Source organism: Periplaneta americana, chromosome 4 (assembly GCF_040183065.1).
Source record: "Periplaneta americana isolate PAMFEO1 chromosome 4, P.americana_PAMFEO1_priV1, whole genome shotgun sequence".
In the NCBI taxonomy this organism is placed as follows: domain Eukaryota; kingdom Metazoa; phylum Arthropoda; class Insecta; order Blattodea; family Blattidae; genus Periplaneta; species Periplaneta americana.
The window spans coordinates 204720971-204842866 of record NC_091120.1 but is presented as its reverse complement, the minus strand read 5'-3'; the positions used below and the strand labels follow the sequence as shown (position 1 = coordinate 204842866).

The 121896-nt window shown below is 36.5% G+C and overlaps 4 protein-coding genes across 12 annotated transcripts; 1 reads left to right on the top strand and 3 right to left on the bottom strand.

The window, feature by feature from the left end:
* Nucleotides 1-349: 349 nt before the first annotated feature.
* Nucleotides 350-58176, bottom strand: LOC138698669 (uncharacterized). 9 transcript variants are annotated; one of them, XM_069824818.1, is made up of 10 exons: nt 58084-58176; nt 54953-55295; nt 51809-51905; nt 48245-48367; nt 44913-45001; nt 23036-23107; nt 17138-17200; nt 13268-13360; nt 12934-12990; nt 350-7473 (listed from the first exon to the last, which is right to left on the bottom strand). In XM_069824818.1, exons 4-10 carry the CDS (start codon nt 48359-48361, stop codon nt 6087-6089), a joined length of 1878 nt encoding a protein of 625 aa, XP_069680919.1. In that variant the 5' UTR covers nt 48362-48367; nt 51809-51905; nt 54953-55295; nt 58084-58176; the 3' UTR covers nt 350-6086. The 9 variants fall into 9 exon arrangements, with proteins under 9 accessions (XP_069680919.1, XP_069680918.1, XP_069680915.1 ...); XM_069824817.1 differs by having other exon boundaries at nt 55147-55295; XM_069824814.1 differs by lacking the exon at nt 51809-51905.
* Nucleotides 58177-68943: 10767 nt separating this feature from the next.
* LOC138698667 (zinc finger protein 468-like) lies at nt 68944-77894 on the bottom strand. Its single transcript, XM_069824813.1, has 3 exons — nt 77536-77894; nt 73368-73453; nt 68944-69719 (listed from the first exon to the last, which is right to left on the bottom strand). The coding sequence occupies exons 1-3, from the start codon at nt 77608-77610 to the stop codon at nt 69068-69070; spliced, it is 813 nt and encodes a 270-aa protein (XP_069680914.1). The 5' UTR covers nt 77611-77894; the 3' UTR covers nt 68944-69067.
* A 6953-nt stretch (nt 77895-84847) lies between these two features.
* On the bottom strand, nt 84848-88740 carry LOC138698665 (piggyBac transposable element-derived protein 4-like). The gene is made up of 2 exons (XM_069824811.1): nt 88531-88740; nt 84848-87192 (listed from the first exon to the last, which is right to left on the bottom strand). Coding segments are annotated over exons 1-2 (1773 nt in total). The 5' UTR covers nt 88533-88740; the 3' UTR covers nt 84848-85421.
* Nucleotides 88741-88773: 33 nt separating this feature from the next.
* Nucleotides 88774-117145, top strand: LOC138698666 (zinc finger protein 468-like). The gene is made up of 4 exons (XM_069824812.1): nt 88774-88880; nt 97376-97547; nt 105178-105257; nt 112764-117145. The coding sequence occupies exons 2-4, from the start codon at nt 97431-97433 to the stop codon at nt 113437-113439; spliced, it is 873 nt and encodes a 290-aa protein (XP_069680913.1). The 5' UTR covers nt 88774-88880; nt 97376-97430; the 3' UTR covers nt 113440-117145.
* Nucleotides 117146-121896: the final 4751 nt, after the last annotated feature.

Genomic DNA, 121896 nt, shown 5'->3' with positions numbered 1-121896 from the left:
CCATTTTTTCCCTTGAGATTGTGTTATCAAATTTTGTTTGTTGAAGTATAAGTATGTAGATTTAGAAAATAAACTATAAACAATATCATTCACAACATGATAAAGGAGCTGAAGTTCATCTTATTTGGTGCATATTAAATGATTTCATATATGTATGTCTTTTGAATAATAGTTCAAGAAAATAAACTATAAACAGTAATATCATTCACAACATGAGAAAGGAGCTGAAGTTCATCTTCTTATCTGGTGCATATTAAATGATTTCATGTATGGTTTAGAAAAAAGGAATTAAAATGGAGTTTATGAAACCTGAAAGTGCAAGTTCTGCCATAAAGAATTCATAAGTAAGTACTTTACGAAGTTTATTTATTAGGAAAACAGAAGTACAATCAGGGACTTATCTGAAGTTCATGATATTGTAAAAAATCTCACAAATAATACTTTTTACACAATTAAGTTCCATACACATGGATGACACCCACAGCCTGCATAACCACATCCTGAAGAAGAGTGATTGTTTCTAATTATGAAGAACTTATAAAAAGTAATTTCATGAACACCCTATTAAAACAATGTGTATTTCTCAAGTTCCATTGTTACGGGATTTTTCTTCCTTTATGAAGACCAAAAGTTATTCATTTAAATGGTCCTGTGATCTTCTGAAACTCTCTTTTTATCTTTTCGCTTTACTTCGGCGCCAAATTGTAAAGCAAGTAATGACTGGCTGCAGCACTTCAGAGGAATGCATGGCATTATCTTCAAAGTGGCGGCCAGGGATGAAATGTGTACTCGTTGATGTTGCTTATTCTTGCTCACACTAAGAAAGTGAAAGAAATCTTGAAAAAATACAAGCCTGATATCCTTAAAGCTCAAGAAACAGAGCTATTTTTCCTAATCTTGCCAGGAAAAACTACCGCTTGTAAGAGGAGAAAATAGAAGAAACACATTCTAGCTGTTCTTTAAGATTCAACTCTGCAGGCACCAAGAAGTTGAGACCACCTGATGAGCTCATTACTTGATCCTAATCCTAGACACATAAAAAAAATGTTTACAGCTTCCAAAGTAAGACAATTTAAACTGCATTTTACATGTTAAAGTTATCTGTTTCACCCTGTTTGTTTGTTATGTATGATTTTTCTAAACTTAGTTTAAAGTTTCAATCGAACCAATGTCATCTTCCAAATTTCAATTGGTTGTAAGGCAAATGTACATATTTATTACCGAACCAAGCAGAAATTTATTACTGCAATTATACCTGACAAAAATGTTTGGAGCATTTTAATTCATTTTTCTTTATCTGTAATGTAAAACCTCTTAACAACCCTGTACACGCAAAGACTCACCTGGACGTAAGTCTGTAAAAATCTAAATTCACAGGGATATGCTCTCGTGTATGAGCAAAAAGCATCAAGACTTTCGGCCTTGAATTAAGTCTCCAGAGTTCAGAAGCTGCTTAAATTTTGCCTACTGTAACACCCTCGAAATCAAGCAGTAGAAAAACTAAACATAGAAATAAATAATACTGTGAGCATGTGGTCGAGATTTCGTCATTGTTTCGTTTTAAGCAGTTCTCTGTAGTGAAATAGTGGCAAACAATGAAAGTACAGATTTGAGAAACTGGATTCTCACGCATTTCTGTGAAGGAGTACCATTTATCAAATGATTGTGCTTCTCCACGGGGAATGATTTCAACGACCTCTTACGACTTCATGAACTATAATTGAGGGGTTTGCCGGAAAAAGACCGTATACGTCAATATGGTGACTTGAGTTACAGGCAATCTAAGATTTTAAAACGCACCTGAATAAAATGTTATACAGATAGTGAACAAAATTATACATTAAATTAAAAATCTTAGCGAGTATAAATGTTTTGTAGCATTTAGGCAATTTATATTATTAAATTTCCTTATATTTGTACCATATAAAACTTCGGTCTATATGCCCTTTATCCATATAATGATTTGCTTAGGGGATTTAATGTAGATTTCAGATTTAAATTTCACACGGAATTGAAACAAAGATACATTTTATGACATTTATTATCTACTTCTAAAGTAATTTACATTATTTCAGATATACTGAGTAGACATTAAGTACGCAAAGCAAAATCTCTGAATATAACAGAAAAAGAAAATCTCCATTTTGTGTGAACATAAATAAATAAAATTTATTCTTTGTATAATCCTGATAACAATAAGCCCAAAAATCTGAATATTGTAACGAATCTCTTTACAGAACATAAAATATTTCTGTCTGAATCTATGAGTTTCATAAGTTTGTTTACTCTTAAAGCAAGGACAATAATGAACATAAAAAGCAGTGAAAGGAAACAACTGGACTGACTAAATTGAACTATATATATTTGCTCAGTCTCTACCAAGAGAAAACGCACACAGTACAGTATGCGTAACCCGCAGCACTAGCTCTACTTGTAGACTGACTGACTAAATCGCGCACGCTCGCACGCAGCCCTGTCCTGCAGGTATGTACAGTACAATCAAAACAAAATTTCGCTACTATAATTATTCACTACATTTTAAACCGTTTTCCCGAAGAAGGGCGTAGAGGTCTATCCGCCTTTCTTCCGGCAAACCCCTCAATTGTAGGAAGTCTGAGCGTGTATGGGCAATCATTCAATTCAGAGGTAAATCTGCACAGATAGGTCTCCAACAAGTCTTTGGCCCTTACAGTGATATTTATTAACTCTCAAGGATATCTTTCTACTGAGGTTTGCATACATTCAGCATAAGTGTTCCGTCTCACCCTGTATGTAGATAAACACTGGATATTTACAAGGAAATTGGTGTAGAAAATTTGCTAACAATTAGAATTTGATGTTGATTTTGGCAGTAGTAATTTCGTAAATTCCTGCAGCACCAGTAGCTTGCAAATTCTCTGGTAATCTGTATAACATGAGGGTGCAATTTCGTCTGCCAAGTCAGTTGTAATGAGCTTCTATTCTTCTAGTTTATTTCTTCTGAATCCTAAAAAATGGACGGAGAAAATGACCAGAGTTTTCCATACAAAAGTCTAAACGACAAAACATGGCACTGAACAAAACTGATGGAAATATGTTTTTACACACACCCTGGAGATAAAAGATTGCAGAAACTATGCAAAATCGAAGTCACTTCACCTGATTTTCCTTATAGCAAAAATCCTTCAACATGAATGCTACAGTTTCTTCCAGGGAACTGTTTCACATGCTGTGCTGTATCTAAAATCATAACAGAGCCAGACTCCCACCTTCGAGAACACCACAACACTGTTACCGAGTTCTGTGCTTTTATATAAAATGGTACATGGAAGAAACAGTATACATTAACTGAAAAGTTTTCTGTAATTATAAAATGAATACAATATAGAAATTAGTTTATGCTTTGAGACTAAAGTTTTTCCCCGTATACCTAATGGTATTCACACACACCCTTCAAAACAGTTTCTTGTATAAGAGATGCACACTGTGGTCCTCTGATCAGCACTCACTTTAAGCTACGATTTGTGACATGTCATTTTCATTCTCTTATAGTATAGCAGTTTTCAAAAGTAAGAGTAACTTTAATAGCTCGTATTTCCTTTATTTTGTATGCAATCTTAAAAAAACTGTTACTGGCTTATTACAAAAGAAATGGAATTTTTGGATCACAACTTATTGCCATAACTTCACCATAAGAGTCCACCATTTTGTTCTTGTACAGTAACAGCCTCTCTTCAATGCTGTGTACAGCAACTCTGAGTTCGTGTTCTGGACTATCTGTTACAGTGTGTGACGCAGTCGTTCAACTCATCAATAATTGATTAGTGTTATTCAGTAAATAGATCAAAATTATTGTCAAATGTTTACTCAAGAACAATCTTTCCTTCAGGAAGCCCCACAAAAAATAATCTGCTGGGTTAATACCTGGCCACAGTATAGAGAACATACAGTGAAGACACCTAAGCCATTTCGTCGGAACAAATTCTGAGTGCGCATGTCACGAAACCGGGTGTATTATCTGGAACCTCCACCAGATGGATCTCCATCTACAACAGGGCTGGCATAATTTAATATTAACTGAAAACATTCATTACTCATCTTTTAACAATTTTAAAGACATGAGGCAAAGGAATGGCAATATAACCACAATAATAATTACTTCCATATGCAATCATCATGAAAATATTCACTAATTGACGCTAACGTTCAAGTCACTGTTTGAGGCTTATGTTGGTAAAACTGATCCAAGTACAACATAATACATCACGGCGTCCGTTGCGGTGAAGTGCGAACATGAACGTCAACAATGGATATAAGTATTTTGACTTCCTAGCGACATAATATTAATGACAGATAATATACATACAAGATTATTCGTATTACTGACCAATAAAGTAAATAAATAAATATTTTACTAATATTTTGATAGTGGTTTGATACTAGCGACATAGTTGGATTCACTGAGAACTAGACCTTACTGAGCTTGAATTTAGTACCAACAACATCAAAGGTGCCGACAAGAGTTGTCCTTACTGATTCTTCTTATACTGCGACCTGGCGATCTTGCACGAAAGTGCCTACTGATAACAGAACTACTAAAATTTTTATCTAACAATTCTTTTATGGAGTTAAAGATGTGAGGAGGTGCACCATTCTGCAGAATATGCTATTTTTAGGGCCGTTTGTATAAACCATTTAATCTTAGATCAGAGGTTAAATTGATCCTTGTTCTAGCTGAACTTGGAATTCTGTGTTGTATAAAATCTAATCTGAGATTAATTTGTCTCAAACTAAAGTCAACTTTGACTGAAGAAATTTCTCCGATTAAGTTAGATGATCCAAGTTCAGTTATTTCTTTCCTGTTTGAAATATACAAGTGGCAGATTGTGCAAAAAGAATAACCATTATTATTAATATTAATACATATGGCAGATACATTTATATATATATTTTTTTTCAATTTCTTGTCTCAATACACAAACAATCTTATATTTTATAAGGCTCTATCGTGTTCAGCAGTATCAAATAACATAACCTATAATTATATTATGTTTATAACAACCATTAATTATTCATGGATATGATAGGCACATTCATAAATTTTCAATTAACTGTATTACTAAACGAAAATTGTTGTTTTATAAAGCTTTATTATGTTTAGCAGTATCAAACACCATAACATGATAGCAATTTGGAAAACGGTCAATCTTCTTATTGTTCGCCATTATTTACAATGCACAAAACAAACCAGTGTCTCCAACAGAGTGTACGGAAAGTCGCCAAATAGTTGTAAAGTCGCTAGATTTCTCATTATCAACAAAGAAAGATTAAATTTTGTCACTATGGGGTGCTAAAAAGTTCCCTAAATCCCTATTTAAGCAATATAAAAGTTAAAAGAAATTGTCGTTGAAAAAGAGTTAAAGTCCGAAACATGGTCCGCGCATAACATATTTCACCTGTTTATGCACTGTTGCCAAATCCTTTTCACGTGAACTTAGATTGCATTTGAACTAAGCTAATTTGATCGCAGAAAAGTTTTATACAATAGAAGAAGTGTCTGAACTCGGTTCACTTTTCGATCTTCGATCAAAGTTGATCTTTAGTCAGGGAGTTTTGTACAATTGGGCCTTAATGTTTCGATTTCTTAAAATCGGAATAGCATAATTTTTAAGTATATTCAAATAACGTTCACCATTTACTGTAACAGTTTTTGTCATCCTATTTTCAACCCACTGCTGGAAAACTGCGTCCACATTCATAATAACATAGAATAAGCTTGATAGAATTTGCAGAGGTGAAACCATTTTTTCTACAAATAGAACTCAGTAAAACACATTTTATTTAAATTCGTTGAAAATATGTAACTACAACAGAAACAAACTCGTTGTCATGGTGATGCAAAAAAATTTCATATCTTGGGTCATAGGCCAGTGCCAGAAGTTTTAAGATTGTACAGGAGATGAAGAAAATATTAACTATTAAAATTACCTCTTACTTCTGAAAAACCCTATACAATTCATTTTAAAAATTTAGCACAGTGATAAACTCATTCTCTTGAAATGAAGCAGATGCCAAACTGGATGTGAGTCTTCATTGTGTGAGTCCTCTTATTTCTTTACATATATCGTGTGAACTGTCACACTTCTATCTTTCAAGAACCTTCTTATAATTGGGCCATGTTCAGAAAACTCTATAACCATGTTATGATGCAAGAAGGCCTCTTCCAGATGCCTGACATGCTCCTTCTGTATAATTTTCAAGTACAAGAAGTGGTCCTCACAGTTGGTGATGTACAGCTTCCTGAGATTCACGTATCGTGACATCAAGTACTCCACCACATAGCCATCGATCAGATCCAGGTGAAGGCAGCGGACAGATGGGAACTCTGGAAGGGGATGAGCCTGAGAGAGCTTCCAGTAGCAGGTGAATTCTGGAAGACCTTTAATAGAGCAGTCCGCAATGGAAAAGCAGGTCAGCGAAGGGCAGGTCTCTCCTATGAAAACCAAGTCCTTCATGCTAATACCGGACACTGTGAGCGATTCCAGCCGAGTGCCCATCTTTTGAAGCAAGGATTTGGCAAGGGAGAATTTAATTTTCGTCATAGAGAGGTGCTTCAAATACGGCAGCTGTGACAGGACTGTTAGTTCTACGCCATGGAAGACTCTATGGAAGGCAAGACTTGAAAGGTTGCAGAAGTTCTTCACCAGTAACTTGAGATCACAGTCGGAGGGCCTGTAGCAACTGAAGCTCTTGAGCAGGAGTGACCGTGGAGGAGCTCCATCCACACTTTCTGACAAGCCTGTCAACAGTTGCGTGAGGGCTGTCTGAGAGAAAAGCATGGAGTCCACATGTAGCACGTGTAATGTCTCCAACTTGTTAAAACGCAAAATGAAAGGAATGCTTTTATCAGTGAAGTAGATGGAGTCGGTAATACTCAACAGCTTCAAGCTGTCACTGCAGCTCTCGGAGAGGAGTTTAATGTCTTCGTCACGGCAGTATGCGGAGGAGGCAAACTCCTCTAGACTGTTCTGGAAGCAGGCACTCATGTCTGCAGTTAATTTGGAGAAAAAGCCTCTCATACCAAGTGCCTTGAGGTGCGAGAGTCGGGGGATTGATTTGGAGAACAGCTCGCAGTTTATCACCTTGTGGAAGTCGAGGAGAGTGATGTGGGGATCCTCGGGGATGCACTCCAGCCTCATGACCGATGGATGCAACACTGCTCCCACCACTGCCGGCACCACCTCGTCAGAATTCTCGCGCTGTCCATTGCACGACTCGACGTATGCGGAGTACAGGCGTCGTATAACCTTGACTGCCAGCTCGTTGGCCAGCACAGGAGGCACCGTTGTCGTTATCAGTTTGTGTAAAGACTGGCACGGCTGCTCGTAGTCTTCGCCCTTCACTACTAACTTTTTGAAAAAATCCGACACATAATGCGCAAATGCATCTATTGCTAGGTTTGAGAGACGGTCGGGATATGCGTATGTTCTGACTCTGAAAAATAAGCAAAGCAGTATGACACAATGCATGGCTCAAGCCTTCTAAACTACAAACACCATTTAAATTTGATGAAATGCTCTGTATAAAGCTGCTTGCACATGATTAAATTTTCATCAAATATAACACACTTACCCATACTTTACAAGTTTTATTGTCAAATCACTTGTACAATCCAACTCCCAAGATCCTAGGATTAATTTTTGATGAAAAACTTTTATGGAAAACACATTTAACGAATGTTGCTTTGCAGTGTCTACCACTATTAAATCTTTTGAAGATCATAGCTAATAGGAAATGGGGATCAGATATCATGACAATGCGTCTGTTTTCTAATGCTTATATACGATCAAAATTGATCTATGGATGTGAAATATGGGGAGGAGCATCAGCAACTCATCTACAAAAAATTTCTGTTCTTCAAAACTCAGCCTTAAGATTATGCTTACGAGTACCAAAAACCACGTCAACTGTTGCCCTAGAAATTTAATGTAGTATTCAACCACTCAGACACTATATATTACAAAAGGATCTAAAAATACATTTAAAATTGCAAGCCTCATCCAGATCTCAGATGTTCTTCAAACTGTCAGATGATATCCTGTGTAAAAAAAGAAATACCAATCTATATCACAGACACACTCATTGCTAAAACTCCAGTTGTGAACGAAATTCCTCCATGGAAATGGGTGATTCCAGAAAATAGCATACAAATTCCAGGAAATCATTCCAAAAATGATCCTCCATACATTCTTAAGTTAGATTCCATGGAACTACTCTGCAGTACACATAAGGATCACCTTCAAATTTATACAGATGGATCTCTAAATCCTAATAATGGGACATCAGGAGCAGGGTATTATCTTCCAAAATATCAAGAAAGTTATTTCATACCATGTTCATCCTCCTCCAGTCTTGACACTGAATTACTAGATATTGATGCTGCTCTTCAGTGTGCTACTCAAATTTCTGAAAAATCTATTTGCATACTTACCGACTCCAATATAATTAAATATGTACCAAACCTATATGCATATAGAATTATTCCAATTCAGAAATAACTAAGTAAACTAAAAGAACTCCAAAAGGAAATAACATTTCAATGGATACCTAGTCATTGTGGTATACCTGGAAACGAGAAAGTCGATAATATTGCAAAACAGGCAACATATTTGTAACCAAGATCTCTTCAAGTGATATCTCTATCCAATGCTTTTGCTTCAGTAAAGTCTAACCTATGGATCAACAATTGGCTCTCTTCTGACAAAGGAAAAATTTTACAGTCTGTACAAAAGAAACCAAATGACCTGGAAATGTACAAAAACTTGCCCAGACATGTTCAAACATTTTTAACAAGAGCCAGAACAGGTCGCAGTGTCACTCAATTGTACCTACACCGATTTCACATTTCTGATAATCCTACTTGTCTGTGGTGTAAGAATCATGATGAAGATCTGGAACACATTCTTCTATACTGTCCATCCATAAACCACAAAAGAAGTAAATTAAAATCATCAGTACCAGTTGCAGAAGACACAGCCCTGCAGTATATATTGACTACACCCCAACTCTGGCTACTAGCAACAGGCATCTATAATGAACACCGATCAAAATACCCCTCATTTCTCGTGAAAAACAACAACTGAATAGACTGCAGTGGACTATAGTCGACTTTATGTTGTCAGCAAACAGCTGGCTACATTAAGAAGATTAATTGATTGTCAAATCACTTACAATATTTTAAAAGGCTTTAGACTGTCTTGAAAGTAAGAACATGCTCTACTCTATCAAACACTTGATAATTCTTTAAAGGAATTCGCCAATGGAATTCGAAAAAATTATGGCGCCAAGGACCACAAAAAAACATAGCATCCTGGTCGAAAGAAGTTGTTTGAGATTTAATTCAGTTATATGAATTAAACTCATGCCTGTACACTGTGGGTTCTGTGAAATACGATATCTCAATTCAAGTACCAATATATGCATTTTTAAAGAAGATTCTAACTTATAACCTAATGACAGACCTAAATATTTTGTTTTAAAACAATATTTAATCATAATTTTCTTCGTTTTAGGGTACCGTACAGTTGAGCAACACAAATATTGTTTCGTATAGTCTAGATATTCTCTAAATGATTTGCATATTTATGAGATACTATGTGGTACATAGACCTACATATGTTGCAATGAACTTGAAGCATGTTTAAAAAATCTTGTCAAATCTTTAGCAATACGAAACAGTCTTTGACAAATCAATACTGATCAATCTTTGACAAGTTTTCTTGGTAAAGTATTGAATTGAAAGAAAAATTTGATCGTGTACAAGCAGCTGAAGTAATGGTACAATGATGAAATGACAGTGGTGGAAGCCAAATCACTCTTGCAAGGTGTAGAGAAACATTTCTTATCTTGGGATGTTATGCTCAAGAGGAATGGTGGAGTTATTTTCTGAAGAAATTATTTCACATAAGAATCTTATATCCTTCCTTATAAATTTCATTCCAAAGTAGTAATCAAATGATACAATTAAAGACAATTTAATGCCAGATTAGATAAAGCATCTATTTGTTTCATAATCATTACAAGTCCTATAAATATTAATGAAGTATTGCTGGAACCATGCTTAATGTTAATACGATGAAAGAGTAATGGAACGGAGAAAAATTCTCTCCGGCGCCGGGATTTGAACCCGGGTTTTCAGCTCTACGTGCTGATGCTTTATCCACTAAGCCACGCCGGATACAACTCCGACGCCGGTTAGAATCGTCTCAGATTAAGCTCCAACTCTTGGGTTCCCTCTAGTGGCCGCCCTCTGCACTACGTCATAGATGTCTATGAACACAGGACCGAAGTCCACACATGTGCTGAGGTGCACTCGATATGAGTGACTAGTTGGCAGGGATCCGACGGAATAAGCGCCGTCTTAAATCACGAAGTGATTTACGCATATCATATATATTATTTTAATGTACCGAAGTACATATGATATTTCCATGTAGATTCCGTCGGATCCCGGCCAACTAGTCACTCATATCGAGTGCACCTCAGCACATGTGTGGACTTCGGTCTTGCGTTCATAGACATCTATGACGTAGTGCAGAGGGCGGCCACTAGAGGGAACCCAAGAGTTGGAACTTAATCTGAGACGATTCTAACCGGCGTCGGAGTTGTATCCGGTATGGCTTAGTGGATAAAGCATCAGCACGTAGAGCTGAAAACCCGGGTTCAAATCCCGGCGCCGGAGAGAATTTTTCTCTGTTCCATTACTCTTTCATCGTATGATGACGCAGAATATCTGCATGGAAATATCATATGTACTTCGGTACATTAAAATAATATATATTAATGTTAATAGTCTGATACATATTTACTAACTTATAGGACAGAATGATTACCTTTTAAACAGATTTTAGTTCATTAATTTTAAATGTTCTCTACACTAAGTTTACTCTTACAGTGAGTCCTGCTGTAAACAAATAGACAGTATCCATCTGCCAAAAACCAGACCAGTACAACCAGATTAACAATAAGAAATTAAATTGAACTTTTCCACTGTGTTGAGCTGTATTTTCTTATTAAACAATAATGCTTTTATTCTCATAAGAATAATAGCTCTTAGTAGTCTATCTGGCCTTGGATTTTTCAGGAAATTTCTGCAGCTTTACATGGGATAATAAGTTTAATTATAAACACGTTTTCAGTATGATCTCTCTTTCCTTCCTAAATCCATTCTGCTCTTCTCCTAATATGTTCTCATAATATCCGTCTAATTTGTTTTTGATTCTGTTGGAGAAAATTTTACAACCGGTATTTAACAAACTGATTCCTCTGTAATTATAGCAGTAACTCTGTTCCCTTTCTTATAGATTCGTATCACTATAGAATTCAACCAACTTCTAAGAGGTCACTTGATTATGTAAATTTGGCAATGCTGCTCTTTTCAGTTTCTATTATATGTGGGCATATGATGATTCAAGCCACTGTTTCATCCGAAAGTGTTCAAAGAATATCATAATCAACAAAATGTGTAATGTGATCTCTAACTATTATACGGTACATTATTATCATCAGACAGATTCTGAATGTGATATAATTGAGATGCAAATGTAAAAGTTGTTGTTGTTGTTTTCTAATGCCAGGCGTTTGACAATAAAGTCATTTGACCTCTTGCACTCCAATATTTTTCAAAGATATTGTCATGGTCAGCCACTGAAGCACAGATTTTGAGATGTTCTGAATCCATTTCTTGATTTGAGTTGCACAATGGGCAGTTAGGGGACTGATATATTCCAATTCTATGCAGATGCTTGGCCAAACAGTCATGGCCTGTTGCTAATCTAAATGCAGCTACAGATGATTTGCGTGGTAAATCGGGAATCAACTGTGGATTATGATGCAGAGAGTTCCATTTTTTCCCTTGGGATTGTGTTATCAAATTTTGTTTGTTGAAGTCTAAGTATGTAGATTTAATAAATCTTTTCACAGAGTAATACGTAGATTTAGTAACAGGTCTGTAAGTAGCAGTGCTGCCCTTCTTTGCTAAAGCATCCGCATTCTCGTTTTCCAGGATTCCACAATGGGATGGTATCCATTGGAATACAATTCTTTTATAGAGTGTTATGAGTTGAGAGAGCATTTTATTTATTTCTGCTATTTGAGATGAAGATGTGTGTCTAGAGACTATTGATAGAATAACTGCTTTGGAGTCTGACAATATAACTGCATTTTTAAATTTATTGATGTGGCAGAGAAGATTCCTGAGACTTTCACTTATTGCAACGATTTCTCCATCAAAACTTGTTGTTCCATATCCAAGAGATCTATAAAGTGAGAAGAGACAGCACGTAACACCTGCACCTGCACCTTGTTCTCTGGAGATCAAGGATCCATCGATGTATAAATGAAGCCAATTTTGTGGAGGGTACCTAATATTAATTGTCTCTAAAGACAATTGTTTCAGCATTTCAGTGTTTACTTCTGATTTCAGTATTTCTTGTGTTAAATTTAGATTATACGCTATATTTAATAGTGTTAAAGGGTTTGGTTTAATTTGTAAGTTTTCTTTTAAATTCGAGACGTTGATTTTCTGTTTTAATTCTTGAACCATGGATATGAAACTTTTTTGTTTTTAATCTACGGAGAGGACTGTATGAATGCCAATTGTTTCCTGGTAATCTGATCTGATGTTTTTCATACTGAATCAGTGTAAATGACCAATTACACATGTAAAGTAATGCACAAAGTTTTCTCTCAATTTTAACAAATATGATATTCCTTCTAAACAAAATATTATGTTGGCTGTAAATAGCAAGGACTGTTTTCTTCGAGATAACTGAATGCATTCATGTCTTTGTTTGATTTTACGCAATCAACAAAAAAAATAATAATAATTTAGCATTAAGAACAAGACAAGGAAATTCTCAGCTATCAGAGCACTTAGTGGAGAAATGAACTTACTTCCTGTGGGCAAACAAATCAACGGAGTTGGTGCTGTCACTGCATATGTCTTCAACGCTGCAAAGAAACGAAAAGTCTTCAGCCATGGTCTCGACTTCATTCAGATTTCTACATATCCTATACCTTTTAATCTAGAAAGCATAAATGTTTGAGGATTCAATCATTGAATAGCCAAAAGTTCAATTCACGCAACTTTTTCTAATTTTTCACACAACATAGCAACCATCTTCCCTTGAACTCTGAGCATTACACGCACACATACATATAGACCAGGTAAAATAATTTACGGAATTTCTCCAATACATCATCTGCATATATTTCTTTTCTTGCATACCTGCCAATCCACGAGTCATCACTTCCAAAGCTGGACCCATCAGACTCAATGCCATGAATGTTGAACTCGTTTGCGCTGGCATTAGCGGTGGACCTGTAACACGTGGGAAGGGAATCACCATAACAAAGGGGCTGTATTACTACGAACATGCACAGAATTCAGACATTCCACTCTGAGAAATAAGAACAAAAAAAAAAAAACTCCGATTTTATAAAACGTAATATTTCATTTTAACTTTATTTCCCAGAAGATATGTGTAATATCACAGAAAGGAAAATGGAAAGGAAGACAGAGCATTGTTGTAACATTTATAAACATTTACATGGACAATGCAGTCAAACCAAAATCACACTGAAACAAAATTTGATCTACTTTAAGGTATGGTCACACGTCGCTACTTCTGCTGCGCAACTTTTGTACTGCAGCTGCAGAAGTTGCGTGTCGTGTTCACACATAAGCCAAAAGTAGCGCGCTGCACACTACTTTTCGTGCTGCGCAACCCGAGTGCAGCAAAAGTTGCAACTGGAGGTTGCGAGTCTGTTCACACACAAGGCGCTACTTTTGCAGCCGCAGTCATGCTGCAGGTTTCCATCTCCGTGTTGACTTCTCAATATACATTTTGTGGTTATGTTCGCATTATTAATAAACTCATGCGAAAGCTTACTTATCTATTATTTGCTTTTCTGTCCTAACTAGTATTCAGAAATTGGCATTATTTTTACTATAAAGCTTTTAAAAACGCCTATATACTTAAATGATAACCAACTGCATATTCACGTAATCAATGTTGGCAACCCTCCTGTTTGAAACTACGCTACAGAAAATTAAAAAAGTGAATTATATCGTCAGCAAATATGCTCAGACTGTGTTGTGCATTTAATAACTGTTACAAATAATTTATTTTCATCACATCTAACATTAAAATACTACCATGCAATAAAAGTATCATTGGCACATTTGGGTGGCAACACTGGTCGCAACCGCAGCAAAAGTTTCAACAAAACCGATATAAAAAATGCTGCGGCTGCAACCCTGAGAACCCTGTTCACACGTCGCTACTTCTAAGCTGCGCGCAGCATGAAAAAGTAGTGAGCAGCAGGTTCGGCAGCCGCTACTTTTCAGGTTGCACCGTTGTTCGCACGTCGCAGTACGAGAGTTGCACAGTTTTTTGTACTGCAGCGCTGCAAAAGTAGCGATGTGTGACCGTACCTTTAAGCTGTCAATAAATACTTAAGACAATATGGGGACACATGCATCAACTCGGTTTTCCAAGGAAACTGATAAATGTATGCAGAATTGTGTCATCTGAACCAAAGGCAACAGTGAAATTAGGAAAGATCACAACTGAAAATTTTAAATTGAAGAAAGGAACCAGGCTGGCCCCGCTCTTGTTTAATATAGCCCTACACATTGCAATAATAAAATAAGAAGTGCAAATTAATGGAACCATTTCTAATAAGACACAACAAATTTTAGGCTATGCGGAATGATGTGGTCATCATCGGAAGAAGGATACAAGACGTTGAAGAAGCCTTGATAGCGTTGGATTACGAAACTCAGAAGCCGGGATTTAAAATAAGTACAAAAAAAAGAAAGGTAAAGGTATCCCCGTAACATGCCATGAAGGCACTTGGGGGGCATAGAGGTAGAGCCCCATGCTTTCCATGACCTCGGCACTAGAATGAGGTGGTGTGGTCGGCATCACACTCTGACCACCTTTTACCCCCGGGAAAGACCCGGTACTCAATTTTATAGGAGGCTGAGTGAACCTCGGGGCTGTTCTGGAAGTTTGGCAACGAGAAAAAATCACCACCTGGGATCGAACCCGGACCTTCCAGTCCGTAGCCAGCTGCTCATACAAAGAAATCTAAATTTATGTCAATCACTAAAAGACAAAATGATCAAGTGAAGGAAGTTAAAATGGGAACATACAAGTTTGAAAAGGTAAAAGAATTTACATACCTCGGATCAATATTGGCAGCAAATAATGACCTAAGGAACGAGGTACAAAGAAGAATAAATCTGGCTAACAGGGCATATTATTCACTTTTACCAACTGTTAAAAATAAAATAATATCTGGAGAAATCAAAATCAAGATTTACAAACCCTAATAAGACCCACTATAACATATGGTACAGAAACACTTAGTATTAGTATTTATTTTAGTATTTATTTATTTAACCTGGTAGAGATAAGGCCGTCAGGCCTTCTCTGCCCCTCTACCAGGAGATTCCAACTATAATATGAACAATAAAATTACAATTAGTATTAAATTTATAATTACAATTACAAATAACATTACAATTAGTATTAAATTTACAATTACAATAAAAATCAAAGTACGAAAAGATTACCTCACTAATTATTTTTTATTTTCTTTTTTTTTTTTAGTAGGTTATTTTACGACGCTTTATCAACATCTTAGGTTATTTAGCGTCTGAATGAGATGAAGGTGATAATGCCGGTGAAATGAGTCGGGGTCCAGCACCGAAAGTTACCCAGCATTTGCTCATAATGGGTTGAGGGAAAACCCCAGAAAAAACCTCAACCAGGTACCTTGCCCCGACCGGGAATCGAACCCAGGCCACCTGGTTTTGCGGCCAGACGCGCTAACCGTTACTCCACAGGTGTGGACACCTCACTAATTAAAGCTAGAGTATTTATCATAGAGAAACAAAGAATATTTTATATTTACTGAATTACAAATTAAACCTAGAATAACAAAATTGTATAGTGATGAAATTACTGGATATTGAAATATTTTGTGATAGATTAAGGAAACTATTTACAAAAAATCAATTACTGACCAAGTGCCTAGTAAGTTTTCGTTTGAATTCAATTTTATTTCGACAGTCCCTGATGCTAGCAGGTAGCGAATTCCAGAGTCTTGGCAGGGCTATTGTGAAAGAGGATGAGTATGAGGAGGTGCGATGGGATGGTATTGTTAGTGTTGTTTCATGACGAGAGCGTGTGTTCAGATTATGGTGGGAAGAAAGGTAAGTGAAGCGAGACGACAGGTACGAAGGAATACAAGAGTTCAAGATTTCGAAGAGAAGGAGAAGTGAATGTAAATTTCTTTTCTTACCTAGTTTAAGCCAACCTATTGCTTCCAGGGATGGGGTAATATGAAACATGGGTCCTAAATAAAAATACATGCAAATAACTAGCAGTATTTGAGAGGAAAATCTTAAGAAGGATCTTCGGAGCAATTGAAACAGTGGATGGATGGAGAGCCAGATATAATAATGAGATATACGAACTGTGTAAGGAATCGGATTTGGAGAAGCACATAAGATGTCAAAGATTGAGATGGTTGGGACACGTCACAAGGTGGAAACAACAAGGAAAGTGAAGATTGTCTTCAATAACAACCCAGATGGAACCAGATTAAGAGGAAGACAGAGAACAAGATGGTGGAACTGTGTACAAGTGGATGTGAATAGATTAGGAATAAGGAATTGGAGGGAGTTGGCGATGGATAGAGAAGGATGGAAGAGAGCCATAGATGAGGTTAAGGCCCACCTGGGCTGTAATACCAAATAAGAAGAAGAAGAAGCTGTTAATATAACTGAACTGAATCTTGCTGGTGGTTTAAGGCAGGCTGGTCAATAGAACAAAATAAAATAACCCCATAGTAGTTCTACAGACACAGATACATACCAATATAACGCTGGAAAGTTATCAGGAAACATGTTCTTTCAATCATTTTATTATAGTTCTATAATTAAAATTGTGAGTTAGAACAGTTTGCTCAACATTTAACCGCAGAATTTTATCATACAGCAAAATTATGAAAGGATGCCTCTCTTAAGTTAGCTTGTTAACAGACTCAAACCTCCAAAGTAAGAAGAAACAAATACAAGCATTACCATTGTCGAAATAGGGCCATTGGCCAAGAGCGCACCGGCACTACATTGCTGACGTCAAGGGAGCTGCAACCAGTTACAAATAATGGATGAGTGGGCATTAACAACTAAATGTCGCCAATAACTTAACTTAGGCTTACATTATGCTAAAACTTAAGGCTATGGTGTGTCCAAAACAAACAACAAAAATGAGAGGATGACAATGATGATGATGATAATAATACAATAATAATAATATAATAATAATAATAATAATAATAATAATAATAATAATAATAATAATAATAATGCTAAATCATGGTCAGCCTTCACGCTGCTGTGCGTCAAAACAAAGAAATCATATACCAAACAACAGTTAATCTTCAGTCAGTTGTGCTTCAAAACAAAGAAATCATATGCTAAACAATATTGTGCGTCAAAACATAGAAATCATTACCTAAACAACAGTTAATCTTCAGTCAGTTGTGCTTCAAAACAAAGAAATCATATACCAAACAACAGTTAATCTTCAGTCAGTTGTGCTTCAAAACAAAGAAATCATATGCTAAACAATATTGTGCGTCAAAACATAGAAATCATTACCTAAACAACAATAAACCTTCAGCATGTTGTGGGTCAAAATAAAGAAATCATAACCTAAACAACAATTAATCTTCAGTCAGTTGTGCTTCAAAGCAAAGAAACCATATGCTACGTTAAAACAAAGAAATCATAACCTAAACAACAATAAACCTTCGGCCTGTTGTGCGTCAAAACAAAGAAATTATAAGCTAAACAACAATAAACCTTCAGGCTGTTGTGCGTCAAAACAAAGAAATTATAAGCTAAACAACAATAAACCTTCGGCCTGTTGTGCGTCAAAACAAAGAAATTATAAGCTAAACAACAATAAACCTTCAGGCTGTTGTGCGTCAAAACAAAGAAATTATAAGCTAAACAACAATAAACCTTCGGCCTGTTGTGCGTCAAAACAAAGAAATTATAAGCTAAACAACAATAAACCTTCGGCCTGTTGTGCGTCAAAACAAAGAAATTATAGGCTAAACAACAATAAACCTTCAGGCTGTTGTGCGTCAAAACAAAGAAATTATAAGCTAAACAACAATAAACCTTCGGCCTGTTGTGCGTCAAAACAAAGAAATTATAAGCTAAACAACAATAAACCTTCAGGCTGTTGTGCGTCAAAACAAAGAAATTATAAGCTAAACAACAATAAACCTTCGGCCTGTTGTGCGTCAAAACAAAGAAATTATAAGCTAAACAACAATAAACCTTCGGCCTGTTGTGCGTCAAAACAAAGAAATTATAAGCTAAACAACAATAAACCTTCAGGCTGTTGTGCGTCAAAACAAAGAAATTATAAGCTAAACAACAATAAACCTTCGGCCTGTTGTGCGTCAAAACAAAGAAATTATAAGCTAAACAACAATAAACCTTCGGCCTGTTGTGCGTCAAAACAAAGAAATTATAAGCTAAACAACAATAAACCTTCGGCCTGTTGTGCGTCAAAACAAAGAAATTATAAGCTAAACAACAATAAACCTTCGGCCTGTTGTGCGTCAAAACAAAGAAATTATAAGCTAAACAACAATAAACCTTCGGCCTGTTGTGCGTCAAAACAAAGAAATTATAAGCTAAACAACAATAAACCTTCAGGCTGTTGTGCGTCAAAACAAAGAAATTATAAGCTAAACAACAATAAACCTTCGGCCTGTTGTGCGTCAAAACAAAGAAATTATAGGCTAAACAACAATAAACCTTCAGGCTGTTGTGCGTCAAAACAAAGAAATTATAAGCTAAACAACAATAAACCTTCAGGCTGTTGTGCGTCAAAACAAAGAAATTATAAGCTAAACAACAATAAACCTTCAGGCTGTTGTGCGTCAAAACAAAGAAATTATAAGCTAAACAACAATAAACCTTCGGCCTGTTGTGCGTAAAAAAACTGAAATCAAATCTAAACATCACTGCTGTGAACAATCAGCAAAAGATATCTAGAGCAGAATAAACAAGTGTATATAGTATTTGTGGGCCTGGAAAACGCATTTGACAAGAGTCGAGTTAAATAAAACTTATTGGGATCCTGAAAAAAATTGGTGTGGATTGGAAAGAGAGTGATCTTTATATGAAACAACGAGTCAAAGTCAGGATAGCATAAGAAATGTCGGAAGTGAAACAGTGAGAGGAGAAACACAAGAATGGCCTTCACCACGTACCCAAACATCTACTCGGAGGATTTAGTGAACAACTGTTTTCAGAACATGGGAGGGATAATAGTAGGAGGAAAGAATAAAGTGTAAAGATTTGCTGATGATATGGTGTTGTTAGCAGAAGAAAAGATGACACTAATGGTTATGTTAGTGGAGCTAAATGACATTTTGTGAGCAGTATGGGATGAAGATAAATGTAAACAAGACGAAGACCATGGTTATCAGAAGAAAAATGAAGGTGAACGTTCGAATACAAAATGAGGCAGTAGAACAAGTGGACAGCTTCAGATACTTGAAGTGTGCTATAAGCAGTAACATGAGCTGCTGTCACAAGTCAAAAGGAGGATAGCAATGGCAAAGGAAGATTTTTAATAGAAAAAAAGGAGCATCTTCTGCACACCTCTGGAAAAAGAACTAAGGAAGAGACTAATGAAGTGCTTCGTGTGGAGTGTGGCATTCTATGAGGGAAGAAACATAAACGTTATGACAAAGTAAGAGAAACGATTAGAAGTATTTAAAATGTGGATATAGAGAAGGGCAGAATGTGTGAAATGGACAGACAGAATAAAAATGAAGTTGTGCCAGAAAGAGTAATGCTGAAACTGATCAGAAATAGAAAAGGGAATTGATGAGGTCACTAGCTAAGAGGAAACTGCCTGTTGAAGGATACGCTACAACTACAGACTGTCCACCGCTGTGGAAAATTGTTTCTTTCACCTCTTATAATATGTTAACAATACTGGAAATATGTATTCATTTTATGAAGGGTGTATAAGTAGCCTATTAATGTGTGGGATACTTTCATTTGAAGGGTAGGGTGACGTATTGAATTTTTAGAGTATGCTAGGGCAGCGTTTCTCAAACTATGGTCCGCAGACCACCTGTGGTCCTCGAGGTCTGCCTTTGTGGTCCTTCAAAAAAGACAGAAGAAAAAATAAAATTCAAATGAATAGCGTATCACTCTATAGCTGAAAATCTCAGAATTTGGAAGTGACACATGGCAATCGCCTTCAGTACTGACAATTTATGAAATTTATTACCCTATTCATCTACTGACTTCCCACTCTACTCTCAACAACATAAGCCAAAGATAAAGATAAAAAATGGAGCATTTTAATAAAAAAAAAACAAATTATTCCAGAAATCCCACGTAAATCTGCAGTAGCAAAATTCAGACTGCTTACAGAACATGATTATTTGGCCAAACACTTGAATAAAATAGAAATTTACACAAATCCAAATTGCCCTCTATGCAACAAAGAAGAAGAAATGACTGAAGATCATCTCATAACCTGTGAAGTTCTACCCGATGGATCCACCACAGAGAAATATTGGAGAGCAAGAACGCTAATGGCTTCGTTGCCAAAGCCCGGCATTAGATAACGATAACAACAACAACAACAACATAAGAGGGATTTAAAGCACTATGAACGTGGTGTTTCTCGCCATCTTTTCCCTGCACATCTGGCGCCGCCCCTGTAACCCAGCCAGGAACCATCCAAATTCATAACAGAGGACCGAACCTTTTCATGTATTGATGACTTTCTTAATAGTTTTGCCGACACCCAGTCTGCACATTGAAATGGTCACGTACTGTACGTCGTACACCAATAATATAACTCTGAGGTCACAATTTGAAACTTATTTTCCAAGTAAATATGACGAATTTTCAAGGGTTCGTGATCACTGTCATTGCGATATTGAAACTAACAAACTTTCATTGAGTGAAAGAGAACAGTTAATTGAACTCTCGAATGACACCGGACTTAAAATGAAATTCCAAGCGGAAGGTATGGTTAATTTCTGGACCTCATCACAAGTGAAAAGAGAATACAATGAACTGTACAATGGTGCTTTAGAGATTATAATTCAGTTTGCTTCTATGTATCTGTGTGAGAAAAAGTTTTCATCGCTAACTCCAATAAAAACAAAGTAGGCTACCGAAATCGACTCGATGTGTATGATGAATTCTGACTTAGCTTACCAGCATACGTCCAAATATAGAACTGTGCAAGAATCAGCAGGCTCACCCATCTCAGTAATGTGAGTACCAACATTTATTTATTTATTTATTTTTAGTTAATAAGTTAAAGATTATCCAAGCTGTAATAGCCTTGAATTATTAAAGAAACAAAAATGAATTTTCTTCTATTAACATTAGCTCAATTAGTTAATACTAATATAAAATTAATTTAATTTAATTAATTTTAATTAATTAATTCTGTTTTAAAATATAAGTATATTGATAATAAAATATGCTACAAAATTTATAAATTTGCTTTCAAAGGGAACAAGAGTAAGGTGGTCAGCGGAACTGTTCTGACTTAAAAAGTGGTCCCCACTTCAAAAAAGTTTGAGAAATGCTGCACTAGGGTGTCACCATATAAAAAAGTTTGGAAAGCACTGGTACAGAACAACAGAAACAAGCAGTTCCGAAACGTTGGAAATGTCAAGTTCCAGGACATAGTGGATTACCGAAAAGCCTAATTCTGAACAGAAACAAGTGTTCCCTATTTTGGGCAGACCCTGTTCCCCAACCCAACTCCACTCAAATTAAAACTTTTGTGCCTGAAAGACTTAAGTTACACCAAGCTGAGGCCCGTAACACACTTGCAGAGATTTCGCCAGCGAGAAATGTGTTGCGAGAAAATTAAAAAATTGATAACATTGATTCAAACGGACGTCCACACACTGGAAGAGATTCTCGTTTGAGGCAAAAACCTCGCGCGAGTTTCTCGCTGGAATCGGTAGCTCAGCGAATTTTCTTGACACATTTGTCAAAGATGTTTGACATTTATACTCTTTATGACGATTGAATGTAGAAAAAGCTATCACAGGTGGTGATGAATTCTATTGTTTTTATTTGAAAATGAGGAAAGATGGCTGATAATTGCAGTCAGAAACTTATCGAACTTGTACGATGTCACCCGTAGGCCTATTTGTATGATACATGGGATGAAAACTATAAAAACACGAAACTTAAAGAAGAAATCTGGAGACAAATATCAGATTATCTGAAAATAAATAGGGCTATATTTTATTTTGATGAGATTTAATAGTATTAATTAAACATTTGAAATAATGTATCTATATGTCTTAACAGTTTACACAATTTTATGCAGAACATAGCAAAGAATCCTCTATCATATCATGAATAGCAAAACTCTGAGGTCTATTCAACCTGAAATAATGCCAAATCGAAACCAGTGTCCAAAACTCGCCCTTATTTTCGTAAGATATAATATGATTTTCAGATATTTCTGGCTTTAATTTTAGGCCTACTTTTTCCTTTCATTAACAAAATATGTTCATGTAACTCCATTTCCTCATCATCTGAATACTCAGATTCAACAAAGCGTTCGTACGTAATTTGTAAAGTACGACAATATACTTACAGGTTATATATTTAAGTACGACAATATACGTAAATACATAACCTATAATATTTCCCCCAACGAGTGATTACTATAATCAGAAAAATGCTTTCTGCATGAAGGCAGTGCATAGCTGATCATAGCAAGGTGTGATCTGTGATAGCGAGAACTCGCCAAGTGTGTGGAGGAAGGCTCTTCGCCTCTTTCTCGCAACATATTTCTCGCTAGCGAAAACTCTTCAAGTGTGTTACGGGCCTAAAGCAAAGCTGTGCTCACTTAGGCATCAACATTGCTACGTTGAAGTGCTGTGCACCCACCTGTCATCAGAAGAGCTCATCCACCTATCGTCAGAAGAGATGTCTCCTAGAACGCTGTCCCTTTCCTCCATGCTGAAACAGAGCACACGTTTAAAAGTGACATATCATTCTTTATTTTAAGGGCTTCAGCATTTGTACAAGATGCAGTACCCCAGCTGCATTTAAGAACTGTTGCCCAGGCAGCACTTTTGTTTGATACTTACGTCCACAAAATCCTATCATGATATGCACATTAGTTCAACTACTGTCTGTAATAGACCTGTCAGGTCAATTGCCATATTTTACACTGTACAGCAGAGGTCTGCATCGGATGTTTTCGCTCGAGCGCCAAGTAGTTCATAGCATAATCCGATAGGTAGCGCACATGCATGATGGGTAAAATTGTCACGAACGATAAATCCTCGAACGGTATAAGCCGAGCGTTAAGACATTCGTTCTTGTTACAGTGATGAACTGTGTAGTAACATCATAGATGTGCATCATTTCAAAACTTTGCAGTGTTTAACTAACCTCTCCCTAGTACAACTACAAAACTTACTTTAAAATTTAATATAAATGTTGGAGGTAAATGTTTTTTTTTTTCCACACAGGAGTGATTTTGTTTTTGCCACATCTGATAGATGTTATTGGATGTAAATGTAATTATTATAAACGGAGAACACAATCACGATAATGCAAGAATTGTATCTAGTTTTCTAGTAATAATAATAATAATAATAATAATAATAATAATAATAATAATAATAATAATAATAATCTCTAATAATTAGTGTATCAATCTTTGCGTCTGTAACAGTTGTGCAGCATGATTATTCGTTTTATTATATTTTCTGTGACGTTATCTCTGTACTAATATTGTTATTAATCTACTGCTATATCAATAATATTTTGTAAAACGTTTCTACATTGTCGCAGTATATAGGCTGAACGCTATGTATGGACCTATCATATTATATATGTGGTAAATCAAATATTGAATAATTATTAATTAGCAATAATAACTGTATAGCGAAGTTTTTCATACTATTTTATTTATAACTTCATGTTCCTGTTTTGGTACGTTCCATTGACTGTTCCATTAAACGTTTGTCATAAACGCAGAAAATAAAGCCTTATTTTTACCGTGTGAGCAAAACATATGTGTATCTTATCTGTCGCCTTCCATACAAGATAAAACATGTCGGTGAGATGACCTTGTACTGTACTTCTATTTATTACGAGCGTATCACGACCGATCGTATCTCGCTCGAGGGTGTGACACTCGACCGTGTTCAAGCGAGCGATTTAACTCCAATGCAGCACTCTGGTGTACAGTTTCCGACAATACTGCGTAATATTATACAGTCATGTTCGAAATTTGTTTCACGATCTTCATAATTATTGTTTTCTTTCTTATCTGAAAGGCAATGTTCTTAATCGTCTGAATTAGTTTCCTGCTCTCCTTAAGGAGACAGATGAATAAAATTTTGGTCATTTTCAGTAAAAGGTAGCTTTTTCATTATTTTCTTTTTTGTGAAAAATGAATCACAATCTCTTATTTCTATATTGAGCACGTTTCAGTCCTCTGTACTGCTTGAAAACATTAAAAGTATGTAATATTTAAATGACTGCACTCTTGAATTTGAATTCCATGCAAACTTCACAAGTTGTTTTCTCACTCTTTTTTTTTTTTTCTGCAAATTTCGTCATATTCAAATTGTAAAGGCTCCTACAATTTTGATGTTAGGAACATGAAATTTTTACTGCTCGTTCTATATTCCACGGTTAACAAAACAGTAGATCTCATTCATTTGATAAACCAAATACGGGATTACTGAAGAATACGATACAGCAATATTACACCACACTGATGAAACAAAGATGGCTACGATGACGTAATATAATAATTATATATGCAAGGCATGCCAAAAACCTAAACAAACCCATCCTAACCTGTCACTGATTCATGGCCTTACGAAAAAACTCAATTTACCAAAAAACGTGACGTTGTGTATCGTATTCTCCATTTACATTTATTGATGTAGATTTAAAATTCTGGATACCGGTACATAGTCTAGTTCTTTTCTAACTACCTTTATCAGATGTCTTATACAAAATATGAAGTTTCTACCTTAAAAAACAAATAGAAATTTCACAAGTCACCCACCTCCAGCAAACAGCTGGGCATATCATAATCAGTTTGCATTCGGATGTAGTTCACAACTCGTTTGTTTATCTAGTATTTTACAACTTAATGCATTATGTGTGTTAATAATATTTCATGAACAAAGTAGTGAGAGTCGAATCTAAGTTGAAATGTTTGTGGCTGCAAACTAAAACCACACATTTATCGCTATATAGCCTATATCTCACAGAAGCCAGTAAAGCAAAGAAAATTGTGCCTTCTTCAGTGTAGTTTTTCTGGAGAATTACCTTAGTAAAAATTACGCCTCTTTTACAGTGTACCAAATTTGTGACAATAGTTGTTACAGAAGTGCTGTATAAAAAAAAACTACCGATACGCTACGGTACTACATTTTCACAGCAGAATGTTAAAATTGCTGTTGTAGGCTTACTCCAATCATTTGGCAGTCTGTAGGTATGCTAGGTCCATATGAATGGCTACCCGAAGACATGCACGGCTCAATGAAGCATCAGACAAAACTGCACGGAATACAAATACAAAAATTTATCAAGTAGCCTACCTATGAACTTAGGTCACACTAATGTGCAGTTTATAATTCAGCAATGAATTTTACGATACTTTTTAGGTTACTTTGCAATTTGGGCACGTAATACTTATATTAACAAAACAGGCATTAGGCACGTCCTGTTAATATTGCACACTTTTTGCATTAGGTATAAGATGTTATGTTTGAAATTCATTACCTGTATGTAATTGCTTCAAATAGGCCTAATTACAAATCTCGTACAGATTTTGAGTTTTATCATAGCCTGTGGAAGAATCGAAATTTCTTACGTTCTTAATCACATATACTTCCTAGTAAATTTATGATAACGCGTCGTTTGATTTTAAGAGATTTTAGTAACTCATTATTAAATAATTTCTAGAATGACGTATCCTCAAAGTATTCAAGTTTACCCGCAATGTGCAAAATTGCAAGAACGCGCAACACAAGACAATGAATAAAATAATAAATAGCCTATGCCCTATAAACAAAATCAACCTGAACCATCGAGTTACCTGTACTGCCTGTACGGACATGCAACAGGTCCGGTGACAGCAGCGTTCCCAATCCTATGTACTGCAATTTCCCTAAAAACTGCAAAATTTATTAACGAAAAAAATCGATTATTGCAATTCTGCAGGCTAATTACAGTATTCAACCGTATATTTATGTTATATACAAGAAAAAAAAAAAAACAAAATTTTGCAAGAAGCAGAATACACTGGCCATCGGATTTATTTCATGTCACTGTTTATAATATAAACAAGGACACACTTCTATTATTTCCCTTTTTGTAATAGGCCTGAAATTATTGGTGAGCTACAAGTTTATTTCTTGTCTTTGTTTTCATGTTGTTTACAGATGAGAAAACTCTCCACAGAAACAGTAGCGTGGCAATATAAAAATATGCTCAACAATATTAAAATGGAGTGGAAATGCTACCGTAATGTCACTTTTTTTTTTACCCGAGAAATTCAGCTGCTAATGAAGCAATTGACACACCTGTTTTTCCAAGAATGTGGAGTAATTACGTCAAGTTATTCAAATTTTCTAAAAAAATTCATTTAAAAAACTTCGCGTAATTAGGTCTACTCCACATTCTTGGCAAATAATTGCGTCAATTGCTTCATTAGCAGCTGAATTTCTTTCTTGTATGTATAAAACAAAAACAGATCAATGACACCGACAGGAAATTGCTATTATTGCACAATACTACAGTACGATTATTTAATCCTGACAGTCGCCGGCAATGTGCGCCTGGGTCAGGCGAGTCCATTTAGTTATACCAAGGGGTGTTCGGGTTAGTCAGTCGCTTGCCTTCAGAGTGATCGGATATCATGCATGTGGTAGAGCAGTATGTTTCTAGTACTGACCACTCGCCCTTATCTCCACTGCGGAGCTCTCTCCACTACTCCTATTACTTCCTCTCTTTCGCGTCGTCGAGCTGTCAGGACTAAATAATCGGCGAAGTGTAGGACGTCCAGGAATAAAAGGGGGAAATGAAGTTTGTTTGAAATCAGAATAGATAATAACTTAACAGTTGAAGTTGATATTGGTTATGCTCAGTTTTGTTTCTCCAGTACTGATATGTAGGCCTATTTTGAATCAAAAAGCACTCTGTCCATCTGCAGAAAAATGCTGTTTGAAACAGATTCCCCCTATTTCTGTAGCACTGAAATCAGTTTCTGTCAGGAAGCCCTTCTTAACAGTCTAAAATAGCTTCGAAATATGACGTTTGATTCAGGTAGCACTGAGTCCATCGAGGTGTTTGGAACAGAGAGCGCTTTGTAACATATAGATGAAAACAATCTAGTATTTTACGCTGTGTATTTCTTTGTGGATGTAATCTGAAACTTACTGCATTCACATGACAAAACAACCTGATATAATTGGCTAGATTATGGTTTCAGCAATGACAGTTAAAAATAAGTTGAAAGAAAATTTCTTCTGTTAGAATTTGCAGCATTGTATGATAGAACAAGGAACATTTGGTTATGAATGGATCATAAAATAACTCTTATGTTTCACTGAAGTTATCAAATAAAATTATGCATCTCTATAGTTCTATTTGAGTTTCAAAAAATTATTTTCAATGTGGCAGGTTCAAAAGCACTAAGTCCAAAATATTTATGTCGATAGCAGTAATATACAGAAAACGATTCATTTGACAGCTACAAGTCGATGTCTTAACTATACACAACAATTGGGTTTTACAAGTTTTAATTAAGTCCTGAAAGTTTGGAAGATATTAGTTTTTTGCTCTTCCTGAAAAATAAATTAATATGGACATAGTGCTTTTTGATCCAACACTTCTCCATCTTCTCAGCAACCAACAGAGCACAACAGCTGTCATCGCAAATATGGAACAAACACACGTTACTCTTCATTAAACTTTATTAAAGAACTGAACATTTAAAGTTACATTCAATTCTTTTTTGAAGATTTTTATATAAACTATTAAATTAATCACCGGGTGGAATAATGCAGTTGATATGTAGGAACAACTTCCAAAACATGGAGAATTAGTTATATCAGACTCACGAGGCATTATCCCACTTCAAAAATGAAATTCACACATTTCAGTAACACAATTTGAGTGTTGTTAAAATTTTAACACTAGATTTGCAGTCTATACAATTGCTGGGTGAATTTCAAAGAATCCTCAAGCCCAACAGAGTTTATTTAAATTATCACACATGTAACACAACCCATTAAAGCTTACACGATTCCTATACAGTCTCGAGTTGGAATGTAGTGATGCAGTTTGACAAACAAATCGAAATCACCTCGAAATATTCCAATAGAAGACCAAACACACAAAAAATCTTGAGCATTATTTCTTGTGTTGTAGTTTTTTTATTTTTTTTTTTAGACCCAGTTGTATGATCATAGAATAAATATTGGAATAGCTATTCATGGAATAGCCTAACTGTAGAATAAATGGAGTATCGTGTTGTATGACGTTTGTTTATTCCAAGGTTATCTATTCCATAGTTAGCCGAAATTGGAACAGAGGTTGGCAATATTTTAGATGGTGTTATGTTTATAAAGTACATTCAGAATACCAGTAATTGTTGAAATATATTTTCTGAACAGATCATTATTTTGTGTACTGATTTTGTTATAAAGAAATGAGTAAATCAAAATAAATTAGAAGACAAAATTATTAGATAGAAGATCACACTTAAGCTAGTTGTGATGGTGAATGATTATAAGAACGTGCTAGAAAGCAAAAACTGATGCCATAACTTTTAAACAAAAGACAAGAGCACGAGAGTCTATAGCTAGGTTATAATAATGCAAAACGTAATACTGATGTAATATTGTGCTATGAATTTGCTTAAATTTAATTTTAATTATTTAAAAAATTACAATTTCTTTATAATGATGAAATTGTGAACTATTTTTACCTGTGTGTTATATGTTCCAATAATCATTCATCAATCCCAGGACGCTTTAAGCAGTGTCCATTTTTAGACTGAATCTTGCCAGAAATTCTTCATTGTTACACTTGTTTAATAGATAAAGTCTGTGCCTTATTTTCTTTGTTTCCGCACTCTCAAAAATACATTATATGTAATTCATCATCACTATCACAGATTCATGTCTAATGCTGCTGCCATTTTATATTTTATTCTCTAGATATAAATTTAACACCTGCTGAAAGCATGGAATAGCTTATTCGGAAGTTGTTCTCCGAATAATGCACTATTCCAAGTTCGTACAACACATTTCTCGCATAACCGTGGAATTAATTTTAACAGGACTTTATTCCGTGTTCGTACAACTGGACCTTAGTTGGTTATTTAACGACACTGTATCAACTACGAGGTTATTTAGCGTCGATGAGATTGGTGATAGTAAAATGGTATTTAACGAAATGAAGCCGAGGATTCGCCATAGATTACTTGGCATTCATCTTATGATTGGGACGTTTGAGATGGGCAGGGCATGTAGCACGTATGGACGAATGCAGAAATGCATATAGAGTGTTAGTTGGGAGGCTGGAGGGAATAATACCCTTGGGGAGGCCGAGACGTAGATGGGAGGATAATATTAAAATGGATTTGAGGGAGATGAGATGATGGTAGGGACTGGATTAATCTTGCTGAGGATAGGGACCGATGGCAGGCTTATGTGAGGGCGGCAATGAACCTCCGGGTTCCTTTAAAGAATAAGCATTATAAAAGTTCGGAAACAATAGAATTGAAGAGTCTCTAAGCTTGACTTTCAAAATCAGTAGGAATATGCATAACGAAAATGTTAAATCAGATACAGAACTAGCCACTTAAAAATAGTGCGTGTTTCTTAGCCGAACAAGAGTTACCATTTAGCGACCATCATGAGAACTGTGAATCAGAAAACACAGGAAATTATATTGAATTACGTCACCACGAGCAATTAAGAAATCATTTGGAAACATCTGCTGTTTGTTGGCACATCTCATAATATTCAGAATGATTTAATCGATTCTACATCAACAGTCTTACTCAATAACATGAAACAAGAGGTCAGACGCACTATTTGCATTCGTAACAAAGATGAGGCATCCACCACTGTGGAGTAATGATCAGCATGTCTGACTGTGAAGCTAGTGGGCCCAGGTTCAAATCCTGGCGGGGACAAGTTATCTGGTTGAGGTTTTTTCTAAAGGTTTCACTCAACCTATTAAGACCATATGCTGGGTAATTTTCGGTGCTGGACCCTGGATTCATTTCACTGGCATTACCACCTTCATATCATTCAGATGATAAATAACCACAGAAGTTGATGAAGTGTCGTAAAATAAACCACTAAACAAAAAAGTACGAGGTTACAAATGTAACATGAAAAATGTCAGCTTTCATCCGTTTTGCGTTAAATCATGAATGGCGGCGTTCAAAAAAGATTCATAATGTGTATTAATATAAGTGCACATCGCATTGCTGTTTCTATGACTTACCATGTTTTCAATTTATTCAAAAAATTTCAGATAGAGGACAAATTAGTTGCCTAGACTTAAGACAGATATTTTGTATTCGACACATATTGGAGAAAAAAATGGGAGTATAAGGGTACAGTGCATCAGTTATTCATAGATTTCAAAAAGGCATATGACTCGGTTAAGAGAGAAGTTTTATATGATATTCTTATTGAATTTGGTATTCCCAAGAAACTAGTTCGATTAATTAAAATGTCTCAGTGAAACGTATAGCAGAGTTCGTATAGGTCAGTTTCTGTCAGATGCGTTTCCAATTTACTGTGGGCTAAAGCAAGGAGATGCACTATCACCTTTACTTTTTAACTTTGCTCTAGAATATGCCATCAGAAAAGACCAGGATAACAGAGAGGGTTTGGAATTGAACGGGTTACATCAGCAGCTTGTCTATGTGGATGACGTGAATATGTTAGGAGAAAATCCACAAACGATTAGGGAAAACACGGGAATTTTACTGGAAGCAAGTAAAGAGATAGGTTTGGAAGTATATCCCGAAAAGACAAAGTATATGATTATGTATCGTGACCAGAATATTGTACGAAATGGAAATATAAAAATTCGAAAATTTATCTTTTGAAGAGGTGGAGAAGTTCAAATATCTTGGAGCAACAGTAACAAATATAAATGATACTCGAGAGGAAATTAAACACAGAATAAATATGGGAAATGCGTGTTATTATTCGGTTGAGAAGCTTTTATCATCCAGTCTGCTGTCAAAAAATCTGAAAATTAGAATTTATAAAACAGTTATATTACCGGTTGTTCTTTATGGTTGTGAAACTTGGACTCTCACTTTGAGAGAGGAACATAGGTTAAGGGTGTTTGAGAATAAGGTGCTTAGGAAAATATTTAGGGCTAAAAGGGATGAAGTTACAGGAGAATGGAGAAAGTTACACAACACAGAACTGCACGAATTGTATTCTTCACCTGACATAAGTAGGAATATTAAATCCAGACGTTTGAGATGGGCAGGGCATGTAGAATGTATGGGCGAATCCAGAAATGCATATAGAGTGTTAGTTGGGGGGCCAGAGGGAAAAAGACCTTTAGAGAGGCCGAGACGTAGATGAGAAGATAATATTAAAATGGATTTGAGGGAGGTGGGATATGATGATAGAGACTGGATTAATCTTGCTCAAGATAGGGACCGATGGCGGGCTTATGTGAGGGCAGCAATGAACCTCCGGGTTCCTTAAAAGCCAGTAAGTAAGTAAGTAAGACGACAAGTGTTACATGCGTGTTACTGTAAATACAATGGGGCAATTGTTGGGGGAGGGGGGAGGGTTGACACTTTGGAAAATGCCATGCTCCACCCACTGCTTATGACAGATCTTCAGAATATGTCATATATAGGCACCAATACAAAAACCAGACTGAAAATAATTTTATTGCATTTTATGGTACTTTCCTTCCTTATTTAACTAGAATTTGAATATGATACAGGAAATGTCTCAATACACATCGACTTGTTTGAACTAGAATTGAATGGAAATGATTTACATGGCAAGTTTTTCAATTGGTTTTTATTTTATGATGCTTTATCAACTGTGACGGTTATTTAGAGTCTGAATGAGATGAAAGTAACAATGCCACCGAAAGTTACTCAGCATTGGCTCTTAATAGGTTGACGGAAAACACCGGAAAAAACTTCTACCAGATAACTGGACCCTACCAGAATTTGAACCTGGGCCTGCCGGTTTCATGATCAGACGTGCTAACCATTATCCCATAGCGGTGGACTTGTGTGAATTATATTTTAACTTGTACCGTTTATTTTGCTGGTAATACTTGTCAGAAGTTTGTGGACATGTTTTCTGAATGTAGAACTAGAGGAACTGAATTTAGAATTCTTTTGTGCTTTGTCAAGATTATTCCAGCTTCGAATACACATACCGAGGTGTTTTCACTCTTGAACAGTAAACAAACTCATTACGTTTAAATACAGTAACGAAAGCATGAGTTGTAAGTACTCAATATGTTTATTTTCAAAACCTGGCAACCCTCTCTAAAATTACTCTTATTACGTATGTGACGATAAAATGTCTTGCATAACATTTACCATTTTAATGCTGAGTCGCGTGTATCAACTCCAAAATCCTGATAAAAACCATGACAAATATGTTAATGTGGTTCCTGGAAGCATATGTGAAGAAGACAGAAAGAGACAGGAGAGCATTACCACACCTCTTCATGCAAGAAAGGTTACGACCAGATAATGATGCACGCCAAACAGACAATATACAGGGCATATCAAAAGTCCGGTAACACTTTCAATATGTCTTGAAAACTTGATGTCTCAATATAATCCACTTAATAACTTCAAAGTAGATTGCTGGCTTGATCTTGATGAAGTCTTCAACAAAAAAGATATAAATCCAGAAATAGCAAAAGCCATTGCCCTACAAACAATTAATAGAAAATACCCACAAAAGGACTGGTTGTACATTTACACTGATGGATCTCTCATGGATCAAAATGAAGGAGCTGGAGCAGGAGCTACTTGCCAATACTTTTCTCTTTATAAAAATGTTGGCAAGTACACAAGAAATTTTGATGGCGAAGTTGAAGCCATTTATACCCATACATCACTTTAAAATGTATTTGTTTGGCTAAACCAGTGCAAAAACATAGTCGTCCTGTCTGACTCCAAAGCTGCAATCCAGTCCATCAGCTCAACTACATCCCCTAAAATGGAAAAAGTAAAAGAAATTCAAATGCTAAATAAAAAAGTGGTCTTCCAATGGATCCCGGCCCACTGCGGACTGAACGGTAACGAGAAAGCAGATATGTTAGCAAAGAAAGGAACTTATATCAACTTAAAAACAAATTTCAAGTTCCCATATGAATCAATGAAGCGAGTCATAAGAAGAATAAATAACAGTGAACAGGCAAAACATCAAAATTCAAAATGGAAAGAATCATTCAAAGATCCAAAACTAATTCCTGATCTACCTCGAAAATCTGCCGTGGCCATGTTTGGATTGATTACTGGTCATGATTGCCTCCATCGTATTGGAGTACTGAATTCACCTAAATCCTTACTGAGCACCAGAGAAGAGGACATGGAGATGGAGCACCTGGCTAATTGTGAAACTCTTAGGACATTTGTGGACCTTCCATCAAAATATTGGGAAGCAAGAAGGATGATGACTTCATTGTTAAATCCAGAGCATTACGCGCGCGCGCACGCACGCACGCACGCACACACACACACACACACACACACACACACACTCTCTCTCTCTCTCTCTCTCTCTTTCAATATTTTATTACACAAAAACTACTAATGATACAGATTCAATGTGTGAACCACGAGTGACTTGGCAGATGTCCAAACGATAATCAAACTCTTCCCATACCCTTTTCAACATATCCTCTGTGACCGTGGCGGCAGCTTCTCGAATTCTGGTTTTTAGTTCCTCTAAATCACGTGGCAAAGGCAGTACAAACACACGGTCCTTTAAGTACCCCCAAAAGAAAAAAGTCACATGCAGTCATATCGGGTGACCTTGGTGGCCATGTCATGAAACATCTGTCCCTTACTCCAGCACGTCCTATCCAACGATCAGACATCTCCGTATTCAGGTAAGCACGAACTGCATTGTGGAAATGTGGCGGAGCCCCATCTTGCTGAAAGATGAAATCGTCATCGAGATCTTGTCTAAGTTGAGGCACCAACCATTGTTCCAACATGTCCAGATATGAATGTCCAGTCACAGTAGCCTCAATGAAGAAGAAAGGTCCGTACAGTTTTCGTTGTGACAACGCGCAGAAAACATTCACCTTTGGTGAATCACGCTCATGTTCAATGATTCTGTGAGGTTTCTGTGTACCCCAAACACGACAGTTGTGCTTGTTAATTTTCCCACTCGTATGGAATGTCGCTTCGTCGCTGAAAATTAAGCGGCTGAATAACTTTGAGAGTTTGACTTTAAACTGACGTGTGTTTGAAAGTGCTATCATTAGTAGGTTTTATGTAATAAAATATTGAAAGTGTTACCGGACTTTTGATATGCCCTGTATAACTACTAATGCTCATTATTTTAGACTGCCACTTGTCACTCTGATGAGTGCAGAACTTTCATTCCTTAGAAATAAAAAACGAGGGAAATTACACAAAAAATATACAGCAGCGAGGGATAATTCGTCAAATTAACCAGCAAATAACAAAATGCATTTTCCATCATTACCAGTAACCACTAATTAAATTGCATTTACCTGTATGAAGCTGTGCAACTTTTACAAGTGCTAATATTATGAATTGAGATGATTTTTTAGAAGCTGAATTTGACTTTGTTTCTAATTTACTACGTATTTCATTCAATAATATTTATAAAATATCATATTATATATCATATACATTTAAAAATTTTAAGATTTAGTCTACAGTGATTGTTTATTCTACCGTCACCAGTGTACAAGTAAAATCGCAGTTGTTACTACGTTTCCATGCAACACAATGCTTGTGAAGCATCCTTCCGTTGTGTATAAAAATCATGTACAAAATTCGACGTTACGAAAATTGAATAAAACGCGGTTAATAAAAGTGTAAAGCTAACATAAAATAAATAATACATTACAAAACACAATATTTCTCCAAAATGAGTAATAAATAAATGTTTCAGAAACAGCATAACAGATTATGTGTGATGGTATTGATACTGCAATTAGAAATCACAATTTAAAAATGTGAACAGTGTAGTGAGGTTATGTAGCTATGTTACAATTTCTATGAAAGAAGATTTGCATGCAGAATGCAGTCAACTAGAATGTTACAACCACCACTGCAATCTGGGAAGCAAATTTATGCTTAGGAAAAGTAATGCCAAGGCATTTAATTTTCCTCTAATGTAATATAAAGTGCATCTGAATTTGTGCAAACAAATTGCATTCTATGTGTACGTCTTAAATTTAATCGTGATAAAATATCTTGTACATCATTGTTCAATGCAGCTTCAAAACTGTAGTCAGTTGGAAAAAAATTAATAAATTAGAAGGCACATTCAGAAAGTACCATTTGACCAAAACAGATATATACCCAGGTAAACATACACACCTTTAAAAAGATTTCAGTGTTACTTAATTCTACATACCCTTATCTAGTTCACAACATAAACGACATTGTCATATCGAGCGAAGATTTTATGTATAATGTTCCTACCCATGACTGGCGATAATTATGACCACTGCCAATCATACTCAAAATTTAAGAGTTTTGAGATAACTGCATTTTAAAGTCCTACGTTGCTGTGAAAAATCCCATTACCATCAGTCTAATTGGAATTTATAGCAAATACCTTACTATAATACTGAGTTTTGAGGTGCTAGAAACAATAGACTGTGACGGTACTATTTTGCATTGCCTGTAATGAGGCGATATTAGCGATCCTAGTGGTGAGCAACTATCTAATGTTTGCATATTTACTACGTATTGAGCTTCGCGACTGTATATACTAGACTGTGCTAATACCGGACAGCTGTATACTAGCAGCATTGGCGTGAGTGCGAAATGTCGCGGACCTGACATCTAGCGGAGCAGGATGGAATTACGTGCACATCAGAGCAGGATTCTTACTATTGTTTAAAACATAAGTTACTAATGTGGAGTAATATATGAAACACTTAAATAATGTTGATTAATATTTAATGTAAAATTATTATCTTATATCAAAGCTGTATATTATGAGAAATATTGCATACTTCATATTACTTTCCGTAATTAATTGTTACTTTTTTTTTTTGGGTTAGTGAGCCAAAATCAATCTGATATTAGGAATGAATTTACAATAATGCTTTATATACGCATTGCTGACAACTGCAAAGATAAAATTGATAGTAATCTGATGCTTGTAATAATTAGTAAAGGCATGTGGACAACAATAAAACTTAATTTGATAAAACCTTAAATTTCCGATACATTTTAACTTCTATTCATTTATTAGGTCTAAATAAAAAAGCCAATTTGTATTTTTCTATCAACACAGAGACGAAGGAATTAGGCCTACTAAAGAATGTTGTTGACTCACGTTTTATGATCACTCAGAAATCGAAAGTACGATTTGGAGCAATTTGTAAAGCTGTAATTTTGTAGCAATTATAAACAGCACATAATATACACCCTGACATTTTAACACAGCACTAATTAATAAAACTATTAACTAGCCCAGCAACAATATACATTCCAGTTGATTACAGCTTGTTTCACGAGTATGACCACACCGGCCGCCTAGGTAGCAGCACCAGCGTCGTTTGCACGTAAAATTGCTACCTGTCCGGTATTACAAGTAAGGTATTTGCTTATAGTACATATGAAACATCATTAACAGAATTTAGAGTAATTTCAATGATCCTTGGCTTTTTCACAGCAACACGAAACTTTAAAAAGCAGTTTTCTGAAAACTTTAAATTTTGAGTTTTTTCCGTTCTCATCTAGCATGTCGATCGAAAACTAACAAAAGCCATGTCTGCATAAAAAGAAGATGACAGTCTCTTAGAACCAGATCCAAGAAACATCAGATATGGTCTAATAATTTTCATCCAATTGACCCAAGTAGATATTGTACTTCATACCCATGTTCACAGAAAGGCTGAAAATTTTGTTTGTGAAATTCGTGCAACAATGTACTGTGAAAGTGTGAATTTACAGCAAGCACTACAGAACGCAAGACGCGAAAATCGTGTTGAAGCATGACAACGTTGTAACAGAAGCGCCTTGAGCTAGTGCACCTAAAGTCCGAATAATCGGCATTACAATGAAACTAAGTGGGCAGGGGCTTGAGGAGTAGCTCAACACGGGCAGAAGGCTTCTATGAACAAAGTACACAAAATCCCTCCTGTAATTGCAGCGAAATAGATCAGGGAATGCACAATTTCTAAATTAAGTATTTTTTAAAACAGCCAAATGATTATCACTTTTTGAATGTACCTCATGCGAAATAACATTGATTAAATTATCAACTCATTTATAACAAATTTCTAGGACATAAACACAGGTTACCACAAAAGAAATACACTCTTTCTGGCGCAAGCATAATAGCTAAGATGGCTATGTGTAATATGGACATGCATTTTGGCCTGTTAGCTTTAGAACTGTTAATGAACTTCATCTTCAAACAGGATGGAGCTCAGGGTGCTAGAAAACAGAAATTATCTGGACGAAACATTCCGCAGCGCTGGATTGACAACCACGCTCTCGGACAGTGACTATCAAGGAGGCCCGATCTCACACCGTAAATTTTTTTTTGGGGGGATTTGTGAAGGACATAGTTTATGGGCCTCATTTAGACGAGTTGACACAACGCATCATGAAAGCTGTGGCAAGTGTCGATACAGGTATGTTACACCGGGTTTGGCACGAACTAGGTTATAGACTTGGAGAGTGCTGCAGAGGTGGCTTTTGAGGTGAACCAAGTGAAGCACAACTTCATGATAGAATCTTAAAGTATTGAAAAATTCATTTTACTTTTACTACACATCACAGTGCGACTGATTTTATGATATTTATGTTTAATGTACGTTCAAAAATCGCGCTGCGCTAAGAATAGCGCCGGTGAATTCACAACATTCCGCCAATCAATGACAAAGGGACTATTCAGGGTAGCCAACTCTAACAATGAAAATTACAGAAATTTAAAAGCGTAAAAATAATTTCGCCCATAGAAAAGTTATACCAAATCAATATATTTGTAATTTTTTTAACTGTTTTGCTAAGAAGCAAGCACGAGTCTTGAGAAAAGTGGAAATATAATGTAAGAGGAATTGAAAAAACATGGTTATGATATTAGCGTTGTAGGTACTACTGTAGCCTATATACAAAGTTAAATTTTTCCGCAGTTATGTGAGCGAGTGTGCATGAAGCTCGCGTTGTGTGCATTGCAATTATTTTCTCTTGGCTCAGTTGGTAGAGCAGCTGGCTACGGACTGGAAGGTCCGGGGTTCGATCCCAGGTGGTGACAGGATTTTTTCTCGCTGCCAAACTTCAGAACGGCCCCGAGGTTCACTCAGCCTCCTATAAAATTGAGTACCGGGTCTTTCCCGGGGGTAAAAGGCGGTCAGAGCGTGGTGCCGACCACACCACCTCATTCTAGTGCCGAGGTCATGGAAAGCATGGGGCTCTACCTCCATGCCCCCCCAAGTGCCTTCATGGCATGTTACGGGGATACCTTTACCTTTTTTACCTTTACTGGTCTTATTACATTAGTTATTAGGCCCATTCTAATAATAAAGAGTAATATTTGTTTATACAATCAGCGTGCTTCAGCGATTTCGCCTGCTTATTAACAAATTTGTCCGTGGAAAAAAGTTTTTCTTACATGAATCGCATTAAAAACTATTTGCGTCGATGCATGTCACAGCAAAGACGCTCGTCAATCGCAAATATTTCTATCAACGAAATAAACTTCATTATTTCGTTGATAGTAGTTATAACACTAATAACATTATACTACTATCTACGAATTTGTTATGCAAGCTTCATAATTTTATATATTGAACCAAAATGAAATATTCAATTCCAGAACCAAATTGTGCACAAAATTACGAAAAAATCAGCCTTTCCACAACGATGTTACTGATAAATTCGCTGCCATGAACAGAAGGATTCAATTTGTCTTCAAAAAATTGGTATGATTATTTATTACCGTTAATTTATAATTTTATCATCATCATCAATGTGACTTATTTTAAATAGCCTATACTGTTATTTAATATACATAAGCCTCTACATGACTTGTTATAAAATTAGAAATCGACCTAACACTGCTTCACGCACCTTTTACGTCACGAGCCGCCATTGGAGTGCTGTATGACACAACAAGCACATATTGAACATTTGAGAGTTAGCAAAATAAACCAGAAGAATTATGTTTAAAAACGACGTGGATTTATAAAACAATGAAAGTGCATATCACTTTTGTAGTAACCTTGTATAATGCTAGTTCCGCAGTGTAATACGAGGATAATTTCAACGAATTTTCGGATAACTTAACGGTGCATAAGGCCCATTCACAATGAAAATTAAACATAACCGTAACATAAACACAGAAGTTTGCGCCCAGGCTACCAAATGGGATCATTCACAATGATTCACATAAGCATTGACATAAACATTACCGTAAGACGTTAACATGAAAGTTTGCAAACTCCAAACTTTCATGCTTATGCTTACGTGACTTGCAAACAGAACACAATCGTGGAGCGCTGAAGTATACGACAAAATATGAGGAAATGGCGCCGTTATGTTGCTATGGTTACCAAGTATGTTTGCTGTTATGTTTATGTTCCCATCGTGAATGATGGTATGACTTCTTGATTTTACCGTAACGTTTATATTCTTAAGTTAACGCTTACGTTATGTTTAATTTTCATTGTGAATGAGGCTATACTCTATAAATAAGTCTTGTTTCTCTTCTATACACAAGACAAGCATCAACATGCCAAATCGTTGGAATTCGGCAGATTTGGAATATTGTTTGGTGTGTTAGCTGATTTAGATGTAACAGGACTAGCACTCGAGATTTTTGCAGTGTCGTGGGTAGTGGCAGCATTTGGCAAAGCATCATCTCTCGATGTGCTTGTGTCAGACGTAAGAGAAGTATTTGTAGGAATAAGAGAGTTCGTATTTGTTAGGCCTGCATTTGTATTCATTATGGAACTGGGATTTAGCATCTGGTCTCGAAAGTGGATACGCTGATGCTTCTTCAGTTTCTGTTTCATCGAAAACTTCTTCCCGCATATATCGCAGCCGAAAGGTTTTTCTCCCGTGTGACTTCGTTTATGTGTTGCCAAATTTCCACTTTGGGTGAACTGTTTATTACACACGTCACACTTGAACGGTTTTTCGCCCGTGTGTATTCGATAGTGCTTCTTCAGAAATCCTTTGTCTGAAAACTTCTTGTTGCACACATCACACGCGTAGGGCTTGTCTCCCGCGTGCCGGCGCCGGTGTTTGGTGAGATACCTGCTCTCCCTGAAGCCCTTGTTGCAAATGTCGCAGTTGAAGGGCATCTGCCCCGTCTGGTAGCAGGAATGCTGTGTGAGCACAGACTTCTCCGTGAAGTGGTTGTTGCACATCTTGCAGATGTAGTTCTTCTCGCCGGTATGAGTGCGCCGGTGCTTCGAGAGGTTGCCGCTTTTCGAGAAAGCCTTGTTGCACACTTCGCATGTGAAGGGCTTCTCGCCGGTGTGGATCCTGTAGTGCTCCTTGAGCGTGGCCTTCTTCGAGAAGTCTTTGTTGCACACGTCGCAGATGTAGGGCCTCTCGTCGCGATGCACGTGCGTGTGCTTGTACAGCTCGGCCCTGCGCACGAATTCCTGTCCGCAGATCTCGCAGATGTACATCTTCTCGCCCGAGCGGAACACGGCGTTCACGTCGGGGCACACATAGTCCACCGCGTAGTCCTGCTGGATGTCGTACGTGGACGCTGCGTCGTCTGGCAGCGAGATCACTTGGTCCGGGCTGCGAAAGCAGGACGAGGCAAATCATCATCAACGCCCTCATCATTCGTCATTGTCACAGCCATCATCAATATCATTATATAGTCATCTATTGTAATCTTGTTATTCACCTTTGTCTCAATCAAAATTTTGGGATTTTTTTTTATAAAAATCCTGCTGCGTCTGTTTTATAATGCTTATATACGATCAAAATTGACCTATGGATGTGAAATATGGGGCGGAGCGTCAGCAACTCATCTACAAAAAATTTCTGTGCTTCAAAACTCAGCCTTAAGATTATGCCTACGAGTACCAAAAACCACGTCAATTGTTGCCTTAGAAATTGAATGTAATATCACAGTCTAATATATACAATCGCGAAGCTTGGGATGATTTTTTGCATTTCTTGCGATAGTTGCTAGCTGTTTGGAGCACTGTGAGTACTATTGCCATCCTGATGCCGTAAGGCAGAGCATGTGACTTGCTTAACCCGATCACGAAGGGCGGCTTTTGAACCATATAAATTAGTCAATAATTTTCAGTTGCACCGCACGGATATTTAGATATGCTGAAATTATAGGTTATGTTTACTGTACCAGTTGCCCTTTTCTGTCTAATTTTAGTGGTCTCCAATGCCCTTGCATTACATATGTACCAGTATATTATGTCGTATGAAAATTATAGGTTATGTTTACTATATTTAACTTATATTCCTATATTTGCAAGTATACATTATAATTAAACATACTGTCATGTATGATACCCCTCACATTCAATTTGTCTGTATTTTAATACTACAATTGAGACTGAATTATTGTATTTATATACAACCTAAGAGACGAAGTAACACAATCGTATGTACACTAATTTCATAGGAGTGGTATAGTAAATTTTCTGTCTACAATTAAGGAAGGTAGATGTGCTAAATTAAAATCACAATGTAAATTCTTTTTTATTAAACCTAAAATAGCTTCAATTCTTAACTTAAAATGTTGACGCGAACAGATTATGTTAACATGTAAAATTCTCTTCACATAAAAATAACACAGTTTTATAATTATTTCTGCAACATATAATGCAGCAAGAAGTACACGAAACTTATGGACACATTACACTAAATAAAACTTAACAATGATACGCAATAAAGTTATAATATAATATTTCACTGAGCTCCATACACTGAGATAGAAAACCTGAACAAACATTACGGCCTGGTCTAGATCGAAAAGGCATTGACTGTGCCGTATTTCGCATTGTTGTGAATAGCTGTGTAAACTGTGAAATGTTCGTTATCGGTTGTAATAACTGTAAATGGCTAAAATACAATAATATGAATAATAATATGAGGCAAGGAGACGTTTGTTGCACTATAAATTCTAAGAAAAAGAGGTCAGAGTTATCCTTCTTCCGAATGATCCAGGAAGGTGAGTTTATAAAATATAATATATGCTTTATGAAAATAACATATGAAACTTATGTATTTCGTATTTCAATAGTGGAAGAAAGGTGTAAATTTTTTCAAAAGAACATGATGTCGAAAGTACAACACATTTTATCGTCTGCTAGGGAAAGAGTCTGTGATGAGGCGATAGTAGCGATCCTGGTGGCTAGCAACTATCTATGGATGCATATTTCAACTATCTATGTTTGCATATTTAGTAAGTATTGAGCTTCGTGACTGTATATACTAGACTGTGCTAATATTCAACCTCTCAGACACTATATATTACAAAAGGATCTAAAAATACATTTAACATTGCCTCATACAGATCTCAGATATTCTTCAAACTGTCAGATGATATCCTGTGTAAAAAAAGAAGAAATACCAATCTATATCACAGACACACTCATTGCTAAAACTCCAGTTGTGAACGAAATTCCTCCATGGAAATGGGTGATTCCAGAACATAGCATACAAATTCCAGGAAATCATTCCAAAAATGATCCTCCATACATTCTTAAGTTAGATGCCATGAAACTACTCTGCAGTACATATAAGGATCACCTTCAGATTTATACAGATGGATCTCTAAATCCTAATAATGGGACATCAGGAGCAGGGTATTATCTTCCAAAATATCAGGAAAGTTATTTCATACCATGTTCATCCTCCTCCAGTCTTGATACTGAATCGCTAGCTATTGATGCTGCTCTTCAGTGTGTTACTCAAATTTCTGAAAAATCTATTTGCATACTTACCGACTCCAAGGGGGCTATATTTAATATAATTAAATATGTACCAAACCTATATGCGCATAGAATTATTGCAATTCAGAAACAACTAAGTAAACTAAAAGAACTCCAAAAGGAAATAACATTTCAATGGATACCTAGTCATTGTGGTATACCTGGAAACGAGAAAGTCAATAATATTGCAAAACAGGCAACATATTTGCAACCAAGACCTCTTCAAGTGATATCTCTATCCAGTGCTTTTGCTTCAGTAAAGTCTCATTTTACAAACCCATGGATCAACAATTGGCTCTCTTCTGACAAGGGAAAAATTTTACAGTCTGTACAAAAGAAACCAAATGACCTGGAAATGTACAAAAACTTGCCCAGACATGTTCAAACATTTTTAACAAGAGCCAGAACAGGTCACATTGTCACTCAATTGTACCTACACCGATTTCACATTTCTGATAATCCTACTTGTCTGTGGTGTAATAATCATGATGAAGATCTAGAACACATTCCTCTATACTGTCCACAAAAGAAGTAAATTAAAATCCTCAGTACCAGTTGCAGAAGACACAGCTCTGCAGTATATATTGACTACTCCCCAACTCTGGCTACTAACAACAGGCATCTATAATGAACACCGATCAAAATACCCTTCATCTCGGAAAAACAACAACTGAATAGACTACAGTGGACTATAGCGGACTTTATGTTGTCAGCAAACAGCTGGATACATTAAGAAGATTGATTGATAAAAATCCTGCACTTAACAAACACCTCGAAAGTGGTAAGCTCATAAATATGTGATTGTGTACTACGTTGACTCGAACATACAATCCTCTTTTAAATACAAAAATGTGAAAATCTTACGTATAGTCATCTGGAAACAAATAGGGATGCAAAACATTGAATGGATATTAATACCACAAGTAACTTGAGAAGAGTTAAATCAGATGTTTTATTATGCAACGTATACATCCACGCAAGAACAAACCATAATGCTGCAAAAGAAGGTGCTGAGTCTGCCTTTTGCAATGTTACATATGATGACAAATGACTGACAGCAGAAAGTTGAGTATTGATAATCCACTTCCACAATTGAAGAATTCCTAAAATATTTGTTTCGTCGGTAATTTATTTTTCCAATAAATCATTTTTTTTTATTTCATACTTTTTTCGTTACTTGCTAACGTCGTTGTGGAACTATGTCATAATCTGGGATTCAAATTTAACCAAAGTTCCCCTTAAATATTGGCCTTAAAATCTAATATAGGATAAACGAAAACAAAACAAGATTTTAAATTTTGTACACTGAAATATAAGTGGGGTCTTGTGGGAAGTCTTACATTCCAGTAAATATGGTAATGGATTTCAAACATCACAACAAATTGAGAAATAATGCTCAACTAAAACTCTAAACCTTCTGTCTATTTTGTGCACGGTGAAGCAGACCAGCTGCAGTACAATGAGTATTAGGTGGTTTTGCCGTAGATAATGCAACACTAAATCAATTCTTCACATTCCACTTCCTACTACCATTTATTGTAATAGCAGCTGTAATAGTACATTTATTATTTCTCCATCAAACAGGATCAAATAATCAGATCTAACTCACCTCTCAAGACACACCTCAGGTTCTTCCACACTTACGTCATCATCTTTCAACTCCTTCTTGACCGCAGGTGGTTCCCACAGGGTGTCCTCCTGTGAGACGACATCTGACTTCAGTGTTCAACTTGACACAAATGAACAAAAATACCAACTGCCCTGCCCAAGTAACAACTGACCAGACATTGTGGGTCAGCATGCACACAAGTGACATAACCAATGCTCTTATATTAGGAAAGAGCATTAATTCTCTAGAAATCATCTTGAAATAATAAAAGCCAGGAAGCTTGTAATTTGTTATATCATTGGTACCATGTTCCCCATTTGACATGAGGTTTGTAGCTTTCTTTGGACTGTAAGTAAGGCCTGTTTCATAATTCCAGCACAAAGAGAGCCAGGTCCCCAAATGATTGGGCGCAGGCAAATTTATCTGGCTTTGTCCTTCACAGTACCATCTTCATTCATCATCTGTCTCTACTGCACTTGATAAAAGACTTCTATTATATAGACAGTACCTTCCTGTAAACTCTACTAAAATGAGAAACTGCATGCAAAACAAATCATTATATAAAAATTTTTAAAATTGAAGAGACCCTATCACACATTACTACAGTCTGGCACTCTGCTTTGCTTTGTATTGTATTTATTAATATTCCATGGTATTCATACATCGTTTCACAGCTAGAATATGGAAAAAGTAAAAAAACTTAATACTATTATAAAGTCTTAATTTATAGTCACAGCCTAGATGAAATATATACAGACGAGATTTACAATATAGTCTACTAGTACAACACAAAGTTTTAGTATCAATTTCATGAAGCGTTACTGAATGTCATGAATTCACCTAAAGAATACAAGGCGTGAGAAATTAGGTACTTCTTTAATTTGGCCCTAAATAATCTTATGTTTTGAGTTTCATTTTTTATATCGATAGGGAGGCTATTAAAAATTTTTACTGCCATATAACGCACTCCTTTTTGATAGCACGATAGACTTGCCGATGGAGTATGAAAGTCATTTTTTGACGTGTATTTATGCTATGAACTGTTGAATTAGTTACAAAGTTTTCACGATTATATACGAGGAAGATTATTAATGAAAAAATATACTGACAAGCCATGGGCATTATTTGTAGTTTTTTTTTTAAATAGTCCTACACGATTCCCTAGATTTGGCACCTACTATTACTCTAATTACTATTTTTTGTAATAGGAATATACCATTACTATCTGTGGAATTTCCCCAGAATATTATTCCAGAACTCATTACCGAGTGAAAGTATGCAAAGTATATTGTTTTTAAGGTATTGTTGTGGCTTCGTAGATTTCTAGAATTCTTCGACCAGTACAGCAGAAGTACTCTATTCTTTATAGAATTGAAACTCTTTCATGTTAAATAACATAAGTAGACAGTGATGTTGCAGCACATTCTCGTCTAACACACAAACATCAAAAGTCAATACTATAGTGAGGATCACATAAGAGTAGTTCCTAAAAGGCTAATTTGACCATCTCTTCAGTATTGCCAACTAATACCAGATAACACCAAAGAGGGTAATGTCCAATGCCAATTTACTACTACAATAATAATAATAATAATAATAATAATAATAATAATAATAATAATAATAATAATAATAATAATAATAAAAATAATAATAATAATAATAATAATAATAATAATAAAAATAATAATAATAATAATAATAATAATAATAATAATAAAAATAATAATAATAATAATAATAATAATAATAATAACAACAACAACAACAACAATGTAGTATTAACAATAACAATGTCTTGTTTATTTCCTACATCTCATCTGTATGTTTGAGGGGTTTTCTAAATGGTTCAATAATTTGTGAGGGAGTATATTTTCCTCCTGGACCTCTCACGCATTATGTGGGTAATTAGTAGATTAGTATGATCTAACATTAAAATGTACTTTGACAACATGAAATTCAATGTTTTGACTAAGCAGTTTACGATTCACGAAACCTAACCTAAAATGTATTTTGTTTGATCACGTGAAATGATTAGTATGAATTCCGAAAAGAGAATATCACTTTGAAATGTATACTCAAGTTAAAATACATACTTCTAAGTCTCCACCATGCTATTTTCTCTCTAAGACATTTTAATAAAGATCTGAACACTAAAAAAGATATTTCTGTCATTAGCCACGTGCATGTTTCATACAAAATAGGTCTGTAAGTTATATCTTATTTAATTACACTTACCGGAATATAATGTTGAATTAAAATCACAATGCAACATAACTCAATAATGTATTGATAATAATACCAGCATTACTAATAAATTATTAATTATGTTCAAATTTCAAAAGCTTGGGGACTTCCCCATTTCATTAGTTTGCTTTACTGCAAACCAAAATTATTGCTGCCAAGATAACAGTTACAAAATAACTGTCAGTTGTTGTATTTGTCAGTTTTCGAGATTCGAAACAAAGTTGGTAAAAGAAAATTCAACCTGACATCTAGAAACTCACTATAATCCACTAGCATATGTAGTAATGGGGGAAAAATGGTTAGTTTCACCCTTAGGGTATTAAGGCCGTGTCTCAAAGCTCTAGTCCATACTACACACTAGTGACTAGCAACTAGGTGACTTGTAAACTACACACTAGGAAGCTTTGGACATGTATGCTTGAATCATGGCCTTCTTTATAGACTATTTTTCTAAAAACCATGACATCACAGTGCAGCACTGAATTTAGAACGCAGTGTCCTAATGCAGTTTCATTACGAATTATGTGGGAAAGATGAGGGCTTAATATATTACAATAATGTTTAAAACCTTGTACAGAAGGTACTAACAATGCCAGTATTCAAAGTTAACGTTTATTCTACATTATGTTTACATTAGTTCACTTCCAAAGCATTTTGAGATTTCATAACCCCAATTGCTGATGAGGTATCCATGTTTGTTTAGTGAACAAGTTATCAATCAAGCAAGCATTTTCGTTTACTAGCTACTACGGACTTGATTGCTATGCACTATGTAGCTTTGGATCATAACTTCTGACGTCACATCCGGCTATTTAGTCAACAATCTAGTTCACTTCAGCTGAAAATGTAGTTTTGAGACACGGCCTAAGTAAGCTCACCTGGACTATAAGGTGAGACACATACAACATTATTAAACAATTGTACCCAGTTTGTCTGCCATTTATGGAAATAATATTATGGCATTGAAAACTCCATTTGGTGCCAACAACAAGTCTAAGTTATTAGCGGGTGGGATCAAAATGTACTAAACATTCAGTCATCAGACTTCTCTGGTTAAATCCCATTAGTAAATTCTGTCTACTCACCACTTCCTGCTTGACCTCGACGAAAGTGAAGGGCGTCTCCTGCTTCACGTCGTCGGTCTGCGGGGACGAGGGCAGAGTCTCACTGTCTGACTCTGGCTCCACCTTCACAACGTCCATACTTCCCTGCAAGCACAGCAGTCACCTCATGCAGCTGTTGCAGATAAATAAGTTATCATTATTACTACACATTTCAATAATATGGTTCATTAGCTCATTCCACTCTTGTGACGGGTTTCAAGCAACATCAGGCATTCACAAGCCTTGGGACTCTCTGATCATGTAACCTACATGGTGCAGGCCACCCCTTATGAAAACACAGGACATGACAAACAGTGCACATCTAGTGAATCTTCACTTCCACGAAAGAATCAATCCAATTCTGTTATACTGTTCAAGTCAAAGACAAAAATTCAGATTTATAAAACATTAGTTGTGCCAGTTTTATCACATGCAACCGAAACATGGGCATTGAGTAAAAATAATGAAAATCGATTGAATACATTTGAACGAAAAATTTTGAGAAAGATATCTGGGCCCTTGAATGACAATGGTTTGTGGAGAAAAAGCTTCAATTGTGAGAACTATGATCGGTATAAAGACACTGATCTGCTGCGGAAAATTAAAATCAATACACAGTTGGATGGGTCATGTGGCCCGGATGGAACCAAGTAACCCAGTGAAGCATATCTTCTCAGGAAATTCCGAGGGAAGGTGGAAATTGGGACGACCGAAAACCTGATGGATGCACCAGTGTATAGGTAATTAAGTAGCCTATGGACACTTCACGTCGGTACCTTCGATGTAGCCGGACTGATTTCAATGACCTTCAAGCCAGCTAGAGTGTGAGATTCTGCCTTCTCTCTAGAGTTGGCGCTGACATCACACCAGCTAGCAGTCGACACAGCAGAAATATAACACATATAATTAATACATCTAGGTACATTATGTACTCAAATAAAATAAATTGGATCCATAAAATAATAAATCCGTCATTAACTGTAATGTCTAGACTCTAGAGTTCCTTTATAATGAGAGTTGAGACGTTGACCCCAACAACAATTAAAATATGTAATGATTTGATAGCGCTGAAAATGGAAAAACAAAACTCTTACGAGAAGTAAAACCATATACCTATATTATATTATATACAAATATTAAACGAATTCGATACTTAATTTTATAATATAATGTATATCTGAAATATAAAAAATTATTAATAACCTTACAACTAGTTCGTCACTGAGAAATAAGGAAAAGCTGTTAACTTGAATTTATTTGAAGCAAAGCGTTACTGGATTATGCAATAAGGTAGGCGATGTTTGGATCCTGTGTCTCAACTCTATTCTCAATTATTATCTTAGCGTATGCTCGATTACACTAACCTCTAGTGCTTGAAAGTGGAACTAAACGCTGGCGCACAGAGAAACAAAACACAGAAAAATTCGCTCAGTGTCCATTCTTTATAATCCCTATTCGCTACTTGCACTGTGTTGAGAGGGATTCGAAAATCATGATTGTCAGGAATTGGAAAAACAAGGCAATAGATAGGAACCAATGACAAAACATTCTGAAGCAGGCCAAGACTCAACCAGGGTTGTAGCGCCAGGGATGATGATAACACTGTTCAAGTATCAATGTATAATAATAATAATAATAATAATAATAATAATAATAATAATAATAATAATAATAATAGTAATAGTAATAGTAATAATAGTAATAGTAATAATAGTAATAATAATAATAATAATAATAATAGTAATAATAATAATAATAGTAGTAATAATAATAATAATAATAATAATAGTAATAGTAATAATAATAATAATAGTAATAATAATAATAATAATAGTAATAATAATTTATTTTTTATTTACTTATTTAGAATATTAACGTGCAAAAACAACAGCACAAGGCCAATTACAATTTTGCACGATACAAAACAGAACAAAACAACAAATGATGATGAGAATGAATGATAGAAAATGGCAATGAGATGAAATACAAACAATATAATGGTCTACATCAATCATTGATCAAATAATAATTATAAAATTAGTACAATGAGAATTGAAATAATGGAATGGTCTACATGAATCAATAGACCAAATGCAAGAAATATATGGACAAATAATTATTAAAATTAGATCAGCGAGTTAAAACTCAAAGATATACTACACATTAAATGGATCCAAGTTGAATCCATGCAAATTAGCATATTTAATGCATCTGCAGACCGGAGAGAGAGATTTAGGATTCTTATTATAAAACAATTTATGAAATCTTAAACCATTAGCAGGAATACGAAGACTGATATTGCTTATGAAAGATTCACAATCAATATCACCCTTAATGACTTTGCAAAAAAATAAATAATCAAGATCCTGACGTCTGGTGAACAAACTACCGCAACTGAAATAATTGCATTTAATCTCATAGTTAAAATCGGAATTTGGTAAAAATCTATAAGAACACAAGGAAATAAATTTTCTTTGGATATTCTCCAATTTAGCCGAGTCAGTGGAAGTAATGGAGTTCCATACAACAGATGCATATTCAAGCTTGGATCTAACCAACGTATAGTATAAAATTAATAAACACATAGGAGTGGAAAAAGAATAAGTTATAGACCTAATTAGACCAAGCATTCTTAACGAATGGGTATAAATATATTGCACATGATCATGGAAATATAATTTTGAATCAAGTAGGACACCAACATCTCTAATACAATCTTTCCTAGTAATTACGACATTACTGAGAGAATAGTTAAATTTTAGGGAGATAGTTTTCCGTGAAAAGGAAATAACAAAAGTTTTGGATTGATTAATTTTCATTCCATTTTCAACAGACCATTGTGAAATTGAATTAATGTCATTTTGAAGAATTTGACAATCAACCAAACTATTAATTTTGCGAAAGATTTTGAGATCATCCGCAAACAAAAGGCAGCTAGAACTTATTCTTTTACTTATATCATTTATAAATAATAAAAATAAGAGAGGTCCCAAAGTAGACCCTTGAGGAACACCGCATAACCTATTAAATGGAACCGAGAGAGAATTACCTAGTCGAACACAAGACTGTCTATCTGTTAAATAATTTTCAAACCAATTAACATAGTTAGTGGAGAGACCAAAATTACTTAATTTATTTAATAAAATTTTGTGAGGAACAACATCAAATGCTTTGCTAAAATCAAAATAAATTGAGTCAATAATAATAGTAATAATAATAGTAGTAATAATAATAATAATAGTAATAATAATAATAATAATAATAATAATAGTAATAATAATAATAATAATAATAATAATAATAGTAATAATAATGATAATAATAGTAATAATAATAATAATAATAGTAATAATAATAATAGTAATAATAATAATAGTAATAATAATAATAATAATAATAATAATAATAGTAATAATAATAATAATAATAATAGTAATAATAGTAATAATAATAATAATAATAATAATAATAATAATAATAATAATAATAGTAGTAGTAATAATAATAATAATAATAATAATAATAATAATGAAAACATTACTTTACCTTATGCTGGTTGGTCTTGATACCTTCTTGCACGGAACCATTTACGCGTACTTGCCATGTGCAGAATGAGTGACGTCAGAGATCCGGCTGAACATACCTGCGGTTATATACAACATACAAGAGTGAATGAGAGTTTCGGGTTGGCAAGCACTGAAAACTCTAACTTAAGCTACTAATTGTGATTGAATATGTTCACTGTAACATCTCCCCCACTATTATGACAGTATTACCAACATCACTCATTCCGCACATCGCAAGCACACATGAATATGTCCCTTCAAGAAGGATAAAGGATAAAAGTGCAATGACCAGATAAACAGAATATCACACATAATCGCTGAATGAAAACTAATTTTGTAATTCTAAGAAACTATATGGACCATTCTTCAGCTGACGAGGTAATAACATCTACAATGCGATTATTATGGCTGTACACTAAATTCCCGCATGTCCACTCCTGACAAGTGACAGCATAAAAGCAAAGAGCACACTATGTACACTCACACTCCGCTAACATGATGAAGGCAGCTATCCCGAGCTTGATTTTATGATGCCTGGGCCCAGGATGGAACCTTGTGCCTGAATTTACATCGGCTCATTGTCCACTGTACATGTGCAATAGCTGTACCAGAGCGACAGGTTGCCTGGGTGGCATTCACCAATCGGGTGCACATGGGTGGGCCACAACTGGATCCCATCCTTAGATATGTGCCAAACCCTTCCTGTATCAGCACCAGAAACTCGTACTACACCCCAAGACTTCATTTCAACCTATTCTAACTACTGTAGATGATAGACAAAATGACAGGAAGGTGGAGTGTGTTTGTGGAATGAGATCCTCCTCCAGTCTTGACACTGAATTGCTAGCTATTGATGCTGCTCTTCAGTGTGTTACTCAAATTTCTGAAAAATCTATTTGCATACTTACCGACTCCAAGGGGGCTATATTTAATATAGTTAAATATGTACCAAACCTATATGCACATAGAATTATTCCAATTCAGAAACAACTAAGTAAACTAAAAGAACTCCAAAAGGAAATAACATTTCAATGGATACCTAGTCATTGTGGTATACCTGGAAACGAGAAAGTCGATAATATTGCAAAACAGGCGACATATTTGCAACCAAGACCTCTTCAAGTGATATCACTATCCAGTGCTTTTGCTTCAGTAAAGTCTCATTTTACAAACCTATGGATCAACAATTGGCTCTCTTCTGACAAAGGAAAAATTTTACAGTCTGTACAAAAGAAACCAAATGACCTGGAAATGTACAAAAACTTGCCCAGACATGTTCAAACATTTTTAACAAGAGCCAGAACAGGTCACATTGTCACTCAATTGTACCTACACCGATTTCACATTTCTGATAATCCTACTTGTCTGTGGTGTAATAATCATGATGAAGATCTGGAACACATTCTTCTGTACTGTCCATCCATAAACCACAAAAGAAGTAAATTAAAATCATCAGTACCAGTTGCAGAAGACACAGCCCTGCAGATATATTGACTACACCCCACCTCTGGCTACTAGCAACAGGCATCTATAATGAACACCGATCAAAATACCCCTCATTTCTCGTGAAAAACAACAACTGAATATACTACAGTGTCAGCAAACAGCTGGATACATTAAGAAGATTGATTTGAGGGAAGTGGGAGTACCTTGAGAAAAGTCCTCTGCTTTGTCCATCAAAAATTCCATTACGACCTGGCCAGAGATCGAACCCGGGCCTCCTGGCTGAAAGATCAGAGCCATAGACATGCCTCAATGCTAGGATGGTCACTTAGCCAATTACGATACTCTGTTCACAATTTAGAAACATCGTACTAAATTCAATAGCCAACTTTTTTCTTAGGGCTTTTTGCTCCACTATAGACCGAGGGCTTAAAAGTTCAAGTACCAGTATGCCACTAACGTGTTCATATACCTTTGACAGTAAAGAATTTGAAATAGTCCTAGTTTTCTCTTGATGACCACGCCGATCTCTTTCCAATCTGCCAGTTCCTTTGACCTTTTCACGGACAGTGCGTAATCTCCTTTCACGTAGGCCATGAATGTTTCAGAAGGCGACAGCACAGACATTGAAAGAAACCCTCTGTGCATCACCCTGTAGCTCACAGTGCTCAGGCTGCGAGAAGGTCTGCCCAGCGAATAGGGATTATAAAGAATGGACACTTCGTGTCGGTACCTTTGATGTAGCCGGACTGATTTCAATGACCTTCAAGCCAGCTAGAGCGTGAGATTCTGCCTTCTCCCTAGAGTTGGCGCTGACATCACACCAGCTAGCAGTCGACACAGCGGAAATATAACACATATAATTAATACATCTAGGTGCATTATGTACTCAAATAAAATAAATTGGATCCATAAAATAATAAATCCGTCATTAACTGCAATGTCTAGACTCTAGAGTTCCTTTATAATGAGAGTTGAGACATTGACCCCAACAACAATTAAAATATATAATGATTTGATAGCGCTGAAAATGGAAAAACAAAACTCTTACGAGAAGTAAAACCGTATACCTATATTATATTATATACAAATATTAAACGAATTCGATACTTAATTTTATAATGTATTATATTATTTTATAATATAATTTATGATATCTGAAATATAAAATATTATTATTACAACTAGTTTGCCACTGAGAAATAAGGAAAAGCTGTTAACGTGAATTTATTTGAAGCAAAGCGTTACTGGATTACACAATAAGGTAGGCGATGTTTGGATCCTGTGTCTCAACTCTATACTCAATTATTATCTTAGCGTATGCTCGATTACACTACCTCTAGCGCTTGAAAGTAGAACTAAATGCTGGTGCACAGAGAAACAAAACACAGGAAAATTCGCTCAGTGTCCATTCTTTATAATCCCTATTTGCTGGTCTGCCCTTCACACGTGACCTTTTCACCTCTACACTTTCCATGAAATTGTTTAAATATCCATTTTGCATATCGTAACTCCCAATTGCCCAAAATTCACGAAATATTTCATCAATTTTTTCTTTGCCCACTTTATCGAAGCAACCACACTGACAAGGGGGTCCTACTGCTCTTGCTGTAACAACTTCCTTTGCTTTCACGCTTACATATTCTTCACCATGATTTCGTTTCTCTTTAGCTATACTTACTTTCCACTTTGATTTATCGACAGAGCGCTTCCTAGAATGGTTGGGGCGATCACGTGATGATCCACTATTTGTGTCACTCATAGTTTTTACCAGAATTGAACGGTTTTAAATTCCCGCAATTTAAAACCACAAACTGCAAGTCATTTGTATGAGAATCTATGACGCGACGTTACAGCTAATTATTCTAAGCTTGCCTGTATCGTCGGAGATCGAGAGTGCACTAAAGAATCAAGTGCAGTAGGCTATGTACTGAAAGAACAGTAACTGGACCCACATCGTGTAGCTACTCAGCAGGCATCCCAAAGAAAACACATTCCGGATGAAGAGGGTTCATTGTATATAGCTGTGAACAGAGACAGTATCGTCAGAAATATGAAATATGGATTCAAGGGAACAAACACCCACAGAGTAATATGGAAGGCACTGACAGGCAAGAACAGTTTTATAAATATATCAGCAAGTGAATTATTTCCCATTGAATTTTGTCAAGCGCATTCCAGTTTATGCTCTAATTTAAATTTCCTGTGATAAAAGACTACAGTGTATATCGCACCCTTAAAATAATAGTATCGTAACTACCAAAAGTTAGTTTTGACTAAAAGCAAAATAATATTTCCAAGTCGTATGAAAAATCAGGTTTACCAGTATCAGTACGAGTTCTGCAGACTTTGCACTTGAACTTAGAGATACATTTCTAGTGTTTGATAGAGAATTAAATAAAGATTACAAAAATACTTATAACTCAAAATTCAATTTTTGGCAGTTTTACAACAGTATTATTCTAGATAGGGTTACCATCAGTCCGGCAAAAAGAGGACATGTTCTCTTTTTTAATCATTAAAAAAAAAAAAAAATTTGAAATGTCCGGCATTTCGGATTTCAACTAGAATTAGTATGAATATTGAATAATGTGTGATATTATAACCCCCAAACTTAGCTCAGCATGCTTCGCAATTAGGTCGTTACAACAATTTCTAAACAGCAGTATCTTAAAGACAATATATTTTGCCTATTTTCATTCCATTATGTCCTACGGAATAATATTTTGGAGAAATTCTGCTGATAGTAAAAATATATTTTAATTACAAAAAAGAGCCATTAGAATAATAGTTGGAGCAAAGGCTAGAGAATCATGTAGATTATTTTTAAAAAAATTAGAGATTCTGATTTTAACAAATCAATACATATACTCTATAATAAATTCCCTCTTATGTAATAAAGAAAATTTTCCAACTAACTCAGCCATACATAGTTTAAATACCCGCAGAAAGAATGATTTTCATACGCCATCATCAAATTTATCATGCTATCAAAGGGGAGTACGTTACATGGCGATAAAAATGTTCAATAGTCTTCCTGAAGACATTAAGAATCATAGCCAAAACCCTCCATTATTTAAGGTAAAACTAAAAAATTACTTAATATCTCACACTTTCTATTCTGTAGACGAAGTCTTAACATTTCACAGCACTGTGTAAATTTTTTTTTTTTAGTAGGTTATTTTACGACGCTTTATCAACATCTTAGGCTATTTAGCGTCTGAATGAGATGAAGGTGATAATGCCGGTGAGATGAGTCCGGGGTCCAACACCGAAAGTTACCCAGCATTTGCTCATATTGGGTTGAGGGAAAACCTCGGAAAAAACCTCAACCAGGTAACATGTCCCGACCGGGAATCGAACCTGGGCCACCTGGTTTCGCGGCTAGACGCGCTAACCGTTACTCCACAGGTGTGGACGCACTGTGTAAATATTTTAATACTATTAAATGGTAAACATATTACATTGTATAAAATATTATTGTTATTAAGGTATTAATTCTGTACATATTTCATATTTGCATTTTATATGTATTGCATTTATATTTAAACGTAAGAATTGGACATGTTCTTTATTCTATGCTATAAAGCAAATGTAAGAATATTATGGAACGAATAAATCTATCTATCTATGCATAGAATAGGATCTAAACAAATGGTGAAAACCTAGTGTAAAAGAATTTAACTGCTTTCAATGGTTGAAGCTGGAGCACATAAAAAACATAAAATATAATGACCTACTGACATGCATTGAATTCTTACTCTAAAAATATCACTATTCATGAATCTAAGCTATTTTATCAATTTTATTCTGCAATGTACAAAGATATGTCAATCAAGTTAATTTTGACAAAGATGTAACTTTAGATAAACAATGGTGCAAATTCTTCAATTCCAATAGTTCTGCGAGCACTGAATCTTTCTCAGAACTCTTAAAAATAAATCAATTCTATTTATTTATCCCAAGTCACAATGAAACTGTTGAGAGAGTATTTTCCCTATTCTCTGCTCAATGGATAAAAGAACGAAATCGCATGCTAACGGAGACAGTCAGAGGTACCATCATGGTGTAATATAATTTCAAGGACATGTACTGTGAGCAGTTCCACAGTTATTTACTACAAGATGCAAGTTTGTCTCTTCAGGCACTTCTGCACAAAGTGGGCTCCACCGATACGTGGATAGATATAATACTGATCCAGCAACTACCTAGTGAGAAGACTAAGGTGAGTCATTGCTTTTATCTTTAATTTTGTTCATACCGATTTTTAAAAAGTCCTTTTTTCAGTAATGTTCTCTTATTTTAGATTCCCTGCCCTCCTATAGATTTGGTAACCCTAATTCTAGGGGTGCGATATTATGATCCCGTTGCTACTCTCACAAAAGAAGTCCTCAAGTTAACACAGTATTTCTTTCAACAGGAATTTCATCCATTTAGAGAACTATGACATTTGTAGTAATGAAAGAACAGTGTTATGAATATCGATAGACTGGCACATATTATAGCTATTCTAAGCGCCTTGAATGCAATATATTTACGTGTCGTGAGCTGAAATTTATGACTAAAATAAAATTATACATATTTCGAATCTGTGTCTGTTTTCATACCTTCTTGAACAAGACTTTTGTGCAGAAAATAGTTCGCTAAACGTGAACTTCTTTTACAAAATAGTGGGCTATTCTTAGGTAGCGTATCCACATACCCTTGAAAAATGCCCATGAAGCATCAGACTAGACGACATCTGCAGCTCGAATGTCTAGCACTCACCACAGTACACTGCACATTTAATTATTTTAAAGTGTTAATACTCACCTAACCTAATTATAAATAATGTAAATGCCCTCAAAATGAATATGCAAACCGATAACAGAGATTATAGAAATTAAGTCAATGCCTCCTAGATCATGAGGTCACACACTAAATGAGCGAACGATCCATTTTTATCGTTTCCTGTAATTTACAATGTCTATTTCATATTATATTTGTTGATATGTCATAAAATAACTTCTAGTCAAAATTAATGTTAGGCTAATATTAAATGCATCACTGAAGCTCAATTGCTACCGTTCAACAATATAGTCATAGAATCAAATCAAATCGGAACGGCTCAATTAAAATTATTCGCGCCATTCTTTATGCCCAGACATGAAAATATTGACTGATCCAGAAATGCAATCAGGTCGCCTCAAAACCACTGGTTCCCAAACACACGTCAGTTTCCCCTCCAGATAGAAGGATGAATAAACGTCCTCACATATCCTACTTCATAGTCCTGACTATAAGGAGTCAAATATAAATAGGAAAATCAGACTTTTGTTATGCCCAGATATGTCCTAGTTTTTCATGAGTTTAGGGGAATTAAACTGTTAAACTTAATTACGTTTATACTCACCTCCAGGTTTTCTGTTTAATCCCATGCTCTAAGAGCATTGCAAGAATAGGAAGCAGAGCGGTGCTGGATGTTCCATTCAAAACTGGTTCTGATCTTCTGCGACTCATTTTCTTCCTCAGAGCTGCCAGTTTTCTTGCTAGCAAATAATTTGGCATCAAGTACACTGCAACCAACTGTCAACTTAACACATGTTTTGTCAAATTAATTATTGGATATCAAGACCAATAGACTGATCAGTGTTTTATTTAGCATTAAGTTACAAAAAGCATTGACATGTAAAGTAATAAAAATGTTTAATATGGCTGTAGAGGGGCCAATGTAAGATTTCCTATAGTTCTATCATTTGATATATAAGTATAAGCAAACGCACTCTATTGTGCGAACTTTATAATATACAAGTAACAGTACTGCACTTCGCTTACTATCTTCTCCTTATGTCTGGCATTAAATACATTGTGGTTAGCACTCAAGAAGTGACTTCAGTAAGAGCTGTAACGGGATATTTGATAGTCAGGAAGAAAGAGAAGGCGAAGGAACTGAAAAAAGGAATAGAAGTGGCAAAAAAGAGAGAAGGGAAGACAAACGGAGGGGGCAGGAAAATAAAAGGGATTTCAGGAGGAGAAAGGGATGAGAAGGGAGTGAAAACTATAGTGTCACTTCCAACCCAGTTACTTGATCACCTCAGGCAAGAATTCTCTGTGTAATGTCGTCAAACATCAATGGGAGAAAGAACATACAGTTACACTGTGGTAAAATAAAACTACCACATTTATGAAAACCAATGTATACTATAATATATAGTAAGTTCACAAAGTGGGCTACCCCCCATGCACTACGGTGGGTATGGTTGATTGATTGATATGGACATGTACCTGATAGTTTAACGATCCAAGACATCGGTATGAAGAACTTAATTTTCATAGCACAGCTGAATTCTGCGCCATGTCCTGGCAGATGTTTTGTGCAGATAATCAAGGGTCACTTTGATGAAGGCATCTTCCACAGCTGCTCGTAATTGTGCCGTTGTGTTATAGCGGTGATTTCGCACTTTGTCCTTGGTGAACACCCAGAGAACATTATCAGGTATTGTGAGGTTGGTAAAACGAACTTTATCATCTGCAGATCTTCTTCCAATCCACCGGTTGGGAAACATCGATGGTAAGCAGACTCTAGTCAGCCATGTTTGTTCATAAGTATACGGTTACCATGGTACTAACGTAAACATGGGGGTACCAACATTCAGAAAGTAAGTGAAATAAGAATACATGGGGGTTACGCCCATTTTGTGACCCTCTGCACAAATGATTACTTGCCTGGAAGAATGTTGTATGTAAAAAATTGTGTACGAATAAATGAAAAGAATGTGTTGCATTTTTGTTTGTAAAGTAAAATTTGTTCTCAAATATTGCTATATAATAAGCCTTAGACTTGCTATCTTTGTGAACTGTGAAACATTGTTTTATTTGTTAGTTAACGTATCTAACAAGTTGACAAATTGCTACTAGAATATTCTTCCAGATAGGTATTCAATTATTAAAGAATAACTTATTTCAGAGTACTGGTAAAACAATAAGAAAGATAAAAGATCTCACAATACCGCTGACATCACTCAGCATGTAAATTAAACACGTCCAGTTCATTAACGCCATGCCAGCAATGTTGGAGCTTTTCATCTTATGTTGCTGGAGTCCACACTCATGACCACATGTCCTCAATACAGCCACATTCGTGAAAAAAAAAATAGAAATGGTTAGGTACAACATTCCTTTGTAAAATATTATAATTAGGGTTGCCAGATGTACCAGAACAATACAGTTTTAGTTTTTTCTATTCCGCATACGGTGCAAGTTTTGTACTTACATCGCATTTGCAGTGTGGTTGGTGGCGACATAGTAGTATGTATGACAGTACCAGATATATATTTACTAAACTTCACATGCTCCATCCTTCTCCATATCCACATTTCAAATGCTTCTATTCGCTTCTCTTCACTTTGCCGTAATGTCCTGTTTCTACCCCATACAATGCTACACTCCTCACAAAGCACTTCACTAGTCTCTTCCTTAGTTCTTTTTCCAAAGGTCCTCAGAAGATGCTCCTGTTTCTATTAAAAGCTTCCTTTGCCATTGCTATCCTCCTTTTGACTTCCTGGCAGCAGCTCATGTTACTGCTTATAGTATACCCAAAGTATTTGAAGCTGTTCACTTGTTCTAGTGCCTCATTTAGAATTCGCAAGTTTACCTTCTTTACTTTTCTTCCTATGACCATGGTCTTGTTGGCATTTACCTTCATTCCATATTGCTCACAGCTGTCATTTAGCTCTCGTAGCATATCTCTTAGTATCATTTCCTCTTCTGTTAACAACACCATATCAGCAAATCTTACACACTTTATTCTTCTTCCTCCTACTATCACTCCTTCTATGTTCTGAAAACAGTTCTTCACTAAATCCTCCAAATAGGTCTTGAACAGGGTAGGTGATAAAGGCATCCTTGTCATACTCCTCTCTCTATTTCACTTCCTTCTGACATTTCTCCTCCTATCCTGACTTTGACTCGTTGTTTCATATGAAGGTTACTGAACAGCCTCCTCTCTTTCCAATCCACGCCAAGTTTCTTTAGTTTCCCCATCAGTTTATTCCAATCCACTCTGTCAAAAGCCTTTTCTAGGTCGACAAATACTATATTTCTTCTCTAGGTACCTTTCGCCAATGGTTCGTAGCAGTCCAATTGCATCTCTCGTACCGTTTCCCTTCCTGAAGCCAAACTGCTCTTCTTCCAACTGTTCTTCCATCTTAGAATACAAACGTCGATTCAGTATTCGCAGAAGAATCTTCGCCGAGTGCGATATCAGACTGATAGTCCTGAACTTGTTACATTTCTTGGCATTATTTTTCTTCGGTATTGGAAGCAACACTATCTCCGTGAAATCTTCAGGCTCATATATTTCGTTGCATAATGATAGAATTTCTTTGTCTTCACCAAACATTTCACTAATTCAATAGGGATTCCATCAACTTCTGTTGCTTTCCCATTCTTCATTTCCTTAAGCGCTAGTTCAACTTCTTCCCTTAAAATAGAAAAACCTTTTTCGTCTTCTGATACATGTGCTTCGTCTTCTATAGCTAAGTCATCTGGATGATTCCTTGTCTCATATAACTCTTCTATATATTTCGTCCATTTGTTCAGTATTCCTGGTCTGTCTGTTATTTCATTCCCGATTTCATCATCTTTCAACTACGTGGATATGCTTTTCTTATTTGTGAAGTCCAAACATTTTATATCGCGATACATTAAATTATATCTTCCCTTTCTCTCTAGATCCTGTATTTCTTTACATTTCTCTTTCATCCAGTCTTCCTTCGCCATATCAGTTTCTCTTCTTAGTTCGTTGTTAAGTTTCCTGTAGTTTCTTCTACCTTTTTCTGTGTCGATGTTTTTCATTTTCTCCTTTCCTCCATCTTCTCCAACATTTTCCCTGTGACCCAAGGTTTCTTAATTCTCCCACCTTCTCTGTATCCTATTGTTTTTTCTGCTGTTGTCTCTATACAGCTTTTTAGATGAGTCCAGTACTCATTGCTATCCAGGTTGAGAAACCATTATGAATAAAAAACCAATCACTAGTTCGGAAAACTAACTGTAGGATATTTGTAAACGTGCCAACTAAGAAAAAAATAAATGAATCACGATTCCACGAGAGTGCCCTTCTGTGAATGCGTCTAATAAACTGTTTTGTGGCGTAATTTTAAACAACATACCGTCCCTGGATGAATACTAGTAACACTATACTGTACTCTTTATACTCGTTGGTTTCTCTAGCATAATCCTAATTTTATAAGTTGGCAATGAGATTTTTTTTTTTTCGGAGGGACGTAACATGGTAATACAAGAAATAACGAAAAGGGTGTGTGGTATGTTGGACAGCTTGAGGAGCCCATAGAGGTCTATACAATGATACAAACTAATACATTTTTATAATAAGAGTGGCATATGCACCATTACGGATTAAACATTTTTACCCAAAATTCTTCCTACAAGTACATGTTTAAGATGATAATGCAATATGTATGAAATACCAAACAATTTACCTCGGCAATAATCGAATGTACATGCACAAAGACGTTGTAATTCTACTTTTTTGTGAGTAAACTAATTTATTGAGGACATGTGGCCCCCAGCATGGATTAGCAACATTGTGTAAAGTGCACTGCACGGTTGTGACAAAATTATGACATACGAGGAACATCTGCTACCTTCACGTCATTACATCTCTTCATAGTAATGCCACAGTCTAGTATATACAGTCACGAAGCTTGAGTTTATGAGGGTACTAGAAACAAAATACTGTGCAGGTACTATTTCGCATTGTCCGTAATGAGGCGATAGTAGTGATCCTAGAGGTTAGCAACTATCTATGGATGCATATTTACTACGTATTGAGCTTCGTGACTGCATATACTAGACTGTGGTAATGCTTCAAATCAATTTCTGAATGTGACATCAGAAGAACAAGCATACATAAGAGTTCCAGTATCTGGTGGTCAATTCTGAATAGGAGCTTTCGGCATTTGTTTCTATGTATCTATGAGGTCATCATCCCAGAGTGAGTTTAATACTTAAGGCATAAACTATGTAGGCCATGTCTGTTGTTGGCATTGAGTATTGTTCTTTTGTTTTGTCAACAAATTGATGCAGCCGTGCATTAACGGTTTAAATCCGAAGAAATTTAAATATCCAGCACACTCCTGTGCCAATGCTTTCATATAGAGGCATCTATTTTTTTACTATCAGATGAAATGGAGTCTGGAATGGTAAAGAACTTACATCGATATTATGGTAGGTTTTGATTAAAAAATCGTAAATTTAAACACATACACATGACTCAGGAGTACTAGCAGTACCACCACGTTCTTGGCAAATTTAAATGACAGACATACCAGTAGGCCTACTATCACAGATTTTAAGTTTCTTTTCTTAACTGGTTTATTTTACGACACTTTATCAACTGCGATAGTCATCTAGTGCCTGAATGAAATGAAGGTGATAATGTCAGCGAAATGAGGCCAGGGTCCAGGGTCGAAAGTTACCCAGCATTTGCTCTTCATGGGTTGAAAGAAAATTCCGGACAAAACATCAACTAAGTAAGTTAGTCCAACCAGGATTTGAACCCCGGTCCACTCATTTCACAATCAGACATGCTAACCAATACTCCACAATGGTGGACTTTGAAGTGTTAAAAAACAAGAAATAATCATACATGCTTATTAATACAACCAAACTTCACTTAATTTTTTAAAATATGCATTGAAGTTGAAATGAATGTTACACTAGAGCACTACAAATTTAATCTTGAACCCTATTTCCGCTTCTGATACATATACAACAGATTGGCCATCCCCATGCTAAAAACAAACGATAAGGTAGAAGAGAACAACCACCAGGATCGCCACTGTCAACTAGTAACTACAGCTAGATGGGAGTACAGTTACTCCATGCAATTAAAATGGGAGTTATAACGTGACTTCTTCTACTGTCACTAGATGGCAGCATAGTGAAATTGATAAAAGTTGTTGCCTTCAAAGCCCATAAGAGTGATCAATCTGTTATATGTGATCTGTGCTTCCGCAAGGGAGTTTTAATTGAAGAGCAATATCGTTGGGATGTTGATCATTGCCTAAATGAATTACTGGCCAATTGGCCACAATTCCAGCAACTTCCACGACAAAACCTTCTCAGAATTGTTAACAGGTAAATTCAATTTTTTCTTGTTCACGATTTTAAAAATTGATACAGTAAAGATATTAAAATACTAATTGCGGAACTCACACATTCGAAAGTATCACAAATTATGAAATCAATAAAATCGCCTGTCTTTGTTGAGACTCAGCAAACCTGTGACGTCGTGAACATAAAAAAAGTGCCAAAAACTGCCATTCAAAATTCAATACGGAGTACACTAAGAGTTGAGACATAAGGGAAATTAATTGTTACTGGAATAACAATCAGTCCTTATTTTAACCCATCACACCATTTCTTAAATGGAGGCCGGACCCAAAGGTTAGCATTACAGCTCCAATGGGCACATTACACTCGTTTATGCAGGGATGTTTAAGCACAATGTCCACTTTCTCCATAATATCGTGACTCAGTCATGTGGTGCCATCTGTCGATTTAGCCATATAGGCTCAAGTCCCTCCCCACGACCGCACTCCATCTTCCAACACTGATACCATCTGCAGACCAGTTACAATACTACATCATATCGCACCATTTTGGGTACCAGTAGACATTATTAAAATGGCAATGATGAATATTCAAATATACTGTACAGAGACAGTGGAAACAAAGGGGAATGGGAGAGAAATCTTGGATTTAACCACCACAAATACGACTATGCCATCACGAGAATTGAACCGGGCCAGCACTCCGCCAACGTAGCTACCAAATCATCATACCATGTTTAATCATCAATTAATTCAAAGGTGACTTTTTAAATTACTCCTTTATTAAAAAGAGAACAAATCGTGCTTTTGTACTGCAATTAAAAAACAGACTAAGTGAATTGCATTCATCATCGTTATTAAGAATCTTGAATTAGACTTATTGGCCTGCTCCGCTTCAGGTTGAAAGTCGGTCTCTCCTTGCACAAGGCTTGCATTGAAATAGCCTCCGAAGTAGCCTGTTGTTGGGCATCCATGATACATGATCACACCAGTTTTTCCGCTATGTTGATTTGGTATTGAATTTGGTATTTCCAAGAAACTAGTTCGATTAATTAAAATGTATCTCAGTGAAACATATAGCGGAGTCTGTATAGGCTAGTTTCTGTCGGATGCTTTCCCAATTCACTGTGGGCTAAAGCAAGGAGATGCACTATCACCTTTACTTTTTAACTTTGCTCTAGAGTATGCCATTAGGAAAGTCCAGGATAATAGGCAGGGTTTGGAATTGAACGGGTTACATCAGCTGCTTGTTTATGTGGATGAATGAATATGTTAGGAGAAAATCCACAAACTATTAGGGAAAACACGGAAATTTTGCTTGAAACAAGTAAAGAGATAGGTTTGGAAGTAAATCCCGAAAAGACAAAGTATATGATTATGTCTTGTAACCAGAATATTATACGAAATGTAAATATATTTATTGAAAATTTATCCTTTGAAGAGGTGGAAAAATTCAAATATCTTGGAGCAACAGTAACAAATATAAATGACACTCGGGAGGAAATTAAACGCAGAATAAATATGGGAAACGTCTGTTATTCGGGTGAGAAGTTTTTTGTCATCCAATCTGCTCTCAAAAAAAAAAATTGAAAGTTAGAATTTATAAAACAGTTATATTACCGCTTGTTCTGTATGGTTGTGAAACTTGGACTCTCAACTTGAGAGAGGAACAGAGATTAAGGGTGTTTGAGAATAAGGTTCTTAGGAAAATATTTGAAGCTAAAAGGGATGAAGTTACAGGAGAATGGAGAAAGTTACACAAAGCAGAACTGCACGCATTGTATTCTTCACCCGACATAATAATTATTAGGAACATTAAATCCAGATGTTTGAGATGGGCAGGGCACGTAGCACATACGGGCGAATCCAGAAATGCATGTAGTGTGTTAGTTTGGAGGCCGGAGGGAAAAAGACCTTTGGGGAGGCCGAGACGTAGATGGGAGGATAATATTAAAATGGATTTGACGGATATGATGGTAGGGACTGGATTAATCTTGCTCAGGATAGGGACTGATGGCGGGTTTATGTGAGGACGGCAATGAACCTTAAAAGCTATAAGTAAGTTGGTTGATATGGTATTGGTAATGACAGTTGTGATTAATTTCTTCCTGATGTCAGCATTTCTTTTTTGAGGAAAAAGTATGTCCTGCCAAAGTCATAGTAGTGTCATTTGTGCAGTATCCATTCTTCGAAGTCGTCCCAATCTTAAAGTCTATGGGCCGTATTCATAGACATTTCGCAGCACGCGCTACGAGCGTACTAAGCTAGCCCCGGCTATCCACTGGTTACTAGTACAGAATTCAAATCATATCCTATCGCTAACACTGGTTTATGAATACGAAAAACGCTGATAATCCACCGAAAGCCCACGCTAAAAATGTCTATGAATACAGCCCTGTTTTTTTAGATTTATAATAAAACTGAAATTGTCATTAGCACATTATAGAATTTCAAAATTGTCTCTAGGCGGATTTTTTTTAATAATGTCGAGTTTAATGTCTCTAAAAGTTGCTGACATTTGCCTAATTTGATGTTCGTAATTTATGCAACAAAGATAGCAAGCAAGGTACCGGTAGCTCAAAGCATTTACTTGTTCAATACATTGCATCTCTGTTTCCCCCATCATTTTCTGCTTGCCCCTCTGTAAAGGCTAGTGGCTGGGGTGTTAGGCTTTCTCCTGTAAACATTTGCTGTATGGAATTAGAATTCTACGTAATATTAATTTAAAGAAAAGGGTCGTGTTAAGTAACTGTCACGTGATTTTCCCCATTTCGACGACCCTGTGACATAACCACTTGGGCAGTATTGTGATTAATGACAATTTGAGACCTTGCGTGGCTTTTTCCCTTGAAATCCTTTATTTCGGTTTTGTTTAGAGAAATTTTCAAATTACAATGTTCTGCCATCTTAAATAATGTATGTACACTTCCCGCCTGGGATCTGCAAGCATGAGTGACGTCATGCAGTGGGTAAAAGCAGTATACTATAGTTATGCTCGCGCATGCGCACTCTGTTTTACAGACGAAGCTAACAGCTTCCAGAGTCCAGGTGACTAGTATGAGTTGTCTCCAGAGTTTGCTAGAAATCTGGTCATCTATATTTAGTAATTTAATGAGAAGTTATCAATCATAAAGTGTGTAGTTAGATCAGTTTCGCAGGTCGTAATGATATTATTTATGGCTATAAATATTAAATAGACTAAGTGGCATTTGTCTTTACATCTTGGTTTATAATTTTACTTTCGCTACTTATTATATTTTAATTTTCGTTTCGAATTTTGTACTTTCATAAATACTTTTATATTGTATACATTAATTAACTTGATGATTAAATATGGTATGGTTAGAGAAAAACAATGACTTTCGGTGCAACCAATCAGAATGTACATTGCATTGTTTACTTGAATGTCAAGTAAATTATTGCAGGCCATGTTTTTTCGGTCTTGTGTCTCAGTGCTTAGTGTACGGAACTGTAGATTGTATATGTTCAATATGCTGATCTATGGTAAGCACTCACTTACTGTTACAGATTCGTTCAGCACATTCCAATTTTTATTATAGCATTACTCACTTGTCTGCATTTCCGAATTAATCATCTAAATAGTGTTGTTATTTACCAATAGAGCGAGTAGTATTAGACTAAACCTCGAAACAATATGAGTATCTCTGAGGAGGATGTATTGTTAATTGTGTTAATTCTGGATGCAGAAATCGACTAATAAGTTTTGTGATCATCCATTTCATTTATGCCTTCAATATTACCGCAACTGAAGGCTTTGCAATCTACATATTTCCATGCTTTTCTTTGTTTCTAGATTTCACTGACCAGAATTCTGGGTGTAATCTGGTCATGAAGACAGAGGCAAGATGGCCAAGTGGGCAATGCTCAATTTAAAATAGTGCAAAAAACAAAAATCCGAACATGCCGAACGAATCCGTTACAGTATGCGAGCAGTTACCTTTAAGGTAAGCGTTCACTACATCGTATCGCACGGATCGGAAAAAGACTATCTTTTGCTGTAATTGTTATGTAACCACTTTCATTAAATCGTATCGCACGCATTGCCTCTTGGCAAATCCGTCCACGTTTCTCGGATGAGCAACTTTTCCGATGCTTGCGATCATGGCCTTCTTTAATAAATCAATTTTAATTGGTCAACTGTTACTATTATGTTGTACCATGTCCAGTGTCGCGCCAAAATAGCAGATGGAAAACTTATTTCGCTTATAGAAAATTGCGAAGAATTATATAATTTGCGGCGTTCCCATTACAGTAATAAAGTCATTTCTTGCAAATATATTATGTAACCAATGTTTCTTTCGTTTCTTCCTCTTTAATTAAGACGCATGAAGCAATTACAAATTCTTATTCGCTAACAGACGTAATTAATAGACCTAACCTCAACTCCTCTGTTTTCAGTAATGTCAATACCGTACGACGTCATGTTTTAAATAGCTGATAGGGGAATCGGATGAGGCGATGAGGTGGAGCCGTTACAGCGAACGCACTGCACTTAAAATATCCGTTGCATGCGATATGATGAAGTGAATGCTTACCTTAAGCGAGCAGGTACCTTTACAATCCTGAAATTTAAACGAATACTGTGATTCTTTCTCCGTTTCTTTCATTTTCTCTCTCTCTCACGTTTCGAAAACATAAGAGACAGATGGCAGTACGATGTGCTACTTTCTTAAATGTATTTTCTTATGCTTAGCATAATTAGAACTTTCCACAAAGTCCTTACCGCAGAACTCGCACTTATAAGGCTTTTCGTTCGTGTGTATTCGTCTGTGTTTGGCGAGGTTGCCCCTGTGCGAGAACGCCTTGGTACACAAGTCGCACTGAAACGGTCGTTCCCCCGTGTGTACTCTTCGATGAGTGACCAGGTCTCCATTACGATAGAAAGTTTTGTTGCAGAATTCGCAATTAAACATTTTTTCCCCGGTGTGTACGCGTTGGTGTCTCAGCATCTGTCCATAATCGGAGAACCATTCGTCACAGATGTCGCATTTGTACGGTTTTTCTCCGGTGTGACTCCTGATGTGTCTCCTGAGATTGCCCAGCTTCGAGAAGGTTCTGCCGCACACAGAGCACCGGTGTTCCTCACCCCAGTGCAGCATGTGCTCGCCCAGACCCTCCACAGCCTCGAAACTCTCGCTGTACATGTCGTTTGTGTATGTCTCCGCTGCAAGGCCGCCATCTATCTGTATTTCTTCTAAACAAACCTCAGGTTCATTCACAAATTCAACATGATTTTCAATGTACATTTTAAGACTTTTCCGTACATATTCTTCGTCTTCTGACGAATTTTCAACATTAGTAGTAGTGTTATCACTGCAACAAAAAACAGAAGGGATCATGTATAAACAAAGGTCCAGGGACAGAACATTCTAAGTCACTTTTCTTATTTTACAGGGAGCATTTCTTGACTTCAATACACTGAAAAGTAGGGACCGGATTTTTAAGTTTTAAGAAGTCCATTTTAGATTACTGGAATAGACAAATAGGTTTTTTTAAGTTTTTTGCCCAAACTGTGAAAGGAGTCGCAAAAATTGCCTGATTGTTAAAAATGTCTTACACTTAGTCAGTTTTAAATAACATAACTTTTCTCTCGGTGGTAAAGTTGGAATCATTTCCAATCCATTTTCGTAATAAATGTGATTTCACTTGTTTTGGCATAGCTTGACAAAAATACAAAATATAAAAATTCAATGTTAACACCAGAAGAAGACAATGTGTGCGACTCTTGTAACCGCCCTAAATACCACAGTTTCTTTTATACGATAATTATAAGCAATCTAGGAAGAGCATCCATTAAAAATGTTCTGATTGGCTGCGTGAGAGACATTCTATTAGAGCGGTTTCTAGAAAAACAAATAATATTGCCAACATTTGAAAAGTTGTAGCATTGTTGAGGGACGTAAATCTTGATTCTTGTCAATTATCCCCTCGTTTAACCCACACTAACCTTGGCTCAATCTCTTCTACTACCATTTTGATCCAGAGAAAATACTCGTCTTTATTTAATGTATACTGTATGGAAGGAAATGTCTATAGTGAGTACTGCCAGCGCTTCTCATTGGATATGCTAGCACAGGACTTACATTCATATTCGTATGGTGTAAGAAAACAAAGACTAACGAAAGAAATTACATAATCAGCTGTCTCTTTCACACATTAAATTAAAATTTAATTAGATAATGAAAACTGGCATTCCATAATCATGAACTTCTGTGAAATAGAATATTCAGTCTGTGTGAGAGGGGAATATACCTGGAAAGTGATTTGTTAGGGTTTGTTGCTTTGTGCCTATTTAATCTTTTATTGCTGCTATCTCGAAGTTCTCTTCAATGTCTGCATTAGTAATTTTGTCTTTTGTACAGCAGACAGATGTTGGTAGAATATTAATCTGTCCACCTATTAATTTTACTTACTAGTCTGAGAAAAATCAAGTGAAAAAGTAAAAATCATACTGTCTCTCAGAAACTAGTGCATTTATTGTCTCGATGTTTACACGTGCACAAAGAGAAACTCAAAAAGTTTTGTTGGATGCACTTGCAGCGAGCTATGCGCATGTACATATCCATCGTGATTTTTGATACTGGTTTTTTGTTTTAGATGGTTATTTAACGACGCTGTATCAACTACTAGGTTACTTAGCACTGATGGAATTGGTGATAGCGAGATGGTATTTGGCGAGATGAGGCCGAGGATTCGCCATAGATTACCTAACATTTATCTTATGGTTGGAGAAAACCTTGAGAAAAACACAACCAATCGAGCCCGCGCCCGAGCGCAACTCCTGATCGGCAAGCAAGTGCCTTAGCTGACTGAGCTACGCTGGTGGCTGTTGATATTGCTGCTGTGAGTCTCGTTTCCAATGCAATTTAATCTTCACCCGGGGTGTGGACAGTACAGAAGATCCAGTGCGTTTTGTGGCTAGCTGATACGCAGTCAGACAAACGAGAAAATCAGTGCAACATAATGTTTGTTCCAGCAAACAATTCAGAACGTGTTTCGAACTATAGTCGCGACGCTGTTATTCCCGGCGTGACTCCTCCTCTTTGCTTACGTCTTAGGCAGTGAAGGCTCTATAAAGTCTCGGTAGGTAGCATCGTTCGCCATTTTTGTTCTTTCGTTGCCGAGTTACCACATGAGGAATCTATTTGCCACACCGTTAAACATTATCATGTCGTAGCTTCTATGATAATAACTCAAACGCACTGTAATTCAGCAAATAATTGAGCGGCAAATAACGTCCTCGTGTGCTTTCTGCGAACACCAACGAAAGAGCCAAAATGGCGGGCGATTATATTAAGTATTTATCCAGCCTTAGGAAATACGTCTTCATCAGCGAATCACAAGACGCACACGTTTAAATGTAGCCGATCTGCAACGCGATTGGCTGCCGGAAATTAGAGCGACGGGAGTATAATCACGAAATTCCTTTGATGCATGCGCCAGTTGTGTACAACAATGTCAGAACTAGTTCGAGATTTTACATTGTTGCAACATTTATTGAACTCTTCTTTTGCAGTCTTCGGAGTCTTTTTTAGTAGGTTATTTTACGACGCTGTATCAACATCTCAGGTTATTTAGCGTCTAAATGAGACGAAGGTGATAATGTCGGTGAAATGAGTCCGGGGTTCAGCACCGAAAGTTACCCAGTATTTGCTCAAATTGGGTTGAGGGAAACCCTCGGAGAAAACCTCAACCAGGTAACTTGCCTCGATCAGGATTCGAATCCGGGCCACCTTGTTTCGCGGCCAGACGCGCTAACCGTTACTCCACGGGTGTAGACTCGGAGTTTGTTCTCGTATTAAAATTATATTTAGCTTCCGAACTTAATTCTTCATAAAAAAATATCGCTATCATCTTCCAAATCACTCATCATGGAGTGTTCTTTTATTTTAACCTGCCTAGCCTCGAAGCATTTTATCTGTAACTTCGGATTAAACCATGTGCGCATGCGTCAGCTGTTCAGAATTCCCAGTTCCTGCTCTTCATCGAGAACCAATTTCACTCGTTTCAAACGAGTTCTAAATCCTGATATTCTCGCTTCAACTTGTATTTAACAGATGACTGCAGGAGCAGCAGTTATTCTACACAGCTAAGACAAGACGGGTACATGGTAAAGAAGAAGTCAACAACATACATGTGTGGATGCCCAGTTGGCAGCAAAGAGATCAAGATGCCAGAGCAAAATTTGACTCTTTAAGGGGAGAGGATGGTATTTTTTTAAAACATTTTTCCTATTTGATGTAAAATATTATTTTTTTGTATGTAGAGAGCTCATAGCTGTGGCAACTCAACCACATAAAATATTTTGAAAAAAAAAAAATTATTGGGAGGCCAAATTTGAAAAAAAAATATACCCAATGCAGGATTGTACTAAAACCGATATACCTAAATCGGTTTTAAAAATAGATTCAAACAATTTTTGGAATATATTTGCGAAGGCATGTTCTACAAACTGTCTGTAACAGAATTCTGATATTAGTCCCTACGTTTGTAAAAATAAACAATTAAAATTTAATAACAATTTTCTGATTTCCTTTCTTGCAAACCAACGGATGTATTTTTTAAAATGAAATCAATTAACAAAATTCTGTTACAGAGAAACTTTTCCTAATAGTCTAACGAATGTGTGTTCTAAATTTCATGCATGTATCTTTAATAGTTCAGAAATTCTATCCATTTTTGTCTGGCAATGAAGCAAAAAAAAAATGAAGTTACTGGAAACCGATAAAAGCGGGAGTGTGATTTAAAAACAACGTCTCAACATTCGATAAGGACACAAATACTCACAAAATTTTATGCTATGTATCCCACACATATCACAGGGTATTTTAAAGAATTTTTTTTTTTTAATTTACTCATTTTTCACCAAAAAAAATACCATCCTCTCCCCTTAAACAAAATATTTGCACCATATATTACAGTACGTGAATTACAGAAAAACAGTTGAAACCGAATACCCACCCATCCTGCCAGACCACATCATCATCTGCTGTGCCATCTCCATTCACTTCTTCTCTTCTGCTTGTGTTGAAGTACCAGCATTCCTGCTGCAAGTAACACGGTATGAATTAGTCACCAAGCACGAAATTAAGCACAAATGAACACCTTGACTGTTGGAATTAATCAAGTAGACAGAATTGTTTTACGGTCTTTACTGTAATAGGGATTGTTTTTAATTCATGATTTCGCGAACCACAGGGTCGCCAAATTGTGGATCATAAGCCACATCCGGCCCACCATGGCTTTTCATGCGCCCTACTTCTGTCTTTTTTCTTTCAAGAACTCATGTTACAGTTAAAATTAGATTCATATTATAAATTTTATTTTGTGTGTATGTATATTTATCTCTGTGTAGGCTATATTTGTGCGAGTACCTAATGACGAACATGTAATAATCTGTAACAGATTGTACAGGGAATAAATACAGATGCAAATAGGCCTACTAGCGATTTTATAGTTTTATTTCTCGAAAAAGACTCTTTTAGCGTGTTTCAACAGCGAAACCTGGATGCAGAAAATAAGATGGCTGAGACGTGACCATATATGGCAAGGTTTCTTGGGAACAGATACGTATTAAAGGGGCCACCCTCCTGATTGGTTGAATAGTATGTTACTAACGTTAAATATTTGCGTTACATTCTATGTAAAATACAGGGTGTCCGGGAAAGACCTGACGAAAAATAAATAACTATATCTCTGAAACTATTTCATTTATTGTCGTGAAGTTTTCACACTTACAAAGAGAAACACAATAAGTTTTAATGTACCTCTATATGAGCACCATTTGTGGCCAGGGCTATGTCCAGGCGATACTCAATCTCCTGCCACACATACGAAATCATCTCCGGTGTGACTAGTCTTATTGCTTCGTAGATTCGGCCACGTAACTCACGTCCTTCACAAACCCCACAGAAAGAAATCCAGTGGGGTTATGTCCGGCGACCATGATGGCCATGGTGTAGCTCCGCCTCTTCCAATTCAACGGTCGAGGAAAGCGCGCACAGTGTTAGCATAGTGTGGGGGCTCCGTCCTGTTGAAACACGGTTGCTGGTAGTTGGACAGCGTAATTTCGTAGCATATCCGGGTATGTGTTACCTGTTACTGTGAGCTCTTGTCCGTTTGGAAACGACGTTGTACACGCTTGACTGACTTAAATTCAGCCAGTCATAAAACGCATTCTGCTTTTTCTACTGTGGTAAACATTGTCCGGCCGTTCACTTGGTACACGCACAACTTGCATTCCCAGCTCTGACAGCAAGGCTGACTATATACGCTGCGCAGAACGAGCTTTTTCTCGTTTCTCCTAGCGCAATGGTATGCGCAAACTTATTGAGTTTCTCTTTCTAACTGTGAAAACATTGAGGTAATAACTGTAACAGTTTCAGATATGTAATTACTTCTTTTTCGTCAGGTCTTTCCCGGACACCCTGTATGTTGCCAAACTCTAAATTAACGACAGTTTTCTTAACAATACCACTGTATTTTTGGTTCAGGGAAATTACTCATCTGTCACCAATACTCATAAAAAATACAATACGAGGAAGGAAAAATGATATTAGGTCTATTTAATCTCTTCATTTTGGTAGCATTTACAGCTTATCGATTACCATACCGGTACTGAAAACGCCAATGAAATGACTTCTGTTGAATTTTTCATTTGCTAGAAAAGTGACTCTTCATAACTGCTTTCCATGAGTTTGACTGTGAAACTGAAACACATGAACTCAAAATTTCAAAAACAGTAGACATTCTGCCAATTTCAACATCAGAGTGCAAGAGATCATTCAGCATAATGAATGAAGTAATATAAAAAAAAGAGAAATGCTCTTCTAGTCTCACGGACAAGTGGGTTGATATATTATATTCAGTAGCAGTGTTGGCTCTCTACTTCAAGAGTTCAAACCCAGATCACATATAACTCATTGTTCACTCTTATAGGCTTTGACGACAAAACTGTTATCAGTTTCACTATGCTGCCATCTGTTAAAATCCTGATCACATATGCAACAAATTGGCCATCCCCATGTTAAAATTGGTAACATGTGGAAGAGAACAACCGCCAGAAACGCCACCGTCGATGAGAACGACCGCTAAATGGCAGTACAGTTGCTCCATGCAATTCAAATGAGAGTTATAACGTGACTTCTTATGTAGTAGCTAGATGGCAGCATAGTGAAATTGATCAAAGTTGTTGCCGTCAAAACCTATAAGGCTGAGCAATCTGTTATAACCCCCAGATGACAAATTATAATATAACTATTATCGCCGTGGTCTCGTGCTTAACATTCGGCAGGTCTTTGAAATTTAATTGCATTATTGTTTTCAATTTCTTGTGTCACCGCTCCAATCACTCGCCTCAATTTCAATATTGCAACCAATAAGCTGCTTCCATTATTAAATGACACCTACTTGTCTAATCCACGTGGACTATAACCGAGGCTGCAATGTGTTGTGCTGAGGACGAACATTAAGGTATGTGATTAAAAATTATTATTAAAGAGTTATTATTAAAGTTCAGAATGTCAACGTACTCGTATATGAAACAATAATAATAATAATAATAGTAATAATAATACTTACTTACTTTACTTACAAATGGCTTTTAAGGAACCCGAAGGTTCATTGCCGCCCTCACATAAGCCCGCCAGCGGTCCCTATCCTGAGCAAGATCAATCCAGTCTCTATCATCATACCCCACCTCCCTCAAATCCATTTTAATATTATCCTCCCATCTACGTGTCGGCCTCCCTAAAGGTCTTTTTCCCTCCGGTCTCCCAACTAACACTCTATATGCATTTCTGGATTCGCCCATACGTGCTACATGCCCTGCCCATCTCAAACGTCTGGATTTAATGTTCCTAATTATGTCAGGTGAAGAATACAATGCGTGCAGTTCTGTGTTGTGTAACTTTCTCCATTCTCCTGTAACTTCATCCCTCTTAGCCCCAAATATTTTCCTTAGCACCTTATTCTCAAACACCCTGAACCTATGTTCCTCTCTCAGAGTGAGAGTCCAAGTTTCACAACCATACAGAAGAACCGGTAATATAACTGTTTTATAAATAATAATTATAATAATAATAATAATAATAATAATAATAATAATAATAATAATGATAATAATAATAATAATGATAATAATAATAATAATAATAATAATAATAATAATAATAATAATAATAATAATAATAATAATAGCCATTTAACAATATAACAAACTAGTGCTTATTCTTATCGAGGAAGTAGACGTGACAACGTGACGCTTAGAGTGAAACCTACAGAGCAACAATCGGTCGGCAAAATTATGTTTTAAAAGCACACCGCAAATTGTTGTATGAGGCCGCGGCGATAATACCATTTAAATTGCATGGAGGAACTACTGTACTTCCATCTAGCGGTCGTTACTAATAGACAATGGCGATCCTGGTGATTGTTCTCTTCCACATGTTACCGTTTTTAACACGGCAAATCCCGGGTAATATTTTGGCGAATCCTCAGACCTCACCTCATATGACTACATCTCGCCAAAATATTGTAAAAAATTGCACAAAATTGTAGAAAATTACTAAATTGTAAAACTGTAAAAATTTGTAAAAATTGTAATTGTAATATTGTAAAATTTTGACTTGTTCCACATCTCAAAGCTTCATTGCTCATGTAAGATCTGTGGAATAAAATAAATGAATGAATGAATGGATGAATGAATGAATGAATGGATGGATGAATGAATGAATGAATGAATGAATGAATGAATGAATGAATGAATGAATGAATGAATGAAGATGGCCAATCTGTTATGTGATCAGGGGTTCCACTTAATTTTTTTTCCGACTACAACACCGGATAAATTAAAAAAACATTCATACTCTCTTCTACAAAAAATTAATAATTAAGCCTACTCAGCGAAACCCTATCTCATCATGAATTCACACGTAGGCCTATTTACGTCAAGGAGTGAAGAAATATAATTAAACAATTACAAATTAAAGTACTGTAGAAGAATAGCTAGATCGCTCATATATTTTCAGCGCAACAAAATGTTGCTTAATAACTGGAGATTAAAAAAAATGGCTTTCAAGAGAGACAAAGAAAAAAGTTAATTTGAACCAAAACACAAAACTATGCTCACCAGTTCTTCTTTGACTTCGACAAACGTGAACGGCAGCAAAGGCGCTTCCGATTCGCTGCTGTTCTCAGCCTCCATGCTGAGCGAAGGACTGGAAGTACTCGAAGAACACCTACCGGTATGTACGTTACACCTTCTTTAACAAATCTCATAGAGCTGGCAGCACTGAAGCCGGTATCTGCACGAGGTACAGCATGGCAAATAAGATTCCTTTTCGCAGAAATAAGTGGTCTTCAAGAATGACGAATTTAGGGTTCGTAACTTAAACTACGGTTTGGCTACGGCGATCTGCGCCGACGATCATCGCTGGCGATCTTCGCTGGGATTCTGTCCCTTTGATTTGAATGTGCATGGTTTCTTTACGGCGATGAACGTCAACGAACGTCGCTGGGCTTGACGAACATTGTCGGCGTTTGCCTTGGAGGCAAAAACTGGCGATCATCGCCGAGAAACCAATTGTAAAGTTACAGTAGGTCATGAATTAATAGTGCATTATGCAACGAGCCTATAGTGATAATAATTAAGAATCGAGTATGGATATTTATGAAACTCGCTTGCGCTCGTTTCATAATTTTCATACGAGCTTCTTAATTACAATTACAGGCGAGTTTCATACGACTTTTTATGCTCGACCATATTTCTAACTTGAAATTACCGGTATTCAGATGTATACATTTTATTTGTATCTGACAAGATCGGAAGTGACCTTGTTCTAGGTCGTGAATTGTGAAATGTGCGCAGACGCGAAAGTATTGATTTTTTCCGAGGAACAATAATGTCATTGACCTTGACGTAGTCCCGTTAAACTTGATAATATTATAACCTTGATTATTGAATTCGACATTGAAAAACGAGATGACAAATTGAATTTATTTGAATATTATTTACAATTAACGCTAATTATTATAGTAACAGAACATAACCTTCTGCGACAGTATTAGATTTCCAGCCTCAGTGACTTTTCGCTAATTCTCTTTCGATTGCATATCCGAGAATAATCGATACTTGCGGTTTTATAACGGTACAAAGCTGACTTGTCATTGGCTGAACACATGTAAGCGGAGTTATCATTGGCTGAAGACCTGTACTTTAATGAGTAGGTGTACTTTAATGACATGCATTAAAGGACTGCTACCAGGTGTATAATTAGTACATTTCGGCATGGTCGAGCATAAACCATTTAATAACATGTGATTTATACATCATACATACCATAATGGCAGTAAAACAGAAATCTTTCTGCAATTTCTCCACTAATGAAGACGAGATATTAATTGATTAAACACAAATCCCTGTTCGACATGAGCCAAAAAGAAGAACCAACGTAAACAATAACAAATCTATATTTTGCAACAACCAGAACTGTTAATACAATTGAGTAAAGTGATTCATAATTGAAGAACACACACACGATGCGGCAGATTTAGCTTCTGAAGCAAAAGTTTGAGTGTGAAACAGGAAGGGAAGTGGAATTCCGAGTGAAGGAGAGAAGTGCAACAACCTCCATCTCACATTATTTTTTTATTTGTAACATTATTTCCTAAATAAATGCTCCTAAATGAAAAATAATAACATTGTAAAAAGTAAAAATAAAGTGTTTATATCACTGGTTTTTACCTTAAAGTTATGCTTATCTTTCAGCTGGGCTTATTGGTTTGTGAATAAATTTTGTGGGTAATTTTACAATATCATTTTCAATTGAACTTAAAACAAAATGAAATTGTTCGGGAGAAAGTCTGAAATATTCCTTAAAATTGGTGGGTTCATTTTCAAGATGTCTTAATATCAATGAATTAAAAGACCCCTCTGTATATCTATTTCTAAACATGACATTAACTACTTTAAAGATCCGTACCTGTTTTTCAAGGCAAAACTTATATTATAACGTTATCGTATTGTCATCCACTTATCAGCTGATCAGACATGGTCAACTATATAAAACAATTTACTATCCACCTACGAAGTTCGCCGGTAAAGAAACCACTCTCTGACGATGATCGCTGGCGATTTCAATCGTCAGCTATGTTCGTTCGGCGAAGATCGTCGTAGCCAAACCGTAGCTTTATTTCATTAACGAACAAGAAAATATAGCGTATATAAATAAAATATATGAAATAAGTTTTTAAACAAATAAAAATATATAATCTTGCACGAATTATTTCTATTTAACTTCGCTGTGTTTTATATGAAGAATTAAACAGAAAACTAAAGTAGATAACTTTGCATAAAGGATTGAAAAAAGCAATTATTGCACATAATATTTTTCGGTTACGAGCAGGGAAATGACAGAATCAAAGACAGAAGCTCGCGAAAAGTTAAAGCTAGAAACATAGCGATGATTAAATTCTTGCCACATGTGTATAAATTTATTAAACAGAATTTCAACATTAACGACTGATCATTGTTGAAGCGCACGACCGGCTGAACTTAGCGTCAGATATTAATTATTTGACAGTTACCCGCTATAGTAGCAACCGTACGCTACTGATACACAGAAACTGGAACAGACATAATGGCCAAGGATCCAGTGTGCAGTGACAAGAATATCTATGTCGACAATACGAATACAGCATTAAGAAAGGGATTTAATTAAATGTAACAATGTAACCGAGTACTGTGCAGTATTGGTTATCACGTTCGCCTTCTATCCGGCAGATCGGGGTTCGATTCCTCGAACTGGCTCTACTAATGGGTTTTTCGTGGTTTTCCAAATCCTGCTAGGGAAATGCTGGGATTTGCAATTAAAAACGGACACGATCCATCTCCATTCCAATCCTATTCTATTCCAGCAGTCCAGGTTCGATCCCTGGCCGTGTAATGGATTCTGTGATGGACAATTATTTCTCGAGGTACTCCCGTTTCCCTCCCACCAACAAACACGGCCGCCCTTCATTTTATCTATCATCTTACTCACAAAAATGGCTTTTAGATAATCCGGAGGTTCATTGCCACCCTCAAATAAGTCCGGCATCAGTCCCTATCCTGAGCAACATTAATCCAGTCCCTATCATCAAATCCCACCTCCCTCAAATCGATTTTAATAGCATCTTCTATCTAAGTCTCGCCCTCCCAACTAACACTTTATATGCATTTCTGGATTCGCCCATACGTGCTACATGCCCTGCCCATCTCAAAGGTCTGGATTTAATGTTCATAATTATGTCAAGTGAAGAATACAATGCGTGTAGTTCTGTGTTGTGTAACTTTCTCCATTCTCCTGTGACTTTATCTTCCTTAGCCCCAAATATTTTCCTAAACATCTTATTCTCAAATATCCTTAACCTCTGTTTCTCTCTCAAATTCAATGTCGCAAATTTCTAGCGCAATAATTAACAATAGGTCGCTAACAGAAACAACAACAACCAAATTTCTTGGCTTAAAAATCGATAATGTGTTAAATTGGAAAAATCATATTAAAGAAATTACCCCCAAACTAAATTCAGCATGTTTTGCTATTAGATCTATGCAAAAGATAGTAAATATCAATACCTTAAAAACAATATACTTTGCATACTTCCACTCGGTAATGAGTTTTGGAATAATATTCTGGGGAAATTTCACAGATAGTAACAGTATATTCCTATTACAAAAAAGAGTAATTAGAATAATAGTAGGTGCCAAATCTAGGGAATCGTGTAGGACTATTTTCAAAAAATTACAAATAATGCTCAGTATATCTTTTCATTAATAATCTTCCTCGTATGTAATCGTGAAAACTTTGTAACTAATTCAACAGTTCATAGCATAAATACACGTCAAAAAATGACTTTCATACTCCATCGGCAAGTCTATCGTGCTATCAAAAAGGAGTGCGTTATATGGCAGTAAAAATTTGTAATAGCCTCCCTATCGATATAAAAAAATGAAACTCGAAACATAAGATTATTTAGGGCCAAATTAAAGATACAGCAATGCAGTAAGCACCAATAGACATGTGATCTCTCCAAGTTTTGTTACTACCTTAAAAGTTCTCCACATGTGAACCTCTGGTCACATGGCACATACCTAGGCGATATTCCAATTCCTCCCACATTGTGCAGCATGTCGCCATCTGTTGCTGCACCGCAGCTGTGATGCCAACACTGTAGCTCCTGCAGGTTACTACTCAAAGGAGAATCTTTGTCCTTCACATAATCCCACAGGAAAAAATCACAGGGCAGTACAGAGACCACTTCATCAAGTACTGGTCTTAGGCAGTGCACTGGCCAAACGAACATTGAGGGATATGCTTGTTGAGGTGCTTATACACTTCATGGTGGAAATGAGGTGCTGCACCTCTTGCTGAAAAATGAACTCGTCTTCCTCTTCCTGCAGTCATGACAGAAAGACGAGCTGCAAAATCCAGGATACAACAAGCTGAGGTTTCAATAGCGCCATTTTCTAACACATTTTCCAACAATAGCCAGTACATACGGTATTATCGCGGCGGCCTCATGGTTAACATGTCGGCATCATGCAATAACGTGCGGTGTGCTTTTAAAACATAATTTTGTCGACCGATTGTTGCTCTGTAGGTTTCACTCTAAGCGTCACGTTGTCACGTCTACTTCCTCGATAAGAATAAGCATTAGTTTGTTTGTTATATTGTTAAATGGCTATTATTATTATTATTATTATTATTATTATCATTATTATTATTATTATTAATTTCATATACGAGTACGTTGACATTCTTAACTCTTAATAATAACTCTTAATAATAATTTTTAATCACATACCTCAATGTTCGTCCTCAGCACAAGACATTGCAACCTCGGTTTTAGTCCACGTGGATTAGACAAGTAGGTGGAAGCAGCTTATTGGTTGCAATATTGAAATTGAGGCGAGTGATTGAAGCGGCGACATAAGAAATTGAAAAAAATAATACAAGTAAATTTCAAAGACTGCCGAATGTTACCTATGAGAGCGCGGCGATAATAGCTGCATGTTTAATAAACTAAGCGACAACTGTATGGAGACTGTGTTCCTACAGCTTTCATACTTTCCAAAACAAAAACATATTAAAATCGGAGCAATGATTCTGGAACATTTCCCCGATTAACAAGATCTCGGTCAGCGCGTCTGTGCGCGAAACCAGGTGGCCCGGGTTCGAATCCCGGTCGGGGCAAGTCACCTGGTTGAGGTATTTTCCGGGGTTTTCCCTGGACCCAATACGAGCAAATGCTGGGTAAGTTTCGGTGCTGGATCCCAGACTCATTTCACCGGCATTATCACCTTAATTTCATTCAGACGCTAAATAACCTAGATGTTGATACAGCGTCGTAAAATAACCCAATAAAATAAATAAAAACAAGATCTTCAGAAGTATTATAACAGTATCTACACTAAAATAGGTTGTGAAGGTTGTCAGAATAGTTTTAAAAACATATTACAGTGAAGAGAAGATAAAAACGAGAATTATATACGTTTATTATATTGCTTTAAAAATGTTACATCACAAGAGCAGAATAGATTGGTAGGGGGCACACTAATTACTACGAACTATAAAACTCAACAACACTGTACTTATAATCAACATGCTGATATATTTCAATTACTGGAAAATTAAACCGATCTATATGACATCACATTTCAACATTTGTTTACTAATTACACATTCATTGCTAAGTACCCTCAGTGCTTTAAACATCCTCTGCATTTTACATGGATTTGGAGCATTTCAAGTGTAGCTAGTTTTGGAGAGGATGCTCATGTTTTATTAACACTACAGGAGACACAGTTACATTGCTACAATGAATTCAGTTTCCTTGAGTTTAACAACAATTTCGCAAACACAATCAAAACAAATGAAATAGAATAATAAGTGTAACTTTATTGTTAAATTGTATTAATCATAACGCCAAGAAAGATGGAGATAATTTATTATTAATTATTGTAGTCGCGACGCTGTTATTCCCGGCGTGACTCCTCTTTGCTTACGTCTTAGGAAGTGAAGGCTCTATAAAGTCTAGGTAGGTAGTATCGTTCGCCATTTTTGTTCTTTCGTTGCCGAACTACCAGACGAGGAATCTATGTGCCACACCGTTAAACATTATCATGTCGTAGCTCCTATGATAATAAATCAAACGCACTGTAATTCAGCAAATAATTGAGCGGCAAATAACGTCTTCGTGTGCTTTCTGCGAACGCCAACGAAAGAGCCAAAATGGCGGGCGATTATATTAAGTATTTATCGAGCCTTAAGAAATGAATAACGTCTTCCTCAGCGAATCACAAGACGCACACGTTTAAATGTAGCCGACCTGCAACGCGATTGGCTGCCGGAAATTAGAGCGACGGGACTATAGTAATTTGTAGAAGGTTGTTTCCGATCTCTGATAACGAATTTGAATGGAGTCATGTGCGTCAGGAGTCACACGACAGCTGAACTGTGGCGCGAGGTGACAGACCAGTAGTGAGTGATCTCATAGTCAGAGTGCACGGCGATTCATAGCAGAAATTCCCAAGAAAATCGAGAGCCTTTTTGGGAGGGGTACAATACGATCCTTTCCAATGCAAAGTACAGTTAAGTGAAAATAAAAGAAGCCTGCAATAAACGAGGTTTCGTTATTATCAAGAAACGCAACTTCTGTGTACTTAATAAAATTGGTAAAGCTCGAATGGAATTAATTTGTATCATCTCGTGGGGTGTGGCGATTTTGCTAGCTTTTTCCACTCTGGAATTAATCCCATCCGAGCTTTGCCAGTCTTATTAGGGACACACAGGATGCCTTTCTTGGAAATAACGAAACCACGTTTTTTGCAGGCTCCTATGTTTTTCACGTAACTGTACTTGGCATCGGCAAGTGTTGTTATGTACCCCTCCCAAAAAGGCTCGATTTTCTTGGGCACTGCTACTGTGATACATCGTGCACTCTGATTATGAAATCACTTAAGGTACGGTCACACGTCGCTACTTTTGCTGCGCAACTTTTGTACTGCAGCTGCAGAAGTTGCGTGTCGTGTTCACACGTAAGCCAAAAGTAGCACGCTGCACGCTACTTTTCGTGCTGCGCAACCCGAGTGCTGCAAAAGTTGCAACTGGAGGTTGCGAGTCTGTTCACACGCAAGGCGCTACTTTTGCAGCCGCAGTCATGCTGCAGGTTTCCATCTCCGTGTTGACTTCTCAATATACATTTTGTGGTTATGTTCGCATTATTAAGAAAGTAATGCAAAAGCTTCTTTATCTATTATTTGCTTTTCTGTCGTATGTAGTATTCAGAAATTGGCATTATTTTTACTATAAAGCTTTTAAAAACGCCTATATACTTAAATGATAACCAACAGCATATTCACGTAATCAATGTTGGCAACCCTCCTGTTTGAAACTACGCTACAGAAAATTAAAAGTGAATTATATCGTCAGCAAATATGCTCAGACTGTGTTGTGTATTTAATAACTGTTACAAATAATTTATTTTCATCACATTTAACATTAAAATACATCCAAACAATAAAAGTATCATTGGCACATTTGGGTGGCAACACTGGTTGCAACCGCAGCAAAAGTTTCAACAAAACCGATATCAAAAATGCTGCGGCTGCAACCCTGAGAACCCTGTTCACACGTCGCTACTTCTAAGCTGCGCGCAGCATGAAAAAGTAGCGAGCAGCAGGTTCGACAGCCGCTACTTTTCAGGTTGCACCGTTGGTCACACGTCGCAGTACAAGAGTTGCGCAGTTTTTTGTACTGCAGCGCTGCAAAAGTAGAGCCGTGTGACCGTACCTTTACTACTGGTCTGTCATCTCTCGCCGCTGTCGGTGTGATTCCTGACGCACATGACGTCATTCAAATTCGTTATCAGAGATCGGAAACAACCCTGTATTATCTACACATATACAGAAAAACAGATTATCACATTGTTTTACATGGAATATGTCTGTAGGTCTGTATCACGTTAGCTAGAAGTTCACGGGGTGAATTTCTTCTCGTCCGAAACTTCGTTTGTCACTTGACACCTCTCGCATATATGAGTGATGTGTACGTGTCTCTTGCACATAAAATGACGACAGATGTCGCACCTGATCGTCGTCGTCACGTTTTTCCCACGTCCACACGCTACACACCGACCCCTCTTCCTGGATACAGGCTCCTCAGCCTCTTCAACTTCTTCAATTCGCGGTTCCTTGTACTTCTGCAGAAATGTTGCAATGTGAGTAGGAAGTGAAGGAATTTTAGCTCTCTCGATAAGACGAGGCTTTAAAAGGGAAAGTGACATTTCTTTCAGAAAAATCCTTCTATTGCTTCTCTGATTGGCTTCATTTGCACAATATATTATTTGGGCATTAATGCCAGCGATGTCCAAAAGCGAATAGAATATCACCAACGGCCATCTCCTTGTCACACGAGCAACGGAGTATCTCCCACACATTTGCTCGATCGTGTCGACTGCACCTTTCGTGGAGTTATAATCTAACAAAATGTGTGGCTTTCCAGTATCTTCATCCACGGTTCCATCGTCATGCATAGTGGATAACAGTATGACAGCTTTGTTTCTCTTTGGCACGTAGGATACTAGAGTCATGTCCTTTTGAAACCCGAACATTGAGGACTGTACTGCTCGACCTCTGTGAGGCGTAAATTCCTGGGGAATCTCCATCTTGTTTTTCTTCAGTGCACCAATACAAGTGAGTCCCTTTTTCTTCAAAGACACAGCAAGGGCGTAACTAGAGTACCAGTTGTCCATAGTGACATTTCTGTTAGATCCCTCAAGATGAGAAACGAGTCTTTCTACAATATCATTAGGAGAAACAGACGCCTCGAAAGGCCCTGGTGGTTGTTTCCCGCAATATACTTCAACATTATTCGTGAAGAAAGTTATGGCATCTGCTAAAACAAAGATCTTGATCCCATATCTAGTTGGTTTGTTCGGAAGATACTGTAAGAATGAACAACGGCCACGAAACGCTTGTAATTTTTCATCTACTGTTACGAAGTCACTTACGTTGTAAGAATTCTTACAGTTCGCCACAAACTGATCAAGGATCGTGCGTATAGCAGCTAATTTATCGCTAACTCTTCTTTCCTGTCTGGTTCTCTTATCGTCGAAGTGAATACAACGTAGCAGAAACAGGAATCTCTTGAAGCCCATTACCGCTCTTGTTATTTCAATCCCTGACCCATCCACGGCCCACAGTTCAGTGACGTCAGTGTGGTTTGCTTTCTTGACCCCTATCAGATACAGCAGTCCCATCAGCGCCATCATCTCGCTCCTTGTGGTCTCCCTCGCGTCTCTCTCTCTAGAGTATTTAGCGCTTATCCTTTCGTTTTGCATATAGATATTTGTGTAGCCCACAATTTCGTCAATCATTTCAAGTGAAATCATTTTCGTAAATGCATCTACTTCACTTGTTACTCCTTCCGAAAAAGATTTCGGTCCTGGATAATTGTTTACAATATTTCTACTTTTAGTCTTGCCGCTTGCTGAAGAACAAGTTTTGTTCCATCTGCACTTTTTGTCCCTTCCAATAAAACAATTAATTAATTGGGTGGAAGAAGATTGCTCGTTGTCTTCATTTGAATTGGAATCATATTCTTGCTCAGATTCTGACTCGTGGTCACTTCTTGTAATGACTTCTTCTTCACCTTCTTCTTCATCGTCATTGTCTGCTCCACGGTGGAATTCTGAATCTTCGTTGAGTAGACCATTTATTTCATCGTCTACCAGATATCTTCCTGCCCTGGATTGAACAAGCATTTTTGTTGTTTAGTCAACTGTTCGAAGACAGGTTTTGATCTCATGAGTGACACCAATGAGACACTACTCATGAAGCAACTAAGTCAAGAGATAATGGGGTAGAGTGGTCAGTTCCTTTCCCCCTGAACAAGCATTAGGCCCATAACACACTTGCAGAGTTTTCGCCAGCGAGAAATGTGTTGCGAGAAAATTAAAAAATTGATAACATGCATTCAAATGGACGTCCACACACTGGAAGAGATTCTCGTTCGAGGCAAAAACCTCGCGCGAGTTTCTCGCTGGAATCGGTAGCTCAGCGAATTTTCTTGACACATTTATCAAAGATGTTTGACATTTATACTCTTTATGACGATTGAATGTAGAAAACGATATCACAGGTGGCGATGAATTGTATTGTTTTTATTTGAAAATGAGGAAAGATGGCTGATAATTGCAGTCAGAAACTTATCGAACTTGTACGATGTCACCCGTAGGCCTATTTATATGATACACGGGATGAAAAGTATAAAAACACGAAACTTAAAGAAGAAATCTGGAGACAAATATCAGATTATCTGAAAATAAATAGGGTTATATTTTATTTTGATAAGATTTAATAGTATTAATTAAACATTTGAAATAATTTATCTATATGTCTTAACAGTTTACATAATTTTAATCAGAATATAGCAAAGAATCCTCTATCATATCATGAATGGCAAAAAACTGAGGTCCATTCAACCTGAAATAACGACTAAACGTATCATCATTCAAATCGAAACCAGTGTCCAAAACTCGCCCTTATTTTCGTAAGATACAATGTGATTTTCAGATATTTCTGGCTTTAATTTTAGGCCTACTTTTTCTTTTCATTAACAAAATATGTTCATGTAACTCCATTTCCTCATCGTCTGAATACTGATTCAACATAGCGTTCGTACGTAATTTGTAAAGTACGACAATATACTTACAGGTTATATATTTAAGTACGACAATATACGTAAATACATACCCTATAATATTTCCTCCAACGAGTGATTACTATAATAAAAAAAATGATTTCTACATGAAGGCAGTGCATAGCTGATCATAGCGAGGTGTGATCTGTGATAGCGAGAACTCGCCAAGTGTGTGGAGGAAGGCTCTTCGCCTCTTTCTCGCAACACATTTCTCTCTAGCGAAAACTCTTCAAGTGTGTTACGGGTCTTAGCCTATATATATATATATATATATATATATATATATATATATATATATATATATCAAGTACACATACAATATTTAACATTATTATTTACATATGAATTAAACCATAAAAATTTAAATAACTAAAATCACTCACATTACAGGAAGGGTGGCACACTTTATACACTGTCTACTGTTATTGATATTTACTGTATCCTATTTTAAATGAAGAAAACAAGCATAACACGACCGCTCGTGAAAGCTAGCCTATAATTATAGCCTTGACGGAAAACGTACAGCAAAGCAAGCTCTTGAGATGAACCTTCACGTCGGCGATATTGACATACTCCATACATATGAGAAAAAAAATGGAGAAACACGGCCATCTGGATCTTCACCATTCCGATCATTTGCGTGACGCAATAATAAAGCTTGATTAGAAGTTAACATTGAGATTTACATGCAGAAACATCGAAGAAGACATTCTCTCATGTCATTCTACTGAAGGTATTGAAATTTATATTTCGTAACAATCCTTCTGCATGTTGTTAGCATGTATGCATGTCCAATGCAAATATTAGAAGTACGTACAAGGCTCTCTCTCTGTCAGTTATGTGACAATATTTTTCATACAAAATCACAGCTTACGTGACATGCCAAAAGTACCGGCGAGAGATCAAATCTGAGCCATGCGTCCAGATGCTTCATGTTCGAGTCAAAAAACTGAACATTTCATTCCAAAAACGTTACAAAGAGACAGAAAACTCAACATGAAGCTATCTGATTTCTTCTTAAAGTAGCCTACCGGTAATGTTTAATGGACACTGTCACATTTTGTTACCGTATCTTGCTTATAACTAAGCTTAGTATTCCTGCTACCAAAAGACTCAAGTTGCGGGTAAATAGTCTATATAGTAGGTGGAACCCAGATGATGCAGCAGAGAAAGAGACAGACAACCATGTTCTTACTGCATGTTCGTAGAGTACATCCAACCTGAAATAAAAGTAGAACAACTATCATCTAACGGCGCAACGGCCCGAAGTTGGTCAGGGCCTACCCAGCGAATAGGGATTATATAGGGATTCGCGTCGGTACCTTTGATGTAGCCGGACTGATTTCAATGACCTTCAAGCCAGCTAGAGCGTGAGATTCTGCTTTCTCCCTAGAGTTGGCGCTGACATCACACCAGCTAGCAGTCGACACAGCGGAAATATAACACATATAATTAATACATCTAGGTACATTATGTACTCAAATAAAATAAATTGGATCCATAAAATAATAAATCCGTCATTAACTGTAATGTCTAGACTCTAGAGTTCCTTTATAATGAGAGTTGAGACGTTGACCCCAACAACAATTAAAATATGTAATGATTTGATAGCACTGAAAATGGAAAAACAAAACTCTTATGAGAAGTAAAACCTTTATTATATTATATACAAATATTAAACGAATTCGATACTTAATTTTATAACGTATTATATTATTTTATAATTTATTATATCTTAAATATAAAATATTATTATTACAACTAGTAATCATGAGAGAAATAAGGAAAAGCTGTTAACTTGAATTTATTTGAAGCAAAGCGTTACTGGATTATGCAATAAGGTAGGCGATGTTTGGATCCTGTGTCTCAACTCTATACTCAATTATTATCTTAGCGTATGCTCGATTACACTAACCTCTAGCGCTTGAAAGTGGAACTAAACGCCGGCGCACAGAGAAACAAAACACAGGAAAATTCGCTGTGTCCATTCTTTATAATCCCTATTCGCTGGCCTACCTGCGTGACAAACATTTTTCTTCATAAAGTATGGGTACAAAGTGCTGACGGAGTTGGGGCTCGCTTGGAATATGTTCCTTCGTGTACTTTTATAGAAATTCCCTGAAGTGTTTATTGTTCAATTTATTAAGCGGTATATTGGCATTGACCACCATGGCACATAGATCCCTGCAAAACATGGATTTCTTATCGTACTCTCTCTGAGTTTGATGGTACTGCTTGTTTTGAGTTACGTACAATCATATTTCTATGCCTTTTTGTATTGCAGTGCCATTCAATGCACTGTTTTCTTGTAACTTTTATATCTACTTCGCACAACTGACATGTAATGTAAATTACTATTGGCTCCGAACTCCTGAATTAAGTCCTCCGAACTTTTTGTCTTCAGCATTTTACCTCGTCACAAATACAAATGTTACATTAAGTAAACAATACGACTTTTACACTTCACTGGTTTAAAGCACTCACTATGACCGTGTTCCGGCTTCATCACAAACTAGAGTGAGCCTGAGTAAGATACGGTTCTATGTTGTATCAGACGAGACGTATCCTTGGGCTGTGACGTCAGGTACAGTATGAGTGTAGGCAACTGTATTCCAGCTTAGACGTAGCTGAAATACTAGCTTACTTATAACATTTACTTTTATTTTTCTCTGCACATTCTGAGAAAGCATGTTACTGCAAACTATCCCTTTCGTGATTTCCTTGGATATTTGTTTACAGCATAGACCTACATGATAACAAAAGGGACCTTTGGTAGTACTGTTCATGCAAAATAGTTTGTTTAAAATTTCTAAGTTACTTAGATGCAGTAATTACGAGTCAGTTCATTATGAAATTGAATATAATCATTTATATCGACATTACGAAAAAAACAGAGACCGGGATGTATTCGTTTGAAGTTCCAAATGAAACCGCATCGTTTGTATAGTAAAGTGACGGAAATTACCTAATTTATCTTTACAATTATTGCACCAATCTATTCCTAAATCAGTTATAACGAGATACATGCGAATCACGAAACTAGATATACAGTAGAACCCCGATTATCCGTCACACTATTAACCGATCGCCGAATTGTCGGACTGTCTTCCTCACGTTATTATGATTATTATTTTTTGCTGTAAAAAACACGAAGTTCTGTATATTACGTTTTCTTTTATTTTACTTGTACGGAGGAGGGACCCGAAGGCTTACACTGCAGCCTGAGGCTTATTGTGCTTACCACTCCTATTCTGTGAATGATTGGGTAGCCGAACGGCCGCGCTCTTGTACAAGTACAGCACGCCGCACCGTGAACTTTAAAGTTATAGTCCCGTCGCTCATATTTCCGGCAGCCAATCACGTTGCAGATCGGCTACATTTAAAAGTGTGCGTCTTGTAATTTGTTGATGATGACGTTATGCATTTCCTAAGGCTCGATAAATACTTAATATAATCGCCCGCCATTTTGGCTCTTTCGTTGGCGTTCGCAGAAAGCACACGAGGACGTTATTTGCCGCTCAATTATTTGCTGAATTACAGTGCGTTTGATTTATTATCATAGGAGCTACGACATGATGATGTTTAACGGTGTGGCAAATAGATTCCTCGTATGGTAGCTAGGCAACGAAAGAACAAAAATGGCGAACGATACTATCTACCTAGACTTTATAGAGCCTTCACTTCCTAAGACGTAAGCAAAGAGGAGGAGTCACGCCGGGAATAACAGCGTCGCGACTATAACTTGGACTATTGTATGGATGATGATGATGATGATATGTGAATTAATGATGGCAAAATGAGTCTGAGGTCCAACACCGAAAGTTACCCATCAATTCTGCTTCAATTAGTTCAGGGAAAACCCCCAGCCAGGTAACTAATCCCAATCAGGATTTGAACCCAGGCCCGCTTGTTTCACGGCAAGACGCGCTAACAGTCACTCCACAGCGGTGGACGTACATTACGTCAGTACTGTGCGTACCTATTTTTTTCTAGAGAGGGATATTACATCCTTTACCACTAGCATTACATATTACGTCTGCAGTAGGAATGCTTCTGCTGTTGTCGATAACATACTGTTGGAGGGGGAGTTTCACAGTCTGCTTTCAGATAGAGATGGCCGATATTTCACAAACCGATATTTTGTCACAGGTATTTTTTTTGTCACAGATAAACCTGTGACTGATGACGCGAAATATCTGTGACAAAATATCGCTATCGAAATCTGCTCCGTATTCAGTACTCTGTGACTGTTGCAACGTCTGCGACTGATATTTTCTCCTCTACGTCGTGGGTTTGCGCATGCGCATGATACAATAACAGCAATCTGGCGACAATAACAGCAATCGGGCGGTGGTATTTGATTATTTTTTCGTGATATTTTATTCAATATTATTTTTTTCAAAGTGATGATGTGTTGCAAAGTTATTAGCGGCATTATAATAATATAATCATGAATCTGACATTTTGTTTTCATATTAAGTCTGAATATATGTTTTATCAATATTTTATATATTCCCCCGATATCTTCACATTTTCATATTACTGTGAATATATATTAATGTATAAGATTTTCCACTCAATTTTTACGCAGTAACAATATTTTTTTTAGTTATACTATTAATTACAAACAGAATAGTTACAGGAGCCTACATTATTTTAATAACTTTACATGTACTTCTCTCATTTATGTATGATCCAGTTTTAATGTATAGCTCTAACACGAACAGTGCAGGGTAGTATTAATTAAAATAATTAAACTTAAAATAAAATTATTTGTAATAAGTTCATTACCGGTATGTTGTTTATGGTTATTAACTCTTAGGAAATCGCACAGTGCTTCCTAACATTGGTACTCGTGTGGGGTGTTATTTCACCCAATTAATAGGCCTAATCAATGTTCTAAACTTGATATTTAGTGATATTTATCTAGATATTGTTAAAATCATCAACTTGCAAGTAATTTTCAACTTTTAAATATAATAATATGGGGTAGTTAGCAAAAATTGTCAATTTTATAAATTCCAAAAAGATCTGACATCTAGCAGACACTGTTCCAACAAATCGTTCTCATTGCCCTTGCACACTTTTAAAATAGACCTACACTTACACATAAATGGGATAATTAATTACATTTGAAAATAAGGGGTATCAAACGTAAATCATGTTAGTTCACTCCGTGTCACTGAACGTTATGCTCTTCCGAACTTTCGAAGCATTTCTCACAAGCCGACAACAGCACCTACAGAATTAAAACCGAACGAGATAAAACTTATTTGGCTAAACTAACCTTGAGGTAGTTTCCTTCGTATTCCCCTTATACACCTTGCATATACGAATCTGTGACAGGTTAGGTTTGGTTAGTTTAGGCTTTGTTATGCCTTGGATATACGATCAACTGCATCTCCACAAACAATCAAATTCAACGATTTTCACTTCCGAAATCACCGAAACTACCTCAGCGCTAGTTTAACCCGAGGAACTGTCTCTCCACAAAAAAATCCCTTATAAATGCAATGATTTTCACATCCGAAATTGCCGAAACTACTTCAGCGCTAGTTTCACCATCTTATTATAAATGATATAGTGATTACACGATTTAAATAATACCATTGGTTACCAATACTTTATCTTGTGTAATATCCTGTCTGAACAACTGTCTTGTTCTGTAATTATTTTCTATTGTTTTTCCGAATACTTATGTTTCGTTAATTTTTATTCTGACTCAATATTATAATGTTAATGCACGACTTAAAATAATTTATCGATTATATTATATACAATAAAAAGGATCAATTTTTAAAACGATTAGGATAATCACATAACCTCAATTTCTCCGTACCCAACTACATTAAAAATTATCAACTGATTCCATATCTACAATCAACTACGATATAACCTCTTGGTATATAAGGTTAACTTTTTACATGTTACTGTTCAGTTAGATTAGTATTTATTTGTTAATGGTACATGTACATAATTTATTTGTTGGATTTTCCCATATAAACCACTGAAGTGTGGCGTGTATAGAGAAATCGTATTCACATTGCACTGCTCTTCAATATTTCCTGTTAATTTTTATCGGTGTGACAAAATATCGGTATAATTCATGCATATTGTGCTTACTTAGCGATATAAAATATCGGTGTGACAAAATCACAGATAAAAGTCACAGATATTTAATTGTCACAGTCACAGTTGTCACAGATACTTGAAAATATCGTTTAAGCTCAACTCTACTTTCAGAGGAATGTCCCCACGCAACTGCAACCCGCTCACCACACAGTGCTGCCCTCCTGCTCGAGTGGCCGTACTGTATTACTTGTACGCAAAATGTCTTCCACGAATGTCAAAAGAAAACTTGTTGTGGTAATTATCGAAAAAATGTGGAAATAATTGAGTGGCTTTGGAAAAAAGAAACTGTGGTACATGTCGCATCAGAATACTAGATTGGCGCTCCCAATCGTTTCGTTGCAAAAAGGAGCTATGTACAGGGTGAACCGTAACTAGTGTCATTAATTTCAGGGGATTATTCTTTGGGATATTTCAAACAAAAAAGTTCAAAAAACGTTTGCTAGTTTTTACCTCCTTTCCGGGCAGAGATGGTTCTAGCCCAGGGCCGGGGAGTCCCCCTCCCAGTTTTAATGAAATGGTTATTTTAAAATTCTTTAATTACTGCTGAATAAATTCTTAATTTACTTGTTATAAAGCAAACTAATGAATTTAATAAACTCAATTTGACATTAAGTTTAAAGTTTAATTTATTATATATATTTAACTCCAAAACCTCGTAACTCGCTCGGATATCGATTTTCACTTTTCGCGCGTTTTGAAAGTGGATTCATAATTGATCCCACTGTGCGTTTCGAAACGAATGAGGAACAGCCAGCAGAAGTGGATAATGAAAAAAAGAATATCTACAATCCTACCATTCCATATCACTTCCAAAAGTACCAGCTAGAAGAGTTAGAAGTAATCGGACTTCTGGTTGGAGCAAGAGGTACCGCTACTCTCTTCATGAAAGATTGTTTAAGGCCCAATTGTATAAAGCTCTCTGACTAAAGATCAACTTGATCGAAGATCGGAAAGTGAACCGAGTTCAGACACTTCTTCTATTGTATAAAACTTTTCCGCTATCAAATTACCTTGGTTCAAATGCAATCTAAGTTCACGTGGAAAGGATTTGGCAATATCGCATAAACAGATGAAGTATGTGATGGGCGGGCCATGTTGTACAGGTTTGTTCAGTGTCGCCAATTTAGCGACTTTAACTCTTTTTCAACGACAATTTCTTTTAACTTTTATATTGCTTAAATAGAGATTTAGCGACCTTTTTAACACCCCATAGTGACAAAATTTAATCTTTCTTTGTTGATAATGAGAAATCTAGCGACTTTCTAACTACTTTTTGGAGACTTTTCGTACTTTCCGTTGGAGACACTGGTTTGTTTTGTGTAATGTAAATAATAGCGAACAATAAGAAGAAGGTTGACTGTTCTCCGAGTTGTTATCATGTTATGGTGTTTGATACTGCTAAACATAATAAAGCTTTACAAGACGACAATTTTCGTTTAGTAATACAGTTAATTGAAAATTTAAGAATGTACCTATCATATCCATTAATAATTAATGGTTATAAACGTAATATAATTATAGGTTATGTTATTTGATACTGCTGAACACGATAAAGCCATATAAAGTATAAGAATGTTTGTGTATTAAGGCAAGAAATTGAAAACACACACACACACATATATATATATATATATATATATATATATATATATATATATTAATAATAATGGTTATTCTTTTTGCACAATCTGCCACTCGTATATTTCAAACAGAAAATAATAACTGAACTTGGATCATCTAACTTAAACGGAGAAATTTCTTCAGTCAAAGTTGACTTTAGTTTAAGACAAATTAATCTCAGATTAGACTTTATACAACACAAAATTCCAAGTTCAGCTGGAACGAGGATCAATTTAACCTCTGATCTAAGATTAAATGGTTTATACAATCGGCCCTAAGAGACTTGGAATACCTACATCTATTATTCCGGTTGTAACCTTAGCTGCATTGAAAGGATCAATTGCTCTCCTGAAGCATCACCTATATTCGAAATGAAACTAACTTCATTAGCATTCTTTACTTTTTTGTAACACTTGCCTGTCTCAAACTAGGTATATTTCCACCAATCACAAAATGTATTTGCAGCTATGTACTTGTAGGAGTTTCATTGTTAAAACAAAATCAATGGTTCACTGAACTTGTAAACATTTATATGGTTAAGTACTCTTTGTCCCTTTTGGCAGCTCACGAATAGTGAGAAGATTTCTAAATTAATTAATACACAGAGAAAGAAATTAAGTGGTTTCGTAGTAGCCCAATATTAGCGCTAGTATTTTAAATTGAGCTTCACTGCTTTGTCAGTAGATGGCTCTGTGGATAGAGTTTCAAAAAACGCGCAAAAAGTGAAAATCTACATCCGAGTGACTTACAAGGTTTCGGAATTAAGATAACGATATGCTATTTTTAAACATACAGCTTAACTATTCTGTTTAAAAAATGAAATAAAGTTTAAACGTAATATTTTTAACGTGCATAGTACATCCAGTACATGCACCTTACAATCAGCATTTTTAGATAGTTCTATACAACCAACAATGCTGTCTGCATTCATAATATGGTATGCTTATATCTGACTGTCGGTTAGGTATTCTAACAATAACACAAACAATTCGTCGTTTCGCAACAGTTTTGAGTAGTAAATGATTAGTCACTGATGCTAGTACTGTAGTGTTCTTGTATTAGTTGCGTTATGTCTAAACAATGTAATATTTTGAAGTTCTTTTCCCGTGATAAGCGTCAGTGCGATGAAAATGTTTGTGAACCGAACTGTATTAAACTCTCTCCCCAACTCTGTGATTTAAATGCTATAATTATAACTTAAAAATGAAATTATTTTCGCAGTCGCGATAAATCCGAAAAGTTTCCAAATGCTATGTAATCACGTAATTGTGCATTAGAGAGGGAATTTCATACCTCCATGTGGTATAACTGCATCGATATCTCCCCAACTCTGTGACGTAAAGGTGAGTGCAAATGTTTCTAATGTAGACGAACCATTTGAACACTTTTGAAATGTCTGACGGTTATTAAGTTACTGATTGTCTATAATTTAACGTGTAATTATTAAACTTTGTTAAAAAGTACTCTCGGTTGCAGGGAACGATGCCAGAAGAGACGGAGTAACCTCTATTCTTTTGTAACTCTTCATATTATGATGGATGTAATAAAAGTGGAGCCAGACATACATCTTGATGTGCCATTGTCGTCCGATAATGAAGATGATGCCGCCCCTGAGCCATTTGCATTTGTTGCAATTAAACAAGAAGTGGTGAGTATCATTCAGACATGGATTTGTAACACTTCTGACTCCCTTAAGGTATCAGAGTTCGATTCCTAATAGGCTGAGTGAGATACGTATGTAGCAACAGAGCTTCTATCGCCAAAATTCAGTAATAGAGTTCCATATTGATACACTTGACGTAAGAAACAGTCCACTTGCAAAACTGTAAATGGAATAATTGCAGCTCTCAAATGCGTACACTGATTAACTGGCTGACCAGTTTCCAAGTGCTGTTCTTCATTGTTCACAGCCTAGTTTAGATAGGCTTTGGACGATGAAGGATATCACTTCGAAACAGTCAGCCAGGGAATTTCGTCGCATTAACACAGTAAAGAATTATAAAGTTAATCAGTGATTATATAAGTGTTAAAAGTGTATACGGGCTATTCCATCTCAAATCGACCGAAATATACTAGAGAAAATTGACCTTGCAATTTTTAAATACAATGAAACTTTTTCTGTCCGTAGACAACTGTGATACAATGCTTTGTGCAAAGTTTGAGGCATCAGAACTTCATGGTGTTTAAATTAAAAATATTTAAATTTTTCGTATTTTCATAAAATTTGCAAATTTAAACTGTTGTGGCTCCGAAACCCTTTCACCCAATGATCAAAATCATGGTTTATTTTGATGCTGAAAAGTTAAAGTTTATATTGACATGTAAACAGTTTTTCTTACTTTTTATGGAAATGGAGAAATTTAGAGTTTTCTTCATTAAGACGCCTTTAACCACGAAAAAATATTTTTAAAATATATGGTTAGATTCCGCATTGAAAGTACAAATAAACACATTTTTTACTGGTGCACCGTTGATAAGAAAGTATTGAAAATGTAAAATAAAGAAAATAAATAGTACGCGTGAACTAACCAGCTGACTGTGAGACGGGACCTAGCCGAGAGAAGGCCAGGAGACAAACAAGTGATGTTTCGTCTAGTAGCGCATAGCTGGGCTAGCTTTATCACAGGTTTTCATAAACACAAGAGTAAATTGACGCCCAACACTCGCTTATCTTCAGCTCTCGGCCAGTGCTTGCGGTACTGCGCCGTTCAAGTCCAGGCGTATGAAAATAATTTATTTAATACCCTCGAAACTTATTTCCGTGACACTAAGCAAACAATGCCCAATCCCTCTTAATAATGAAAGGTTTTTTTCTCATTTTTTTTTTTTTTTTTTTTTTACATTTTTACAAATGAGCAAAAAGCCTAAAAGTAAGTAAAATCAGATTATCTCTCTCTGTGTACAATAAAAATAAGGATTACTTCTTAACATAACCTACCAAATGTCAGCTTCAAAATGAGCTCTCGTTCAATGTTCTGCAGTAAATGGTTCCAGAGTTCTGAGCGCTGAAAGAGGCTTGTTTTTATAAAATACGCTAAATTTGTCGCTCAACAATACGAAAACCGTTTGACTTTCGATAGTATATTTTTACAAAAGCACTCTCCGCAGAACCTTGTATAAATAGGGAAAAAATTAGAGTATAAACAAATGCGAGATTTTTTTAGTGATCGATTTAATATGGAATAGCCCATATACAACAATGAATAATCAAGACGAAACAAGCTTGATACAGCTAAACTAAGCATGATTAACTCCAGTAAAGGAAAAAAAAAAGTCGTGAGAATCGGATTGCCATGTAAAATGTATGTGAAAACATCAAACATTAAAATTCCGTTTTTTTTACAAACTTTTATTGCATTATGTTTCCGTAGCATTTCCAATTTGCGGTAAACCAAACACAACTGCAAATCTGGCTTTCAGGTAAAGTTCCCCAGGATCGATACCCGGCCCCGAAACAATTTTTCCCTTGAAATTATTCGGACACAATTGATTCATAAATGAAGTACGTTACATATAGCCTATCTGTGATTCTAACATAATGTAATCGTATTTGGAACTTATATTGCTGTAATTCAAAACTGTATGATCTTACCCTGTTAAAATTATGGCTTATTTAACGACGCTCGCAACTGCAGAGGTTATATCAGCGTCGCCGGATGTGCCGGAATTTTGTCTCGCAGGAGTTTTTACATGCCAGTAAACCTACTGACATCAGCCTGTCGCATTTAAACACACTTAAATGCCATCGACCTGGGCCGGGATCGAACTCGCAACCTCGAGCACAGAAGGCCAGCGCTATACCGAGTACGCTACCGAGGCCGACCTTACCTTATTAATTTCGTAAATTACGTAACATACATAATATCCATATTCAGTTATGTATGGACATATTGTTTTTTTTTTTTCGTTCTGAATTTGCAAACTAATTTTCTTTTTCCGTTTTAACTTCTATTTGAGAACAGTACCTATTTTGAAAATGACTATGTTTGTTTCTGCTTGAACTTTCGTAACTTTTTTTTAACTAGTTTGTTAATGCCTTTATAACTGTCGGAATTGTAACACCGTCTACCACAAGAATATTAATAAATAAATGAGTGGAAATTGCAAGAGAAACAAAAGGTACGCGATCGTAGGTTCTTGTAAGGGAATTTGGGGTTATGAGGAAGTGCCTGTGAGAGTTCCAAGCCTGTTGGCCACTTGTCCCACTGCGAGTTGCACGATTCCACTCGAAGAAATTTAGAGAATTTTCAAAGGGAAGCACAAAATGTACGTAATGTAACAGCTACCGTGTAACGGGGAGGGGGTGAGAAGCGAGACAGGACATTAGGACAGGAACAGCTTAAGGTGATAAAAGCGTGCACATTGGAGGAGACTGTTCTCCTCTCGCATAAACCAATGTGTCGAGCCCGCATTTCTAGTCTCCATGGTAGATGTTCACTACGTGGTCCGCAACGCCTGTCTTCCGTTGCATATCTTAGGGTCGTATTCATAGACGAGACTTTGGACCAAAGTTGACTCTGGAAAGTACAAAGTCACCATTTTCCTATTCACAGTCGACACTTTGAGGAAAGTAAACTTCTATCGTGACTTTACTTCGAAGTCGCCGAAAATCTAGACTTTGACTTTCGTTCGTGGACATAAGGAAAATGACTGATATTTGGGAAATTGTTGAATTTTCCGAGAATATTGAAGACATCTAGGAGATTATTAAAGCTTGTTCATGTTCCTTAGCATATTATTATGATTTTACATTCAAATCAAGGTACAGATTTTATAAACAGACAGTATTAAATATCCTCGCCATGTTTCAACTTTCATTGATGAATAATCAAAGAGGATTATCTGTTCCACCAATAAATAATACAACTTATTTCATCGGGATTTTACGCTATAGGTAAGGATTAATAGCTTAATATTGATTATTACTTTTTAATTTTATAGAGGACAGGTTATACAGTTGGAAATGTAGTTAATTTATAATTCTTGCGGTCGTCATAATAATGTTTTCTGCATATTGATTTCAGATAATTTTTAAGTAGTTTCTGCAGACATGCAGGGAATAACTCTGCCAACTGTCAGCAGGATAATATGTCTCTTTCATAGTCTGTCATGGTGGAATCTTATCATCCATATCTGCACAACAAAATTATTTTACAGTGAAATAATTTCAGGGCTTAGTATGAAACTAACGTAACTGCAATAGATGTTTTATTCACAACAAAATTCTTAACAGGCAATACTATTTCAGATAAACTATACCATCATGTTTTGTAGTTAAGAATTGTGGTATATAAAAGACTGTTCGAACTGAGTTACGATTTTTTGTGGCCGGGTAGAAGAACAAATTATCATCAATTGATGTAAAGGCCTAAAAATGTCAATTTTTGTACTTACGTTAGTTTCATAATAAGCCCTCGAATAATATTATTCTTATGTAAAGCTGCAAGAACGGTTAACAATTGCTTAACATGTACCGATGTTCAATTGTTTCATTGACTCAAAAGATGGCTTTGATTGTGGCAATGCCTACTCTATTTCAACTATATATTAATTTAATTCGTTTAGAAGGCAGTGATTGTGATTGCCAACATTAGAACAAGATCGTCAAATCTCGACTTACCGAAGTCAAAGTCAAAGTCTCAGAAGTATCGTCTGTGAATAGGACTTTTAACAAAGTTAAACTTTACTACGAAAGTCGACTTTGGGAAGTCTTCAGCCAAAGTCTCGTTTATGAATACGGCCCTTAATAATTCACTCTGTGGCTGCCACACGATCGATGGAATCACCACAGATCCAATTGGCTAGTTTACACCCATCGAGTCATAGAAATCATCTCACCACAGAGCCAATCGGCTAGTCTGAAATTGAGACAACTCATCCTGTGGTTTGCTAAGGCGCTAAGACAAACGTCGGGATGAGCCCTAGGGTCACGAAAATACATACCTTTCCCCTATAAAGTTTCCGAAATTTTGAGACTTAAATTCTCGACATAAATGCCCTGGCTCAGTTTCTGTATACTACTCGTTAGGCCCGTAACACACTTGAAGAGTTTTCGCCAGCGAGAAATGTGTTGCGAGAAAATTCAAAGATTGATAACATGGATTCAAATGGACGTCCACACACTGGAAGAGATTCTCGTTCGAGGCAAAAACCTCGCGCGAGTTTCTCGCTGGGATCGGTAGCTCAGCGAATTTTCTTGACACATTTATCAAAGATGTTTGACATTTATACTCTTTATGACGATTGAATGTAGAAAAAGATATCACAGGTGGCGATGAATTGTATTGTTTTTATTTGAAAATAAGGAAAGATGGCTGATAATTGCAGTCAGAAACTTATCGAACTTGTACGATGTCAGCCGTAGGCCTATTTATATGATACACGGGATGAAAAGTATAAAAACACGAAACTTAAAGAAGAAATCTGGAGACAAATATCAGATTATCTGAAAATAAATAGGGCTATATTTTATCAGTATGTCTTAATAGTTTACATAATTTTAATCAGAACATAGCAAAGAATCCTCTATCATATCACGAATGGCAAAAAACTGAGGTCCATTCAACCTGAAATAACGCCTAACGTATCATCATTCAAATCGAAACCAGTGTCCAAAACTCGCCCTTATTTTCGTAAGATACAATGTGATTTTCAGACATTTCTGGCTTCAATTTTAGGCCTACTTCTTCTTTTCATGAACAGAATATGTTCATGTAACTCCATTTCCTCATCATCTGAATACTCAGATTCAACATAGCGTTCGTACGTAATTTGTAAAGTACGACAATATACTTACAGGTTATACATTTAAGTACGACAATATACGTAAATACATAACCTATAATATTTCCCCCAACGAGTGATTACTATAACCAGAAAAATGCTTTCTGCATGAAGGCAGTGCATAGATGATCATAGCGAGGTGTGATCTGTGATAGCGAGAACTCGCCAAGTGTGTGGAGGAAGGCTCTTCGCCTCTTTCTCGCAACACATTTCTCGCTAGCGAAAACTCTGCAAGTGTGTTACGGGCCTTACATGAGCGAGGTTACTCGTCTCTACTCGCATTGCGGGAGAACAGAGAACCTTTCAATTTGCAGACTTAGAATTCGCGGCGTTTCTTCCAGTGGTTTTGCCTTGCCTTAACCATCGAACATCATACCTGTTACACGAGCGTGTTTTCTCGACTATACTTGCACTGCCAAAGGACAAAGTTCCTTCCACTGTGCAGGCTTACACGTTTCGCCATTTCTTTCTCCGTCCTGTAGTCAGCTTTCCGATCGCATTCCTCTCTCCCTCCCCCCTATGTGGTACCTAAGAGGTTACGTCCATTTTCGGCTTTTCCTCTTTAAAATTTTCTAGAGCTCCTTCAGTGGAGCAGCGTAACCCGGAGCGAGACAAGTGGTCAACAGGTTTGGAGCTCACATACTCGTTCCTCTCATCTCCGAACTCCCTTTGCAAGGTCGCGTTTTCGCGTACCTTTCAAATTTCTCCTCCCATTTCCCCTCTCTTTCAATTCAGTGGTCGGCCTAGGTAGCGCAGTTGGTATAGGACTCGCCTTCTGTGCTCGAGGTTGCGGGTTCCATCCCGGCCCAGGTCAACGGCATTTAAGTGTGCTTAAATGCGACAGGCTCATGTCAGTAGATTTACTGGCATGTAAAAGAACTCCTGAGGGACAAAATTCCGGCACATAGGCGACGCTGATATAACCACTGCAGTTGCAAGCGTCGTTAAATAAATCATACATTTTTTTTAATTCAACGGCTGCCACATTTGATGTTTTCACATTAAAAAAAACTCTGAATAACAGCAGAATCACGCGGGAAATAATTTCCACTGTTACAAAAGGAAAAAAAAAAAGAAAGCCAAGCGGCATATCTCCATAACAACATGACATCTCATAAGGAAACCTGGACAATGGCAGAGCAGAAACGTACTTGCTAAAGCGGTGATTTCTACGAGCCACGTGCGTGAAATTCTGTCGACGCTTGCGGTATATAGCATCAACTGTTTTTATAACAGCGTATCATTGTGTCGTTTTAATTCAAGATGGCTGACAACTTGGATCTAGCAGTTGTTTGCTAAAACATGATGCAGATATAAAGGAAATAATAATAATAATAATAATAATAATAATAATAATAATAATAATAATAATATCATTTTTATTAATAATAGTACTATAACTCATTATTTTTAATATTGTTATTTATTGTAGAAACAGTAGCGATAAGTACATTTTATTGTGTATGAAAATATGTTTCTGTTAATTATGTCAAAATAAACTTGTAGAAATTAAAATGGTTATCATTAAATAATCTCGCATAATAGGTATTCGATTATCTGATTGAACACAAGAAATTAATGAAAGAGCAATGTGACACAAATCCAGAAAGAGGTTAATATTATATATTTTATTTTAAATTAATCATCACTATTTCTCACTATATGAGAAAATATGTATTTTTAGTTCTGTGCTAAATTAAACAGCCAAAATATGTAGGTAATAGACGAATTATTAAGTTACAGTAAACTTAGGCTACTGTGTTTTCCCAACCATCTGCCACACATTCTCTTTTACAGTCATGTTTTTATGTATATTATTCGATAAATTATACAATCATAATATATAAATGATTCTGTACCAAATTTATCAATTTTTCACCCATATCGTTGCTGAACTCAGATGCCATCCATTCACAATGAAAATTAAACATAACCGTAACATAAACACAGAAGTTTGCGCCCAGGCTACCAAATGGGATCATTCACAATGATTCACATAAGCATTGACATAAACATTACCGTAAGACGTTAACATGAAAGTTTGCAAACTCCAAACTTTCATGCTTATGCTTACGTGATTTGCAAACAGAACACAATCGTGGAGCCCTGAAGTATACGACAGAATATGAGGAAATGGCGTCGTTGTTATGTTTCCATGGTTACCAAGTATGTTTGCTGTTGTGTTTATGTTCCCATCGTGAATGATGGTATGACTTCTTGATTTTAACGTAACGTTAAGTTAACGCTTACGTTATGTTTAATTTTCATTGTGAATGAATCTTAAGAGATGTTTCTGCGTGGAAACGAAATTCCGTTCCCGCATTACCTGGCTCTTGGAAAGTTATCGCCTTAATGCACTACAAAATCACTCACGCTCACAGGAATCGAACCTTGTTTCCCCTTATGCGGAAGCTTCACACGACTGAGTTACACAAGTAGGGTTCTCTAGTCGTTTGTTTTGCTTGTGTAGTGCGCTGTTTTTTTGTTATTTCTAGGAGGGATCATGGGAAGAGTCGATAAGTGAGCAGCGCAAGCTTCAAGCAGCCATCAGGCGCCAGGGCATTGCTTCCGAGGAGTAAGTGTCTGCCATTTGTTAATTAGGCGCTTCAGAGTGTGAAGCTCTAATCTTAAGCTAGGCGCTCACTTAACGGAAAAAATTCGTTCGTTACGTTCGAATTTTTATTATAGCAGTGGCGGCTCCTGCATATTTCTTAAGAGGAGGAAAGAAGTTAACAGCACGAAATGACACCTTCTTGAATGAAACATGCTACAAATTAGCCTACATGCATACATGTAAGACCAGGTAGTGTTGGGGTTGGCCTTCCCTTCTGTATAGCAATAATCTGTTCTTGTAAACTGAGTTCCTAAATTGCCCAAAATATATTATGTTTTCACTTCCATTCATTGTTGAATAATTGCGCAAATTAACAATTACAAGGAAATTCACAACCTCGTAGCATTTTTCGAGCACACTACAGCATCACACGTGTTGGAAGAGACTAGCTACTAACTCGTAACCGGAACCGTTTTACGGAAATGGATATGGGAATGGGAAATGATCTGAGGAAAGAGAGAACACTGCACCCACCCACGTGGTCTGTGTTGCCACATGTACATTTTACAAGTTCAGTATCACATGCTTTTGAAGAATGTCAGTTCTTGTAAAGTCATTCTACCATTATTGTTCAAAGTTGCCGGTGGCCGATTAATTTTTTATGTTAAAAATGATGTAGTTTGGAGTACCTACTTTCAGTTTCAAATATATTTGTACAAAATTGACATCTTGGCTGTTGCCCTGTCTAGTGAACAATGAATAGAAGTAAATTTCAGGGGACAACTACGTACAACTATTTCCTCTTTGTTTTACATAAACCCGACTTTAACTTTCAAATATCCACGAAAGTTTCAAACCATGAATAGTAGCCTATATAAAGTGCAATGAATAATATTTTTGATTTATAATTAAAAAAAGTTTACATGGTGTCTTTCATAGCGTTGCGTTAAAACTGTTTTTGTTGTGTCTCCTCCTAGATGTGTTGTAGTCTGGTTGAATGCAACATCGTTAGATGGCAGCGGTAGCGAGCTTGCTGCACGACCAGGCGGTTTCTATTTCCCGCCCATGCGCTGATTCAGAGGAGGATCTCCTCCCACTCCGTTCATTTACTTGCTTTAAAACTCTGCTTCTTTCTCTGGCCGCTAGTGCGCTGTTGTCTATGTGTGTTGACTGCAGTAGAGGAGGAATGGAGTGCCTTTCCTCCACACAGACAATCTCGCATCTTTCTCACAGTTTTCTACAGCACATGAGCGCGCGTCGTTTAAAACTCGATCAACCGAGGTTTTCTTATAGCTGTGAACTTAAAAATTATCGAATCTTCCTCGAATTTCAAGGCACATATTTTATTTGGTATTTACTTTCAAAAGAAGAAAATGTGAGGAGCACGTTCCTCCCCTTCCCTCCCCCGAGGAACCGCCACTGTATTATAGCATCGCTCACTTGTCCGTATTTCCAAATTATTAATCAAATAGTGTTGTAATTTACCGCTAGATTGCATAGTTTCATTGTAGTGTTCTGAACTGAACCTGCAAATAAAATGAATAGCTCTGTAACAAACTCTGAAGAACATATTTGGTTGATTCAATATTTCCCCAATCTCATGCCATACTTTCATTTTCCATATTACATTGCTATAATTGTAATTTTATAAATTGTAAAGCTCTTCATACTGTTGGACTAACAAAATAAGCTTCGCGTCATCCATTTTAATTTGTACCTTCAATATTACTGCGATTGAAGGCCTTGCAATCGATATAATTTACATGATATTCTTTATTTCGATCTTGGCCCGTACGGAAATATCAAATACTTTACTATAATAATACCGGACAGCTAGCAGTTTTGCGTGCGAACGACGCTGGTGCTGCTACCTACCTGCTGGTGTGGAGATACTCGCGAAACAAGCTGTAATCAACTGCAATGTATATTGTTGCTGGGCTAGTTAATAGTTTTATTAATTAGTGCTGTGCTAAAATGTCAGGGTGTATGTGTGCTGTTTATAATTGCGACAATTGCAGCATTACAAATTGCTCCAAATCGTACTTTCGATTTCCGACAGTTCATAAAATGTGAGTCAACAACATTCTTTAGTAAGCTTAATTCCTTCGTCTTTGTGTTGATAGAAAAATACAAATTATTTTTTTTTTATTTAGAACTAATAAATGAATAAAAGTTAAAATGTATTGGATTTTGTCAAATTAAGTTTTATTGTTGTCCACATGCCTTTACTAATTATTACAAGCATCAGATTACTATCAATTTTATCTTTACAGTTGTCAGCTATGCGTATATAAAGCGTTATTGTAAATTCATTCCTAATATCAGATTGATTTTGTCTCGGTAAACCAAACAAAAAATATGTAACAATTAATTACGGAAAGTAATATGAAGTATGCAATATTTCTCATAATATGCAGCTTTAATATAAGATAATAATTTTACATTAAATATTATTCAACATTTCTTAAGTGTTTCATATATAATTCCACATTAGTAACTCACGTTTTAAACAATAGTCCGAATCCCGCTATGTTAATATTTGTATATGTGGACGTAATTCCATCCCTCTCCGCTAGATGTCAGGTCCGCGATATTTCGCACTCACGCCAATGCTGCTAGTATACAGCTGTCCGGTATTTGGAAATACGTTTAGAATTCTCTGGCCAGAATTCTGGACGAAATCTAGTCATGCGGACAGAGGCAATATGGCCAAGTGGGCGATGCTCCATTTAAAGTAATGCACAGAATAAAAATCCGAACGCGCAGAACGAATCCGTTCCGGTAAATGAGCGTCTATTTTAGACGTCATGAATCCTTGTCACACACAGAATCTGTTATTTTTGAAATATTAAAACTTATGAAAAAACTAGAGTTATATTATCGATATGTTATTAAAAATACAGATTAAATACAGTGTGTGTTTCGAAAGTTATGCTATCACATAGAACACATTCCCGAAGTCATTATGAGTATTAACAAAATTTCACATGTATATGAAAACGAGTAGGCGGAGAAAGAACCGTTTCCTTAGGGTGGGGGGGCGACAAAGAAAAACCATAGAATCCCGATATAACGAGGTTATGGGAGACATAATTTACCTCTCTCTCCTGTTATAGCTTCACTTTGGTACAGTATTTCGGAATATAATAATTTAATAAAGATTTTTCGGAGGGCATGTTTCTTACAGTGTTACATCCATATACAATGTTTTTTTAGTAGGTTGTTTTACGACACTTTATCAACACCTCAGGTTATTTAGCGTCTGAATGTGATGAAGGTGATAATGCCGGTGAAATGAGTCCGGGGCCAGCACCGAAAGTTACCCAGCATTTGCTCATATTGGGTTGAGGGAAAACCCCGGAAAAACCTCAACCAGGTAACTTGCTCCGACAGGGAATCGAACCCGGGCCACCTGGTTTCGCGGCCAGACACGCTGACCGTTACTCCACAGGTGTGGACTAGAATGTTGTCACCGATCGGTATTTTTATAACATATTCACAACAATAAATTCAAAGTAAAATTGTAACAAAATATATAGGTCATTTTACATTTAATTTATCTGTTTATTTCAAAGAGCTAGATATCATAAGTTTACACTTTATATCGGGATCACTTTTCTTTTTTCTGCATTGTTGTGCAGTATGTTATTCATATTTCTCCAAGTAGCGGCCTGAACACCTCCAGACTTCTAAGACGTGAGTACAGGCTGTTACAAAATAAACATTACAGTGCTTTCATTCCTCAAATGACGTATAGAAATTTTTATACATTCAGAAATTTAAAATAAATATTATAGTCCAGACACATGATCTGAAGACATTATTTCTTCAAGCTTACTTACTTACTGGCTTTTAAGGAACCCGGAGGTTCATTGCCGCCCTCACATAAGCCCGCCATTGGTCCCTATCCTGAGCAAGATTAATCCAGTCTCTACCATCATATCCCACCTCTCTCAAATCCATTTTAATATTATCGTCCCATCTACGTCTCGGCCTCCCCAAAGGTCTTTTTCCCTCCGGTCTCCCAACTAACACTCTATATGCATTTCTGGATTCGCCCATACGTGCTACATGTCCTGCCCATCTCAAACGTCTGGATTTTATGTTCCTAATTATGTCAGGTGAAGTATACAATGCGTGCAGCTCTGCGTTGTGTAACTTTCTCCATTCTCCTGTAACTTCATCCCTCTTAGCCCCAAATATTTTCCTAAGAACCTTATTCTCAAACACCCTTAATCTCTGTTCCTCTCTCAAAGTGAGAGTCCAAGCCTCACAACCATAAAGAATAACTGGTAATATAACTGTTTTATAAATTCTAACTTTCAGATTTTTTGACAGAAGACTATATGACAAAAGCCTCTCAACCGAATAATAACAGGCATTTCCCATATTTATTCTGTGTTTAATTTCCTCCCGAGTGTCATTTATATTTGTTACTGTTGCTCCAAGATATTTGAATTTCTCCACCTCTTCGGAAGATAAATCTCCAATTTTTATAGTTCCATTTCGTACAATATTCTGGTCACGAGACATAATCATATACTTCGTCTTTTCGGGATTTACTTCCAACCCTATCGCTTTACTTGCTTCAACTAGAATTTCCGTGTTTTCCCTAATCGTTTGTGGACTTTCTCCTAGCATATTCACGTCATCCGCATAGACAAGAAGCTGATGTAACCCATTCAACTCCAAGCCCTGTCTATTATCCTGAACTTTCCTAATGGCATATTCTAGAGCGAAGTTAAAAAGTAAAGGTGATTTATTTCTTCAAGCACAAAAAATTAATCAAACAAAAGCAAGAAAAATCTCTTGAATTCAATATTTTCTAACGTTAGTAGGAAAAAAAGAGTTCAGATAAATTTGGGGGGGGGGGCAGTCCCTTCCCCCATAACTCCGCGCCCATGCAGTCTGTACTGTACATGTAACCTATCCAGTTATTTCCCATTTTGAGAAGTGCTGTGAACATGGATTCTGCAAGTCCAGCACGTTTTCGTTAGTAACAGAAAGAGTATCAGTCCATCAGTCTGTTCGTGGCCTATCCATATTAATACAAACAAAATTGCTGTAGGCTTATTTCGTCTTACTTCAAGTCCCACACTTCGACAAACTTTGTAAACAAGAATTCGTGACTACATACACAGTCTTGTGAATTACACGAGACAGACATGCTCCAGGCAGCGGATTGGTCCATATATTTTCTTTGAATGTTAAACAGCATTTATACAAACAATTTTACTTACTTATGGCTTTTATAGAACCGGAGATTCATTGCCACCCCTCACATGCCCGCCATCGGTCCCTATCCTGAGCAAGATTAATCCAGTCCCTACCATCATATCCCACCTCCCTCAAATCCATTTTAATATTATCCTCCCATCTACATCTCCCTAAAGGTCTTTTTCCCTATATATACAGGGTGTCTCCGAGGTAGTGTTACAAACTTTCAGGGATGATGGCGAAGGACACATGTATCAATTTGAGATAAGGAACCATGGTCCGGAAATGACTGAGTCGAAAGTTATAAGCAAAAATAGCTGTGTGAAAATGGAATTGTAATTTGGCACCACGTGCCCTACTTCCCTTAACCTTTGGAACAGTATGGGCCGGATGTCTCCTACGTGGGTACTTGTTCCATTACAATCTGTGACCTTGTCTACTGTTCCCGTTGGCTCATCCGTATTCGAAAATCAGGTCTGATTATTCCGCTTTCGTGTACTCCTCCATTTCACTAGGACTGATCGACTGGACACTGCAACTTGTACACATACATTGCTGTCTACAGACGTGCATATCAGGACCGACCATGTCCGTTACACATTACGCTATCTGCATTGCTTTAATGTAGTTTCCTGTCCCCACCCCTCAGACAGCGCACTGAATGGAATACTGTAAGTAGACAACGTAAACAACGTTAGATGAATACAGTATGTGTAAGATGTACAGATAAATACACATAAATAAGGTGTACAGAGGAATAAAATTATTCCATTTCCACACAACTATTTTTGCTTGTAACTTTCGACTCAGTCATTTCCGGACCAGGGTTCCTTATCTCAAATTGATACATGTGCCCTTCGCCATCATCCCTGAAAATTTGTAACACCACCTCAGAAACGCCCTGTGTATATATATTATTTACAAAGTTTTTATATTCCAAAGAATTAGCTTCTTTGCACATCACAACAATTAGGAACTCAACCCTTGTTCACACTGACTTTGTTCTGGGAATGGCAGCGGAAACAAGGCCCTCTGCTTCCGTACAACTCACAGACTCACTGCATACGAGCTATTCCATCTCAAATCGACCGAAATATAGAGAAAATTGCCCTTACAATTTCTAAATACAATGAAACTTCTTTTGTACGTAGAGAACTGTGATACAATGCTTTGTGCAAAGTTTGAGGCATCAGAACTTCATAGTGTTTAAATTAAAAATATTTAAATTTATCGTATTTTCATAAAATTTGCAAATTTAAACTGTTGTAGCTCCGAAACCCTTTCACCCAATGATCAAAATCATGGTTTATTTTGATGCTGAAAAATTAAAAGTTTATATTCACATATAAACATATTTTCTTACTTTTTATGGAAATGGAGAAATTTAGATTTTTCCTCATTAAGACGCCTTTGCCAAGGAAAAAATATTTAAAAAATATATAGTTAGATTCCGCATTGAAAGTACAAATAAACACATATTTTTTACTGATGGCACGTTGATAAGAGAGTATTGAAAATATCAAATAAAGAAAATAAATAGTACACGCGTGAACTAACCAGCTGACTGTGAGGCGGGAGCTAGTCGAGACAAGCAAGACCAGGAGACATAAACACGTGATGTGTCGTCTAGTAGCGCATAGCTGGGCTAGCTTTATCACAGGTTTTCATAAACACAGGAGTAAAATGACGCCCAACGCTCGCTTATCTTCAGCTCTCGGCCAATGCATGCTGTACTGCGCCGTTCAAGTATAGGCGTGTGAAAATAATCTATTTAATACCCTCGAAACTTATTGCCGTACCACTAAGCAAACAATGCCAAATCCGTCTTAATAATGCAAGGTTTTTTCTCAATATTTTTTACGTTTTTACAAATTGGCAAAAAGCCTAAAAGTAAGTAAAATCAGATTATCTGTCTCTTTGTGTACAATAAAAATAAGGATTATTTGTTAACATAACCTATCAAATGTCAGCTTCAAAATGAGCTCTCGTTCAATGTTCTGGAGTAAATGGTTCCAGAGTTCTGAGCGCTGAAAGAGGCTTGTTTTTATAAAATACGCTAAATTTGTCGCTCAATAATACGAAAACCGTTTGACTTTAGATAGTATATTTTTTGAAAATGCACTTCCCTCAGCACCTTGTATAAATAGGGAAAAAATTAGAGTATAAAAAAATGCGAGGTTTTTTACTGATCGATTTCATATGGAATAGCCCGTACGCTTTGAAGGACATTAGTTTAAAATTAACTTAAAGCCTTTTAAAAGATATTTATTACTAGTGTACGTAATATTACGTTTCCATTTCTCTTTGCAGCAGAGGTTTGAAAGATTCTCCGCCTGGCGGCAGTTCAGACTTATTTAGCACCTGCACTAGACAACCCCTCAACGAATACAGAGGGAGTCTAAAGTCTGGCGTGAAATGCTACAAGTACATAATAACAGAGAAGGGACAGAAGCGCTACTTGTGTCTATGCGGGAAAACGTATTTGAGAATCGGAGACCTTGTGAAGCACACCCACACGCATTCGGGAATAAAGCCATACACTTGTGACGTATGTAACAAGACTTTCACCAAGAATGACGTTCTCAGAGAACATTACCGTAGTCATACGGGAGTAAAACCGTACGCATGCGATTTGTGTGATAAACGTTTTTCCAAAACCGGAAATCTCGCCGTACATCGCCGCATTCATACGGGAGAAAAGAATTTCACGTGTGATGTTTGCAATAAGAGGTTTTTATTAAAGGCTGTTCTCAAACTTCATTACCGCATACATACAGGAGAAAAACCGTATAAATGTAGTGTCTGCGATCGTGCTTTCGCCCGCAGTGGACACTTGGCCTCGCATCAATTAACACACACCGGAGAGAAACAATTCAATTGTGACGTATGCAGTAAAAAGTTTTCTCAGAAACAAAACTTACAAAGACATTCTCGCACTCACTTACGGCAGCAGTTCAAAGAGCATTTGAATAGGGAAGTACAATGACTTTTTCTTTTCAATAAATTCCTTAGGTGAATCTTCGATCACAATACATACCAGTATTACACAGTAAGAAACGTACTTCAGTCATTCAAAGTAACCTCAAAATTGTGTACACCACTCTATACTGAATCCAGATTTTTCCACAGAAGAACGATGTGGAGGCAAATAAACATTTGATAATTTTATGAAAATTGTATTACGCAGTCGTCTTAATCCTGCTGTCTGTGCAGGGTCCACCAAGCTACAGCACAGACTCCGATCTCTCTAAAGGCCCATTCACAATGAAAATTAAACATAACTGTAACATAAACACAGAAGTTTGCACCCAGGCTACCAAATGGGGTCATTCACAATGATTCACATAAGCATTGACATAAACATTACTGTAAAACGTTAACATGAAAGTTTGCAAACTCCAAACTTTCATGGTTATGCTTACGTGATTTGCAAACAGAACACAATCGTGGAGCGCTGAAGTATACGACAGAATATGAGGAAATGGCGTTGTTGTTATGTTTCCATGGTTACCAAGTATTTTGCGGCTCCCATCGTGAACGATAGATAGTATGACTTCTTGATTTTACCGTAACGTTTATATTCTTAAGTTAAACGCTTACGTTATGTTTAATTTTCATTGTGAATACATGTAATGCGCGGAGGAAATTGTGCACTCTCGAAGAAGCGGTGCGCACGATACGAACCATCTGAGCGGCGCGCAAGCCTCGAACACCTTTCTAGTTCCATTCTATTTAGCACGATGCATGGCCGTGGAAAATGAAGAAGCTTTGCTAACTGCTATTGGCGCTTTGGTAGTAATAGGATGCATTTTCAACAGAAAGAAACGTACACCTACGGACTGTACAAGAAGCGACTAGGTAGTAATTTGTTAAGTGCTATAAACTTTCAAGAAATAAGCGGTCAGTATAAAAACCTTAGAGCTACTCGGCTGATTTCCACCAATTCTGGAGAATTGTTGATAAAAATTGGGCCAAACTAAAAAAAAATCAGCCACCAACGTGCGAGAACCAATCTGAAGTCAAGATAGGACAGTAGGCCTATTCATTGTACTAAACTCAATTCATCCTTTGAAGAATGTTATTGTGTAATTAACAAAGCATGTAAAACACTATTTTTGGTTTATTGTATATGTCAATATTCCAGGTTGGCACTGACTTTACGATTCTTGGTGACAGGGGATTCGTTTACAAGCCTTCAATACCTTTTGTGAATTTCAAAACAGATCGGAGAAATAATCCCAGACGTTTGCCCAGCAATTGTCAGCGCATTAAAGAAATATATCAAGATGAGTTAAATCATAATACCAACATAATGTGCTTCTTTAATGGGGATATTTTAATTGCAATACAAATAATGAAACATTGAGAGAATTACAGTTAAAAAATTTGAAATATCACACCAAGAAAAATCAATAATATTTCTAAGTCGCATTGCACTGTATAGTGTAGTAGTGCGCAGAGTGATCGAAGATTCAGTATACCTTAATTATAATGTTATAGAAGTTCCTATTTCACTACTATCCTTATTCAATGGCGAGTACTTGACCTACGTCATTCACCCAAGAGTCTTCATGTAATAGAGACGTGCCGAAGTTGTAGTTCTTTTTATTGCCAAGGGAATTCTCTCAGTGAGAGGCAAATTACATATTACCGCTTGATTATTTCTGGAACAATGTGAAATGCAAGTGGGTGAAACGGGAGTTACATCGCGAAAACCTACTACCAAGCGCCATTTTTGTGTCAACCACAAATTCCAGTTTGACACCCCGGGATTCGAACCCCGGTTTTATAAATTACATAAATGAATAGCCACATATTGCCGCTACATAAGAAAGTTGATCCTTGTATGCAGACATTCGAAAAAGTTTAAATTTTATACGTTATAAGAGAATTGGTAACCTAAAGAATTTTCGGTCACTTTTTATTACTCAACTGCCACTTCCAACGGACTCCTAACGAATATTCACACGTTTATCACTGGGATTGTGGCGCTGGAAATCAATTTAGAACACTTTTATCTCAGCCAGGACACATTTCAAATTTCAATTTTTATTGTACAATATAAATGCAATTATCACTACAATGACACAATAATTCTTGCAGATAACACAGAAACAACGTCGGAAACGTTATTAACAGACTAGCAGTTTCACTTCACTTCCACTAGATGACTCTTGAGTTCCAGCAGAGGCGTAGCAGAGATGCCAATATCGGCAAACGAAATGAAACTGTGAGGAATGTTACAACAAGTGTGCTAAACGTTAGGAATGTTACAATAGGTGTGTAGCACGTTAGGTTAGGTTAGATTAGGTTTTGTTAGGTGTGTAAGATAATATGAATGGTTACCACAGTTGGCGACACTGCAATCATTCTCCCACTCCACCTCAAATAACGTCACAACGACGGAATATGGCCGCCTTCTTCCTTCAAGTACGACGATTTTCCTATATAAGTAAGGAACCTATTTAGGGCGGGTTGGGTGGCACCACAGCTCTCCCAGTGATTACATCGATTTCTACTACTCCACACTACAAAACTAAGGTATTTTCAGTGTTTGTTTTTAATTTCCTATACTGGTAGTACAGTAATAAAAATTCACCGAATTTTCTAACTTCAACAAAAATATTTCGTACTGTATAAAATATAGGCCTAGCTGAAATCCTGAATTCGTGTCGGGACTTCACGTGTCACATATTCACAGAATTTACTAGCCTACATAGAAACAGTAAGCAATAGTGATAGATATGTTTAAGCACCATAATCTGACTTCACAGACCTGAAGTTCCCCATCTCAAAATGTTTTGTAAGAGCATTCCTTATTTCTTATTTAATTAAATCATTGTGTATACACTATGTTTCATATGATTATTCAGTATTAATGACAAATTAACACGTTATTTTATGGTAAAAGTTTCAAATTCTAAGTTTCGGAAAACGTATTATTTCTGTTCCATGGAAGACATTACAAGTACTGAGAAATGGCAACTCCACAACACACAACTTTTGTGTTCTGCAGTTTACGAAAACAAATTCAATAACAATGCCACAAAACTTGTTTCGTGAACACTTTCGAATTGACCATCTACCACATCGTTGGACTGGACATGCTAAGACCGCAGGCCCTTGCCCTGCCAGGTCACCAGACTTTACACCGAGTGACTTCATTCTTTGAGGTACGAGTATGTGAAGGATGCAGTTTATGTGCCATCTCTACTCCATGACTATGAAGAAGTAAAACATCGGATCATTGCTGTGACTGCATAAACACATATGTTGGCGAGAGTGTGGCAAGAATTTGACTATTGTGTTGTTGTGTATGTCAGAAAACTAATTTCCAACGTCAATTTCTTTTATGTAAATCATGTAACCTGTCATAATATACCTCCTCCAATAAATTCATGTTTCGTAAATAATTTTTGTACAAGAATATAATATTTAAGTAATCATAAGCTTTATTTAAGTGTTATATATGTGATGAAAATCACTTAACTTGTATCTTTACTTTCTTTATCGCCGAGTTATTCGATGGAGCCTCAGCGTAGCTCAGTGGTAGGGCACTCAGTACCTAGAGCTAAGTTCTTGGGTTCGATCTCCAATGTCGGAGCGAATTTTTCTCCATTATTAATAACTAATAATCATAACATAATTTTGTAGAATAAAATAATTAATAATATCATACTTACTTACTGGCTTTTAAGGAACCCGGAGGTTCATTGCCGCCCTCACATAACCCCGCCATTGGTCCCTATCCTGAGCAAGATTAATCCAGTCTCTATCATCATATCCTACCTCCCTCAAATCCATTTTAATATTATTTTCCCATCTACGTCTCGGCCTCCCCAAAGGTCTTTTTCCCTCCGGCCTCCCAACTAACACTCTATATGCATTTCTGGATTTGCCCATACGTGCTATATGCCCTGCCCATCTCAAACGTCTGGATTTTACTCCTAATTTGTCAGGTGAAGTATACAATGCGTGCAGCTCTGCATTGTGTAACTTTCTCCATTCTCCTGTAACTTCATCCCTCTTAGCCCCAAATATTTTCCTAAGAACCTTATTCTCAAAAACCCTTAATCTCTGTTCCTCTCTCAAAATGAGAGTCCAAGTTTCACAACCATACAGAACAACCGGTAATATAACTGTTTTATAAGGTCTAACTTTCAGATTTTTTGACAGCAGACTAGATGACAAAAGCTTCTCAACCAAATAATAACAGGCATTTCCCATATTTATTCTGCGTTTAATTTCTTCCCGAGTATCATTTATATTTGTTACTGTTGCTCCAAGATATTTGAATTTTTCCACCTCTTCGAAGGATAAATCTCCAATTTTTATATTTCCATTTCGTACAATATTCTGGTCACGAGACATAATCATATACTTAGTCTTTTTGGGATTTACTTCCAACCCTATCGCTTTACTTGCTTCAACTAGAATTTCCGCGTTTTCCCTAATCGTTTGTGGGTTTTCTCGTAACATATTCACGTCATCCGCATAGACAAGCAGCTGATGTAACCCGTTCAATTCCAAACCCTCTCTGTTATCCTGGACTTTCCTAATGGCATATTCTAGAGCAAAGTTAAAAAGTAAAGGTGATAGTGCATCTCCTTGCTTTAGCCCGCAGTGAATTGGAAACGCATCTGACAGAAACTGACATATACGAACTCTGCTGTACGTTTCACTGAGACACATTTTAATTAATCGAACTAGTTTCTTGGGAATACCATATTCAATAAGAATATTATATAAAACTTCTCTCTTAACCGAGTCATATGCCTTTTTGAAATCTATGAATAACTGATGTACTGTAAACTTATACTCCCATTTTTTCTCCAATATCTGTCGAATACAAAAAATCTGATCAATAGTCGATCTATTACGCCTAAAACCGCACTGATGATCCCCAATAATAATAATAATATCATACAGATAAATAATTTAGCTCTGGGTGCGGGCTTAACCTTAAACACCCTCTCATTCATACCGTTTGCCTTTATCAGCAACTCATAAAAAATTGTTATTTGTAGAAGCATACAAAGCAGATAGTCAAGAATGGAAAATAAATATACAATATACTTCTACTTCTTGATTTTCCAACATGGTGAATTTTACACAAACAAAAAAGTAACTTAGCCTACCATTAACTATAGGTTACTAAGCACATTAAAATGATTAATTCCTTATTTACCAATACTTCACAAGTTTCTATAAGTCACTCGCTTCCCTCAAGAAAATCGCTTATGCTTCACCATGCAGGCACGCCCCCTGTTTGGGGAACACTATCATACAGGGATATCAACTGAACCACATTTCACAAATGGAAGAAATATTCTTTTTTACAAATCTAAATGAAAGGCTGTATTTATTTTGTGTTACAAATGATGTCCTTTCACATAAAAATTATTCTCAGAAATATCTATATCATCAAAAATGATACACAGGTATTACATTCTTCTTTGTTTCTACTATAACTTCTTCAGACTCTTCTATAAAACCAAAAACAATGTTAGGTTTACACCGAGAGAGAGAAAAAAATACACACACAAAACCATAAACATTTTACTGCTAACTTCATAAGGAACATTCTCACCAGTTAATACGCATATTATATATATTACGAAAGTCACCAAACTGCACCACAATATGGTAAGGGTTGATTAGACCTTTAACAACGTATGTACACTTCTGACATGGATGCTTTTAAAATCGGTCCCATAGCGATACCCTTCAGGAGAATTTGGGCAGCAAAAGAAGAGAATAAAACTTCAGCTAATATCTTAAAAAAGTGTAACTAATAATCAAAATGTGAAAATTGACTACGATAACCGAAGGATACAAGCAAATGGAGAGAGAGGACACAGTGAATTATAATGACAGGTAGAGTAATCATCTCGTGCCTCTATGTTGGAAAAGCATTCGCGATCCTTGACTGAAAGCTTGTGTGACCATTTACGTGGGTAAACTGAGATCAGTATTAATGGCCAAGCTATTCAAGCTGGAGCAGTGAAGTTGGAACCTTACACACCGACAGCACGAGCCAAGTTCGGAAATCACAAAAGATTTTACAAAATCTAATAGAGATATACCGCCCATCCAGCACAACGTAAATGTGTATCATAGTCAAGTCAAAACACCAAAGACTGAATGAATGAATGAATGAATGAATGAATGAATGAATGAATGAATGAATGAATGAATGAATGAATGAATCAATGAATGGAAGGAGAAAGGAGGAACTGAACCTCCCTTGAGGGAGGTATTCAATTATATCATTAAAAAGTAGGCATACATGAGAACATAGCATCCTTGCAAGAACTCTTGTTACCGGTACTCATCTTAACCCTTATGTGAGCTCCTAGCCTGAAGGGCACTTGTCTCACTTCATTCACACTGTCCCACAGAAGGAAAAGTAAATTTTTTAGAGGGGAATGTTGAAGGATGATAAACTAGTAGAACGTTAAGTGAGTGGGCAGTTAAACCAGGCAGGCACGAGTACTTGCAATAGCATAGACAGCTACTACTGCTGCATTCCACAGCATTCATCGAGCTGAGGCAGAAAGTTGTACTATCAAAACCAGTCTCTGATGGCTTCTGGTAATGTTTAAGAAGTTTTGCTAATGAAAGGCCTTGGTTACTAGCCAATAATAATATAATAATAATAAAGCCGCCCTAAATAGGGATTCGAATAGATCGGCCTACTAATCAATTCATAAAGAATAATCATTAAAACGAATTGTGTGACAATTTGAAAGGAAAAAGAAAACATTAAGATAAATGATATGAAAACATAGGAAATCATTTACAATAAAAGTTTGTTGGGTACAAATGATTACTAATTATAGCTAAGGATGATTTTAACACGTGAGATCCTATGGCATCAATCGTTGCATCAGAAATTTTAAATTGTTTAAGTTGATTTAAAGTTTCACGTGGGATCGTGCCACGGGCACCGAACATGAGCCCAAAAACTGTCCAATGTGTGATGTGGTATTGTGCTCCGAGATGCTGACAACAAGGCTCATATATGACTTGTTTTTCACGACACACCTCTTGTGGCTGTTGCTCATGCATCTCGAAACGGATTGTGGGATCAAGAATGACACCCTTATCCTTCTGCCGATCAATTATGATGATATCAGCCCATCTAGTAGAGCCATCAGAAGAGACGCAACCAACCTCCTCATAAACCTCATAGGAAGCATTCTGATGGATTGAAGATGCGATGAGAGAACGAACCGTATTATGTCTGTTGATTCAGAGCAATTCTCCGTAAGTTAACGACAGAATTTGGAAGTAAAAAAAAATTGAAAAACCTCAGGCAGAATGAATTATCTCAATTTTGGAGACCGAGCAAATTGGCCCCTTGTGACTGTGAAAAATGGAGGGATCTAAAAAAGAAACTTTAAATATAGGGTCACAAGTCTCTTGTAAAATCAGACTTAGGATATCTTTCTTGTTGGAATGGGTAGGAAGTTAGGATCTTGACTATGTGAGAGACTGGGGAGGGGGAGAATGATTGTTACTCTCGTTCTGACAATTTAGTAAATCAGTCGCTGATATCCTTAATGTTGGATGCTGAGCAAGCCAAGTCCAATTCCATCAACTCCCCTCAACAGGTACGATCCTGGTTATTGAACAAGACTTTCAATCAGCTAGCAACAGCGGACACCGTATTCCATGTCTCAAACAAGGCGGATCACACAAGTTTGGATTATTTTACTATAGGTTGTATTACTATCACTGAGTAATCAACAGTTGAAGGGATCCTGTCACTGGATCTTCAATCTAACGTAGGTAGCGCTGTTTCTGTCAAATGATCCGGTAATTATTTACCAGTAGGCTAATTTAACTGACCGTTCTTTCGACGAAATTTAATTGGAATTCCTTGATTTGACTTGGGAAATAGAGGTACACATTCATAAAATTTGGCGAAAAGGAATAACAAATAAGGCCCGTTTCACATATGCAAGGCAATCATCCAAACGGCACCATTTACACGGTTGAAAAACGATTATATGAGGGCTTTCACATGCACAGGTGCTGTCTATATGGTAGGTCAGGCATGTCAATTGATGCCCACAGGAGCAAATGAGCGCTTTAGAGCCCAGGAGAGCCTGAGCGCTTTACAGCGGAATGGAAAGAGACAGACGAAAGAGGTGGTATATGCCGCTTGGTCGAGCTATATTCAGGGATGGCCAGCACTGATTCAATAGATAAAGGGAAGAGAACTTATTAAAACTGTATCCATGTTAATTTTTAGATTTGCCTGAGAAGTATAAGTGCATTATAAGAATGTAAGTTTTAATTTTAATGATCATTTTTCACAAGTTTGATTTTTTTATTCAAAAGAAATATTTTCTCAACTTTTCGTAAATCTAATATACCGTATATACGTATTACTGAAGATAGTGTATTGAAAATGTTGAAAATATTCGCATGGAAA

What these genes read in the sequence shown, in the direction of transcription:
- LOC138698669 (XM_069824814.1), bottom strand. Translation starts at nt 55,033, where the DNA reads ATGAGTGACACAAATAGTGGATCATCACGTGATCGCCCCAACCATTCT. An exon ending in TCGATAAATCAAAGTGGAAA is followed by an intron (nt 48,368 to 54,952) that starts GTAAGTATAGCT and finishes CTGTGCTTGCAG; the next exon opens with GGAAGTATGGACGTTGTGAA. An exon ending in GATTTGTTTGCCCACAGGAA is followed by an intron (nt 7,474 to 12,933) that starts GTAAGTTCATTT and finishes CTTATTTTTCAG; the next exon opens with AGTCAGAACATACGCATATC.
- LOC138698667 (XM_069824813.1), bottom strand. Translation starts at nt 77,610, where the DNA reads ATGGAGGCTGAGAACAGCAGCGAATCGGAAGCGCCTTTGCTGCCGTTC. An exon ending in TCGAAGTCAAAGAAGAACTG is followed by an intron (nt 73,454 to 77,535) that starts GTGAGCATAGTT and finishes TGTTACTTGCAG; the next exon opens with CAGGAATGCTGGTACTTCAA. An exon ending in GATGTGGTCTGGCAGGATGG is followed by an intron (nt 69,720 to 73,367) that starts GTGGGTATTCGG and finishes TTTTTGTTGCAG; the next exon opens with TGATAACACTACTACTAATG.
- LOC138698666 (XM_069824812.1), top strand. Translation starts at nt 97,431, where the DNA reads ATGATGGATGTAATAAAAGTGGAGCCAGACATACATCTTGATGTGCCA. An exon ending in TTGCAATTAAACAAGAAGTG is followed by an intron (nt 97,548 to 105,177) that starts GTGAGTATCATT and finishes TGTTATTTCTAG; the next exon opens with GAGGGATCATGGGAAGAGTC. An exon ending in CAGGGCATTGCTTCCGAGGA is followed by an intron (nt 105,258 to 112,763) that starts GTAAGTGTCTGC and finishes TTCTCTTTGCAG; the next exon opens with CAGAGGTTTGAAAGATTCTC.